Here is a 131,571-nt window from a genome sequence, read left to right as displayed (position 1 = left end):
ACACTGTTTTCCTAATCAATGTTGTTCAGTTGCTTTGACGCAATGTATTTTGTTTAAAGCGCTATATAAATAAAGGTGACTTGTCTTGACGTGTGGGCCTGTTTGAATGAGACTTTTTAGGGGGGCGTAGCAGAGTCTTGACTTTTATAAAGAATATCTCTTTGGATTTGAGACTTTAGTCTTTGCAACATTACAGATCTTTTTTAAGGCACCAAGAGCTTGTAACACCCCAAAGAGGAAGGAAAAACTAAAATCGCATCATATGACCCTTTAAACCTTTTCACACTAAACTTACAACCACAACTGTATAGGTGATAATTTCACAGACTGAGCATCTGTGAAATATATTTAATAAAGTGTATGTGTTTTTTTTAAGACACGTTTGGTGAGGTGACAGAGTGTGATTTACAAGAACAGCTTAAACTCTATTCTATTTGAAAGTGTGGTTATGTGGATTATAGATTCAAATACCATTTTAAGGAGAGTTCAAGTTGAATTCAGTGACTTCAGTGAACCTAAAAATGTGTATTTTTTTTTTACTTGTATGTGTATATATGTATTTATTGCTCATTATTATACATAATATAAATAGTGAATCAGAAGTCTGGAAATGTTTAGTAGAAAATTCAGTAGTAGTGCTTTAGCTTTACTTACTCTAATGATTATAGTGCATGTTAGTTCAAATCCTTGTTAAATATAGTATGAACTAAACTGAACTAAAATTCAAAATCTGCTAGTATCACCCCTTCTAGCTGACAGATGTCTATCTTACATGTCGACACTGTGCTTCTTTAAGTTACTAGTATGAAAAATAGGCGAATGATGCATGTTATTTTATTATTTTTATAAATAAAAAACACTTTTTGTTTTATATTTTTCATTTATGTTTAAACCCGGCCCAGATCAGTGCAGGCCATAGGACAATAAAGTCATTCGTAGCAATAGGCGGACTGTAATCCAGAAATAAACAACTGGTTTGATGATGTAATACATTTGAATAGGTAAATTATAAAACGGTGAATCTTTCACATGAATGGGGCCAGAGTGATGACATGAGTGGAAACTGGTCATGAAATATGCAGAACGCCTGGGCTGTTATTAGCATCATACTGACTTGTTGCATGCTGCTTTATCTAGTGCTTTGGATGAATCTTTCTGAACAGTTTTACAGGTAAGAAAATTTGTAAATCTTTTGCTAATTTTGTAAATTTGTCTTATAAGGTGTACGTTTGATATTCTAATGACCGGTATATGGGATTTATTACTGTTTTATTAGATATTTGTCTGTCTGGATTACCACAAAAGTTTATTCCTGTTTTTGCTACACACTTTCCTCTTAATTAGCAAAACTGTCATCATTTCTGCATCAATTTTATCATAACTTGTAATTCCTAGTTTGTACAGTGAAAAACCCATTTACTCCACTGAGCAAGAAATCAACATAACACCCATTCCAGTTCTCTATAAGAAAAATTTTACAAAACTTCCAGTGTGGGATTTTGAAGACTTTTATTTGCGAGACAATGAAGCAAGAGATCCTGTAAGTCCTTCTTCTCTAACACAATTCTCACTGTGAAGTTGTGAAATCATTTTAATCCTTTGAAAAATAATAATAAATCACATTTTACTGTAGACCTGTCCAAAGTCCCTTTACAACACAGAGGATCTCAAGTTCAAGGAGAAAGTTCTTCCTGACATTCAGCTGTGGCTGTACAAAGGTCTACTCAACATAACAGAATGGAATCGATTAGCACACTTCAACAATCCCTTCGGCTTCATGGAATACAAGTACAATGGTGATAACCTGGCAAATGAAAGATTTGGCATAATATGTGTGTGTAGAGTCTGTAGATGTGTGTGTGTGTTTGAGAAAGGGGTGCAGCAGGTCGTTATCTTGATGTCTTCATTAGCTTAGTGTCATTGGAGTATAGCACTGTAAATAATGGAAACAGGTGAGTTTTTTTCTTTGTTCAAAGAAACATTATGGCTTCAGTGCAAGCTTAAATCATTTGTGGTATAATGTTGATTTTATCCCACATTATCTTTTCAAGTCACCAATTAATTTTTTTTTAAATGAATATTGCAGTGTTTATTATAAAGGATTTATTCATGCACATCATATTTTTTTTTTAAACTTCATCTGTGCTTGTAATTTTTAAATAATATAACTTCCCCTCCCCCTTGCAATGACATTTTATTTATGAGATCCCAGCAATAGCAAACGACATTTAGGGACAATAGGAGAGAAAACATTCTTTTAACTTCCATGCTAAAAATCGAGTTTTGTGTTATAATGGTAGTAAATGTAGTCACTCTTTCAGTACTGCAGCTGAAAAACATGTGTTAGCATTATTTTACCTTACCTTTGTGTGAACATCTGGTTGGCATTATTCAAATCTTTCCACATAGTGATGTAGACGTGTGGGGGCGTGTTAGAACAAGCAGTTTTAGGGGGCTGTTGACAAGTCTTAACTTTTATAAAGAATATCTCTTTGGATTTGAGACTTTACAGATCTTCTTTATGCACCCAGAGCTTGTAACACTCCAAAGAGAAATTAAAAATTATAAATCGCATCATTTGACCCCTTTAAATGTTTCACTATAATCTTGATTTAAAAAAGGAACTTTTTTCCCCCTTTTCTTTAAATAACCATTAGTCCACAAACACTGTAGATTTAGCTAAACTTGCACACTTGAAGTAAAGGAATAGTTCACACAAAAAATGAAAATGTGTAAAAATAAAATAAAATAAAATAAAAACTACTCATCCTCAGGCTATGATGTAGATGAGTTTGTTTCTTCGTTGAAACAGATTTGGAGACTTTATCACTTGCTCACCAGTCCTCTGGAGTGAATGGGTACCATCAGAATGAAACTGCTGCTAAAAAACATCACAATAATCTACACAACTCCAGACCCTCACTTAACATGTTGTAAAGTGAAAAACTGCATGTTTGTAATAAACAAGTCCATCAAGATGGACAGATTAAACACTTAACAAGTGAAGACTAAAACGGTACAAATGTCACAAATACAAAGGAGGATTCAGTAGCGAATGTGAAATAATTTGTTTTGAAGAGAGTCAAATAAAGCATGTGCAGGAAATGAGTTACTCTTGGTAGCGCAGGAACACAGCAGGCAGCCGTTGATATCCCAGGGAACATGCAATCCATAGGAGAACCAAAATCCAGTTAGACGAAGAACAGGAACACAGCGGTAACACTAACAATCTGACAACACATGACAGTTAGCGCAGGTCTCAAATAGCTGAGCTGATGAGCTACAGCTGGCACTGACCAACCAGTCAGCAGAAATCACTGATACACCCACTCACACACACACACACACACACACACACACACACGTACACACAGAACAAAAATGAGTCAGTGAACCCATGAACCGTGACAGTATGTGGATTTTGCGGACATTAGGGATGGACTCAAGGAAGAGTTATTATGGATTATGAAGTTTAATTATTGAATGGACTGGAGACATTTGGATTACTTGTAGATTACTTGTGATGTTTTTATCAGTTATTCGATCTCTCAATGGGATGGCACCCATTCACTACAGAGGATCCACTGGTGGATGTAATGCTAAATCGATGAAGAAACAAACTCATCTACATCTCGTATGGCCTTAAGGGTTTGTACAACTTCAGTAAGTTTAATTTTTGGGTCAACTTTTCCTTTAGATGACCTACTGTCCCTATATGCACTTTACATTTCATAAACTGTGTTTTTCTGTCTTTCACTGAAGAGATAAAAAGAGCAGTGGATTTGATACCAAAGCCCAAGTCTTCAATATTACTGCCTGTGCATGAAAATTCAAAGGATGGCTGTATCCGCTGTGCTGTTGTGGGCTCTAGTGGCATTCTCAATAACTCAAAGATGGGCAAAGAGATAGACTCCCATGATTATGTTTTTCGGTAAGAGCTAAAACATGTTAACGTTTAATAATAAAATTATTTAGCTTAGTCAAATATGGCTAGGGAGAGTTGATAACTGAATTAAATAGTTATGTTAATGATAATGCATGACAATAACAGCCTGCTTTACTGAGGTCTTGACTGTGTGTGTTCTGAAACAGAGTAAATGGGGCTGTTACTCAAGGTTACGAGGAGGATGTTGGAAACAGAACATCAGTTTATATACACACTGCTTTTTCCTTGTATTCCAACATTCTGAGTTTAAAAAAGTATGGCTTTAACAGTGTTCCACAAGATGAGGTCAGTATATTCTACACTGGACTCTATCTTAAAAAACTAATATTCCATACAATTTGCTTGTGCTGCTGTGTTCTTCATTGAAAATTAATTATATAAATACACAAGCTCACAAGGTTTTTTTGATCCCCCCAAAATTTCATTTTTTAATAGGGTATCAAATATGTAATGATCCCTGAAGGCCGGAGGGACTTTGAGTGGCTCCAAGGCCTTTTGCAGGGAAAAGAAGCCAACGGGTCATTCAAGGGTGTGAGGTACAGTATCCAGCTCTAGTTTTTCAAACCATGCCAGAATAGCATTGCACCAGAGGCTCTATCTCAGCATGAAACAAAAAAAACCCATTTGAATTTATTCTCGCATAGGCCACTGAAATATTTCGAAGGGAAATTTAACGAGGGTAGATTCTATGTTCTTCACCCTGACTTTCTTCGATACATTCGCAACAGGTAACATTTATGTAACTAGTGAGCAGTCTGTCTAATCATACAACAATCTAAGTGTGATCTATCTCTTTTCAATGACTCATGTTTTTTTTAAAAAACAGATTAATGCCTTCCAAACAAATGCAGGGCATTCACTGGTCATTGTACCGACCGACCAATGGAGCGTTTGCTTTGTTCTTGGCTATTCACACATGTGATATTGTAAGTAAACGCAGTAGTTATTTTCTATTCGTTCAGCTTATTCATCAAGTTGTTTAACACTGGAAGTACTCTTAAATACTATTTTCTGTTCTCATTTTATAATCGTATTGGACATAAATTACTAATACCTTATAAGTATTACTTGAAAATGCTTTATTGTTCAATATCAGGTGGACGCCTATGGATTTATCACAGAAGACCACCATAAGTACTCCAACTATTATTATGAAAAGTTAAAAAAAACAAATGTAATTTTCTATATCAACCATGACTATGGACTGGAGATAAAGACTTGGAAGAAACTGCATGACTCTGGAATCATTAGACTTTTCCAAAGACACTAACACATCGAAAACAGAAGAAGACTCTTTGTTCTGTCAACAGGCGTTATTTTACAATTCTTGGACAAAAATGAAATGAAACATCTGTAATATGCTCCAAGTGAAAGATTGTACTATCAGTTTTACCTTTTTTGTTTTTGCTTTTTTAAAAGGTGAGGAAGGTGATATTTAAATTTTAAAATTGTCTTGGTTTGTTTGTTGGATCTTTGTTCTTCATTACATTAAAAATTCACAGCGTATAAATTGGATTTTTATTCATATTTACTGCATATTTACTGCATATTTTTATTCTAATGTCTATTTTCTTAAAGAATATGTTTTTCTCATTTATTTTTATCTATATCTACAGTATACTTTTTATAGCTCATCCTATCTAACAAATGTTCTTCCAGAACTGTGTATTGATAAGCATCATCAAACTTCAGAAACAACATGAATGAACATGACAGACTAATACAAAGTTGTTTTCTCATTGATTTATCTAAAGTAGCATACTTCTTTGGAAGACTTTGTTGTTTTAACTACAGTTTGTTTAAATTGTAATCTGACAGTACAAATTCAATGCATCATTAAACCATGTGTTTATTTTAGGATTGGGAGAGAACAGAAGGGAATATTTGTCAGGGTGTCATTAAGACATCCCAGAAATATTGATAAACTGATAGAGCTTTGTGGGGTGAGATGGTTCAAAATTGGTCAAAAGTCTTATAAGCAGTTACAGAAAATGTTTAGGTGACTTTCTTCACCTTGCATGTGAACGATTACTGAATGTATTCAATAAAAACTCAGAAAATACACGGATCTGTATTTTTCAGATTGTCTATAATTGTTTGAAAAAGACGAATTATGATTTTATGAATAATAATCAGTGTAGAAATGTTGATATTTTAAAGGGTTTACAAACTTATTCTTGCCACATGCCAGAAAAGCAAAGCTAAAGACTTTGAAGAAATTGTGTGACTCTAGAATCAATAGACTTTACCAAAGACACAAACGCATCAAAGACAGAAAGAAAGAGACTGTATTCTGATAGTCTTTGTGAAGAACAAACTGTATCTGAACATTAATCTTTTATGTGTACTTTTTTTACAAGATTTTTTTCCCCAAAGCCAACTCTTTTAGACAGCCATCTCAGTATTCAGTGTCTAACCCTTGTATGTTGCGGGTCAATTTGACCCCTTTAGATTTCTAGTTGTTGGAAATACTGGTTAACCTATGTTTTTTTCTTGATAGTTTGTGACTTTTTCTCATTTATCATCATAAACATGCATGCAAAGTTTCAACATGCTGGTGTTTTTTTGACATATACTAACATAATTACTATTATGTTCGTGACGTCCGCGCGTCAATTTGACCCTCATATTTTAATGCTCTACTGACCCAAAATAATAAAATTTATTGGATATATTTTGTTATTTTATTTTTCTACTACCTTATGAAGCAAAAAAAAAAAAAAAGGTTTTCCACACTTATTTCAATAGAGAAAAATATTTTGTCAGCCACAGATGGTAAAAATGAACTATCACTTATTTTTTCAAGCTACCTGAAATAATATTAAACCTTTTTCTTTTGTGTGACTTTTTCTCATTTATCATCATGAACATGCATGCAAAGTTTCAACATGCTGGTGTTTTTTGACATATACAAACAAAATTACTATTATGTTCGTGATGTTCGCGGGTCAATTTGACCCTCATAGGTAGCTTTTCAAAAGCAACTGTACAGACACAAAATAAAAAACATTTATTTTATGTATCTCAGGGCATCAACTCCAGTTCTAAACAGTAAGTGTATCTAAAAGTGCTCTAACCCTAACTAAACACACTTCAAAAAGCTAAATCATGGTGTTCAAAATGAATGGCAAATTACAAATGACAAACCTGAGCTACCCAGAGAGATTCTGAACATGGTGGGGCAGAAACATGCATTCATCAGAATTAGTTTTCTCTGAAAATGCAACAGTGGTTTCCTACTGCCCCAAAAGAAACAAGAACGTCCTTGTGATGAGTACGATGCACAGAGATGCATCACTGAGTGCAAGAGAGGACCTGAAGCCAGAAATCATACTGGACTATAATTCCACGAAAGGAGGGGTTGACAATTTGTGAAACCGTCTGACTTTTTAAAAACACAAACACATCAAAAGCAGAAGGAGGCTTTCTATTCTTTTACAGTCTTTGTGAAGAACAGATTGTTCAGATCTGGTAGGTTTTATCTTTTGCAAGTAAAAGGCCTTTTAAGTGTAATTCTAAAATGTCAATTTTTAAATCATGGTGTTCAGTGATATTTGCAAAGAAAATGTAAAAACTTTTCCGTTGTTGATAATATCTTAAAATGAACATTTACTAGACCGAGGCAACTTACTGTAGGTGTGCATGATTTCTCCATGTGTCATTTTCTCCCCCTAGAAAACGATACATTTTACTAACTGTTAGCACAAAAATCTTTGATTTGGTTATTCTATTTCAGTCTCTTTCTCATTGGTTGATTTTTATTTAAATGACTTTTTATTTAAACTACAAAGAAAAGATTTACAATATTTAACTGATCAACTTAATTATATTAAATTGTAAATTAAAAGAGATATTGATGGCTGCAACACATTCTGAATAAGTAAAGACAGGTGAAATAAGTTGAATGTTTATAGGGTATCCAAGTAAAAAAAAAAAAAATTAACATTCTAAAATAAGCAGTTGAATTGGTGACAGGTGAGGGTATCTTGCTGAAAAGTAACAACCGTAGGCTACCAAACAGCAGATTTTTGCTTAGTTTGGGCTCTGAAGAAAATTGAGTTTTTTTCCACTCAAGCATGAGCTCTATATTCTCCCTTTATCATAAATCACATTAGCACATACAACTTTTCAAACTGTTTTTCATTTGTCAGGCTTTATAGGGTTAAAGACGTATTTGATTTTTTTTTTTCAGAAATGCGTGGCCTCCTTGTGAAATTCCTCTAATCCTGTGTTTAAGGAGAAGTTTTAATCCAAACATTCAGCTGTTTTTACGAAGTGATCATCTCAACTCGAGTGAGTGGAACCGACTTCATCACTTCAACAACCCCTTTGGCTATATGGGACTCAATTGCACAGTTTTGTTTAATCTGAAAGCATAAATGTGATGTGGTGTATGGTTTATAAAGACATAGTTTTAGAATAATGCACAATTGTTCTTTTTTATAGCCACAAAAGCAGCTGTTGGCACCATCCCTAAACTAGCATCTACTCAGTTACTACAAGTACCCATAAGAGTGAAGGATGGCTGTATTCATTGTGCTGTTGATGGGAATGATGGCATTCTCAATGGCTCCGGGCTAGAAAACGAGATTGACTCTACTGATTATGTGTTCAGGTAAACTGAAAAGTTTGCTTGGCAGATGAAATCATTCAAAGTTATTATGTTACATCAGGATGTCTTGTCAAAGCTTTAACCTCAGCTAATTCACCCAAATATTTTAATTACCCCATCATTTCAAGTACATCCTATGTGTATATGACTTTCTACTTTCAGACAAATACATATATTAGTTATATGAAAAAATGTCCCGGCTCTTCCAAACTTTATAATGGCTGTGAATAGGTGTCAAGGTTTTGAAGCCGAAAAATAGTGCATCCATCCATCCATCATAACAATTACTCCACATGGAGCATAATTTCAATATAAGCCTTTGCTGTAAACAAAACTTAGCTTATGCTATGCCTGCATTACGTCATCTTCTGGACCGCCACTCTCTCGTGAATGTGGAAGCTAGAGATTATGATTTATAAGGTTTTAAATATGAATGAACTCATCAATTCACTTCAGAATGTTTTTATTAACCCCCCAGAGCCATGTGGAGTACTTTTATGATTTGGTACTTGGTTAGTACTTGGACTTTAAAATCTCAAGGGAGAATCTTCTAGGGAAACTACTGCTGTAACAAACACAACTTTTGTGCACCTGAGATTGCCAGATAAACAGAGCAGTCTTATTTTGGTGTTCTAATTTATTTGGTGATGACTTCAGAAGTTTGCTTCGGACATTCAATTTAACATAGTTAAGTTAAAGACGGCAAACTTTATCATTCAGTTTGAGACACTTAATGCATATTCTTGGTGCATCTGTGTAAAAACTGCACAACCTTCAATGATTAATCCAATTAATGGAGCATTTACTCTTCTGCTGGGTATGCACACATGTGACATTCTAAGTGTTATTGTAATAATAATATCCATAATAATAATAATAGTTCAGATTGATTTTATCAGATGAACTGACCCTTGGGCTTATTGTTTTATAGCAACGCCATGTTTTTTTTCTGCTTTCTTGCAGGTGAGAGTCTATGGTTAAAATAAGAAATATCCCATAACTACTACTATGACAACAAACACACTAAACTATGCTAATCATGATTATCGTTTGGAGATGAGAACCTGGAAGAAATTTCATGACGACCAATTTATCTGGATCTATTTGCGAAAATCTGATACAGTAGCCTATCTAAACGAATCTGGGTTCCTTACAAGAAAATCTTTGAAATGACCCAAATACTTACTAGATAAAAAATGTAGTTGAGACAGTGTTTTTGAGTCAGATCTCTTTGCAAATAATTTTTGCATATTGTGTGACATTAAGGGGCATAATCAGTAGGTGCCAAATTAACAACTTTTTCAGGGATGTCAAACTCAATATCTGAAGGGCCAGAGCCCTTGAAAAGTTTTGTTCCAAATACTTAAATTTCAAATTAGCCTGGGCCCTGCACCTTCAGGAATTGAGTTTGACAACCCTCAACTAGTTTGTGGTTCCCGCCAAGAGCTGTCAGGACATTACATCGTCCAGACACCAGATGTCGCGATAACTTTAGAAACGACAACGAATTAACATGGGAGTCCCAGATGTTTTAAATGACTGAATTTCCATCAACGAATACGAAGTCCATTGTGAAATAACTGTTAAATTAGCAACAAATGAACAATTATGGTATAAAGTCAAGCTGTAAATATAACATGAAATGATATGTATATCTTTTGGAACATTACATCCAGTAATTTGAACGCACAGAGTATTTTGTAGGAGATATTCGTCATTTATGGAATCCTTTTTCTGGAATATAAGAGTCTTCAAAGCGCACCTTTCAGGAAGAGCGAGCACTAGAGAGGCGCGTGACTGATCCGCGCGCGCGCGCGCTCACGCACCGGTCACTTGTGTTGTGTCAAACACGTTCAAGTATGGCATTGCGCTTTTGCGATTTCCCGAACAGAAACAGAAAACACAAACGGGATTATACTTCATAAACTTCGTCGGTTTCGAGGAATAAGTGGCTCTAAGCGCTTTTATCGCCCTGACTACGCATTGGTGAGTAGGCTACGTGATCCTACAGCTCTAGACGACAAGTGCATTACTTATTTACAATTTGATTAAATAACACCTAGAGAGGTAACCATTCAGGAAAGTTGTCATTCATGCTTAGGGTTATTTTCAACGTCTCACTATTCGTCCTACTGTACTTTTAATAATATCCAAACGATCACAAGCTCTTATGTTGTTTTAGAAGTGATTGGTTGCTTGTTTATTATGAATAAAAATACAGATTCAAGACGCCATGAGACGTTTTCTTAAAACAACAGCTGCAGCAAAGTTGCGTTTTATGTACGAATATTATGTTAAAGAGTATATGAATCTATACAGAGCCTTGATAATACAGCATGTCTGTTTTCCCTTTAGGTGTCCTTGTGATGTTTCTGGCTGTAAGGATGGCTTACAATCAGTATATTCTCGCTGCTCAAAAGCAATCATCTACTTTATGTAGCACAGGACCTTAAATTAAAGCTCAGTGTGCTAAATGTTTAGACCATATGTATTAAAGCAAACCAAAAAGTGATTAGGTAAACAAAAGCCAAGTCCAAAGTTTAATGAACCGAGAGATCATGACATTCTGAATCCGGATTATAACACTTTTCTGAAAGCTGGACGAAAGCCATGGGCAAGGAGCAGGACCTTCTTCTGGCTGTGAAGAATGGAGACCTTCCTTTAGCTCATAAACTTCTGGCCAAGATCAAGACCAACCGAAATAGTAAGTAGGCTGCTTTTTTGCATACTTATTTCTTCTTTTGGCAGCGGCAATTTGAAAACATTATCAGCCACAGGCCAGATTATACGTAAATTAACTGTCTTCTGAAAGTTTCTGTTTCACATTTAAAATATTTAAAATAAAATAATCTGCAGCCTGATACACACTATGCTCTTTCTTAAAAATGCTGTTCTTATGTCCCAGATTACATTCCAGGTGAAGAATTCATTTTCAAGCCCATAAATTGTTGATTCGATTTGGCTAAGATGTTGTTGTGTCTAATATTAAGATTAACCACCAGGGAGTCATTAATTAAACATCTGAGCTGCAACAGCAGTGGCAATAACACTAATCAGCCCTATATGACACCAAACAACAGCTGCATCCAAACTGAACATGAAAAGACCATTAGCATCTCTTGACCATTCCAGTAATGTATTCACTTCACATAAACACTACATGTAAATAGGTACCTTCAGACATCAACTGCAGTTAGAATGGCACATTAAAGCCTACTCACTAGACGGTCAAGGGTCAGTTGTTGGCCAAGTTGGTGTAGTGCACCTGCAGAGGATGTTTTCAGGACAGTCTGTAAGTTTTCCCCAAGCAGATGGAGACTGCTTCAACTGGAGGCCAAACAGGGTCAGTTCATGGCAGGGCAGACAGTCTGTGAACTCCCCTGCATAGCTGAACACTTATAGTCAACACTATTGTGGTTATATTCTGCTACAGGATATTAATGGCAGTGTGAAGTTTTTTTTTAGTTTTGAATGTGTTTCTTGTTACACAATGCCATATCAATTTTCCAAAAAAGTCCCTCATTTACTTACTTTTCCCTAGTAAAAGAGTAATACATTTAAAATAAATGCATTTCTTACTGATATACAAATTATAATTAAACGTTATTCTTAAAATAAAGCCTAAAATGTGTGTTAATGTCACTCTTGATGATGATTGTATGATCTTTTTAATATTGTCGGTCTTTAAATGCAAGATATTTCAAGTGTGAAGTATACTTGCAATAGCTCCACTTTAGCACAATCAGCTATACCTCAGTATATCTTTAGTTGGATGTTGTCAGCACTACTTTTATCACTAAATTAGTTATTTCAATTTAAGTATACCAGTTTGGTATATAGCAAAAGTAAAATTGTAGGGTATTTTTATTAAGCACGTAAACATGTAAATGTATTTGTAGTATACTAAGCATGAAATAAATGTATTTCAAATACATTTCAGTATATTTATTTTTCACTAAGGTGTAACTGCTGGTGTTGCCAAGTCCATGGTTTTAACACTGATGCCACAGGTTGTCATGTCCACAGGTTTAAGCGACCCCAATAACGTAATATTTACCACCTAAAATATGAATTTTACCAGGGGAACCCCACCAAAAAAAATTGTATTTTACCAACCAAACGTGATTTTAACTGGGGGATCCCCCTCAAAACTCATTTGGACTAGTTTTGAGCAGAAATTGGGCAGGTTTTGATGTGCCTTACTTTTTGTTTAAAGTTGCATTGAAACGAAAGAAGAGACAGATCATCTCTTTTGTATTATGACTTACATCTGAGTAATATAGATTATCAGAAATAATTTAGAGAGGGGACTTGGTTTAAACATTTAAAATAAGTGAATTTTAATTTCATGCCATCTTTAAAGAAAAGGCTTTGGTTCTTTTAATTGTGATGTTTTTGCTCACATTTAATAACCCCCCCCCCCAATTCAATCTCAACAAATTAGAATATGGTGACATGCCAATCAGCTAATTAACTCAAACACCTGCAAAGGTTTCTTGAGGCTTCAAAATGGTCTATCAGTTTGGTTCAATAGGCTCAATCATGGTGAAGACTGCTGGCCTGACAGTTGTCCAGAAGACAATCATTGACACCCTTCACAAGGAGGGTAAGCCACAAACATTCATTGCCAAAGAAACTGGCTGTTCACAGAGTGCTGTATCCAAGCATGTTAACAGGAAAGTTGAGTGGAAGGAAAAAGTGTGGAAGGAAAAAGATGCACAACCAACTGAGAGAACTGCAGCCTTAGTATTGTCAAGCAAAATTGATTCAGGAAAATGAGTGAACTTCACAAGGAATGGACTGAGGCTGGGGTCAAGGTATACAGACTGGTCAAGGAATTTGGCTACATATGTCGTATTCCTCTTGTTAAGCCACTCCTGAACCACGGACAACATCAGAGGCGTCTTACCTGGGCTAAAGAGAAGAACTGGACTGTTGCCCAGTGGTCCAAAGTCCTCTTTTCAGATTTCATTTGGAAACCAAGGACCTAGAGTCTGCAGGAAGGGTGGAGAAGCTCATGTTGCTTGGAGTCAATTTGTGGTGTCATCTGCTTGTGTCAGTCCATTGTGTTTTATGAAAACCAAAGTCATTACACCCGTTTACCAAGAAGTTTTTGGAGCACTTCATGCTTCCTTCTGCTGACCAGCTTTTTGAGGATGCTGATTTCATTTTCCAGCAGGATTTGGCACCTGCCCACACTGACAAAAGCACCAAAAGTTGGTTAAATGACCATGATGTTGGTGTGCTTGACTGGCCTGCAAACTCACCAGACCTGAACCCCATAAAGAATCTATGGGGTATTGTCAAGAGGAAAATGAGAAACAAGACCAAAAAAAAAACAGATGAGCTGAAGGCCACTGTCAAAAAAACTTGGGCAAACCAGTTTGTGGCCACCTCAGCAGTTCCACAAAATGATCACCTCCATGCCACGCCGAACTGAGGCAGTGATTAAAGCAAAAGGAGCCCTGACCAAGTATTGAGTACATGTACAGTAAATGAACATACTTTCCAGAAAGCCAACAATTCACTAAATTTTTATTTTTTAATTTTTTATTGGTCTTAAGTATTCTAATTTGTTGAGATAGTGATTTGGTGGGTTTTTGTTAAACGCGAGCCAAAATCATCACAATTAAAAGAACCAAAGACTTAAACTACTTCAGTGTGTGTGCACTGAATTTATTTAATACACAAGTTTCACAATTTGACTTGAATTACTGAAATAAATGAACTTTTTCACAACATTCTAATGTATTGAGATGCTCCTATACTGTATCTAGTATGGCTTAAATTGAGCATTAAACCTGAATTTCTTAACCGCCTCCTTCATTTTACCAAACTCTGAAAGTTCATGTCTACCCCCACCTGTCTTGTTACAAATCAGGGATAACCCATATGGCAAACTGGCAGATTAACTTTAAAGAGAGCTGGATTTCAGTGAACCGTCATCTGGGCCATTTTGCTTTGTCGCTTTTTTCCCCTAAAAATGCTGAAACCCAGTAAAACTTTTGTAAATCACACTGTTCTTGTGATTTACAAGAACAGCTTAAACTCTATTCTATTTGAAAGTGTGGTTATGTGGATTATAGATTCAAATACCATTTTAAGGAGAGTTCAAGTTGAATTCAGTGACTTCAGTGAACCTAAAAATGTGTATTTTTTTTTTACTTGTATGTGTATATATGTATTTATTGCTCATTATTATACATAATATAAGTAGTGAATCAGAAGTCTGGAAATGTTTAGTAGAAAATTCAGTAGTAGTGCTTTAGCTTTACTTACTCTAATGATTATAGTGCATGTCAGTTCAAATCCTTGTTAAATATAGTATGAACTAAACTGAACTAAAATTCAAAATCAGCTATCACCCCCTCTAGCTGACAGATGTCTATCTTACATGTCGACACTGTGCTTCAAGTTACTAGTATGAAAAATAGGCAAATGATGCATGTTATTTTATTATTTTTAAAAATAAAAAACACTTTTGCTTTATATTTTTCATTTATAAACTGTGTTATGTTTAAACCCTGCCCAGATCAGTGCAGGCCATAGGACAATAATGTCATTCATAGCAATAGGCGGACTGTAATCCCGAAATAAACAACTGGTTTGATGATGTAATACATTTGAATAGGTAAATTATAAAACCGTGAATCTTTCACATGAATGGGGCCAGAGTGATGACATGAGTGGAAACTGGTCATGAAATATGCAGAACGCCTGGGCTGTTATTAGCATCATACTGACTTGTTGCATGCTGCTTTATCTAGTGCTTTGGATGAATCTTTCTGAACAGTTTTACAGGTAAGAAAATTAGTAAATCTTTTGCTAATTTTGTAAATTTGTCTTATAAGGTGTATGTTTGATATTCGAATGACCGGTATATGGGATTTATTACTGTTTAATTAGATATTTGTCTGTCTGGATTACCACAAAAAGTTTATTCCTGTTTTTGCTACACACTTTCCTCCTAATTAGCAAAACTGTCATCATTTCTGCATCAATTTTATCACAACTTGGAATTCCTAGTTTGTACAGTGAAAAACCCATTTACTCCACTGATCAAGAAATCAACATAACACCCATTCCAGTTCTCTATAAGAAAAATTTTACAAAACTTCCAGTGTGGGATTTTGAAGACTTTTATTTGCGAGACAATGAAGCAAGAGATCCTGTAAGTCCTTCTTCTCTAACACAATTCTCACTGTGAAGTTGTGAAATCATTTTAATCCTTTGAAAAATAATAATAAATCACATTTTACTGTAGACCTGTCCAAAGTCCCTTTGCAACACAGAGGATCTCAAGTTCAAGGAGAAAGTTCTTCCTGACATTCAGCTGTGGCTGTACAAAGGTCTACTCAACATAACAGAATGGAATCGATTAGCACACTTCAACAATCCCTTCGGCTTCATGGAATACAAGTACAATGGTGATAACCTAGCAAATTAAAGATTTGGCATAATATGTGTGTGTAGAGTCTGTAGATTGTGTGTGTTTGAGAAAGGGGTGCAGCAGGTCGTTATCTTGATGTCTTCATTAGCTTAGTGTCATTGGAGTATAGCACTGTAAATAATGGAAACAGGTGAGTTTTTTTCTTTGTTCAAAGAAACATTATGGCTTCAGTGCAAGCTTAAATCATTTGTGGTATAATGTTGATTTTATCCCACATTATCTTTTCAAGTCACCAATTAATTTTTTTTTAAATGAATATTGCAGTGTTTATTATAAAGGATTTATTCATGCACATCATATTTTTTTTTTAAACTTCATCTGTGCTTGTAATTTTTAAATAATATAACTTCCCCTCCCCCTTGCAATGACATTTTATTTATGAGATCCCAGCAATAGCAAACGACATTTAGGGACAATAGGAAAGAAAACATTCTTTTAACTTCCATGCTAAAAATCGAGTTTTGTGTTATAATGGTAGTAAATGTAGTCAGTCAGTCAATAAACTTATTCACTCTTTCAGTACTGCAGCTGAAAAACATGTGTTAGCATTATTTTACCTTACCTTTGTGTGAACATCTGGTTGGCATTATTCAAATATTTCCACATAGTGATGTAGACGTGTGGGGGCGTGTTAGAACAAGCAGTTTTAGGGGGCTGTTGACAAGTCTTAACTTTTATAAAGAATATCTCTTTGGATTTGAGACTTTACAGATCTTCTTTATGCACCCAGAGCTTGTAACACTCCAAAGAGAAATTAAAAATTATAAATCGCATCATTTGACCCCTTTAAATGTTTCACTATAATCTTGATTTAAAAAAGGAACTTTTTTCCCCCTTTTCTTTAAATAACCATTAGTCCACAAACACTGTAGATTTAGCTAAACTTGCACACTTGAAGTAAAGGAATAGTTCACACAAAAAATGAAAATGTGTAAAAATAAAATAAAATAAAATAAAAACTACTCATCCTCAGGCTATGATGTAGATGAGTTTGTTTCTTCGTTGAAACAGATTTGGAGACTTTATCACTTGCTCACCAGTCCTCTGGAGTGAATGGGTACCATCAGAATGAAACTGCTGCTAAAAAACATCACAATAATCTACACAACTCCAGACCCTCACTTAACATGTTGTAAAGTGAAAAACTGCATGTTTGTAATAAACAAGTCCATCAAGATGGACAGATTAAACACTTAACAAGTGAAGACTAAAACGGTACAAATGTCACAAATACAAAGGAGGAATGTGAAATAATTTGTTTTGAAGAGAGTCAAATAAAGCATGTGCAGGAAATGAGTTACTCTTGGTAGCGCAGGAACACAGCAGGCAGCCGTTGATATCCCAGGGAACATGCAATCCATAGGAGAACCAAAATCCAGTTAGATGAAGAACAGGAACACAGCGGTAACACTAACAATCTGACAACACATGACAGTTAGCGCAGGTCTCAAATAGCTGAGCTGATGAGCTACAGCTGGCACTGACCAACCAGTCAGCAGAAATCACTGATACACCCACTCACACACACACACACACACACACACACACACACACGTACACACAGAACAAAAATGAGTCAGTGAACCCATGAACCGTGACAGTATGTGGATTTTGCGGACATTAGGGATGGACTCAAGGAAGAGTTATTATGGATTATGAAGTTTAATTACTGAATGGACTGGAGACATTTGGATTACTTGTAGATTACTTGTGATGTTTTTATCAGTTATTCGATCTTTCAATGGGATGGCACCCATTCACTACAGAGGATCCACTGGTGGATGTAATGCTAAATCGATGAAGAAACAAACTCATCTACATCTCGTATGGCCTTAAGGGTTTGTACAACTTCAGTAAGTTTAATTTTTGGGTCAACTTTTCCTTTAGATGACCTACTGTCCCTATATGCACTTTACATTTCATAAACTGTGTTTTTCTGTCTTTTACTGAAGAGATAAAAAGAGCAGTGGATTTGATACCAAAGCCCAAGTCTTCAATATTACTGCCTGTGCATGAAAATTCAAAGGATGGCTGTGTCCGCTGTGCTGTTGTGGGCTCTAGTGGCATTCTCAATAACTCAAAGATGGGCAAAGAGATAGACTCCCATGATTATGTTTTTCGGTAAGAGTTAAAACATGTTAACGTTTATTAATAAAATCATTTAGCTTAGTCAAATATGGCTAGGGAGAGTTGATAACTGAATTAAATAGTTATGTTAATAATAATGCATGACAATAACAGCCTGCTTTACTGAGGTCTTGACTGTGTGTGTTCTGAAACAGAGTAAATGGGGCTGTTACTCAAGGTTACGAGGAGGATGTTGGAAATAGAACATCAGTTTATATACACACGGCTTTTTCCTTGTATTCCAACATTCTGAGTTTAAAAAAGTACGGCTTTAACAGTGTTCCACAAGATGAGGTCAGTATATTCTACACTGGACTCTATCTTAAAAAACTAATATTCCATACAATTTGCTTGTGCTGCTGTGTTCTTCATTGAGAATTAATTATATAAATACACAAGCTCACAAGGTTTTTTTGATCCCCCCAAAATTTCATTTTTTAATAGGGTATCAAATATGTAATGATCCCTGAAGGCCGGAGGGACTTTGAGTGGCTCCAAGGCCTTTTGCAGGGAAAAGAAGCCAACGGGTCATTCAAGGGTGTGAGGTACAGTATCCAGCTCTAGTTTTTCAAACCATGCCAGAATAGCATTGCACCAGAGGCTCTACCTCAGCATGAAACAAAAAAACCCATTTGCATTTATTCTCGCATAGGCCACTGAAATATTTCGAAGGGAAATTTAACGAGAGTAGATTCTATGTTCTTCACCCTGACTTTCTTCGATACATTCGCAACAGGTAACATTTATGTAACTAGTGAGCAGTTTGTCTAATCATACAACAATCTAAGTGTGATCTATTTCTTTTCAATGACTCATGTTTTTTTTAAAAAACAGATTAATGCCTTCCAAACAAATGCAGGGCATTCACTGGTCATTGTACCGACCGACCAATGGAGCGTTTGCTTTGTTCTTGGCTATTCACACATGTGATATTGTAAGTAAACGCAGTAGTTATTTTCTATTCGTTCAGCTTATTCATCAAGTTGTTTAACACTGGAAGTACTCTTAAATACTATTTTCTGTTCTCATTTTATAATCGTATTGGACATAAATTACTAATACCTTATAAGTATTACTTGAAAATGCTTTATTGTTCAATATCAGGTGGACGCCTATGGATTTATCACAGAAGACCACCATAAGTACTCCAACTATTATTATGAAAAGTTAAAAAAAACAAATGTAATTTTCTATATCAACCATGACTATGGACTGGAGATAAAGACTTGGAAGAAACTGCATGACTCTGGAATCATTAGACTTTTCCAAAGACACTAACACATCGAAAACAGAAGAAGACTCTCTGTTCTGTCAACAGGCGTTATTTTACAATTCTTGGACAAAAATGAAATGACACCTCTGTAATATGCTCCAAGTGAAAGATTGTACTATCAGTTTTACCTTTTTTGTTTTTGCTTTTTTAAAAGGTGAGGAAGGTGATATTTAAATTTTAAAATTGTCTTGGTTTGTTTGTTCGATCTTTGTTCTTCATTACATTAAAAATTCACAGCGTATAAATTGGATTTTTATTATGCATATTTTTATTCTAATGTCTATTTTCTTAAAGAATATGTTTTTCTCATTTATTTTTATCTATATCTACAGTATACTTTTTATAGCTCATCCTATCTAACAAATGTTCTTCCAGAACTGTGTATTGATAAGCATCATCAAACTTCAGAAACAACATGAATGAACATGACAGACTAATACAAAGTTGTTTTCTCATTGATTTATCTAAAGTAGCATACTTCTTTGGAAGACTTTGTTATTTTAACTACAGTTTGTTTAAATTGTAATCTGACAGTACAAATTCAATGCATCATTAAACCATGTGTTTATTTTAGGATTGGGAGAGAACAGAAGGGAATATTTGTCAGGGTGTCATTAAGACATCCCAGAAATATTGATAAACTGATAGAGCTTTGTGGGGTGAGATGGTTCAAAATTGGTCAAAAGTCTTATAAGCAGTTACAGAAAATGTTTAGGTGACTTTCTTCACCTTGCATGTGAACGATTACTGAATGTATTCAATAAAAACTCAGAAAATACACGGATCTGTATTTTTCAGATTGTCTATAATTGTTTGAAAAAGACGAATTAAGATTTTATGAATAATAATCAGTGTAGAAATGTTGATATTTTAAAGGGTTTACAAACTTATTCTTGCCACATGCCAGAAAAGCAAAGCTAAAGACTTTGAAGAAATTGTGTGCCTCTAGAATCAATAGACTTTACCAAAGACACAAACGCATCAAAGACAGAAAGAAAGAGACTGTATTCTGATAGTCTTTGTGAAGAACAAACTGTATCTGAACATTAATCTTGTGTATGTTGTGTATGTGTACTTTTTTTCCCCAAAGATTTTTTTCCCCAAAGCCAACTCTATTAGACAGCCATCTCAGTATTCAGTGTTTAACCCTTGTATGTTGCGGGTCAATTTGACCCCTTTAGATTTCTAGTTGTTGGAAATACTGGTTAACCTATGTTTTTTTTCTTGATATTTTGTGACTTTTTCTCATTTATCATCATGAACATGCATGCAAAGTTTCAACATGCTGGTGTTTTTTTGACATATACAAACAGAATTACTATTATGTTCGTGACATCCGCGGGTCAATTTGACCCTCATATTTTAATGCTCTACTGACCCAAAATAATAAAATTTATTGGAAATATTTTGTTATTTTATTTTTCTACTACCTTATGAAGCAAAAAAAAAAAAGGTTTTCCACACTTATTTCAATAGAGAAGAATATTTTGTCAGCCACAGATGGTAAAAATGACCTATCACTTATTTTTTCAAGCTACCTGAAATAATATGAAACCTTTTTTTGTGTGTGTGACTTTTTCTCATTCATCATCATGAACATGCATGCAAAGTTTCAACATGCTGATGTTTTTTGACATATACAAACAAAATTACTATTATGTTTGTGATGTTCGCGGGTCAATTTGACCCTCATAGGTAGCTTTTCAAAAGCAACTGTACAGACACAAAATAAAAACATTTATTTTATGTATCTCAGGGCATCAACTCCAGTTCTAAACAGTAAGTGTATCTAAAAGTGCTCTAACCCTAACTAAACACACTTCAAAAAGCTAAATCATGGTGTTCAAAATGAATGGCAAATTACAAATGACAAACCTGAGCTACGAAGAGCGATTTTGAACATGGAGGGCAGAAACATGCATTCATCAGAATTAGTTTTCTCTGAAAATGCAACAGTGGTTTCCTACTGCCCCAAAAGAAACAAGAACGTCCTTGTGATGAGTACGATGCACAGAGATGCATCACTGAGTGCAAGAGAGGACCTGAAGCCAGAAATCATACTGGACTATAATTCCACGAAAGGAGGGGTTGACAATTTGTGAAACCGTCTGACTTTTTAAAAACACAAACACATCAAAAGCAGAAGGAGGCTTTCTATTCTTTTACAGTCTTTGTGAAGAACAGATTGTTCAGATCTGGTAGGTTTTATCTTTTGCAAGTAAAAGGCCTTTTAAGTGTAATTCTAAAATGTCAATTTTTAAATCATGGTGTTCAGTGATTTTTGCAAAGAAAATGTAAAAACTTTTCCATTGTTGATAATATCTTAAAATGAACATTTACTAGACCGAGGCAACTTACTGTAGGTGTGCATGATTTCTCCATGTGTCATTTTCTCCCCCTAGAAAACGATACATTTTACTAACTGTTAGCACAAAAATCTTTGATTTGGTTATTCTATTTCAGTCTCTTTCTCATTGGTTGATTTTTATTTAAATGACTTTTTATTTAAACTACAAAGAAAAGATTTACAATATTTAACTGATCAACTTAATTATATTAAATTGTAAATTAAAAGAGATATTGATGGCTGCAACACATTCTGAATAAGTAAAGACAGGTGAAATAAGTTGAATGTTTATAGGGTATCCAAGTAAAAAAAAAAAAAATTAACATTCTAAAATAAGCAGTTGAATTGGTGACAGGTGAGGGTATCTTGCTGAAAAGTAACAACCGTAGGCTACCAAACAGCGGATTTTTGCTTAGTTTGGACTCTGAAGAAAATTGGTTTTTTTTTCCACTCAAGCATGAGCTCTATATTCTCCCTTTATCATAAATCACATTAGCACATACAACTTTTCAAACTGTTTTTCATTTGTCAGGCTTTATAGGGTTAAAGACGTATTTTATATTTTTTTTTCCAGAAATGTGGGGCCTCCTTGTGAAATTCCTCTAATCCTGTGTTTAAGGAGAAGTTTTAATCCAAACATTCAGCTGTTTTTACAAAGTGATCATCTCAACTCGAGTGAGTGGAACCGACTTCATCACTTCAACAACCCCTTTGGCTATATGGGACTCAATTGCAGAGGTTTGTTTAATCTGAAAGCATAAATGTGATGCGGTATATGGTTTATAAAGACATAGTTTTAGAATAATGCACAATTGTTCTTTTTTATAGCCACAAAAGCAGCTGTTGACACCATCCCTAAACTATAGCATCTACTCAGTTACTACAAGTACCCATAAGAGTGAAGGATGGATGTATTCATTGTGCTGTTGATGGGAATGATGGCATTCTCAATGGCTCCGGGCTAGAAAAGGAGATTGACTCTACTGATTATGTGTTCAGGTAAACTGAAAAGTTTGCTTGGCAGATGAAATCATTCAAAGTTATTATGTTACATCAGGATGTCTTGTCAAAGCTTTAACCTCAGCTAATTCACCCAAATATTTTAATTACCCCATCATTTCAAGTACATCCTATGTGTATATGACTTTCTACTTTCAGACAAATACATATATTAGTTATATGAAAAAATGTCCCGGCTCTTCCAAACTTTATAATGGCTGTGAATAGGTGTCAAGGTTTTGAAGCCGAAAAATAGTGCATCCATCCATCCATCATAACAATTACTCCACATGGAGCATAATTTCAATATAAGCCTTTGCTGTAAACAAAACTTAGCTTATGCTATGCCTGCATTACGTCATCTTCTGGACCGTCACTCTCTCGTGAATGTGGAAGCTAGAGATTATGATTTATAAGGTTTTAAATATGAATGAACTCATCAATTCACTTCAGAATGTTTTTATTAACCCCCCAGAGCCATGTGGAGTACTTTTATGATTTGGTACTTGGTTAGTACTTGGACTTTAAAATCTCAAGGGAGAATCTTCTAGGGAAACTACTGCTGTAACAAACACAACTTTTGTGCACCTGAGATTGCCAGATAAACAGAGCAGTCTTATTTTGGTGTTCTAATTTATTTGGTGATGATTTCAGAAGTTTGCTTCGGACATTCAATTTAACATAGTTAAGTTAAAGACGGCAAACTTTATCATTCAGTTTGAGACACTTAATGCATATTCTTGGTGCATCTTTGTAAAAACTGCACAACCTTCAATGATTAATCCAATTAATGGAGCATTTACTCTTCTGCTGGCTAAGCACACATGTGACATTCTAAGTGTTATTGTAATAATAATATCCATAATAATAATAATAGTTCAGATTGATTTTATCAGATGAACTGACCCTTGGGCTTATTGTTTTATAGCAACGCCATGTTTTTTTTCTGCTTTCTTGCAGGTGAGAGTCTATGGTTAAAATAAGAAATATCCCATTACTACTATGACAACAAACACACTAAACTATGCTATTCATGATTAGCGTTTGGAGATGAGAACCTGGAAGAAATTTCATGACGACCAATTTATCTGGATCTATTTGCGAAAATCTGATACAGTAGCCTATCTAAACGAATCTGGGTTTCTTACAAGAAAATCTTTGAAATGACCCAAATACTTAGATAAAAAATGTAGTTGAGACAGTGTTTTTGAGTCAGATCTCTTTGCAAATAATTTTTGCATATTGTGTGACATTAAGGGGCATAATCAGTAGGTGCCAAATTAACAACTTTTTCAGGGATGTCAAACTCAATATCTAAAGGGCCAGAGCCCTTGAAAAGTTTTGTTCCAAATACTTAAATTTCAAATTAGCCTGGGCCCTGCACCTTCAGGAATTGAGTTTGACAACCCTCAACTAGTTTGTGGTTCCCGCCAAGAGCTGTCAGGACATTACATCGTCCAGACACCAGATGTCGCGATAACTTTAGAAACGACAACGAATTAACATGGGAGTCCCAGATGTTTTAAATGACTAAATTTCCATCAACGAATACGAAGTCCGTTGTGAAATAACTTTTAAATTAGCAACAAATTAACAATTATGGTATAAAGTCAAGCTGTAAATATAACATGAAATGATATGTATATCTTTTGTAATTTTACATCCAGTAATTTGAACGCACAGAGTATTTTGTAGGAGATATTCGTCATTTATGGAATCCTTTTTCTGGAATATAAGAGTCTTCAAAGCGCACCTTTCAGGAAGAGCGAGCACTAGAGAGGCGCGTGACTGATCCGCGCGCGCGCGCGCTCACGCACCGGTCACTTGTGTTGTGTCAAACACGTTCAAGTATGGCATTGCGCTTTTGCGATTTCCCGAACAGAAACAGAAAACACAAACGGGATTATACTTCATAAACTTCGTCGGTTTCGAGGAATAAGTGGCTCTAAGCGCTTTTATCGCCCTGACTACGCATTGGTGAGTAGGCTACGTGATCCTACAGCTCTAGACGACAAGTGCATTACTTATTTACAATTTGATTAAATAACACCTAGAGAGGTAACCATTCAGGAAAGTTGTCATTCATGCTTAGGGTTATTTTCAACGTCTCACTATTCGTCCTACTGTACTTTTAATAATATCCAAACGATCACAAGCTCTTATGTTGTTTTAGAAGTGATTGGTTGCTTGTTTATTATGAATAAAAATACAGATTCAAGACGCCATGAGACGTTTTCTTAAAACAACAGCTGCAGCAAAGTTGCGTTTTATGTACGAATATTATGTTAAAGAGTATATGAATCTATACAGAGCCTTGATAATACAGCATGTCTGTTTTCCCTTTAGGTGTCCTTGTGATGTTTCTGGCTGTAAGGATGGCTTACATTCAGTATATTCTCGCTGCTCAAAAGAAATCATCTACTTTATGTAGCACAGGACCTTAAATTAAAGCTCAGTGTGCTAAATGTTTAGACCATATGTATTAAAGCAAACCAAAAAGTGATTAGGTAAACAAAAGCCAAGTCCAAAGTTTAATGAACCGAGAGATCATGACATTCTGAATCCGGATTATAACACTTTTCTGAAAGCTGGACGAAAGCCATGGGCAAGGAGCAGGACCTTCTTCTGGCTGTGAAGAATGGAGACCTTCCTTTAGCTCATAAACTTCTGGCCAAGATCAAGACCAACCGAAATAGTAAGTAGGCTGCTTTTTTGCATACTTATTTCTTCTTTTGGCAGCGGCAATTTGAAAACATTATCAGCCACAGGCCAGATTATACGTAAATTAACTGTCTTCTGAAAGTTTCTGTTTCACATTTAAAATATTTAAAATAAAATAATCTGCAGCCTGATACACACTATGCTCTTTCTTAAAAATGCTGTTCTTATGTCCCAGATTACATTCCAGGTGAAGAATTCATTTTCAAGCCCATAAATTGTTGATTCGATTTGGCTAAGATGTTGTTGTGTCTAATATTAAGATTAACCACCAGGGAGTCATTAATTAAACATCTGAGCTGCAACAGCAGTGGCAATAACACTAATCAGCCCTATATGACACCAAACAACAGCTGCATCCAAACTGAACATGAAAAGACCATTAGCATCTCTTGACCATTCCAGTAATGTATTCACTTCACATAAACACTACATGTAAATAGGTACCTTCAGACATCAACTGCAGTTAGAATGGCACATTAAAGCCTACTCACTAGACGGTCAAGGGTCAGTTGTTGGCCAAGTTGGTGTAGTGCACCTGCAGAGGATGTTTTCAGGACAGTCTGTAAGTTTTCCCCAAGCAGATGGAGACTGCTTCAACTGGAGGCCAAACAGGGTCAGTTCATGGCAGGGCAGACAGTCTGTGAACTCCCCTGCATAGCTGAACACTTATAGTCAACACTATTGTGGTTATATTCTGCTACAGGATATTAATGGCAGTGTGAAGTTTTTTTTTAGTTTTGAATGTGTTTCTTGTTACACAATGCCATATCAATTTTCCAAAAAAGTCCCTCATTTACTTACTTTTCCCTAGTAAAAGAGTAATACATTTAAAATAAATGCATTTCTTACTGATATACAAATTATAATTAAACGTTATTCTTAAAATAAAGCCTAAAATGTGTGTTAATGTCACTCTTGATGATGATTGTATGATCTTTTTAATATTGTCGGTCTTTAAATGCAAGATATTTCAAGTGTGAAGTATACTTGCAATAGCTCCACTTTAGCACAATCAGCTATACCTCAGTATATCTTTAGTTGGATGTTGTCAGCACTACTTTTATCACTAAATTAGTTATTTCAATTTAAGTATACCAGTTTGGTATATAGCAAAAGTAAAATTGTAGGGTATTTTTATTAAGCACGTAAACATGTAAATGTATTTGTAGTATACTAAGCATGAAATAAATGTATTTCAAATACATTTCAGTATATTTATTTTTCACTAAGGTGTAACTGCTGGTGTTGCCAAGTCCATGGTTTTAACACTGATGCCACAGGTTGTCATGTCCACAGGTTTAAGCGACCCCAATAACGTAATATTTACCACCTAAAATATGAATTTTACCAGGGGAACCCCACCAAAAAAAATTGTATTTTACCAACCAAACGTGATTTTAACTGGGGGATCCCCCTCAAAACTCATTTGGACTAGTTTTGAGCAGAAATTGGGCAGGTTTTGATGTGCCTTACTTTTTGTTTAAAGTTGCATTGAAACGAAAGAAGAGACAGATCATCTCTTTTGTATTATGACTTACATCTGAGTAATATAGATTATCAGAAATAATTTAGAGAGGGGACTTGGTTTAAACATTTAAAATAAGTGAATTTTAATTTCATGCCGACTTTAAAGAAAAGGCTTTGGTTCTTTTAATTGTGATGTTTTTGCTCACATTTAATAACCCCCCCCCCCAATTCAATCTCAACAAATTAGAATATGGTGACATGCCAATCAGCTAATTAACTCAAACACCTGCAAAGGTTTCTTGAGGCTTCAGAATGGTCTATCAGTTTGGTTCAATAGGCTCAATCATGGTGAAGACTGCTGGCCTGACAGTTGTCCAGAAGACAATCATTGACACCCTTCACAAGGAGGGTAAGCCACAAACATTCATTGCCAAAGAAACTGGCTGTTCACAGAGTGCTGTATCCAAGCATGTTAACAGGAAAGTTGAGTGGAAGGAAAAAGTGTGGAAGAAAAAGATGCACAACCAACTGAGAGAACTGCAGCCTTAGTATTGTCAAGCAAAATTGATTCAGGAAAATGAGTGAACTTCACAAGGAATGGATTGAGGCTGGGGTCAAGGTATACAGACTGGTCAAGGAATTTGGCTACATATGTCGTATTCCTCTTGTTAAGCCACTCCTGAACCACGGACAACATCAGAGGCGTCTTACCTGGGCTAAAGAGAAGAACTGGACTGTTGCCCAGTGGTCCAAAGTCCTCTTTTCAGATTTCATTTGGAAACCAAGGACCTAGAGTCTGCAGGAAGGGTGGAGAAGCTCATGTTGCTTGGAGTCAATTTGTGGTGTCATCTGCTTGTGTCAGTCCATTGTGTTTTATGAAAACCAAAGTCATTACACCCGTTTACCAAGAAGTTTTTGGAGCACTTCATGCTTCCTTCTGCTGACCAGCTTTTTGAGGATGCTGATTTCATTTTCCAGCAGGATTTGGCACCTGCCCACACTGACAAAAGCACCAAAAGTTGGTTAAATGACCATGATGTTGGTGTGCTTGACTGGCCTGCAAACTCACCAGACCTGAACCCCATAAAGAATCTATGGGGTATTGTCAAGAGGAAAATGAGAAACAAGACCAAAAAAAAACAGATGAGCTGAAGGCCACTGTCAAAAAAACTTGGGCAAACCAGTTTGTGGCCACCTCAGCAGTGCCACAAAATGATCACCTCCATGCCACGCCGAACTGAGGCAGTGATTAAAGCAAAAGGAGCCCTGACCAAGTATTGAGTACATGTACAGTAAATGAACATACTTTCCAGAAAGCCAACAATTCACTAAATTTTTATTTTTTAATTTTTTATTGGTCTTAAGTATTCTAATTTGTTGAGATAGTGATTTGGTGGGTTTTTGTTAAACGCGAGCCAAAATCATCACAATTAAAAGAACCAAAGACTTAAACTACTTCAGTGTGTGTGCACTGAATTTATTTAATACACAAGTTTCACAATTTGACTTGAATTACTGAAATAAATGAACTTTTTCACAACATTCTAATGTATTGAGATGCTCCTACACTGTATCTAGTATGGCTTAAATTGAGCATTAAACCTGAATTTCTTAACCGCCTCCTTCATTTTACCAAACTCTGAAAGTTCATGTCTACCCCCACCTGTCTTGTTACAAATCAGGGATAACCCATATGGCAAACTGGCAGATTAACTTTAAAGAGAGCTGGATTTCAGTGAACCGTCATCTGGGCCATTTTGCTTTGTCGCTTTTTTCCCCTAAAAATGCTGAAACCCAGTAAAACACTGTGGTAAAAATAGCAGTTCCATATGAGCTGACTGAAAAACAAGCTTTTCCACAAAAAGCATGTTTTACACAAGCTTGTACACATTTTAATACTCGCTCCACTTGTTCATGACAGATGGGTCAGGCTACTCAGGACTGTTTTGGAATCTGCTCAGTGAGTTAATCCTTGAGCGATGTTGTCAGTCATCGATAGATCTAGTATAAACTGTAAGTCTGCCGTTCCTTCAATTTAGCAAACCGGTCCTGCATCTTGCAGTCAGCTTTTAAATATTCATCAAAACTAGATTAATTAAAGGATGGACTGTATTATAAGCATGATGTGAGAGCTTGCATACATCAACTATTTTTAGCTTAATTAGTTTACAGAACATGAAGTCTACTGTAGAAAACACAAACAGCGTACACATACAACATCTTACATCTAGGTCCTCACATTTACTCCTCTGTCTTTGTTTTAATTGTCTTGAAGTGATTGTTGATTGTAGAGACTATTTCTTCTTCCTGAAATTGCTGAAGTTAGCGCACTGGAAAACTTACCGACTTTGCTCACACAGGGTATTCTACTGGTCATTTTATACCAGTGACACCATACTACATATTATATATTATACACCATATTATATTTTTCATCAAAGTGTAAAGGATAAGTTTTGCGTAAACCCTGTTTTGCATTATTTCCAAACTGTGCCTAAACCAGGCAAAACTCTAGTAATGGCATTTTAGTGATCATCTGGTTTCTGTTTTTGTGGCAATGCTCTGTGGAATCTCATGGGTATGGATCCCACAGCACATAGCTGTACATTTAAAATATCAAATATGTTCTGTTTCTTTTGGTGAAGAGAGACAAACCACTTGTTGCTGAAAACACAGCATCCCTTCTGGTTAGTACATGGTGTCAGAGGGACAAGTGATTGTTTGTAGCTATAATAAATATAGGCGTGATTTAGTTGTGTTGTTACTTAACTTTTCAGCTATGATTTGTTTCACCTTTCCTGTTTCATTTCTGGTTTCATTGTCGATGCAAATGATTATGAATCTCTATGGGCTTCAAAAATCTCAACACATTCATATCCTCATCGGCTTATGTAATAGCTAGTGCAAGTAATTCCAAAGCAAGAAATCACCACTTTGAAGAAGAAATTTTAGAGTAAATGTATCTGAATAAATATTGCACTTACATAGACATGCCCTTTGTAGTTTTGTTTTATTATAGTGAGACAATAGCCAAGATTATATTTGACCTCTGTGACCCAAATGTTCTGCATTGTAAAGCTAAATAATGACCTACATCAAAACTTAACATAATCTTTGGTATCACTTTGGCCATTGAACATATGATCCACTGAGCTTCAGCTCATTCAGAGCAGATTTTCTTAAACAAGGTGTAACTGGCCTAGTTATTTCCAACAGCATTAATTTCACAAAAATGATTATTTGAAGCTTCCATGATAAAAATGTCCTTTTTGTAGAAAAGTCTTTATACACAGACTAGCAAGGTAAAGGTAAGATTAATTTGAGCTGACTGGTTCTCAGCAGCTTTGTTTACAGTCATCAGCACCAAAACAACCTTACAAGAGCAGGTGATGTATCCAGACTATTCGAGAGATATGAAATCAGAACACCATGTGTGTGCTTTCATTGTATTGATTTTATCTTCCTTCGAGTGAGTGACTAGGATCAGTCTGTAAAGATTATCTTAAATACCTTCTTTCTAACATTCTCATACAGGATTGGCTAAAGATTTTCATTTTAAAGAGAAAGAGAAAGATTACCATCATGGATATGCAGGTAGTCTTCGATGTAAGATGGCTGTTAGGTGCTATAGTATAGTTTTGAGGAGAAATCAGTGTAAGAGAAATATTAAGATATTATAAGATATATTAGAATTTACATAATGTATCACATGATTTAGTAGTCTGATTTAATTATGGGTCATTCCATGAAATCATTGCCTTTTGCATCCTTTTGAAATAATGAAACGGAGATTTAGTATAACAACAAATAAATGTGCAATTTAAAAACAATACAGTAACAATAACAACGGTAACAATATGCTTTCATAAATTTTACATCAAAAAGGTCAATTAAATATTATTTTAAATTATTTAAATGGCATTTATGCTGATAAAGATGAGGTTTTTGGCTTATCCCTCACTGATTTTTTTCTTTTTCAGCAGGACTTTTAATTTGCGAAATTATATAAAAATCACATTTTGCATATTGTTCAAAATAAAGTCTTATTGTTAAGTATTGATTTTTGGCATAAGTATGCATACACAAGTCGTTTTCTTGATGTCCCCTGATTTCATGTCAGCCCTGTTACCGTAAACCCTTGTTAAAAACCCCTGGTGCCATAATGTGCATTCAAGTGACATCATTTCTAGGAGATTACATCATCTGTCAACCAGGATTCCTACACTTAAAACACAAGTATGTTTCTCTCACCCCTCTATAATGTTCTGTTTTTTTTATGATTTGTGAGGTTTGACTGAGGGGGGCCATCATGCAATGTCAATCCTGTTACCACTTTTAAAATGTAAATTTAAACAATTATTTCTTACTTTTAATATAATCAATATCTACATGTAAAATCCTTTCAAATGTACAATATGTGCTTTTGTGAACTTGAATATTAGCTAGCAATTAGCAAATTAGTTTGAAATTATCAAACCTGTTACTTTTTAGAGCCACAGGTTTTGATGTGGGTAACAGGGATGACATTGATTAGGGTTGACCCTGTTTTTAAAGATTTGTCTGTGTAAAATTCAAACTTTTTAAAGATCCCCCTCTGTATATTTAGCTAATTCCTATATTGTTCAGTGGCATATGAGTTCTAATTAAACTATAGTATCTAGTAACGCTTGTGTCGGTAACAGGGTTGAGACAAATACATGACTACTCTAAGGTTAACCCTGCCTGGTTTAAATGTTTGAAAATGATTAACAGTTAAAAACGTTCATTAGAAATGTAGAAAAGTAATCAATTACATTAATAATGTAATTTAAATCGTAACATACACGACATTTTAAATAGGGTCATTTGTATATGTAATTGATTACATTTCCAAAGAAACCTTCCCAAAACTGTTCATAGTCGAGTGTGGGTAAGATAAATTGTATTTTGCAGAATGACAATTTAGCAGTGAAACCTTGTTTGAGTCTTTTGCAAGATCATTTACATTATTTCAAATGTACATTGAGCCAGTAAGTCACCTTTGTGCACAGTCACGTTGTGTGTTACATAACCAGGTCCTTCGTTTATCTCCTCTAATCCACTGACAGTGAGCTCAGACACCTTGACAATTTTCCAGTTGTTTTGTTCAGAGAGGCTTTCATCATGTGGCAGAACGTTGTTTAAGAAATGAGCCAAGATCCAATGTTTTGGAAAGGTCTTACAGTAAAACCTTTTTCCTATTTTGTGGTGGTAATTCCCTTTGAACATACTGTCACAAAGGCTGGTGGGATAACAGGAATGTGACTGCTGGGTCTTGTGAGCCAGACATAAAGATGCTGAAACCCATGTGGTTAAAGTTATACTGTAGCTAAGTTGTTCAACCTTATGCAGAGATGGAAAGTTCTTTTTCTACAGTCTTCATTTTTAATGCAAGATTATTGAGAGGTTGCTAATAAGAGGCTGTACTAATAAGAGAATAAGTTGTTAGCTTGTATTTTACTGTGCTGTTTACTGGAACAAATTGTAGGTAGGTCATTCAACTTGATTTACCCCAGATTGCTTCTGGCAAGCCAAACCAAATCACTAGCAATCCATCTAATTAAAGTCATTATCTAATCCGTTGAGAGATTGACCCGCAACACCTGTTTCTGTTCCTGTAAATTTCTGAAAAGTATTAGTAATGTGTGTGCTTGTGTATTTTTGAGTCATGAATATCAAGATGTTTTTCTAGGGTTGTTATGGTTATTCTGCTCCATTTGAGATGGAAAAAAAACCATCTCAAAAAAAAAAAAATCTTTTGTTGTCAAAATGTTTTTTTTTTTTTATGTCATGGCCATGCATTCGTTTTTGTCTCATGACAACAAAATGGCAGGATAGTGGCACAACTTTGATTTGATTGTAGATTTTCAACTATTAGGTTTTATTAGGTTTTGCAAATTTACTTCATTAGTAATTTTTTTTATCTTGAAATTATAAAAAAAAAAAATTATGCCAAACATTTCTACTTCTCTGCTTGATAATTTTCTTTACAAATTATTGTTTTTGAAAAAATGACATTTTCACTATAAAAGTGAATTTTAACACATTTTTGAACTAACATGATACTTTTCTTTCATTGACCTAGAAGTTCTCCGTAAGAACTCATGGCTTCTTATGTTCAGACTTTCAAAAAAAAAAAAAATTGAAATATTGTAAAACAAAAAAAGCAATATTGTGAAATATACAATTTAATGCAGCTTTACTAAATATAGCAAGTATTAATTCCTTTAAAAAAAATCTTAGTGACACCAAACTTTTGAATGATAGTGTACTTGAAAATGTCATTAAATCCATTTATATTTTGTACATAACTGATTGCGAACTGATTGCACTATATTTTCACTGTTTTTTTATTTTATGTAAAATCATTTAATTACTGCTTTAAATTAATTTTAAATAAGTACTTTTTTTTTTAAAGTTTTAAAATTGCTTGTTTTATTTTTTCTTCATTATTATTTTACTTTCTTTTATGTAAAGCACTTTGAATTACCATTGTGTACGAAATGTGCTATTTAAACTTGCCTTGCCTTGCCTTGCCATATGTATGAAACACTGGTTCAGGTTTTGTTTTTCATCTTAGAAGTTGTGTTTGGTAATGGCTTGGCATTAATTAAAGACTAAGAACTGACATTAGTTGAACATTTTTCACAGATGTATTTTCAGTGTCATTCTTGTCAGTGTAAATGTGCCAAATTCCTAAAATCAGTGTACATATAAGGCTATTGTTAATTATACCTATACTCTGTATTATCACCTGTTTGTGTCCAAACTTCAGATTCACTCTGTACCTGTACGTCGTTTTTTTAAGGTTTTTGAGGGGAGATTCTATTCATAAGGAAAGGTGTAAAGATGCCTTCAAGCATAAAAAAACCCCAACAGGCTCAGTGACTATGAATGACTTGATACAAGGTGTCCTTTAAATTGGCTCATTATGTTTATTGTGTGGGTTTAGGGAGTGGTTGAGTCCTGTGTGGTTTCTGTGGCTCATTTCATTTGAGAGATGCCCACATTTGAAGCAGCTTTTCCATTCAATAAGAAAAGACCACTGTTGACAGACACAAAGGGTGTTTGTATTTGCACGCACACTTTTGTGTAGATACTGTGAGCGAGGGATAGAGAGGGGGCATAGATGGAAATTGAGAGATTGGGTGGGTTAGCCATGTCTGGAATGTTGTCTCATGTTGAAACTTGAACTCCTCTTTAAAAAAAATTGTTCTTCCCCTGCAGCGATATGTAAAGTTCTTAGCTCCGTTGGCATCGTTCCCTCTGCCCGCTGGCTGTGGTGTATAGCCCATAGTGGGGTGGTTCTGTTGGAGTACAACAGGCCCTGTGATTAGCTCAGCTTGAGCCAAAGGCATGGCTTACAGACCCTGCAGATCCATAGGAAATCAGTGGTGGCAGTGTGTGAAGCATACCAAAAATCATATCAAAATGGGGTATAGCAAGGCTAAACATTTAAACCTGTAAAATGTAAATCTGCATAAAAGTTGCTTGTCTGGGTAAAAAAAAAGAAGCATTTTTTTAATTTGTAATCCATTCTGAAGCAGTAGTCTCATCACTGCTCTATAAATTCTAGCATATTTGTGATATTTGCCTTAAATTGATTTCTAGGACACTTTACCTCATGATGTGCAATATTTTCCTAACCTTACTAAATGTATGTGTCATCATTTACGTCAAATTCTTTAACTTTATCAATGCATTCAGTTAGAATAATTAGACTCTGTGTGGTTGTTACTAGAGGTCGACCGATTAATCGGCACCGATAGTTGATTGCTGGAACAATCGGTTAACGGCAAAAATCTTTGATGTTTTTCTTACCTTACCTATCTGGACATGGACAGTATACGTACACAAATTTTCAATGGAGGGACAGAAAGCTCTAGGACTAAATCTAAAATATCTTAAACTGTGTTCCGAAGATGAACAGTGGTCTCACGGGTTCAAGATTCAAGAATTTTTATTCATCACATACGGGTTTGGAACGACATGAGGTTGAGTCATTAATGACATAATTTTAATATTTGGGTGAACCAACCCTTTAACACATATGAATTCATACTTTAATTACACTTATTTAAATATACTTTATCTAATTATACTTACTTTATACATGCACTACTGTGCAAAAGTCTTAGTCTTAGGCAGTCTGTTGTCAGACAGTCTGCTTGTGCATTCAACAATCTCAGTAGATTATTATTAAAATGAATAGCAAAATGAATGTTTGGAAATGTAAACTGATATTTCCTACTCTTATACTACAGCAAAAGATGTAAATAACTGGCTTAAAACCCATTGTAAAACGACATTGTTGCTACTTTATAAAGAATGACCATACAGTCATTCACTGTATCAACTGATTAAAGACCGTGACAGACAGCACTCATTTTAACTAAATATCAGATTTATTGACAGAGAAACAGTAGAAACATTAGTAGTGTGGTTTTGTATTAAATAATGACCCGGATCGTGAAATACATTCATTAGCCTTGGAGTAAGGGATGCTTGGGAAATGTGAGCATCCAAGGAACGTGTGAAAACTATCAATTTATTTTAAATCTTTTTAATGTTCTTTAATGTGCCTTTTTTTAAATTAATTAATTAATTAATTTTTATAGATCGGTTCAGGCACCGTTTAGGCACTGGTACCATTTTAAAAGTATCGAAATGGCACAGGTATCAGATAAAACCCAATCGATACCCAACCTTATGTATAATTGAGATTAGAGGGTTAAAACTTAATGCAGTCGGTCTTAAAGTGACAGTGACCTATAAAAACCTGTCGCTGTCTATCATTTAATGTTAAGCAAACAACAAAACACAACTTTAATATTGACAAATATATATTTATATAGTGAATTATTACATTTCTGTACCTGAAAACTAATTAGTCTAACTAATTGAAAACTAATTGAAAACTTTTCACGTGTTTACAAATATTTAACCCTATGCTACAAATTTTTGTTGTGGTATCGAAGAACATGGTGTTCTTTAAATAATAAATAACTTTTTTTTTTTTTTTGCTCTCCCAGAAATGATCGATCTGCAGTTCAAAATACATAAGGTCATCCGAATCATAAGTTTATGGATCGGTTGCCTCTCTTTGTCTTGGTTTAGGTAAATTCATTTTGGGCTACCAAAATCTGAAGAAGGTCCTGCACCAGTAGTTTTTTTTTTTCTATTTGCTTTTGGATTATTGCAGAAAATAAGCCCTGTGACCAACAAAAGCTTATGATTCTTACATGTTTTGTTCATCATAACTTCACAATTTTAAAGCTTTAATAACATCACCAGACGTAATGAGCTAATTGTAGATTGTAAATAAACTACACATCAGTCGCATGACTTCACCATCACCCCATTAAGCTTACTGCAACTCTTTCAGTTTTTATATGTAAAAAAAAAACAATTCATCTCATTGTTATGGCTCCCACTTTGCTGGAGGGAACAAATGGTTATAGATCCAATTACTTGTGGTTTTCTCTGGTTTTGAAGCAGGAGAGAGGATCTTTTGTGAGGGTGATGGATTTAGATTTATTAAATGGATGGAAAGCATTCTAAACAAGTGAATGATTGACGTGTAGAAGAAAAGTTTAACTTTGTGACTTTTCTTTAAAGTCAAAATGGGACAGGCAGTTGTGTGTGTACTGACAGGTAAGAGAACAGTTTCCATTTGTAGTTAAGTCTCTTCATTTCCATGTTTGTTTGAGATAAAAGCAGTCAGGATGCTGTGTTGCTCAGAGCTGGTTTTAAATGATGACACCGCTCTGTGTTGTTTAGAGGACAGGCTTGTCTACTGTCAGTAGGGACAGTCTTGCATTCATTGCTCTTCACTTGGTGACCTAGATCACATTTTCCCTTTAGCGACAGGTGGAGCGAACAATTTTTTCAGTGTTTTGTATATATTTTTTTATGTTTAAAATGCTTACAAAGCTGCTCTTTGTTACTTAAAAATTCTTTTTGTTTTCTTTTTCTTCTCCACATCATTAGAACATTCTAACTTACATTATAGAACTGTGTACTTGCAAATCTAGTTTTTTAATTCTGATAATTACAGTCCTACATCATTTTGATAATTATTATTTTATTTTCTTCCAATTTATTTTTAATTGTTCTGGATTCAGTTATTTTTCCATTTCCATTTTTTTTTACTCTGTTTTTATTAAAAGTTTACATTTTAAGGCCCTATGAAATATATTTATTTTTCTCAAATTCTGGAATACATATTAATGGTTTCATTAAATATTAATAATCAAAAGCATCTCTAATTATTTGATTTGATGAGTTGACCCCCCCCCCCTTTAAGAAAAGTCCTTCAAGATTAACCTGTTAAGATCCTACATGGTTGTTAGGACAGAAGTATTTGGAAGTAATGATAATAAGACTACTGTATCTGTATTTGGTTGATCTCATTGAAGGTGTCTCAGTTAAAAGGATAGTTCACATAAAAATGAATTTTTAAAAATGAACTGTCATTTTATGAAAAAGAGCTATGTGAGGATTCTTATGTTCATGGCACATAGTTTTGCAGTGCCACCCATGAGTGAGAAAATACAGAAATAGAGTTTTTAGTGAACTACCATTTTAAGACCTCTTTGAACTGTTTTAACTTTTCCGTTCTTATGCAAAAAAATAAAAAAGTTATTATAAAAAAATGTGGGTTTACATATAAATTCTGTTCAGATTACAAAATAGACTCATGATGAAAAAACATGACTTATCCATCAATCTACGTTGTGTTTAATTACGAAACAAATGCCTGTTGAAAGTTTGAAACAAGTGCTTTCATGCCATTACCTCATCTGGCTTCATACCTCTCTAATGGAGGGATCAGCAGCTGACTGATTTGTTGAAAACATCACATCATGTCCTGACTTTTATTTCCATATGTTTTCCTAGAGTTGCTGGCCTCCACAAAGAGGCTAAATGTGAACTACCAAGACCAAGATGGGTAAGTTCTCACATTTTCCACACAGTTGGTCCAAATTGTGGAGAAAAAGATAACAATGTATTATATATGTAGTTTCCTTGTTTTCCACATGTATATAGAAGATTTTTTTTTCTTTTTAAATAACTGAAGATATTTAATTTTAGTACATTGGACTAAAAATAAATTATTTTTTATTATAAAGGTGCTTAAGCTCAGATCAGTGTGACTTGCTGAAAGAAAAAACAAGCTGACAAAAATAATACATTTGTTGATAATGTACCGTAGCAATGAAATGTTATATTTACCAGCTATTTTTAAAAGTCTGGTCCCTTGACCAAGAACACTATATTAGGAAAATGATTTTCAGCACAGCACAAGGGATAAATATACAGAAATTATAACATTTTGATGGGTTGTTTTGTGAGTCATCCAAATCTGCCTGCTTTGAGGTTAAATATTTATGCAGTAAACTCGTCGTAAGGAAAATTTGCTTCAGATTCTCAAAAGTATGAATTTTGCATGTTTATTAACTGTTGAGAAGCAGACTGAAGCAAACAGAGTACATCAGACACCGCTACACAAAAGCTTCGGTCACATTTATGTTAATTTTCACAACATTTTGTGCATGTCCCACCTGTTTAAACACTGTAAATGTGCTGTTGAATCATATTGACCTCCTTTTTTTTACTAGAAGGTGGTATATTTTTCCAATGCCATGACTAGTCAACCCTTAACCATTAACAATGTTGTTGAAAAAGATTTGTAACAAAAATATGAATAGGGAAGAAAACACTTATTTTTATTAGTTATTTTTATATTATTTCATACTAATTTAGTTATTAAACACATCTATTATTTTTAACTATATTGATAATTTTAAAATAAACACTTGTCAAACTAGAATCATCACACACTTTTGTCACACTTTAATGTTTCAGATCTTCAAACAAATTTAAATATTAGTCAAAGATAACACAAGTAAACACAACATGCAGTTTTTAAATTAAGGGAAAACATGGCAAAATTACATGGCCCTGTGTAAAGAAGTGTTTGCCCCCCTGTTAAAACTGTGGTTTAATTTCTTTAGCCACACCCTGGCCTGATTACTGCCTCGCAATCAAGAAATATCTTAAATAGGACCTGTCTGACAAATTGAAGTAGACAAAAAGATCCTCAAAATCTAGACACCATGGCGAGATCCAAAGAAATTCAGAAAGTAAGTAATTGAGATCTATCAGTCTGGAAAAGGTTATAAAGCCATTTCTGCTTTGGGACTCCAGCGAACCACAGTGAGAGCCATTATTCAAAAATAGCAAAAACATGGAACAGTGGAACAATTCTGCATACACACACTGAACTGCTGTGAAGAGAGAACTGAAGATGAACGCATAATGAACGAAACATTGATTCGTTCATGAGTCAAGAACTGGTTGCATTGGTTTTTGGATCACCAGTAGTTCTTTCGGACCGTTCGATTCAATAAATCGGTTGAAGAAAATGGTTCACCGGTTCTTTTGCACTCGACGTAATGGCGTCATTGGCGATGATTGCCCTTGATTCAAGCCTTCGGTTTACCTAGGCTCATAAAATTAGCACAGAATCAGTTCAGAATCAATCACCAAAAGAATCAGTTCGGTTCAGATGCTCTGTGTGTCGGTCTGTTTCACACTGAATCACACGTGCACAGCATCATCAGCTCCTCGGTTCTCGAATCGGACGCGTCTGACAGAAACGGTTCTTGGCTTGAGAACGAATCAGTCTTTTGTTCGTTATATGGCTCGGCTCGGTGTTCATCTTCAGTTCTCTCTTGACAACAGTTCAGTCAGTGTACTGTTTGAGTAAATGAATTACTCCGGGATATTGGTTTGTTTTAACTCAGAGGGAGTGTCAGCCACATTAAAAAAGTTAAGAGCTTAAGTCATTTCTGGATAAATGCGTATGGTTCAGAAAGATCCAGTTACATCGAATGATTCATTCGCAAACCGGATATGACAAACTGCTTTGTTTTGAACTCTCTCACAACAGACACGGAAGAGAAGACAATGCTGAATAAAGTCATAGTTTTTGCTATTTTTGGACCAAAATGTATTTTCGATGCTTCAAAAAGTTCTAACTGACCCTCTGATGTCACATGGACTACTTTGATGATGTTTTTCTTACCTTTCTGGACATGGACAGTATACCGTACACACAGCTTCAATGGAGGGACTGAGAGCTCTCGGACTAAATCTAAAATATCTTAAACTGTGTTCCGAAGATAAACAGAGGTCTCACAGGTTTGGAACGACATGAGAGTGAGTTATTACATAATTTTCATTTTTAGGTGAACTATCCCTTTATTGTGATTTGTTCTTGAGTCACTCTTTTGTTGCCTTGGCAGTATGTTTTGTGTCATGGTAATCATCAAAGACTTGTCCATGACCCATCTTTAGTATTCTGGTTGAGGGAAAGAGGTTCTTGTCCAAGATTTGCCCCTCAATGTGGTGAAGTTGTCCTGTACCCTTAGCAGAAAAACAGTCCCAAAGCATAATGTTTCCACCTCTGTGCTTAACTGTAGGGATGGTGTTCTTAGGGTCATAGCAAGCATTTCTCACCCTCCAAACACAGTCAAGTCTAGTTAATGCCAAAGAGCTAAATTTTGGTCTCATCTGACCACAGCACTTTTTCCCAAGCATTCTCTGAATCATTTAGATGTTCTTTGGCTAACTTTTAAATGGGTCTGTACATGTGCCTTCTTGTGCAGGTGGACTTTGCGGGCGCTGCAGGATTTCAGTCCATTGTGGCATAGTCTGTTACCAATGGTTTGCTTTGTGACTGTGGTACCAACTGCCTTAAGATCATTAACAAGCTCCTCCCGTGTAGTTCGGTGCTGATCCCTCACCTTTCTCATGATCATCCTTACCCCATGAGGCAAGATCTTACACTGAGCTCCAGACAAAGGCCGATTGATGGTTGTTTTGTATTTCTTCCATTTCCAAATAATCGCACCAACAGTTGTCTGACCCTAACCAAGCTTCTTGCTGATGGTCTTGTATCCAATTCAACCCTTTTGCAGATCTGTTGTATTGTCTCTGACATCCTTAGATAGGTCTTTGGTCTTGCCCATGGTGGTGGGAGAGGTTGGAATGGAAGATACAGATTGTGTGGACAGATGTCTTCTACACCTAACGAGCTGACATTAGGAGTAATTTTGTAAAGTGGCAGGACTAATCTGTGTTCCAAATGGGCACTTAACCAATCTGTTAAAGCCAGGAATCTTTTGGTTGGTAGGGGATAAAATACTTATTCTATGTAAGTGGGCAAACCTACAAAATCAGCAGGAGATCAAATAAATATTTTCCCCACTGTATATCTCGGCATTAGTTAAAAGCATCGTGACATGGTTTGATTTGTTTTCCCCATGAGTTCTCCCATGATTCCTTTCTGCTTTGAGCTACCAGCACTGTTTGAAATCAAAGCGCAGACTTTTAAAGCCACAGAGCCAAAGCTTAACTCTTAAAAACACTGGATAGACACTTTGGGAAATATTGTCTGGGGTTGAAACTGCTCCGTGTATATTTTTTGTAGAGTTGAGCTTATAACCAGTAAAGCAACTTGACAAGAAAAAGATTTTGTATTTGATGAAAATGATTGAATTCAGATATGCAACCATCCAATCAATAACTGATTGTTAGAACAGAGTCCCACTCTGCTTTTTTTTAATTACTTTAATAACCTCCTCCTCCTTAGTCAAAACATCTAATTAAGTAAAAACATGAGCTTATCACCAGTGTACAAATACCGAGCAGTGATGATAAAAACAACGTTAAACTAAAGTCATTAAACAGGAAAACAGTAATCTGTTATATTCTGTACGTCTGTCTGTACTGAGCGGCAACCTTCCGTTCTCTCTCATGAAACCAACATGGAAGAGACTAAAACTGAACTGCAATTCCCAGACTGGCCACTAAAGGCTGGCTCCAAAAGGGAGTCAGTCCTATAGACTTCCCATGTTAAAATGCCCAACTTTACAGAAGATAAAAAATCTTTACAGCCTGGAACAAAAAGGGGGGTTTGTCTATATAGCTAATTTTGCCCTTCATGACTATGAGGGGGTGAATTTCTCTCTCTTTTTTTTTTTTTAAAATGACACTGTCGTTTAATTTATGTTAAGCCTTCAAGTTCTGCATAAGTAAGGGTATGGCTACTTGAGTGATGGGTGGATTGCCACTGCTGTCACCATCGTCAAGCTAGATGGCGTGGCTTCAGGAACGTCCTCCCACCTCTGCCCATTTTCGGTTCTCCGGGAATCTGTGACTCTGCCAAGATGGCGACGGCCCAATCCGCCCCCTTTGAGCTTCAAAAACGCTCTTCAAAAAAAAAACTAAAAAAAAACAGTGCATGCTGGGAGCTCATGTTCAGGACAATATTGAAATTATTTAAGACTGCTCTAAGATAGCATTTGTGGGAATATTATTTGTTAACATGTGTTTTTATGTCATTCTCATTCTCGTTTCTGTGACTCACTAAGCCCTGTATGCTGGGTAAAATCGAATTGCTTTCGTACAGTGTGTGCTGTTGTTGAATCTGGGGTCCCTTTAGTCTTGAGAGACAAACGTGGCAGAAAGTTGAAAGCACATCTCCATGAAGTTGAGGGCCTCACATTAGCATGAGCACTAATTTGTGCTTCTATGAGCAGCAGGGAAAGAACTGAGAAACTGGCTCCTAAGGGACCTGCAGCTGAGGTGGAGGAAAAACATTTCATTATTCATCACTGCTACTGGCACTGTTCGCTTCTTTCTTTCTGTCTTTCTGTCTTTCATTCTTTTTTTCTATCTTTCTTTCGCTCATTCATTCTTTTTCATTTTCTTTGCTCATTTATTTGTTCATTCTGATTCGTTCAGATTCATATCGTCTTTGTTTCTTTCTTTGTCTTTCTGTCTTTCTTTCGCTCATTTATTTGTTCATTCTGATTCATTCAGATTCATATCGTCTTTCTTTCTTTCTCTTTCTTTCTTCCTTTCTGTCTGTCTGTCTGTCTTTCTTTCTATTATAGTATCAGGAACCTTAAATCATACTGCCATCTGTACTATGGGAATGGAATATAATAAGTTGTTAAATCCCGGTGGGATATTTTTAGCATGCGCAGTAGATGACATACTGATCTTTAAGAAGTTTGGATCAGATAGTGTGTGCTGTAGCATAGGCTGAACACAGCATTCTTCAGATATGTGTCATATTAATCATCAGCGTTGCTCACGCTCTACATCTGTGGCTTCTGAAAAATAGCTGCAGGGTGCTTTTTTTCCATCTCTTATTTGTTAGTTTCACAAAACTATGATTTTAAATCCCCATATGATTTTAACCAAGTCCCTGCTGAAGCTTCAGTATTGAGTGTTATTTTGGTGTATGGTCTCTTTGGGAGATGATATGTGTGAAGATGTGCTCATATATGAGATAAAGGGGTCGGTTTGTCTTTTCTGCGTGAAAGGGCTTGTAGGAGCACCGCAGCAATGCAATGAAGGAGAAGACTGGAGGAGGTGTAAAATGGATTTAGAGAACCTTACATGTCCTAACCTGGAAAAACCTTTAAAAGTAATTTGTCTGCCCACACTGACTGCAAAAAGATGATGTTTAATGTAAAGTAATGAGGAACATAACCTTAATCGCATGTTGACATCACACACAATGGGTCTTTTATTCTTTATTTTAGATTGAACATTGTTATTTAAACAAACTTGACACTGAAGATTGGAGTAATGCTGCTGAAAATTCAGATAAATTTGAAAAACCATTAAAATCATAAAATTATTGTAAATTGTAATATGTAACAAATCAGTTTTTACTATAATTTGATTAAATAAATGCATCCACGATGGGCATAAGAGACTTTTCAAAAACAAAGTCTTGTTGACCCCCAAATTTTGAATAGTAGTATCATATTTTGTTTTAATATATAGAAATATATTCAATGAACTAGTTGATTTATAATTTTTGATAGTAATTTTTGATTTATTTCATCAATTTGTTCACTGTATGGCGTGCGCTCTCTTTAGGCCCTGATTCTCCTGTGTTTTAGTTTTTTTTTTTTTTTGGTAAAATGTACTGTGTACTGTAAAAATCCATGAATGTCTCATCCATCATTAAACTCAAGTCAGAGGGATTTTATGGTGATGTCGATGAGTCACACTTATGAACTGGAAAGGTATTTCTCTGAAAGGACCCTTTAAACTGTTAAATAAATACTGAAGCATCTTGAATTGGAGCGTCATTGAACCCGTCTACGTTGACACTGAATAGTACAAAGCAGAAGCTAGCTGCTAGTGAAAACAGGGACAACAGTTTCCTCTCTAAGAAATGAACGTCTAAAGAAATCTTGGTATTCTCTTCCTGTGATACATTTTTAATACAAATGATATATTTATCTACCACAGACAGAAGTGCTTTGTTGGGATTTGCGCGGCTCCACCAGATTCAGTTTGAGACCCAGGAAACAATCTGAGACTGCAAGGAAAAGTCAGCTTAATCTAGGGAGCTAATTATATACTTATTAGCTGCACTGACACATTTTAATAGCCATTCCTAGAACTGAGCGTGAGGATGTTCAAAGGTTTGCCACATATTGTCCCATAGATTAGAAACTGCTAAGCATACTTGTCATCACAGATTTGGGAATTGATAATCCTGTAGTTCAGCTCTTTCACTTACAATAACAACCTCTAGATCCGACTCGGACAGCACAATATTTATTACATTTAGGACCATTAATTATGTATGGAGAAGGAGCTTTATTAGGACTAATCCACATTGGTTGAGTTCAATTCTTTTAATGTTAAGGAATGTTCTTTTATTTGTTCTTCAGTCGTCTGTTCCCTCAAACACATGCATATTTTAGTAGCTGGACCATTCCCAGTCATGAAGTGACTGTGAAAGCAGAGATCTGTCTGCTAATTGGGCAGTGAGCTTTAGCTGTGCCGTGTGGACTGATCACAGTGTTGTACTCAATTAAACAATGTGACAGAAATATCGCCAGACCGGCCAAACATTTCCCTCTATCACAACAGATGGAAAAATTACATCATCTTAGGGGTCTAGGTAGCTTTTAAAATTTCACTGGAGATGTTTGTGTAGTTTTCAGGACTGTTTCTCTGTTCTTCAGTTTTTCAGCTCTTCATCATGCGGCTCTCACTGGCACCACTGACCTCTTGTCTCTGCTGTTGGAGTCACAAGCCACCGTGGACATCAAAGACAGCAATGGTGAGACAATTTACAATTTTTATCCATGAGCCAATGAGTTTGTAAAACATTTAAAATATATAAAATATATTTTCTTACGTTACTATCTTTTGTATAATTACTTTTTTTCTTCTTAAATAACCTTTTTGTTTTCTGATAAGGTATATAATTCAACAAAAAGGTCCAAAAACAACAGTAAAGTACATTTAAATATATAGACTAAATGTATATGTGTGTTTATATATACACACATACACACACAAGTATATATACTTGTATATACTAAGATATATATGTTTGTGTGTATATATATATATGTATGTAATATTGTGTGCGTGTATATAAAGTATTTATGTATTGTTATCGAACCATCACGGTACGGACATCTGCATTGTATGAGGCCTTACGACGAATACAGGCAATTCACCCCCAGTCCAGAAAGGGGTGCCCAGAGCAACGCAACGCTGTTTGATAACCGTCTGCCTGCAGAAGAACAGAGAATGTTGTGAGTTGCGCGCTTGAAAACAAAGACCACTAGACAGTGACCATATGCTGACTCTGAATGTGTCTCTCACAGACTGACAAAGGCTGGTGGACTCAGCTTTGTGCTCGTGCATCCTACTTCTCTCATTTGGCACTAATCCAAATATTCCATAGTATTTCCATATCTGCGATGTAACATATCTGAATGCTGAACTAGTATTTATGGTGTAAATTATAGGCTTTGTACTTCAGTTCTAACAGTAAAACAGAGGCGGGCGAGCTGATGTAATACGGATCACTGTATTTAGTTTTTTTATAAAGTTCCAACTTTTCACTCAATATCCTTCATAACTCCAAAAAGTCTTTAGTTTTATTATATTCATAAGAGAAAGATAGTCTGTACCGATTTTTCCCGGAAAAACACGACCGACTGGAGGCATGGCGTGTGGGCGGAGCTAAAGAATCACGAGCGCCAGTAGGCTTTTGCGTTGAGAGCGTTTGGAAGCTGTGACATTACCGTGAGGAAAAGAATTCAGCAGATTCAGCCGTTTATTTATGACCCAGAATCAGATCCAGAGGCTGAAACTGAACGAGAGCAGCAGCAGCAACGACTCGCTCCGAGCTGGGCTCGAACCCGAGTCTCCGGCATGGGAGGCGGAAGCACTAACAAGGAGGCAGAGATATTTGAAGCAGTTTTACTCACCGCCTGCGGTTCCAACACACGATCGTGACCCTTTTTCGTTGGGACTGCATTATCCTTAAGAGATAAACGATACGCAAATCCGTCGTCAAACTGGGCCTTGTTTGTAAAACAAGCATCTTCGAAATGCAGGGAACAAACACAAACACTTGCACAACTCCGTTGATGCTCTGTAAAAATAAACTCCATCCACTTATCCCTTAATGCTGTTTTTTCTTTGGTAATCTGTGCAGGGTTGTCTTGCCCTGGCAACCAAAAACACACTCCTTTTGTGACATTTCGCGACGCTCTCGCTCTGATCAGTGATTGTCTGTGCTCAGCCTCTCAGTGCTCTGCTATACGGGAGCGCGCGCTCTTCCAGCAGACGTGCCCTCAGGACCCATATAAGGAAATTCCGCTCCATCTAACGTCACACAGAGCCATACTCGAAAAAAAACTTTCTGAAACTTGTGACAAACCGGAAAGAGTATTTTTGGAACAGAAATACTCCTTCAAACGTACAACTTAATTTTTGAAACTTTGTCCAAGTTTAGCATGGGAATCCAACTCTTTAACAGTGTAAAAAACTCAGTATGCATGAAATAGCATTTCACCCCCCCTTAACGTTTTATTAATAATGCATCACTGTATAAAGGTCTGCTTTTATTTGTGTACAGTCACAATTTATAAAGAAAATAAAGACAAATAAGATGTCGGCACTTGAGTTTCCTTTCTGTGAACAAATTAAACGTGTCCCAAAAATTAACTAAAACTCTGCATATATAGGCAAAAATTTTCCCCCACTTATCTGTAAACTAAATCACTATCTGTAAACTAAATCAAATATATTTCAAGAAGTTCTTCTTTGTACACACACACACACACACACACACACACACACACACACACACACACACACACACACACACACACATATATATATATATATATATATATATATATATATATATATATATATATATATATATATATATATGTATATATGTGTATATATGTATATATATATATATATATATATATATATATATATATATATATATATATGTAACAATGTAATAATATTTAGTATTTTCACATCTAGGTAGAAAAAGTTTTTGTACTACTGTCTGTAATTTGTAATTTGTACTACTGTCTGTTCAAATAAATAAAAAGAAACTGAGCTTAGTAGATTTAAAAACAAAATAAAAAAATATTTTGTACCTGAAATCGTGTCGAACCATGACGCCTGAACCGAGGTACGTACCGAATAAATGCACATCAAGAACCAGGAACCTGGTACCATAATGTTTTTTTTTTTTTTTTTTTTTTTTTACCGACTTGGTAACGAAGTACCAGATCTTTTGACAACACTAATTGTATGTGAAAGAGCAGCATGGACATTCTGCTAAACATCTTAGTTTGTATTTTGCTGAAGAAACAAAGCCATGCAGGTTTGGAACAATATGATAATTTTTGGGTCATTATCTCTTTAATGTATCAACCAAAACAAATTGGATAAAAAGTTTATAAACAAATTTATACAAATAATAATTTTTTCAAACTCCAAATATGTGTTGTGGATGAAAAATTACTGTAAAAGAACAAGTAGCTGTGAAAATAATGATTTTCTGCTCGTTGTTGTAGGCATGCGTCCACTGCACTATGCTGCCTGGCAGGGGAAGGCTGACTCTGTACTTATGCTCCTGAGAGCGGGAGCTTCTGTGAATGGGGCTTCACAAGATGGACAGATCCCTCTCCACCTGGCTGCACAGTACGGACACTATGAGGTGGTATGTAGCACTCTGCTCCTCAACTATTGACCAGTTTGAGCCACTGACACTACACTGACAAAAGGGAGAACAATGTCAAGAGTCTAATAGGTTTCAGAGTATCACCTATACCATGATCCATTGTACCAAAGTAGGTATGTTTGACAGGTATGGTAGGGACTTGATGTACTGATGTAGTCTGGGCTTCTTAAAGTGATTTCAGTTCAAAAAATGACTTAAAGAAATAAAACAATCATAGAAGTGCACAAGCACTTTGTATTCCCATTACAAACTTTAGATTTGCATTTGTTGTATCTAGTGATGCACTGAAATGAGTTTTTACGGAAACTGAAAAAAGTCTTAATTTTAGCCAAAAAACACACATAATTTATTTTATAATCAATAAATTAAATATTTAATCATCAACACTCAAATGAAAAGTTGTATATAACAAGGCATTTTTATCAACTTTGATTATATAATTGTTTCAACTCTAATTCACTCTTGAAAAATAAACATTTAAATGGAAATGAAATTAACATTTGAGCATTAATAAAAATGTATTCCTTGTTTTCATGACACATTTATTCAGACTTACATAAATTAATGAAGGCACCAGGTTAAACAATATGATACATTGCAAATATAAAGCAAAAAAACGATGGTAAAGGAATGGATTTCTTGAGGTAAATATAAAGCCAGAGCCATTAACATAAAACCAAAACTGAGTTTTTGACAAGTTATTTTTGGTTGTCCAATTTTCAGTGCATCACTGGTTGTGTCACTTACTAGTATCTTGAAAATTAATGAGCAAAAAGGCTTAACGCAGCACTTTGATAGTGACTCAGGAATGTGCTGTGACTCAAACCAAAATATAGCTTTCGAGGGCTGTTTACAGATCTCTGAAAGCTAGATAAAAAGGATACGTACTGTTTTATGTTTTCTAAAGGAAAAGGAAGGAAAATGCAAGACGTGTTGTTGCACGCTCTAGGCAGAAAAGAGGTCCCCTGCAAAGATAAAATTACTTAGCTGTTCCAGGGCTTTGTTTCAAAACAATGCATTTTTTAGTTAATCTCGCTGTGTATGTGATACCTCTTGGAACCAGGTTAGAATGACCAGTTGTTTGGCTTGAAATGGCATACCCTTCCTCACAAAAAGTGTCACAGGGTATAAATATGTGCCATACAACGCAATTATGTACAGTATTTCTTTGGCCTTTTCTCTCTTAGTCCATGACCTTTTTGGATGCTATTTCAGTTTTTCATATATGGATAGGTTTGAACTGATATGGCTTTTGACATTGTCTTCTATTGTGTAATCGCAGAAACCTTATGTAGCCAGACACTGCTTCCCTGCCCTTTCACAGTATCTCTGTGTGTCTGTGTCTCCCCTCAGTCTGAAATGCTGCTACAACACCAGTCCAATCCCTGTACTGTCAACAAGGCCAAGAAGACCCCTCTGGACCTGGCCTGTGAGTTTGGCAGACACAAGGTGAATCACGAGAGTGTAGTTACACTACATCTGTTGTGATGTTGTAACTTGACCTCCTGCTATACCACCTCAGAAGGGTTAATGTGTGTTTGAATCGTGTTAGTCTCAAAAAAGCATTAGAGATGCCAATGTGGTGGAGCAAAATGAGAAAGATCCTGTTTACATCAAACAGAATTAACTTTTGTTAATGAGCTAAAGGCTTCTTCTTACACTATATTAATAATTACAGAGTGAAAATGCCGGATTTAATCACAGTTTAGAGGCAGAATATTCGGTTAGCATTTTTAAAGACCCAACAAACACAGAAATGAAAATGTAATTACATTTAATGGAAATAAGCTTTTGGGTCTTAAAATGTCTCCACACACCCATTTGTGTTTTTCTAAGTATTTTTAAGTAAAATTGTTTTATTTTTATGTATGTGTATATAAATGTGTGTGTGTGTGTGTGTATGTGTGTGTGTGTATATATATATATATATATATATATATATATATATATATATATATATATATATATATATATATATATATATATATATATATATATATATATATATATATATTTATGTATGTGTGTGTATGTGTGTTCTTCATTTAAATAATTACAAAGAAATGCTAAGTAACACATTAAATTAAATATTAAATTTTAAAGTAGAAAGACTGAAATAGTATTTTCTTGTAAAACAAACTCCAATATTTTTTTCTTTATCATTTCCAATCAGTTTCATTAATCCGTTTTAACTTAGCAAATTCATTTTTATACAATTTACCTTTGCTTTAATTTAAAAGAATAATTTCAAGATAATAATTACAAAGTGTAATTTTATACTATTATTGAATCTAATATTTAGCAAATCTCAAAATGTATATCCATTTTACTTTCTGTACATTACAGTTTGGAATATATTATTGACAATTTATTGGTTATCAGCCATAATGTTTAAATAATCATCAGCTTATGCATCAGCCAGTATTTGAATTGTCCTGTAATATTGATATTTAATTTAAGAATATGTGGATACAAAAATAAAACATAACCAGAGAATGAAACTGTATTTTCCAGCAGACAAGAGACGACAGGCACAGTGGAAATTTTCAACTATTGGTATTTCTGCATTAATATAGTTAGAGCTTATCCGATTTACATAAAATAACTGTGCTCCTTATAACATCCATCTGAGTTATCCCAGTCTCAATGCAAGCTCATAGTGCTGAATCTATTTCCACTCTGCAATCTCTATTATAATTATGAGCAGGAGTTCATGACATAACAGAGCTTGAACGGGGTCTTGTTTATTTTGGTGACGACTGTATTACACACACATACAGCGGCAAAGTATATCAGTAAGCTCATACAAACTGCCTGCACAAGCCTCAGGCTGGGCGAATGGAGATGAAAGGCTTTAAAAGATGGCTTTCCTGATGACAGTTTCATTAATTCATCTTAAGCTAGATTTGCCAGGGTAAACTACTTGTTTTTAATCTTTCGCCCAAGTCATTTGGAATTATAGAATGCAAATGCTGCAGAGAGTCTGATGGAATGAGTCTAATTTAGCAGCACACCAGCGAGTCAGTTGCTGGGCTGCAGGAGGATTCTGCCCCAGCTGGAAACTGAATTCCATTTGACAGATTCTCAATGCCAGGGAGTACAAAGTCATACAGTATTGTTCAAAATAATAGCAGTACAATGTGACTAACCAGAATAATCAAGGTTTTTCGTATATTTTTTTATTGCTACGTGGCAAACAAGTTACCAGTAGGTTCAGTAGATTCTCAGAAAACAAATGAGACCCAGCATTCATGATATGCACGCTCTTAAGGCTGTGCAATTGGGCAATTAGTTGAATTAGTTGAAAGGGGTGTGTTCAAAAAAATAGCAGTGTGGCATTCAATCACTGAGGTCATCAATTTTGTGAAGAAACAGGTGTGAATCAGGTGGCCCCTATTTAAGGATGAAGCCAACACTTGTTGAACATGCATTTGAAAGCTGAGGAAAATGGGTCGTTCAAGACATTGTTCAGAAGAACAGCGTACTTTGATTAAAAAGTTGATTAGAGAGGGGAAAACCTATAAAGAGGTGCAAAAAATGATAGGCTGTTCAGCTAAAATGATCTCCAATGCCTTAAAATGGAGAGCAAAACCAGAGAGACGTGGAAGAAAACGGAAGACAACCATCAAAATGGATAGAAGAATAACCAGAATGGCAAAGGCTCAGCCAATGATCACCTCCAGGATGATCAAAGACAGTCTGGAGTTACCTGTAAGTACTGTGACAGTTAGAAGACGTCTGTGTGAAGCTAATCTATTTTCAAGAATCCCCCACAAAGTCCCTCTGTTAAAAAAAAGGCATGTGCAGAAGAGGTTACAATTTGCCAAAGAACACATCAACTGGCCTAAAGAGAAATGGAGGAACATTTTGTGGACTGATGAGAGTAAAATTGTTCTTTTTGGGTCCAAGGGCCACAGGCAGTTTGTGAGACGACCCCCAAACTCTGAATTCAAGCCACAGTACACAGTGAAGACAGTGAAGCATGGAGGTGCAAGCATAATGATATGGGCATGTTTCTCCTACTATGGTGTTGGGTCTATTTATCACATACCAGGGATCATGGATCAGTTTGCATATGTTAAAATACTTGAAGAGGTCATGTTGCCCTATGCTGAAGAGGACATGTCCTTGAAATGGTTGTTTCAACAAGACAATGACCCAAAACACAGTAGTAAACGGGCAAAGTCTTGGTTCCAAACCAACAAAATTAATGTTATGGAGTGGCCAGCCCAATCTCCAGACCTTAATCCAATTGAGAACTTGTGGGGTGATATCAAAAATGCTGTTTCTGAAGCAAAACCAAGAAATGTGAATGAATTGTGGAATGTTGTTAAAGAATCATGGAGTGGAATAACAGCTGAGAGGTGCCACAAGTTGGTTGACTCCATGCCACACAGATGTCAAGCAGTTTTAAAAAAACTGTGGTCATACAACTAAATATTAGTTTAGTGATTCACAGGATTGCTAAATCCCAGAAAAAAAAAAATGTTTGTACAAAATAGTTTTGAGTTTGTACAGTCAAAGGTAGACACTGCTATTTTTTTGAACACACCCCTTTCAACTAAATGCCCAATTGCACAGCCTTAAGAGCGTGCATATCATGAATGCTGGGTCTTGTTTGTTTTCTGACAATCTACTGAACCTACTGGTAACTTGTTTGCCACGTAGCAATAAAAAATATACTAAAAACCTTGATTATTCTGGTTAGTCACATTGTACTGCTATTATTTTGAACAAAACTGTATGCCTGGGCTGACAACTCAGGCTGGTTGTGTTCTTGTATTCTAAATTGGCAGTGACATCTTGTTTAGACATTTAGTGTGCAAAACTGGAGCCCTTTCTTGCTGAAAGTGTTCTAGTCTTGGATGGCATCCTTACCGTGTCTTCATTCTTTCCTTCAGGTGACCCAGCTGTTGTTGAGCAGTAACATGGTGGTAGCTCTCTTAGAGGGGAACGGTAGGGATAACACCCCCCTGCATCTTGCTGCCCGCAATGGTCATAAGGACATCATCAGGTCTGCTTCTCACTAGGCCCTTACTCTTATATCCTGTTGTGTTCCTTCCTTTCTGTCAGGGTTCTGTCACTTCAGTCTAGTGTTATTCATGGTTTTGTGACAGAGCCCTGACACTCCCATCATTTCATTGTTTTCATGTGAGCACGCCGCTTCGAGACTGCTCGAGCTGTGCACTCTAGTCTGCTTGTCCTGTTTCATGTTGGAGCGTGGTGTTCGGATCCCGGCACTCAAGTCTTGCTGAGTTTCGGTTTCGTGTCGGGGACCGGACACTCACGCTCCATGTTCTGTCTTGTGGTAGCGTGCAGTCTCAAGTGTTGTCTTGTATTGTTCTGTTTTGTCTTGTGCTGTTGCACGCAGCTTGGTTTTTGCTGGCTGTGTGCAGTCTTGTGTGAACACACTGTATATGTGTTTGCTCATTAGCTGCGTGTTTGTGTCTAGTTCAAGCACATGGCTTGTGGTTGGTTTGCTGGCCATGTGCTTGTGTGCCATGTGCTCTTGTCAATTGTCCTGACCCCACCCATCTTGTTACCTGATTATTGATGTAATTTTCCCCACGTGTTTCCTCGTTACCCTCCTCATTAGCTCCCTATTTATGGTCCTTGTGTTTGCAGTCTGGTTGCTAGTTCGTCGTCAAATATTTGTCCGTGCTCATCTTGCCTTGCCTTGCCAGTCAAGGTTTGTCTGTTTCCCCTATGGGTTTAGTTTTTGTTTGGTCATTTTATTATTATTAAAGAGCCATTATCTCTGCATCGAGTCCTCGCCTCATCCTTCTATCCGAACCCTGACACTTTCAGTCTAAATATTCGCTTTTCGAACTGATGTAGAAATAGTTTCACAGAGGTACAGTAAGTTTGTTTAAAAACCTACTATTGACATAAGCAGGTGTTTTTTAGTAGTGCTTCTCAAATCGATTAATCGTGTCCAAAATAAAAGTTTGTTTACTTAATATGCGTGTTTACTGTGTATATTTACAGTATATGTATAAATACACTTGTAGAAATTTAACTTGTACAAATATTATAATAAAAAAAAGAAGCACAGTAAGACAAATACGAAAGAGATACAGTACAAATTGTTTACTTAACATGTATTCATTTATTTAAAATCTTTTGTTGGTTAACATTAATGAAAGATAGGTATTTAATTAGGAATGCTGTCCCTTTAAGACGGAAGACATACATTTAATAATGACACATTCAGTTTTCACCCACCTGTTTACGTAAATTTAATCCGTAACTGACTGTATTTACGTTAGATACTCACACGATAAACATTTGGATTGCTGTGTGTGTATTTGAGCACTGAGCATGCATACCTTCAGATTCTGCTAAATCCATAAATGTAAATAAAAACTGATCGTGTGCTGTATATGAGAACTGAAGAAGTGGAGCGTGCACGTGCGCGAGAGAGCACTTCTATCAGCACGATTCCACCTATCCTGCCAACACTAACTTTAAGGTAATCAACAACGAATCGTGACTCCAGGGAAAAATATTTTAGAAATATATGTAATATTTATTTATATATAATATGAATCAAGTTTCATTAAATTTCAGTGTTTTCAATAAATGTTTGTCAGTTTGCAGTGGGAAAAATAAAAGTTGGATTTATAATGTTTTTTTTTTTGTTTATGTTTAACATTTCTATTCTAAGTAAAATTAAATAAGCACTATAATTATATTCTCGAGACACACACACACGCATGCATCTATGTTATCTATGTTTTGATCTGGATCAGGTGCCTGTTTACTATGCCTTAACAGGCAACCTCTATAGGCAGCAAAGAGAGTGAGAGAATTATGTGTTTATATGCATGCAAGCCTGCTGGGGGGAGGTTGTCTGTCTTTTTTGAAAGTAGTGTGGTGTCAAGTTGACGGTCAGGCAGACTTCGACTGGGCGTTTTGTTGACATGTTTGTCGAGCAAGTGAGCTGAAGAGAAGAGGTTGTGGAATGAGTGTAGTGTGTTTGGTGCTGCGGGCATGTGTTGACCTGGGCTGCCCTCCATTGTGAGTGTAATGAGAGGGCTGTGACTGCACTGTGATGGTAACATGCATAGGAATGAGGCCGAATAGAGTTACACCAGCCAGTCAGCTGCTCAACATGCTTCTCTAGCAGTAACCATATATGAAAGTTCACGCTGCAGCTCTCCCTCCACTGCCTTTCTGGAATGCTGGAACTTGTAAACATGGGAAAGATGGACAGTGGTAACAAGAGACCACTCTGTGCTTCTTAGTATAAAGCATTGGATTCTTGAAACAGAATTAATTCAAGCAGAATTTAACAAGCAAGAAATGACTTTCTTCAGTGGGACAGTAAAGGAGAAGGTTTAAATAATATATTGGTCACTCTTATCCATTTAATAGAAGGTTTCTTACAGAAAAGTTCTGAAATGGACTACAGAAATGATCAATAGGGCTCTCACATCTCTCTCGTGGTGTCACTGATACCATATTTGAGAGTTGCAGCAGGACAGAGCTTCCCACAAACAAAATCCTTTCCTCATACAAAGCTTTCATATAACTATAGAAGAATTTGGAATGTAGTGTACAAGTTGTATGAACTGCTTTTTAATGTTGCTTATAATGGCGTTTCTGTTGTGTAACCTCAGTCCCTATTCACTTTAATGATATGGAAAAGAGCAGGCTAGACATTAATCAGAAATATTTGGAGCAGCACAGAAGGTCAGTAAATGATGACAGGAGCTTCATTTTTGGGTTAACACTTTGGATGACCTTATTTAAAGAGGGAAGGCCGTTCAGTTTGCTGAATTAATCAATTACAGCTAAATGGAAAATGGAGCCTGCACTGCAGCTGCTTTAGATTCTGAATCCTGAAGAGAGACACACAATGTAAAACTGATTGATGCAGAGGCTGTTTATGTTACTCAAAGGCTTTAAATTGCCATGACTTTTGACCCCTTGCTGGTGGTCTTGAACTCACTATCATGTGGTTTCAGTGCTGCCCACTCACTATGCAATTTCTCATGCTAAATGTTGGTTTTGTAGATGTATTGCTGGAGGGCGGGCATAGTTGTGCTAGTTTCATGTTTCTCATATTATATCTTTTTACAGCTTGTTTCTTCTCACATATAATTTCAACTGAAATCAGTATCTAAAAAAATCTAGCTATTTTGGCAAGTAGCCACTTAATAAGGGACAAAAGACCTGATCAGCGTGTTAGGTTGAATGTAGTGGTAATGAGCGGCTGACTGTACCATTGAGTGATTTCGTTGGTGTGTTGTGGACAGTATGGCTCATGTGTCACTGTGGTCTGTCACTCATTTTTAGACTGCTGCTAAAAGCTGGGATTGACATCAACAGAACCACTAAATCCGGAACGGCTCTACATGAGGCTGCCCTCTATGGGAAAACGGAAGTAGTACAATTATTGCTTGATGTAAGTAGATGCATACAAAACATTGGGAAGTGTTCTCATGTCAGATGTATTATCAAGGAAAAGGCTGTGAATCGTAGAACCAGTTTTGGGGGCTTTCCAACAGTGTACTGCTGTCAGATCAGAGTACAATGATATATCATTTTTTGTATTTCTGCCGGTATGCAGTGTTTATTTATTTATTTTCTCTCTCTCTCTCTCTCACCTGAACTAACCTCCACATATCAATCCAACCCTTCATCATCTGACACTTAGGCTGGGATTGATGTGAACATCCGCAACACCTACAATCAAACAGCACTGGACATTGTGAACCAGTTCACCACTTCACATGCCAGCAAAGAAATCAAACAACTCCTTCGAGGTGAGTCAGAAATCCCAAACTCCTGTGGTTTTCCCTTTACTCTTATTGTTCATTTTCCTTTTTCTGTTTTGCATTCCTCCTTTTAATTTTTCCTTTTTCCTTACCTTTCCTTTCCTTAATATCAGACCATGAGCCTTTTGTTTGTTCAATGTTAGCTGAGACTGAAAATAGACAACAGTTGTCTAGAGTGCGTGTTTGTCTCTGGGAACCTGCTTTCATAGCTTTTGTTATAAAGCTATAGTGTTGCATAACATTACTATCCCGGGGCAACAGCAACGGCAGCCATGCCTGGAAATTTAGCTAAAAGTTTTGTTTACGTGTTTGCGTGTCTGGGTCTAGGCATACGTCTGAATGTGTTAAGTAGATGTGCCCTTCTTCTATCCCTCCTGTAATCCAGCTGCTTGTTGTCTTTGAAGTGTGCGCTTTGATTCGAGCACTAAAACGACTGAAGGAGCTGTTGTTTGAAGATGAGAGGTGTTTAGCATCCCTGTTCTGAGCTCAGCTACTCATTAAATTTTCAGAAGATGTGCAAAGTGCTTCAGAGTATTTAAACAATCTATTACTTCTCTTTAAATTCTGCTTATTACACTTCTTTATTGCAACAAATCCCACCTGAGTATTGAATTCTTAGGTTTTCCGGTAGCAGTTTTGTGGACCTTAGTTATTATGAAGACCGCAGAGATTACTTAAACCCATAGTGCATGACTTGAGTATTTTCAAGGCAAACTGTTTTTATTTCTCTCTCATTCTTATTCTTTCATGCATTCGTTTTCCTTGGTTGTGACATCAGACGCTAGCGGAGCATTGCAGGTGAGAGCTTTGAAGGACTACTGGAATCTCCATGACCCAACTGCACTCAACATCCGGGCAGGAGATATAATCATGGTAGGCTTTACAAGCCTTATTTCTCACAGGAGGTGTCCTAATTTAATACTGTATAATTTGCATTATGTAATAGGCCTATATAATTGGCAATGTGCTTGAGCGTTGCCTTGATCTGCATTCTAACCAGATTACTAAACTGTATTCTAATGAATCATGAAAACCCAAAACAACAAATTGGTTTAGGCTTGTGGAAAAACAGTAGAGCTGAAAGCAGTTTTCAGAATGCTTTAAGTATGGAAGACAACACAACAGCATTGCATGTTTCTAACTGATATATGTATGTCCTGCATATAAGACATAACAGTAACATGAACAAGTGAGGACCGTAATTTGGTGTTCCCTACAGAGAATACTTTAACATGCTACAACAAGTTCCCACCAATCAGCCTTTGATGTCTCAAATGAATCAACTGTAGCTTGTTGTTTGTGCTATAGTAGCGTGTGTTCAGCCTAGTTTGCCTTCATAACAACGTGCTTCACCCCCAATAAAAGACTTGGCTTCGGTGTGTGTACTCTAGAGTGCAGCCCGAGGCTCAGTGCCGCACATATGCTGTCATTGTTCACACCTTGTCTGTCTAGATAGCTTTAGGCTGCCATTTCTGCTAGCATAAAAGACTGCTGTTTTTGTGGCAGTGAAACATAAGAGACTTCAGGTTTTCAAAAGCTAGCAATGAAAGATACTTTCACTGAGACTCAACCCCACCTTTAAAATTCACATTTTTATTAGGAAGTAGGGAGTTGAATTGGGGGTAAATTATCATTATCTCAATCACTAATACTGTAAGGAAAGGTGATGGACAACATCATATCTTTCTTTTCAAACTCCAATAACTTTTTTGTAATGCATTAGGGGCTGGGCAATATATCTAACGATATTATCATGCGCATCTAGTCAGTAAATCTGGTTCCTTGATTACCACTAAATCGCCATCACCTGCTTTCAAATGGAGCAGCATTTAATAGACAGAATCGTAGATCACTCACAAGCTATGCAATATCACGTTCATTATCGCCTTTGAATACGCAAGATGAACCCAATATTGAGTAGCAGTGATCTACGGCTCTGTCTATTAAATGCCACTCCATTTTAAAGCAGGTGATGGCGATTTAGCGGTAATCAAGGAACCAGATTTACCGACTAGATGCGCATGGTCATATCGTTAGATATATCGCCCAGCCCTATAATGCATATTTTACTATTAATTAGGGCAGTGCAAAAAATCGAATGCGATTTTCATGCACATCTCATCAGTAAAGACGCTCCTGTAATTAGAAGTATATCTCCAGCACTTGCGTTCAGATCAGGGTTGCCAGGTTTTCACAACAAATCCTTCCCAGTTGCTTCTTAAAACTAGTCTAAAACTAGCCCAATCACGTTTCCTAGAGGTTCCCCGATAAATATTCATAAATAATAAACACTGTAATAGTATATAAAATATAAGAAGAAACACTCAAGTGTTATATAATGATACTAAATCAATATTTCATGTCTATTTATTTTTTCACACTGGCCATTAAATCATGTGAGGTGCGTATTTGCACCATTTTTTGACTTTGAATGGTGTAGGGTACACAGAGGGCTATAATTAAATCATAGATTGTTGAAATTATTTCACGCAATAATAAATGAAAAAGTCTGAATGGCTGTTGAAGAGAAGACCATTATGAATATTATAAAATGTGCAAGCATTCAAAGATCTTAATATCCTGTGATCTTATTGGTCTGTTCCAGGTCTTGGAGCAGCATATGGATGGACGTTGGAAAGGACACATCCATGACAGTCAGAGAGGCACTGACCGTGTGGGATTCTTCCCTCCCTCCATCGTGGAGGTCATTAGTCGCAGATCAGGTAAAATGTAATAATTTGGTGTTCTATTTTTCAACATGCATAAGCATGTACTACAAATATATGGCCCATTTTTATTCTTTTTATATGTATTTTTTATTCTAAGTTACATTATCAGCATAAAAATTTCAGCGCAGATTAAAATTGAAAATGTTTAATGTTTTGCCCTAGACACACATTTTTGACTTTTTAGTACTAGAACATTTTGTTCTTAATTTTTCAGAATACTAAAACTATATTTTAGGCTTAAAATAGAATTTGAATCCCAGATTTTAAATGCACTCTCTGACATTTGTATCCCACGGTATGCGTATCAAAATAATGCATACTAAAGTAGTGCAGTTCTCTTAAATTCTTGTAGACTTGTGGACATGTAGTCCATTGATAAAGGCACACACAGACACACACTAATGGGATTAACAGGAACATATTGGGGCCAGGCGGATCAGCTTTAGAGCCCTGAGCCTCCATGAAAAGTGGGAGTCGGCCTTAGATTGCTAGGTCTTGAGCAGAAAATCTTTCCCTGAAATGAGCTGGGTATTTTATTTTATTTTTCTGTGTGTGAGAGGAAGCGCAGCGGCAGACTCAGCACTCTGTCATGTCACCGCATCAACATCCTGCTGCTCACACAAAATTAGCCTCCGTTCTGAGCTTCTGCCTCGATACTGCTGAAGAGACATGATGGATGCAAAACAGCCAGATTAAGACCCAACCACTTACTCATTGTGCTGGGGTGTTTCTCCCACCTGCATTATCTTATCAGGATATTAAAGCCACCCCAGGTTCATCTTAGTTTTTAAAGTTCATTTATGGAAAGAAAAAAAGGGATTTGTCTTTCATGTTTCATGTCACAAACTTTCATAAACACCCATTAGTTTATACCATTTAGAGCATGTCCCTAATGGAAACATCTTTCTCAGGGATGATGTTTCATTTATGTCCATGATGCCTCATTTGTGTTTCCATATTGTGTCTATAGGGGGCATTCTCTCCCGGCAGGCCTCACTACCCGTCAAGAGACATCACATTCTGTCCAGAGCCCTGTCCTCACACACTTCTCATCACACCTCTCACACTGACGACTCCTATACCTTATACTCATCCACCCGTCCTGTACTGACTCCCCACAATGGGCTGGATCAGCACCCAGGTAGTGTGAGAACTACACTCTTTGGGATGAATTCAAAGCACGTACACCTACAAACTTATTTCAAGAGCCCATCCAAGTATTTGTGGAAAAAAGGAGGAAAAACTCCTCTATCCGTCACCATGTGAGCAACATAAACTCTACTTTAATCCATCGTAGCTACATTTAGAGTTTTCCCAAGTCCAAGGTCATGTAATTCTTGGTGAAAAGTTTTTGATATGCATTAGCCATAAAGGACATGATACTTAAAGTACATTTCTGTTTTTTCTCTTTGGGAGAGAACGTTTGAAATGCCTTAACAGCAGTTTACTACAGTTTACCCAGGCTGCTGAGAGTGCAATATAAATGAATATGTAAAGTTTGCTCTTTATAAGAAAACAAACACAGCAAAAATGAAAGGGGTGAGAAAACAAGTTCAGAAAGCACCTGGTTATAGAGACATAGATATTAATACACCAGCTCTGTAATTCCGCACTCCAGTCAAGTCCAGTTTATGGATATAGCACTTTATACAATAAATTGGTTTAAAGCAAGCAGCTTTACAGTATTACAGGATTAGTTCACTTAAAGAATGAAAATATCCTGACAATTTACTTACCCACATGTCATCCAAGATGGTAAAATGTCTTTCTTTAGTCGAAAATAAATATTTTGAGGTTTTTGAGAGAAACATTCTTTGGTTTTTCTCCATATAGTGGACTTCAGTAGCAGCGAGTTGAAGGTCCAAAGTGCAGTTTCAGTGCAGCTTCAAAAGGCTCTACACTATCCCAGCAGAGGAATAAGGGTCTTATCTACAGTAGTCATTTTCTAAAAAAAAAAACCCACGTCTCGCACATTACATAGTCACGTTAGAAATGAGCATTTGAGGTTAAAATGTATAACTTAAAAAAAAAAAAAAAACATTAGTAAATCACAGATTTTCACTAGGTAAGACTATATGAAAGTCTAAACCTAGTTAATGAACCTATTATAGTACGCAATTGCCACTGACCGTTGGTAGTTTGAAGGGGTTTACCAGCTGGAGCAAACACTTTTTGTTTTGATTTTGTAAGAAATGACACCTCACCAGTTCTTTCTTCGATTTCGCATTAAGTACATCTGGACTCCTAGAGTTTCCCCCCATGGCCCTTTAAAGTGTTTGTGTTTGCTAGGTGCGATTCCCGACAGTCCCAGTGCTCTGTGTAAGCAAGCTAGTCCCAAAGATCCAGACGATATTTGGGTCCTCAGGACCGCTCTTAATGGTAAGAGTTGTCCGTTTCCCCAGGCCCCTGTTTTCTCATCCCCACGGCTGTCCCAAAGCCTGCACACCAGTGACTTTTGTCTCAATTTGAGTTTTTTTTTCCAGCTGTTGCACAAGGGCTCCTGTTCACTTAGGCTATATTTGTTCTCAGTTTGTCAGCCTACCATCAGCTTGCCATTCACATTGTTTAATTCACACTAGGCCTCCTCAATGTTCCCTCATGCTCCTTCACATTCCCCTTGTCTAGTTCTTGTCTAGTTGTTGCCCAGTGTGTAGTAAAACAGTTTTTAACAGGCAGTGTTTCACCAACTGTTTTCATCTTTCTCCTGTCTTTGTTTATTCCTCTTTCTTTCAGCAGGTGACAGGAACAGTGTGGGCAGTGCAGGCAGCATGGGCAGCAGTCGCAGTGCTGGCAGTGGACAGAGCACCGAGGGAAACTTTCCACACAATGGACCCAGTCAGTCACCTTCTGCTGTTCAGGACACCACCAAGGTGGGCTTCAGTCTCACACATCCAATGTTAAGCTGAACCAGAAAAAGAAAAAATAAACGAAAGATTTTATAATTCCATCTGCATGTCTATTGATTTTCATTAGGGACCTGAAGCTGAGAGAAAACTGTGCTGAGAAATATGCAGCACTGATTAATTTACAATATAGCGACCCCATCCTAGAACACCAAAGAGATTTCATGGTTCACAGAGGCACCAAAGAGAAAGAATAATTACTGTTATATATAGACACTCACAGAAGCCACGCATCATTATTTTTGCCTTATTTTCTCCTAATCTTATTTTTCTGGTCATCTTGACAAAAGAAAAGGGGAAAAAAATAAACTTTCTGACCCCCAAATGTGGCCAAAAGGTCCAGTGCATAGAAAATAATTTTGCTCAGCAGGAACAGTAATTAAAGCTCATATAGCCATCACATTGGTATTACCTAATTACATAACACAATAGACTCTGTTTTTTATATGCAGCTGAGCTTTACGGTTACTCATACTGCAGCATTTATTTAAACTACCATAGAGAACCTAATGCTGGTCTCATGCTGTGAGAGTTACTCCCAATATTCTCAATGATGGAGTCTGTAAACCTCTGTGACAGGGACTCTTACATGTGAAATTAAAGAGAGATTACGTTCTTGCTGATAATTATAATTAATATTCATATGTAGTAATTAGACTCTCTGTGTGAAGTCTTTCACACGCTGTAATCGTGTCTCTGAGCTATTTCTGCCAGACAGCTGTTGAGTTTAATGTGACAGTGCTGTGGTTTTCTCACATGCAGCTGCCTCCCTCTGCTGGAGAACTGGTGGAACAGACAAAACAGACGGACCCTCATTCAGGTCAGAACCTCTGCTGTCATGTGTGAATTACATTTATTTTAATTTCTAAATCTTAAAATGTATTATTATTTAATTTATTTCAACTTAAAATATTTAATAATATCCACCAATATACATCAGTAGATGGTACTTGGCTTAATAGCATATATTAAACATCTTAAAGCTGCAATCTGTAACTTGTGACGCTCTAGCGGTTAATAAACAGAACTGCTTGCATCCTGCGGAAGAACATTGTAGCCGGAACTACTTCTCTCTGTTTATGTCTATGAAGAATCACAAAGGTACGGGGTTACTCCGCCGCGTTACCCCCGAAGTAATCTAAAATAGTCCAAATATAAACACTTATTATAGGTGTACCCTAGTGATTCAGGACAGGCTACAAACAAGGTTTGGAAAATGGATTCATGGTGTACTCACTTATTATATACATTTTGTAAATTTTGAGCACAAAAAAAGTTACGGACCGCAGCTCTGATTGGTTGTTTCTTACCGGGAGCGGTGTATTTCTGCAAATGGCAATAAGACCACTGGGAGGAGCCAGAGGAGCTTGATTTTTACACAGATTATCTGTCTCATATTTTACTGTCAGGACATAATGACAGGTTTAACAAATATGTAAAAAATACATTTTTACAAAAGTTACCTTCTGCAGCTTTAAGTGTGCCCCAAGTACCCAAATACATTTACAAGCCTCTGTATATTAATGTGTAAAGCAGTCATTGAAAAGTTCAATACTCTCAAATTAAAAAGCCTCATGCGCTGTCCTTCAGATAACTCACATACATTTTTTTATATCCTTGAGCATGTCCACTTGTTGGGTCTTTTCCATGAATAGGACATTCAGAGAATCATTCAATACAAATATCACCTATAAAACTTATTCATTAGTTTTATTCATCTTAAAAAGACAGCCATGTTTTTCATTAATCTACAACAGTTTAAAGTTGGAAATAGGTTCCTTCCCAAGACCGCTTTAAAAAAAAGAGAAAGACCGCTTAAAAAACCTGCTCATTTTTTACTTAAAGACAGATACTGTGCAGTGTCATATTTCACTAGAAGGGAAGGACGCAATGACGGAAGCAAAGTTGTATGTAAGTCAGAAATACCAAGGAAAAGAAGACAATTTGAGAAGGAGAGAAGAATATCAGTGAAACGGACAAAAGCGAGTGTTTTTACAGTGTCTTTGACTCGAAGAGGATCTAAAAAATAAGCATGAGATCAACAAACTCTTCTAAAATCAGCTTATTTTCTGGAGGTGAGTTAAATGGGGGTATATTTACGTGTGTGTTATTGCCACTGCAGACATTAAAAAATCTTAATGTCTGGTTAAGAGTTAATGGGTTATCATTATATAGATTTTTATTAGCTAATAACTGTAAATGTTTGTTTCTTGCCAAGCATGTCCTTGGAGTACTGTTTGTTATCAAGGAAGAAATGTATATGCATGTCTCTCAAATGAACACATACTTACACAATCACTCATCAAAACAGCCTTGGGTCTTAAATCCTCTTTCCTACGTGTCCGTGACTGTGCTTTTCTGGTATGATCTATTATTAATGAAGATGAAAAACAGTGCCTCAGGTAACAGGAGAACATTTTTTTCTTCTGAAACATTACTCCATCAGCACACTGAAGTATAAACATGCAGGTACACGAACATGCATGAAAGACTGCACTGATTCCATAGTCCACAGCCTAAGGCAATAGCAGAGTCCCTGACCGGCAGAAATGTGTGTGTGCTTTAGGTGCTCTTGGACGGAGGATTCCACCAGGAGAACATCATGTCATACACCCACAGCAACTTCTGGATGGCAAGGCAAGACCAAGACAGAACTGCATATTACAATATTACTCATGCTGTTGATGCAATATATATTCTTTTTTACAATGTAGCATATACCATGTACATTGTCAGCCACATGCAAAATTGTTTATGCAGTGTGCCTTAACATGACAGACCCATTGGGCTTTTGTGTGTAATGCCTCTCTTTGTGTTGTAGGATGCTGAGGCCATTTACCAGTGGCTCTGTGAATATCAGCTTGAGCAGTACACATCTAATTTCCTCACAGCTGGCTATGATGTGCCCACAATCAGCAGAATGACCCCTGAGGTGAGCCCCCTTTTTGTGTATCAGCATTTAAGTACACAGGCTTATGTTTGCAATCCTGCACAACTCGTTGGTATTCATTACGGCACTCCATAGAAATTCAAAGCTGAACATACGGTCTATTAATATTTTAAGTGTATCAATCTGTTTTTATGTTTTAGGATCTCACCGCTATTGGCGTCACAAAGCCTGGCCACCGCAAGAAGATCTCCATGGAGATCGGCAACATGAATATCTCAGAGTGGTTGCCAGATTACATTCCAGTAATTCAGTGCAATATATGAACGGTTTTCAACATTTACACAAACGTGCAGAGCTGTACAGCTTCGGGAGTGAATGAACAGATGATTGCTAGATTCATATCACAGACATTGAGTTTTTATTCTTAACTAAGAGAGGCACTGAAGATGAAATTTGTCTGCTTGTTTCAGTCTGATATTGGGAAATGGCTCAGTGCGATTGGGCTGCCACAATACCAGAAGAAGCTAGCAGAGAATGGATATGACTCCATCAGCATAGTGCAGGATATCACTTGGGAGGATCTACAGGAAATTGGCATCACTAAGCTGGGTAAGGGAATGGATAGATACACTAATGTTGTTTTTTTTTTTTATTATATATGTATTTTTTTTATGGTTTTGAAAGTCTCTTGTGTACCAAGTCTGCATTTATTTGATCAAAAATACTGTAAAACAGAAATATTGTGAAATGTTATTATAGTTTAAAACAACTCCTTTTCTATTTTAAATGTGATTTATTTCTGTAATGGCAAAGCTGAATTTTCAGCAGCAGTTACTCCAGTCTTTTGTCTGTCTGTCGTGTGGATTTGTCATTGAAGAATTTATTTAGAACTTTTCTTAAGAAATGTCTTATTATTGTCAATGTTCAAAAGAACTGTGCTGCTTAAAATTTTTGTGGAAACTGTAATACATTTTGAATAAAAAATATAATTTATTTGACATAAAAATCTTTTGTGACATAATAAATGTCTTGACTCTTACTTTTAAGCAAATTAATGTAAGCTTGCTGCATTTAAGGCATTGATTTCTTAAAAACAAAACACTACTGACCGATTCAAGATTCAAGTCTAGGTCCTAAATTTTCATTAACGCCCATGTACACGAGATTCCAAAACCACATTTCTGTTTCCAAAGTATTTGAATTTTCTAAATAACATATTTTCAATCTACAGGCCATCAGAAGAAGCTAATGCTTGCTGTTAAGAAGCTCAGTGACCTCCAGAAGGCTCATAAGAATCAGGCCGAGGGGCAGGCATTGTTACAGAGCAGGAGAGCTCCTCCCGCCCTCGAGCTGGTGGCCATCGAGCATCACAACAGCTCTGAATGCCCCTCGTCACCTCAATCACCAAAGATGCTCACCTTCCAGGACAGCGAGCTGAGCGTTGAGCTACAGAACGCCATGGCTCGCAGCGGACACGGTGGAGGCCAAGATGCTTTCGGAAACATGGGTGGAACATCCATGCGTCTTAGTCAAGAAAGCATCGGTACACGGTCAGGAGGGTCAGGGCGGTCGCAAGAACGTCCAATGGCATCGGTAACTCCTAACAGCCGCACACAAGAGAGCCTAGGCAGCATGGACAACAGTCCCAGCAAGGAATCTCAGGATAGAAGTCAAATATCACCTGTAAAAATGGCGCTACAGCATCATCACCCTTCATCTGGCAGTCCAGTAAGGACGCCACCCATAGCTACTAGTAAAATAGCACGTTTCGTATATCCACCCATCCACACCAAACCTAGACCGATGGTTTCTCCCTCTCAGCCCCATCATGGATCACCACATCAGAGAGGCTTCAACTACCTGCAGCATCAAAACTGCAATGCCAACATGGGAAGCCCAAGTCCAATCAGAGCCCCACAGCCAAACGGGGACCCATCTCGGTCCAAAAAGCGCACTCAGAGTCTTTCACGCTATGCCATGTCGGATGGAGAGAATGAAGATGATGACATCTCGGCCCCTACGACAACAACCGCTAATGTGGCGTCTTATGTCACACTCACTCGCAAGCCTGGCCGCAGCCAACCATCTTACATTTCCAGTGAGCGCCAAGTGGGCCGCAGTCATTCCTTCGCCATACGTGCCAAGAGGAAAGGTCCTCCTCCTCCCCCTCCAAAACGACTAAGCTCTGCCCCAAGCGGGGTTGAAATGGAGAGCGCAGGAAGTGTCCGAAGCATTGCAGCCAGGCTGGAGAACAATACAGGAAGCCCCAACAAGACATGTACCAGCCCTGTTTTTAAAGCCATGTCCCCAGCCATCTCGCCAAAAAATATGGAAAACCGTCGGAGGACCGCTAGTGAATCTTCAACGTATGGAGCAAAGCATGATGGAGAAGATCCTGCTGGTGTAGACATCAGCCCTCTGAGGAGCAAACAAAGTTCAACATCCTCACAGGAGAGCATACCTTTCGCAGAAGAGGGCAAAGTTACTATCAAACAGAGGAGCAAAATAGCATCTGCTAAGATCGAGTCTGTTGAAATTCTGAAGCCGGTGCAATCTATCAATTCATCCCTAGAGGTGCCGGAGATTAACTTGAAGGAATCAGACACAGTCAAAAGGAGACCCAAGCCAAAAGAACTGCAGATGAAAGGTCAGGACACCAGCACGCAAATAGGAAATGAGAGGGCCGCTGAGACCGAGATGGTCTCGCAATGCATGCAGAATGGTGGCCTGACAAAAAATCCTTATAAATCTGGCATTTCTCCGAAACCAGGATCTCCACATAAACCTCCCACCCCTTCTAAACCCACACGCCATTCTTCTGCAGCAAACTCAGGTACTGCAGTTTGTTAAGGCTATTGTTTAAAATAGGAAAAAGCTCTATGTTTATATATTTTTTAATAAGACTGAAGTAATGATGCTGAAAATTCAGCGTTTATTTTGATCAATAAATGCAGCCTTGGTGAGCATAAGAGACCCCACACTTTTGAACAGTATGTATTGGTCTTATAGGCTTATTTACAGCATAATTGTGTTAATGTCTGAAAACAAGATGATTTAAATATTATTTCCTCCAATTACCAATAAATCACATCAGCACCCATGGATCTAAAATTGGTATTTATACACATGATATGATTTGAATAATGTAGAGGAGGTGTGATCACACATTAGAAGCCTTTGAAGATGCTCCACTTAAGTCTTATAGGGTTAATCTACTTGATGCTTTATTTGGAATTGTTCCTTTTATGTTCAAATCAGTGTGTGAGCCCAATTTACCTTTGCAATGTTATGTATTCCTGATTCAAAAAGATATAGGGCAGAACTCCATTGGATCCTGTGTTATTTTAGTGTTTTCATCATAGTATTTATTCATATCATATTCATTCATTTTTAGTTTACATTTGATTAATTCTGTTACGTTCTTTTGTTTTTATGTATTTCTATTAATCTTCATTGTAAGTTAACTTTTTCAATTTGAGTCATATTAGTACTTTAGCTTAAACATATTGCAGTAGTTTTGCAAGCCAACATTTGTAATTTTTTCAACCAAAAAACAAAAATAAAATAACAGTTTTAGTTTATTAATGATAAATGCACTAATTGTTGCTCTTGAATTATAAAACTAGCCCTGGGGTCCTCACACACAATTGCCCATGGTTCTATTTAATAACTTATGCTCTTACTAAACTCCTGTTCTTCCTCCGCCTTTTGGCTGTGGTCAATTTTCTTCAGGAGTGACGGTCAGTGTCGTACAGAGCGTGGCCTTTGCAGACTCGCCTCCTTGTAGTCCTCTGGCTCGCTGTTCACCAAACAAAGCAGCTCAAGGTCAGTCTGTATTGGCAGGAAAGCCACAGGCTGTGACGGAAGGCCAGAACATGCTGGTCCACAAACGACTTGAGCAAACCAGCACATCTCTCGAGGCAGCACTTAAAGTTGTGGAGAAGAAGTTGGCTCAGGAAGATCCAGCAGACAGGTAACACCAACCACTTATGTTTGCATGTTTGTAACTGTCCTTTTTTTCATATAATAGGTCGGCAAATATATTAAACAGCTTGAATCCACTTTTTCCATGCGGCCGAGGAAATTCTGTATGCTGTATTTCGATGAGACCGGTTTGCAGATGGTCCTATAATGACTGAATGGCCGCTTGTCACAACAAGCCCGCTGGGAAATCTAGCAATAAGTGATCTCCCTAAAACTAGTTTGTGTTTTTCCTTTGACTCTTTGATCGTTTTGGCTGCGATGAAGACAGATTGTTGATGTCCTTATCTCACGGATGAAGACAGATGGTGTCTACAATTTGGACTTTCATTTGACTTCCCTCCTATTTTGTCACAACAAATCCACTCTCAGCAGTGAAGCTGGTCAATCTGTCTGTGCTAAACCACATTTTGCATTTTGAACAGATTTAGCTCATAGCGGAGCATATGTTAATCCAAGATAAACCCCCTGTCATAGTGTTTTAAATATATAGATGTTGTGAATCTAATCCTGACGGTCCTGACTGGTACTGATGCTGCATGTAATGTGTTGAACACTATATACTTGGTTCCTTTTTTAAGAAAAGAAGTAAGTGAAACACTTTAAATAGTAGTATGCTACTGGACCATTATAATATGACCTCAGCATTTAATTATACAATAATTTAATAGCACGATATATGAATTTAGTAATTTACCTGCTCCCTTCAGCAAGTAGGAAGTACTGTATACAGAAATTGAGTTTATCAACACTAAATTCTAAATTAAATATAGATTTTTATTTTCACCGTTATACTGGAAAAATGAATCGCCTGCATTAATGTGCAATTTTTTGACGGCTCTAATTAATATATACAATAAACAGTATTATTGTCAAATATTACTACAATTCAAAATAAAAAAAATATTCCCATAATGGCAAAGGTGAATTTTCCGCAGCCATTACTCCATTTTTCAGTGTCACACACAAAAAAATAAATGAAACAAAGATTATTGGAGTACATTTTACAATAAAACTTTTCAGTTTTTCTACTTACAAAAAATTAATAAAAATAATAATATTTAATTCAATGTGTTTCTTGCCATTTTTTGTACTAGCAACTTGAAAAAAAAAACAAAAACAAAAAAAACTAAACCAGATTTATTTTCAGCACCCAGTACCTCAGAAACCATTCTGATTTGCTGATTTGGTGCTTAAGATGTTTATTTTTTTTTATGTCTTTTGTAGCATTATAAATAAATATCTTTAAAAAAAATCTTGTTAAAGAAAATATTTTTTACATTTAATACATTTAATACATTTTTTTAATTTGCCGAATCCAAACTATTAAATGTGCACAGTAATTAAATATGCATATTAATATATTAATATTAATATTATTATTGCTATATACAAGTCTAATGTTATCTCCAGTTCATCAATCACACTGAAAGTTGAGATAAAGTGCTTAACATTGAAGGAAACTATGCATCTCCATCCGTTGCTCATGGTCCTGAAAATCGTAAACTCATTGAAATTGAAAATGACTGCAGGTTGCTGTCAGTATAAACACTCATTAAGTTAAAACTCACAATACTCCCATATTAACCTCATTCTTTCTCTTCTTTCCCTCAGGGGCATTAACACAGTGAAGTCAGCTGGGAACATTCTTGATGATATAGGGAACATGTTCGATGATCTTGCTGACCAGCTGGAAGCCATGCTGGACTGACCTTCTGTAATTCCTACAGGTAGAACAAGCGAACCTCTGGATATTTGAGACCAGCAGTATCTAACTTCTCACACTTTAATCACTTCAGTGATCCTGCTGACAAGCATTGGTTTTACAGTTGAATTAAATGAGCTAAGCGTCTGTTGGCTGGATCGTGCCTCAAATTTCCAAAATATCCACTTGAGAACTTCAACATATCTTTTACCAAACTATTGCTTTCTGCATCTTCGTCGTCGTATCTGCAGTGAAGATTGCTGAATGTAAGCACTTACTGTTCTACAGATCTACTGTACTAAAGCTCTTTCAACAGAGACACTTTAATTTCCTGTTGTGCTCACAGTTGGCCTCTAGCACATGGATATACGGTGTAAAATCAAAGTGAGATACAACCTGAACTCGGTTACAAGTGCAACAGATTCACTCTCCAGTTTTGTTTTCTGTAGACTTGAAAATCCTGTTCAAAAGCAATAATACAGCTGATCAAAAACATAACCAAGAAAACGCTTGATTTATTAATAACCCAAACCTCATGGACCATGTTTAACTGTACTGTAACTATATATATATATATATATATAGGTCCATGCCAACAGATTCGGTGTTGTACAGTAGATTTTTAGTTTCACTGTACATTGTATGTTTCAATCTTTGTATAGAATTCAACTAGAGCTCAGCATATTAAAAGTGTATTTTGACAACCGTTGAGTTTGGGGAAAGAGAAACTGTATATGGATTACATCTATTATATATTTTTGTACCAGAATAATAATTTATTGGGTTTGTCAGGTTAAAAGGGAAAGTCCCTCTTGGTGAATTCTGAAATTGAGAAGCAAAAATAGAAGCACTACATTTTTAGGCTCGGCTGACCAAAAGGGAACTTTTATTTGAATAAAATAGGGCCCATGTGGTTAATTAAAACACACAAAAACATCACCAGAATATACAGGATAAGAAGTGTTCTAATGGAGCATTCATTTCTGTGACTCTTGTGCACTTTCACCATCTTTATGTAGAGTATGCATTATGTATCTTTTATTGTACAGATTTATTTTTGCATGTACTGTACACTGGCAGGACAGCCAGTACTTGACTGAAAGAGACCTTTCTCTAACTGTTTGACGTGAACTACATTGTTAAAAAGAATTGTATATGTAAAAACTGTGAGAAGACCATCCTGTTCTTGCATGCTTTCTTTTTGTAAGCAACAATCTGGAATTACAACTTTTGTGTTACGTGGCATAATGATATTTTAATGGACAGCAGCACTGTTGGTGCTACAGTATCATTTAAATGAGCACTGTGTACTTTATTTCCCCAAGTTCATTCCTTACTGCAGTGCTTTGTGTGGCATTGCGCTGAGTTGCTTTGCCTGAGTGGGGCCACCAGTACCATACAATAATTAAAATAGGCCTCTTAATTCAATTATTTTAACTACTTGAAGTATTGTTTAATAAAAACGTCACAAGATCAATTCTCAGACTTTAACATTTGTTTTATATAGTATCAGAACACTGAAGCTTTCGTTTGAACTCATGGGATAGAAATGATTTTTCTAATTGTAAAGACAAACAGCAGAAACAGTGGGAATAAGCAAACAGCAGAAACAGTAGGAATAAAAATGAAAATGAGCTGATTTAAATCAGAAGCACCCGGGAGGGAGAGAAGTGCAGAAAAAGAAGAAAGCGTTCAGCCATTGAGCCAGCTGTCCTGACATTTGGTGTAGTCACAGATCTCCTCTGGCTTGAACCACAGGTTGATCTCGGCGTTGGCACTTTCGACAGAATCACTGCCGTGAATGATGTTCCTGAAGTGAAAGCAATTTAATATTAGCAAAAAAAAAAAACTATTGCAAATAAATATGTACCAGACAAAGATAGTTTGGGGTTGGTAATGATTTTTTATGTTTTTGAAAGTATTTTAATGCTCACCAAGGCTTGCATGCTTTATTTATTATATAAAAAAATAAACGGTACCGTATTTTTCGGACTATAAGTCGCACCGGAGTATAAGTCGCATCAGTCCAAAAATACGTCATGATGAGGAAAAAAAACATATAAGTCGCACTGGACTAGAAGTCGCATTTATTTAGAACAAAGAGAAATCATTACCGTCTACAGCCACGAGAGGGCGCTCTATATCTTCAGTGTAGGCTACAGGAGAACTGAGCAGCATAGAGCGCCCTCTGGCGGCTGGAGACGGTAATGTTTTCTATTTGTTAATTTCTCTTGGTTAATTTCTCTTGGTTCATGTCAAATTAATTTTGATAAGTCGCACCTGACTATAAGTCGCAGGACCAGCCAAACTATGAAAAAAAAGTGCGACTTATAGTCTGGAAAATATGGTAAATATGTAAAATTGTGTTTAATATATCAAATGTAACATTCAGACAATTATTTTTGCATTCTTTACACAAGAAAGAAATGTATTAATTTTTCAGGCTCTTCTTTATAAAGCATATGCTGTTTAAAACGCAGTCATCAAAATGTTATTTTAGAATACAATGCAAGATCTTACCGGACAACCTGAACACAAAAGTCACCTCGGATAGTCCCAGGCTTGGAGTCAACGGGATTAGTCTCACCGAGCATTACTCTGCCGGTTTTTATAACGTTAAAACCCTCCCACACCTAAAAATACATCACAGAAATAACATTAGGGACCTTCATAAAATGAATGAAGTATATTTATTAGCAATAAGCCGGAAATTGTATTCAATTCAAAGTGCCCTAGAGTCGCACTCTGGGGAAAATAATATAAATGGGTTTACCATGGCAACCAAAGGGCCAGAGGACATGAAACTGACAAGCCCTGGGAAGAAAGGACGATCCTTCAGGTCACAGTAGTGCTGTCTCAGAAGATCCTCATCGGCCTGCATTGAAGACAAGCGTACAAAACATGAATAAAAAAAGCCTACAATGTTTTGAGAATTAAAGGTAATCTCTAATCCCAATAAAATCCTTTTGACCACTTTTTTTGTGACAGAGTTTAAGGCAATATTTACTGTAATGTGATGGTAACAAGTGGATATATATAGCACGTGCAACTTTGTAGACCAAAAGAGCCTATAATTGGTTTAACCCTTAGAAGTCAAGCTCTAAATAGAGCTTTCCACATTTAGAAACTAAAATATAGTAGGTTTTTAATCAGTTAAGTAATTTAAATTAAGAAAATAAATGTAAAAGGCAGTTATAAATACGGTTATCTTTTTTTTAAACATTCATTAAAATTATTTTGAATATATAAATATTTGGTAACACTTTAGAATAGGTAACACTTGTTAACTATTAACTACGATATTTTTCTCAAATTTTTAATTTGCTGCTTATTAATAGTTAGTAAGGTAGTTGTTAAATGTATGTATTGGGTAAGATTAGGGATGTAGAATAAGGTAAAGTAGAATAAGGCTTATGTTCTTAACTACCACTAATACATGGCTAATATTCTAGTAATATGCATGCTAATAAGCAACTAATAGGTGTTACCTATTATAAAATGTTACCAAATATTTATATACATAAATGGCCTCTATCTCTACCATCTAACATTTCATTAAACTGAAACAATTTAAAATGGGGGGAAAAACTCTTTATGAAATAAATGTTTTTCTCAAATACATGTTGGACACAATTATTGGCACCCCTAGAAGTTCTTGAAGTAAAATATCAGTGTAGTATATTCCCATTGATTTGTACAATTTTGAGCATACCAGGGTGCTTATGAACATTAAATTATCCAGTTTCATCTGTTTCACAGGAATATAAATAGGAGAGGGAAAAAAAGGCTGAATTCCCTTTATCATCCATCACAATGAGAAAAACCAAAGGACATGACCCTGGACCACAAAACCAATCTGAAGTCGTTGGGGTATATTTTTACCAATAACCAAGAAAACATTGTATGGGTCAAAATTATTGAATTCCCAATCAACAGAAAATGTTACAAGACTGCCTGGAAGATGACGTGTCTATATTGTCAAGATGGGTTTGGTGCAGACAGGGATAAAAAGTACCCCATGTGTAATGAAATATGAACTGCTGTATTTTTAATGTTGTGGACCTATGTTTCTGCTGGTCCTGGACATCTTGTTTACATACTTGGCATCTTTAATTTTATCAAATACCAACAGACAAAAAAATCAAAAAGTGACTGACTATAAATCTTATAATGGGCCATGTTTGTATCTTCCAACTGGACAATAATACAAAAACGTGTCACTCATGGTCACTGTGATTTTGCCAAGTAAGACATGTTCCTGGATCAAACCAAACCCTACCCATGATTTATTCCTAAAATCTGAAGGAAGTGATATGAATATGAATAGCAAGGGTGAAGAAGCATCTAACCCTGATTGTAAGCCTAAAACTGACATTTCTCGAAAACAGATCCCTCAGTTCTGATTGGTTGACTTGAATGTTGTTTCTGGATTAACAAGGATGTTGGATCCAGGAACATGTTGTACTTGATGAATTCACGTTCACCATCACTCTTAATAGTTTTGAATGGGGAAAAAAGCAAAACTAAATATGGCCGCTCAATCGCAGGAAACCCCGCCTTCTGAATGAAAGAGCAAATCGCCAATTGGTAAAGTCAGCGTGTCACTGCAGCTGCTGTTAGAAGTTCCAGTTGCTATAAAGAGTTGCACTTGCATGCCCGAGCGGCATTTAAAAGATGGTCGCTGAGTGACATGACTTGAGACATGAGATGGGTTTTTTTCACCCGGCCCCTCCTCCTCATGCTGCGTTCCAGGCAGATTTTTGAGCCTGTAAGTCACGACTTCAAACCACAGCTCATGACTTTGTACCATTCCAGGCAAGTCATGCCAAACTTCCTGAGCGCAAGGAATTGTAGCTAGATTATACATTTTATTGTAATGTTATGTTGTCCTAAAATCGTTTTTTCAATGTGTACCACTTGCATAAACACTGCATCTGTAGGCAGTATTATCCGTAGGGGCTGCCATTGTCGGAACTGGGAGTACATCAATCTAGAACGAGTTCACGGGTGGGAAGTCACAGGTTTGACTGCTGTTCCAGTGCACTTTCACGGGTCAGGTTGGAAAAACACGGGATCAGACTGAAGGTTGCCAGATTGACGACACCAACAGGAATGAGCGAACTTGATGATGAATGAAATGAAATATGCGGTGTTTTCCTCCAACTGGCAACCCTAGGTGCCGAAATACAATTGGGTAAACTGGCAGTGAGATGGTTCCACAAACCAAAACGGAGACTGACATTCCAGCCCGGAGCGCACATTTTCAAAGGAGAATAACTGACTAGCATTGTTTTTCAGATAAACAAATATGTTAACTTAAATATATGCAAACATATTATGGTATTTGTATACTTCTAGAGTCCAAAATTTACATACAGCACCTTTAAAACGACTCTGGTATTAGCAAGGCTGTCCTTAGGGTGCACCCGTTTTGGGTGTTTAATTTTTTATTTACTGAAAGCTTCAATTACAGTTAATTATTTTTCATGCTATACATGCAGACTGATGACTATATTGTTATAGCCATACCTTGCATCTCAATGTGCCTACTTACTGTATACACCGTTAAAGTATGTACTCTTTTGGTGAAGGAATAGTACACACTTTTGAGTGTGTAGTAGAAGAGTAGGCAAGCTTTGGGGCATACTATCACGTCACACAACTGTGTCTTTAACAGACCGCTCGGTCGCATAATTACACGCATCCTGTCACTGTCAGAGGCCTGTCAATCATCTCGTTACAGTTAGCATCTACATTTCATTTGACTTCCTACTGTACTGGGGAGAAAATAAGTAGCTCGTTGATCTGCCAGTCACGGGTCTTTCATGCGGAGAACTCTTCTCATATTTTCTGCATAATGATGCATTTAAAAGTTAACGACCAAATGGATGTTTATAAAAGTTCACATTGCTGTTGCAGATGAAATATAACACGGATAAAAAATAAATAAATAAATATATATATATATATATATATATATAATTTTTTTTTTTTTTTACCAGATTAAAAGTTGATTAGTAACCACTTTTTGTAAACCTCTCTATAGTTACCTAACCGTCATTCGTTTGTAGTTCTGGACCAAATCCTTCGCCAAAGCGCAATGGATTGTGGGCAATTTTAGCCATTAGAGTGTGCATTGATCCACACTTCAAAAATCGACCTGAAACAGTGGACCATCTGGGAACTTCGGCATACTCTTTTCAACATACTATGCTTTGGGACACAGTTATTCTAATCTTAAATACTATTTAGGATGGAGAGTATGAACATTGAGACGCAGGCATGCTCTTTTGTTTGCTGTCAAATGGTTGACCACTGTTTGTGATGCAGTGATGTAAGTTTAATTGTGAAAAATATTCTACCCTTACGAAATTTTTCTATCTTTTATTTTTTTTATAGTTAAATTATAGTAGCCATGTACAAGTACCAACTAATATTTGTATAACCACAGTTTTACAAGCCTAAAAATACCATGGATAAACTTTAGTCATTTATTTATTTATTTATTTTTTGTAGAAAAACCATGGTCAATATTCGTTAGGTATACATGTTAAACAAATCTGTCACTTTCACCAGACACATGTAACTGTCAACAATAAATGGCAAATGAAACACTCTCAGCAAGCTGTTTTACTATTAAAAGGAAATGGAGGTTCTATCTAAACGATTGAGAGTAAAACTTAATTCAACTTACCTGGATTAACTTCATAGCAACTAACTTGAAGCCCTTCTGTTCGAAACGCTTGATGATCTCTCCGATAAGTCCCCTCTGCACTCCATCGGGCTTGATGGCAATGAACGTGCGCTCTTCATTTCCAGACATTGGGCTGAAAATCAAAACAACTACCCGTAAAACACACAAGAAGAAAAACAGTTGCAACACAGAAGTGCATTCAAACTTACGCCGTCGCACATTTGGCACATTGGGCTGCAGGTGTGGAGGGGGGTTTGGCAGATGAAACCCCTGACCCCATCACTAATTACATGTCAAGTGACAGTAAGATCCTTCCTTCCCTGTCTTAACCTGTATTGACGGCTTTCTGTAGCCTGACAGCTTAACCCGTGAATAGTGATCTGATCTGCTCTCCTCACGCATCCGGTCCCAGCACATTATCTAATCACGTTTTCATTTGAACAAACTTTATTTAGCCATATATATTTAATTTCCATTTGAATGCGACTTTCACATTCAAGCTTATTTTATCTCCACTTCTAGAAAACGATTATTATTTTTTTAGCTATAGTCTCCCTATATTTGGTAAACTGTTGCGCTCACGTTTGTTTATCAAATCAGAGGACGCGCTTATATGAAGTAGCTGCGCGCGTGCAACATTATTGGCTGCCAACAGTTTCAAATTTACCAGGCCATTGAAATACAGCATTGACATGTCACATCTAACAATAATAAAATATGTGATTGATTGAAAATAATTTTCTTACAATTTCTGAATGCAGTCGACGAGTCTGAAGTTGATTCCTCACGCGTGTGCTTTCACTAATCCATGATCATCCGCAGTAAGTGTTTTAATGGAGGTGGGCGGAGACTGAGTCCAGTGCTGTGGCACTCGGTGATTTTTAATCTGTTGCGATGGAATGAGATATTATTAACATGCATTATTTTTTTAAATAACAAATTTATAATAATAATAATAAAACACAATAATACTTTTAAATCAAGATTTTATTATAAAATTATAAACTGTTTTTATTTCCGTTTTTTTTATTTCTATTCTGTTTTATTTTGTATGCATCTCTATTTATAAATGCATTAATAATTGAAAAGATTCTTTGATGTTTTCTACTTTGTCTAAAGTGTAACTTTAATATCTTGTCAACATTATTTTTAACTGAGCTCTAATGAGTTACAGTGCTTCTAACGTGTAATTGCATATCAAAATGCATTATGCAATCATAGAATCATTGCAAAGCACATTAGAGAATGATAAAATATTGGATTTGTTAAGTGCACCCAAAGCAATTTATCCACAGGGCACTAATCTAACAGCACAGGGCCAGCAAAGGACTGATCAGAGCTCCCGTTATGCCAAGCATTACATTCTGTACATTCAAGGTCATTATCTGTACAACATATTTCCCTGGTGTGAGATTTGGACCCATTAGACCATCTGTACAGTGAAGAAATATGCAGCAAATCCCTCAGCATCATATACTGATTTAATTCTCAGGGAATCACTTCACTGCAGTCATGCCAGTTACTTACATGCACTTCCACATACTCTTTGCCGCAGTTCCATTAAATGTTTTATGCAACTGTCGGTTCAGTATCTAATATATGCACAGTGTAGAGACACGTTTGGCTCTTGTTCTCGTAACACTATTATTTGATCATTAGTAGAGTATTTTGATAACTTGCAGTGAAGGCATGCAAGGCAGTTAATTTCAGCCCTGTGTAAAGAGCCTGGTCATTTGGATGACAGTTGTTCCTGGCAATTAAATGTTACAATTTGATGACTTGTAAGTCTCAGTCCTCTTCAATAAAGTATTGCACTGCACTGACATTGTAATGCAAAGCAGGACTGTGGAAACAAGTCTTTATTGCTCATAAAAACAAGTGCCTTTTTATATTGGTCAAATTGAAAATCCTGGGATCTGTTTTAAAGCTGTTTTGTTAATTATTATTATTTTTTTGGTCAACAATAGTTAATAGTATATTTAAAAATGGTATAGTGTTGGGAATATTTACTGACTGCTCAATTTATTCTGGTTTTTAATTTTTTATTATATATATGTATAAAAAAATTCAAGAAAACAGAATTTAATGATTTGGGGAAAATAAATATATTTGATTAATATTAAATCAAAATGTAGGATTTTACCAAATCATAAATATAATGACCTTGTCTAAAGTTATAATTTTCTAATGCAACTCTGCAGTCATATACACATAAGGAAAAAAGAAACAAGAGAAGTCAAAAATAAAAAACCCACTGGTTTTTATGTACCATTGATCAATAATGCAGTATGTGGAACTTTTCATATAAAATATATACAACCCTACAGAAGTTTTAGTGTTCTATGTCTGTTATCCATTTCAAATATGACCCTGAAATGACAAGAATGACTGCTGATAAACTCTGTACACTTTTAGCTATAATTCATGTTTGTATTCACAACCCATCATTCTTATTTGCAGTCAATGCAGTTTTGTCAACAGAGGGATTTGTGATGCTGACCCTGAGAAAAAGACAAGAAACAAACAAGTCGAATGCCCCCAGTAACCCAAACATTCACACTGTGCAATGGCATTGGTAGTCATATTACTGACCAAAATTTTTGTACCGAAAGTTGGACCACCCCCAAAACATCAATTTGCTGAATATTTTCTCACATATAGGCTATCCTAAACTCATATATTAATATAGATGAGTTTGTTTCCTCATTGGAACAGACTTGGAGAAATTTAGCAGTACATCACTTGCTCCCCAATAGATCCTCTGTATTGAATGGGTGCCATCGGAATGAGAGTTCAAACAGCTGAGAAAATCATTACAATAATTCAAAAGTAATCCAGACAACTCCAGTCCATCATTTAAGGTCTTGTGAAGTGAAAAGCAATGTGATTGTAAACGGTGCTTGATCTGTGCATATTTCTCACCTGATTCAGATGAGCCAATTATTCACTGGAAAAAGCAATAAATTGGACTGAGGAGCTGGATTGTAGCTGAAAACAACAGTGTGAAGTTAAAAATGTAAGTTTTGTTTTCTACAAACACTTTTTAACTTAACAAGTGATGGCACCCATTCATTGCTGAGGATCCATTAATGAGCAAGTGATGTAAATTTCTCTAAATTAAATCTGATTAAGAAAAAACTCATCTTCAACTTGGATGGCCTAAGGTTGAGTACATTAGGGTGAACTATTCCTTGAACACCAATATGAATCTGCAATCTAGTTTATCATGTAGATCTTAGCAATCAAGTAAAGGGACGTGACACTCAGGGCTCGTATTTCCACATCCTTCCTTCTAACATAATATGCCTTACCTGACTAAATGGATAAATAATCCTCTACTAATCTCTCCAACAGTACTGGATAGTTTGTATTCCATTCTCTATTTTTACCAGGGCTTAAAGGAAGGATTAAATGAGGTAGCTGCCAAAAGGTAGTGTGAAGTACTGCCTCCATAGTGACTGTAACTTTGATTTACTGTCACTAAAGAGCTTGTTCTTTCCCCCTTTTTCAGTTTTAATACACATCGCTTCTGTAAATAAGTATTTTGCCTATAAAAAAACCCTGTTATTTGTTATACTTGATTAATTTGGCAGAATATAAGTCAATCATCACAAAAGCCTTATGCAATTCTCATTGCGTTCTAAAAGCTCTGGGGAGAAACTGCAGGAAATATATCAGCAAGTAAAAGGTCTTTTGTAAATTACACAAATTTCTCTTCTATCTGTTCCTTTTGCTTTTAATCACATTTGTACTCTAGCTGCTTTATTCAGGTCACCTCATATATTGTAAATCACAGGGATTTCTTTTGTGCTCTAATTCTCCGCATCATTTATTTGTCTGAGTTGTAGCAGGTAGAGTGCACAGAACCAATAACAAGCAGGTATTTTTAGTGTTTGATTTCCTTTCATTAGAGACTTCATTAAATTATTATAGTTCTCAGATGAAGTCTGCTCCATAATTAGAAGACACACCAAAAAGTGAAATGTTGTCGCTCTTGTAGACTAAGTATGGGCACAAGTTAGTGTACTCTCAGTGCTGGGTTGCAGCAGGAAGGGCATCCAGTGTTAAGTTCTGGGGATCACTCCGCTGCGGCGACCCCTGATAAAGGGAATAAGCCGAAAGAGACCGAGAATTTTCCGTGTGGTTTCACAGGTGATCACGAACCCAAACCACCCCAGCCCCCCTGTTGATTCTACTTAAAGCCACATGAGGGCGGTGTATAAGGAGTGCAGTCATTCCAGATGGCCTCATTGCTTCATTCTTGGCCTGCCAAACAGACGTTATAGCAATCCAGCTGATGATAGATCCTCATTCAGCCGCCCTCCTGCATGGATGAATTCGGGAGAACTGTAAATGAGGACTGACATATGGTGGGTAATTTAGTGTGATTTACATATAAATTGATATAGAAAGAGAACTCCCATCCGTTCACGCTTAACTTTCCACTTGTACTCTAGCTCGTTTTAGTTGGGTAGCCTACATGTTCAGAGTCGAGATGCTCAAAAATCTGATTTTCTAAGGCACGTGGCTCATTCATCTTCCAGTGCCTCAGCCATTAATGACGCGAATGAAAACAAGCGGGATTACAAGTTACGGAAACGGTTAAAATCATACAATCTTATATTAGGTCATATAAACACTAATAATTATATATAATTATTAACTATTATAAAAATAACTGATGTAGTAGGTGATAATATACAGTATAACAAATTTAGGTCACATTCAGGTTTGGACATGGTTGTAACATGGGTCAGTTAACACAACCTATTTCTCAGTTAAGGAACAAGTTACAAACCACCTAATTCACTTCACATATTTTCATTTTAGTGCTTATTCCAAACACTAGAAACTCAGGCAGAAGAGTTTAGAGGAGAAAAGCTTATTTTGAGGTAAAATTTAACTTTTTTCTACTTCATTTATTTTTGTGATGTAGTCCCTGCTTTGTAGTCAAACTCATCAACGTTCAATTTTGTTCATTTTGTGTCTGTATAGATGTTTTTCATGCAAATTGTCAGTGCTAATGTTTTGGCTTTTGGCTGTAAGGTGAGCTAGTTCATGTCTGCAAAACTCTGGGTTAGTTGTAGCAGCAAGTCGCGGGGTTAGTTGTAACATAAATAAAACATTTCATAACTTACTCCAAGCTAATTTTTTGTTTTATTTAAATGTTTTCTTTGAATTTCAGTATGCCTAGGTCTTGGAAGAGGGGTCAATTACTGAGTCCGACATTAACAAACATGCTTAAACACAGACTTATGCACATTACTCAGTTATTTGTCATAATCCTTATTGCATAATGTTACATTTCAAACCAGTGGATATCATTCATTGTTACATCTTACCCCAGAGTATGTTACAACTAAGTTGGATTTGTAACATTTCACTCCTTGTGCTTGAAACTAAACCATTTTCTGTTCGTGTTGCAAAGATAGCAGCTACTGTTTGCCATTTAATAGCAGACACTTGTAACTAGTTTGAATCCCATTTTAAATGCACTAGCTTTAAAGAACCCCAAGATACAGACAGAAACATCAAAAATGTTTTCACATTTTGACAAAAATCAGCACATAGGGGACCTATACCTATGCCCCCCCCCCCACATTAATAAACACCTCTGAAATATTTGTATGTTTTTAGTGCAATTTGTAGCTGTCTGAAAGTACAGTGACATTATTTGGCATACACTTAACGTTCATTTCTGGCAACATGCTGGACTGAAGAGGAGAGCAGAGGAGAGATTTGGCGATTGCACTTTTCTAACTGATAATTTCATAAGGCAAGTTTATTATTGTAGCATGCACTGACAGTTTTGCTGTGGTGTTTAGACAATCCATCTGTGCTATGTCTGTCTGTATTTGCTGGTGTATACCCGATAGTCAGAGAGCTGGAAAGGGAAGTCGAGCAGTCATGTCAACAGCTTAATTTTGATCACAGCGGCCTACTTTACACCCGGATTGATGCGAGGAAACAAGATTATATTTTTGAGGAACAGATCTGAGATGAGGGTGACTGATGTGGCCCTGTCAGAAACCTCCAACACAGCAGCAATACGCTGATATTTTCATCACGTTGTGCCACAGTTGTCATTTTAGTTGCGAGTTATCAATGAAGTTCATTGGCCTGGGCTCTTCATCACACATGGTTAGGTGCTGCAGAAATTGGATTGAGTGTGAGATGGGGAGAGATTGCAAGTGAGCGTGGATGTTAAGGAGGTGAATTCTGAGAGTAAATGGCATTTTGCATAATGATTATCAAGTATATTTGTGGCACAGAGTCAAATTTACATAGAGCTAAGTAGCTTGTACAAATAGTCAGTTAAATGATTGACATACACGTTTACTTAGGTTTTAAATGTATTGATTCATTTTATAAAATTGCATTTTATAAACATTTGATTGAATAAATCTTGCCTTTCTTAATACTTAATTGCATTTTTTTTTTTGTGGAACACAGAAAAATCTTTTGAAGAATCTTCATGCACAATTTTGCATGCATTCAATTGATCAAAAGTGACAGTAAAATAATCCGTTTCAAATAAAAGCTGTTCTTTTGAACTTTCTGTTCGTCAGACATTGCTGAAAAACTGCATCACAACTTCCACAAAAATGTTAAGCAGCTTAATCTTTTTCAACATTGACTAATATAAAAGTTTCAGCATTTTAAAAGGATTTCTGAAGGATCATGGAAAACTGAAGACTGGATATTCAGCTTTGCCTCACAGGAAAAAACAAAACAAAAAAATTAAAACAAAGCAATATTTAATATATTATATTATGATGTGTATATACGTGTGTGTGTGTGTGTGTGTGTATATATATATATATGCGTGTGTGTGTGTCGTTTTCTTTTAAGCTTCACAGCCATGTACACTAAGATCTGTCATTGCACACAAAAGTTCTGTTCTGTGATCTGAAAATAGGTATTTTGATCATAAGGCAAAGTCACTTGGGTTCGGAGCAACATCAAGGTGAGCTACTAAAGACAGAAAGTTTATTTTTGGGTGAGCTATCCCTTTAAAGTCTTTCAATGTTGCCTCTATTATAAATTACAGTTTCTTTTACAGTTTGGCAGTATGCCTCCAAAGAGTCAACTAATTATAGAAACCTAATTCTCAACTTTATTTGAACCTGCCGTGGGAGGAATAAAAATCTCCGGCTCCCATCTGTCTTGGGACTTTGGTTTGACAGCAGAACATCCTGAAAATCGGGCTGTTTTGGGATCTCGCCACAAACGCGGCGTTCGTGTCGGTGTGAATCCCCAACGCAAACACCAAGTCCCTGCTGAATAACTAAATATGTGAATTATACAGTGGGATTCACGAAGCAACTGACACGCAGACACCGCCGCTTTGTAAAAACGGAGTACTTGAGGGTAAAATAAAGTGCTTGAAGCGAGCACAAGTCTGGGAAAGGGTCACAGGGGCCACATGATTTGTCAAGGACAGTGGAGGTCCCCATTAATATAACATTAACCTTTCCTCACCCACATCTCCCTTCCCCAAACCTCTGCTTTTGTCTTCATTAGATGCCATGACGTGTTCTCTGTATAGCTTGCAGTGCCTGTTAGCAGACTCCGAGCATTAAGTACCCTGTGAAGACTTTGTGTCTGTGAAATCACTTTCTTTTCCGGCTGGGTGAGATGGAGAACATTGTTATTGGAAAGGCGAAAAGCTGAGAAATCTTCCGAATACAGATATTTTCAGAAACCGTACTTTAGCTTCGTATCCGAGCAGATAGTTTCTACTTTTTTTTTTTCCAGTTGTGGGATTTGTTGTGCCTTGTCATCAGCGAGCAGCGATGGGAACTCACTGTTGTTCACCTCTCATGTCATTCTGGGGATGGATTGTACGGGGATGAAAAAGACAGCAGACAGGATCGAGATAGAAGGCTCAGTTGAACTGTCAGATATTCTGAGCCTCTTCACATGAATGAGACTCCTTAATGTCTGTAACCTTGAGGTTTGTGTTTGCTCTCCATAGAAACAGACGGCTGAATCTTTGTTCCCCTGGTAACCTGCAACGTGAGGCAATCCAGCTGGTGAGAGCGCCATGCATATTGACAAATTCTTCCTATACCAATTGCACAAATAATCTGAGGACGATGAGAGAGACTGGAGGTGGAACTGCGCCGAGAATGTCTGAGGCGGAAGCTCTGGCACAGTCTTGCATTACATAAAGCCTCGGCGTTGCTTAATATTCTCCGCACCTCCGTCCTTCTGGCTCTATCTTATTTGAGGATCTTATATTCTTCAATACAATCTTCCAGTACTTTTCTCTCCGGCTGCTTATATTCTCAAGCATTTTTTTTTGACAGTGCAGGGATTTGACTGAGCAAAACTCAGCTGTCAGAGCAGGAACAATGAAGTCTGCATCTCCTTCAGGTGCAGATATCGCATGAGTGATGCACTGCTTTGACCTCGGGGCTTGGCATTAATGCACTTCTCGCCTGTTTGTTTGAACAAAAGCGGTAATATGCGTCAGATAAGTTCGCCTGGTGTCTTTTTGTAGTCTTTGAAGTGAAGCTGTGAGTCCTCAGATGCCTTATCAAATAATGAAAGTGCTGGGGTTACAACATATTCAGGGTGTTTGGTGAACACTCAACAGATACTGGTTGTAAACAGCAGAGGGCAGTGTTCTCTTTGCTTGGCGGAGAGCTCTGGTCATGCAGTGTGGTGTGGAGTCAGGTGCACGCTTGATTCAGGTTGTGAAAATGTTTCAGACATAACAGGCATTATCAGAAGCAATCGTGATTTGTTTATCACGTTTGTCAAAGAGCTAGAAATATATTTTTCAAACCAATGCAAAATTCAATGACATTAGTTTGAGGATGTCACGAAATTTCAGGTTAAGGAAAAAGTGTTTTTTTAACCTTTATTCAGCAAGGATGCATCACCAGAATGGAATAATGTGTGCATCCCATCATCTTAATAAATTACATTTGAAGACATATTTAAATGTGTTTTAAATTGTTATAATATTTCACAGTATTACTGTTTTATACTTTGAAAAAATAAATACAGCATAAAAGACTTCTTTCCAAAACAGTAATAAATTACCTGTGTGTGTGTGTGTGTGTGTGTGTGTGTGTGTGTGTGTGTATATATATATATATATATATATATATATATATATATATATATAATTCAGACTAATAAACATTATGCAGACTGTTAATTGCTCTATATATTTGTACCTTTAACTGCAGATGAAGAATAATCCATCTGTATTTGCTGAATGTATTAAGCCTTTTCTCTACTTTTTGAGATATTCTTTTTATTTTTCCCGAATTATACTTATACTGTAAATGCGTCCATAGTGAATAGCAGGTATTTTCTTTTCATGGACAGTTTTAAAATGCGTTGTGAATAAAGCCTTTGCTCTTCAACGCATGAATCATTTTTCCATCAAGAAAATGGTGTTTTCTGGGAACGCACTGAATTGCCTCTACCCTGAATCGCTTCGTGTTGTTGTTACTTTGTAGACTGATCCATTATCGGATTCATCCCGCTAGCTAGTAACGTTGATCACTTTGCTAATTCAGTGTGACAGAAGGCTTCCTGTGGCCTCTGCCTGTCGAGACCATGTAATTCATTTTTGTCCCCTATAAGGGACTCAAGATCTGAATTCAGGGCAAGGAATAGCTTTTGGCTTGAAACTGTGTTCTAATAAAGACTACATACTGGGCTTTTCAGTCATATCCCGTTTGTTTGATTAAACCTTGACAGTCATTGGTCCTGTCTTCTCAAATACCTACATGCCCAGGCTGCTGGGTCTCAGAAAGTTAAGGTATTCCTTTACTTCATAAACATGATTTAGTACATTTCATTTATGCAGTATGTAAATCATTAATAAATAAATACTGCAGGTATATTCCATAACATATAGTTATAGAGACTAATATTTAAGATTATGTTATAGCAATTAAAACACAGACGCTTTTAGTTTAAGAAAAATGCACTTACCCTCAGGCCATCCAGGATGTATATTTGCATTACATTAATGCATTTAGCAGATGCTTTTATCCAAAGTGACTTACAGTACATATGTACAGACACATGTACAGAACACATTACAGTACATGTGTTCACTGGGAATTGAACCCACAACCTTTTGTGCTGGTATCGCAATGCTCTAGCACTGAGCCCCAGGGACACTGTAAATACGAGTTTGTTCCTTCATTGGAATAGATTTAGGTAAATAGCATTACTGTCCAGTACATCACTTGCTTTCCAGTTTATTACAAACATTCATAAAATACATTAAATTCATTTTATTGTTATTCATTTTTTTAGGTTGGTTTAACGTAATTCAAGTTGAAATGACTAGGCCTACAACCAAGTTGATTATACTTAAAAATGTAAATGTAATGCAGGAACAATTTTTTTTCTTTTTTACAGTGTATTAGCGTTTTGAACTCATTCTGGTGGCACCCATTCACTACAGCGATCCATCGGAGTACAAGTGATGTAATGCCAGTTTACTCCAAATCTGTTCTGATGAAGAAACAAACTCCTCTGGTGAGGAAAAGTACATTTTTGGCAATCTTTCATTACCAAATCTATGTTTTTGATCACATTTTTTGATACCAATACCAACACTTTTTATTAAATGAAACACTTTTGTGATTTCTAAAGACAGAATGGATATTAAGACATTTATCTCTATTTAAAAGCCATTTTTATTAACATTATAAACCTCAAATTATCATTTAGACCGAATTCTAACAAATGTCACATTTTTCTCTGTTATTATTTTGTAGAGTGCAATAACTCCATATAAAGTTTTCTTTCCCATGTCCCACACAACTCTAACACTTTTCTCTTTTTTAATTTTGTGCTGTATGCAAGCCCTGTTCCATTATTATTTTTCTTAAGATGAGCGTAGGAAGAAATATGTAACAATAAAGACTTCCTATTCATCGGGAAGAAGGAGGCGGGAACCGGCGCACAATCAAAATGAAACTTTAATTATTCAAAATAAACACAAAACAGCGCGTCAGCCCCTCACGGCGACTGACGCGCACAAATAAAAAGCAAACACATAAAATAATGTCCCAGGCCTGGTCCTCTCTCGTCCTTCACGGTCGTCACTCCAGTTTTATATCCCTCCATCTCCTATGTGGGACTCGATACTGGCGGTGGGGGCGCAGGTGTAGCTCATCTCCAATCACTACACCTGGCCTCACTCCTCGTTCCCACGCCTCTCGGCCCCGCCCCACTCGCCACAAAATAATTGGAGAATTAATATGAAATACTGTATTCTTACATGCTAAAATAAAAATGTAGGTGCCAGATTTACTAACACCAGTGCAAACGTCTTTTGGCGTTAATATAGTAGGATTTACTAAAAGAGCGCTGTAAAGAATTAGCACTAAAAAGGTATGGACAGTAATATTTGCTTGACCTTATTGAATAAGTATTTATAGAAGTTTTCCTTTTTAGTCGCAAGATTTATTGGAGGATAGTATTAAAACGAATCATGCAACATGATTTACTAAAGTTTGCGCTCGTCAAATTACTGGTATTTGCGCTGTTATTTAACACCCCAAAAATATGTCTTAAAGCAGGTGATTTGGCTGCGTCTGTATTCTTTAATGTCCACATTGTCAGTAAATCACATAAAATTTCCCTCTCCCATCTGTGCTTTTATGGAATTGCGCTTTAACACTGTTTAGCAAATCTAGCCCTAAATATTTTGAATTTTGTTTACTTTACAAAAAATACATAAATAATTTTTTCACATTATAGGACCCCATAAATTCAACTAATATAGACAAAAGAGTGATTAAAAACCTAAGTTTAATAGTCAGCATAACACCTTTAACATAACAAGTTAGAGCAAGAAAAAAAATAACTTACGAATTTGAAATTTCAACAATGCAGCATCTTCTATTTTCGTTATTTTGTTTTTCGTTTTTACTTTATAGAATATAATATATAATGTATATTGTTTATTTATTTATTTTTAATCCGTTTAGTTTACAATGATTAAAAAACAAAACGAAACACTGAATCTCAATGTTTTTGTGGATCAGTTGATTAATATTCATAAACCATCTGTGCCTACCTAGTCAAAAGCATTGTTAAAATGAAATCATCTGGAGGATCACGAATGGCATCTGAAGCACTCAGCTCAAACTGACATTGTAAAATTGAAATGCTTTCCACTTGTTGATGTTTATAAATCAGAGCGAGGCTTTTTGGGAATGTGCTGCATGATTCCCAGGCTTCACGCTATAGTCGGTACTCATTCATGTTGGGGCAGAAATATGGCTGCAGTGCTCTTTAGCTCTGCCAGAGCATGGCCTAGAGCGGCCCTCTGTTCTGCCTGAAATGAAACGGTCTTGAACACAGTTTAAGTCCACCTTTGAAATAAATCCTTATCATCAATTTGATGTCAAGGTAAAGTGTCTGACATCACATGACTCTCTTCATGTGTCCCACATTAATGGGTATCTTTTTCAGGTCTCAGCTGCCAAAGCGCTTCAGCCTGCCTCTCTCCCTCTGTTTATAGACCAGCATGAATAAATGATGAAATGATAATACACAGCAGCAGAACCTTTTTTTTCCCTCCTCTCCCAGAGATGACTCTGCGGGAGACCGGGGACTTGCCTGTATTAAAATGCATTAACAGTAAATCAGGTCAGGCCCCCACTGCCTGCTATAGGTTTTTTCCCACTTTCGAAGTGTGGGGTTGCAGGCAAACATGCTTGCTTGTATACATGGCTAAGATTGGATCGAATCAGGGGAAGCTAAAAATGAAGATCTACAGAGAGATAAACGCAGCTGATAGAGGTCTAAGTGTAGATGTAACAGACCCAGAATGGATTCTTAGCATCTGGGGACATTGATATAGCTACTTTACAATGAATGAAGATAAAAAGTACTCTGGGCAGTACGATTGTGTAGAGTTTATACTCTTTAGTTTAGTTGTTTATGTTTGCCAGGCAACACTGAATTTTGCTACTTGAGTACAGTTAAAAAGATATGCAAATAACGATGTGCGTATATCCATTTAATGTTATTTTGTAATATAAATGTTACTGTTTGGCATCTTTTGTTTTAATTCCAGTTCTACATACTGTAGTATGAAGCTGTTTTTACATTGATACCGTACCTATCATTTAATTTGTTTAATGTTCAATGGCTGTACGCTTTCAGACACAAATTGTGTGATAACTGTCACTTTTCAAAAGGTACTAATATGTACCATTTAGAGTCAACTAAGTTATAAAGGTTACAGATTTTGTATGATCAAAAATTCTTCAAACCATCATAAAAGATTTTGCCATGCCACCCACCCTTGGAAAGCAGCCATCTATTAGCTAGCACCTGCGGAGATGAGACATTTGGAATTGACAGCATTCATATAATTTTATATCCAAAAAGTCATGGATGTGGGCCATGAATCTCAGTAGCTCCTTTTCCTCAGACTAAAGTGTGCTTTTGGCTGCAGCCAAGCTGTGAATATAAAAAATATCACCGACTTTTGGATGACTGGCTGTGTAAAGATAAAGAACAGAGATTACTTTTCAATTAGCTGCCGGCGTAGATTCACAGTATGACCATGCATTCACAGCTATTCATTAGCAAACAACAGTGAAAACGCTTCTCTCCGCACATGCCTGGCTAATCCTAGAGGGCCGAGATAGGGCCATCACTCCAAATCACATCGGTTGTTCGTCTTCGTGTCCTCAAACAGCTGCTGTCATGCAATAATAATCTGACATTCAATTAAGCTTGAAATCATTTAGTTGAGCTAATTAAGAAGGAGAGAGGTGGGGTGTTAATCTGCCACTGAATCATTACCAGTTTATGCTGTAAAAACACTGCTGTAGCCGCATTAAACAACTAAATCAGTCAGTGCTCTTATATTTGGGTTTAAGTTTCCTAAGAAACCACTTTTAACAACGCTATTGTAAGCCCTGTGATTTGTTCTTTTTCCAAACTATATATTTTCACATTTTACTATTGAAGGTTGAGTATCGTTTGAAGTTTCTGATTCAGATTATGCTTATTCTAAATGATTTCAAGTTATGATTCCAAAAAGGTTTAAAATATTGTGTTGAATATTTTTTTGCAATTTTGCGGCTGAATACCATTAACAAAAATCAGCAGCCTAAAGAACACTTACAAAAATACCACAGCAAAAATGATAAGATTAATTAATATAGATTTCAAAAATGATAAAAGACAAGTAATAAAATAAGAACAAATAACAACATTAGCAACAGCACAAATAAATACAGCTAAACAAAGTTTAGGTACAGACAGTGAAATCAAATGTAAAATAACACTATGCAAGTTTCCTTTTAAAAATAAAAAAACAGATTAATCCTTATTAAAATTACAAAAAGGCTTTTAGTTAATATCAGGAAATGACATTCTTTTGTTTTCTGATTAGCACCAGTGGTGTAGTGCAGGGTATACGCAGGTATACAGCATATACCGACTTCTTTATCAGTCGGCTTTGCGTATACCCACTGGTGTACCCACTGGTGCTGTCACTTTAAGACCTAATGCATGGATCCGATGCACTGTTATGCTATACATGCATTTTCTTTCTCAGCTGTTTACGGTTTGGCATAATTTTGTCTGTCAATTTAGTATTTGCACAATATATCAGAGGCAGCTTTTTGTGTGTGCATTTTGGTTGTGTAAGTGTGGAGTGTGCTTTCGAGCCTTCTTGCACTTGAATGGTATAAAATCACATTAAAATGCACACACATGAATTGATCAGCAGAACTGACATGTGTATGTCTTATTGAATCCACAGTTCTTGGAAATGTTGCCCTGGTTCTCGAAACCCAACCCTGTTTTCTTTACATGTGTTTAGGCTTCCCTAAAGCTAATTCATTTAACTGAAGTAAGTGGAAAGAAAAAAACCACATTTCTGATAGGTTATGAACTTTTTCTCCTGTTGATGATCTCAATCTCTCACACGGTAGTGAGTTTTGCATCTGTTGGTTTGAAGATATTGCCTATTTTGCACCTCATGGTGTCGAGAGCATTCTTTCAGATGACACTATGACGTCTACCAGCATGCTTTGTTCTTGTAATCACCTTCTCTCACCATGCTTTGCTCTTGCAGTGCATGATAACTAGACACACTCATGATTTAGGAATTCATTCATAGAATATTCATGTGTATTCAAAGTTCTGTATAACATTATCAGGGAATATGGATCCATTTTCAGCACCGTCGTGATGCAGTTTTAGCAATGAGCATCAACTGCTAATGGTCTGCAATGTCTTTTGCCTGTAAAACTATGACCCTCATTTTCAGAATGAATTGGCTTTGAGCAAAGCAAAATTTACTATTGCATTAAATATTCTGCTCTCTAAATGAAGGCCAATAAATGTCAACATGCATTATTCAAAATCCAGCAAAGGTATTGTGAATATTAATTACAGCTAGTGCAATTGCAGAATTTTCTTTTTATACATTTTGGATATAGTGCAACTAACATTTAACTGAATCCATTTTCTGAACTGGAGCTTGCAAATGCCTGATTAAACTAATTTGATTTAAGAACATGGATGAATAGATGGATGGATAGATAGATAAATAGAGACAGATATTAATTATAAAAAATACAGATACTGAATATTTGTATGTTTCTATATCCAATAACCAGAACATATTTATTTTTTAAAGATTTATTTTGGGGATTTTTGTAAATGCATCTGTAGTATACTTGGCACAAAAAAATAAACATATTTCAAATAAGTTTTAGTATATTTATTTTTCACTAGGAAGTGATTTTATTGTACAGTACATATATTCACAGAGTCACATCCAAAGAATGCATTGATGAACATATGAAGACCATGTTTTGTTCATTGTAAATGAAAGACCTGTCACCGAACGACCATGCAGCAATCTGAAGTCAACAAACACTGATGACTTGACTTAGATTCACCTAAAGAAACTCATATATTTCTATATAACTCATTTACAAGTTATATAGTTTGTACAAAGTTTGTAAAACTCAATAATGTAAAGAAAAGGGGGTGCAAATCTTTTGAATTTGTAGGCTTATCTTTGAGCGAGGAAATAGGGCATTATTTCCCTTGCTGGTGGTGGTATCAGTCAGAGTCTCAGACCTAGTACCTGATGGTAATCATCAGCCGTTCACCTCTCTCTCTCTCTCTCTCTCTCTCTCTCTTACACACACACACACACACACACACACACACAGAACCTGAAAGTCCCCAGAGGGAAACAGTGAAATCTTTTTCTCTCTTCCACACCCACAGTGACATTTCTAATATCTCCCACCAATGTGGCAGCCACCAGTATTATTTGTTTATTTGTCATCCACGTATTATTCCCTCATTTTGGCTCATTGTTTCCCAGACCAATTTCCAAGTGGGTTATTGTCACTCATTGTGAGTATCATTCATTAGTTTGCACCAAACGGCAGTGCCGTATTGAATTGTAGATCTATTCCGGTGACGGAATAAATATTCCTGTGATACAGGCACTTGTCTCTCATCTTTTTATTGCCTTCAATAAACCTAAGCAGTAACTTGTTTCCAGACTTCCTGGGCCTTTCGGAGGCATGCCGTTTCTTTGCAGTAATGCCATTTTGTGTGACTGGAAGCAGTAGGGATCTGTCCCATAACCTCTAATTAGCTCAGCACTTGGGTTAATTCGATATTCTCACCTTAGAAGGTGTATTTAAATAACTAATTATTAGCATCAGTGGCACTGCTCATGTAGTGCTTCGTCTAACTGTTATTTTACCCACAGCTCAGGAAACTCCCCCAGTGTACAAATGCAGCAGTTTTCATCTGTTTTCATCAGCCTTTCATCTGTTGAAAACATTACAATCATATATGTCATATGCGTGAGCATAAAAAGGCAGCAGGTGCAATGCATACCATGTTTTTGCTGAGGAGCTGAGCCACTTCCACTTGGAACAGGGATTCTGCGGAAGCCCCATCCTTCCCAAAAGAGGTCTAAATGGCAGCAATCTGCCAGGGAACCATGGTTTCTGAGGCTATACCGTGGTCTTTACACATATGAGATCCACTTAGGTCATTTAGTGAAGGCCTGGCCCCAGACATTCCACTGCATCTGGCTGCCAAGGGAATGGAGGAACTCGTCAGGGTCTACAGTACAGACACTCTGGAAAATTTTATCAAGCCAACACTAACCGGGGCCTGTCAGTGCCACCACCCATTTGAGGTGAGACCACAGGAGGATACTGGCTCCACACAGAGGCTATAGAATCTAGTGAACACTTCGGGGGTCCCCCAGCCTGAAGCTCTACAAATATCTGTGAGCGAGGCACCACGAGCCAGTGCCCAAGAGTATGCAATACTCCTCATAGACTGAGCTCACAACCTGAATAGGCAAGATAAAGAGCTGGTCTGAGGTCCTGAAGCGTTATGTGTTTTTATGTAAACAAAGCATCTCAATGCATGGATGGGACAGAGCAAAACTGCATGCCCATTGTACATGACCTTCCAGCCGGTGGTGGAGGCATCCATGTAAACCACAGCATGCCTGGAGACCTGTTCCAGAGGCACTCCAGCATGGAGAAATGTAAGATCTGACCATGGGGTGAAGGTTTGGTGACAGGTCGGTGTAACTTGGACCAGGTGAGTGCCAGGCTGCCACACCCACCTAGGGACATGGCCATGAAGCCAGTGCTGAAGCGGTCTCATATGCAATAGCCCTAGTGGTATAAGTTTAAAATGACATGATGGTGAGTAACTGATGACAGAATTTTAATTCTTTGAGTGAACTGTCCATTCAGTGTTAAAAAATTACAGTTCACATTTTGTGGTGAATGTACATGGGTGGCTTCTCGTGTTTGATACCTTTGAAATACAGAGAACAGCAGGAAATTTACATATCCAATCATCACATGTTCCTAAGAGTTCACAGCCTCATGATAGCATAGCACACACCATACTGTCATATTTCCTCAATTCTGCTGCTTTTGAAGAGAAGTGAAATCAACAGTGCAGAAACATCATTAATTCATCTGCTGCGAAATATGAAAAAATAAGGTCTGCAATGTCAAGTGCTTTGAAAGCTGTGAACTTGCGAGTAAGGTCCTTGTATGTCTCCGGTTAAGGTTATGTAGGGAGTGTGCAAAGAAAATCTGATGAAACTGGCCGTAAAGTGCAAAAATATCAGTCCAGTATAGATACTTCAATAAATTGTACAATATTCTGTTTAATATCCACTTTTCCTGCTTATATATTTTATATAACTATCCATTGTATGCAATTAAATTGCAAAATGAAGTTGTCACATCCTTTTTTGAAGTTATCAAAGCAAATTCATTAAAGACCTGAATCAAGATTTTGCTGGAGATATCTCAAGTGCAATTACCACAGATTTCCCATCTGAACAGTTTTCTGTAACTTTTCATTCAAGTAGATTATTCCCCATGGCATTCAGAGCTGATGGAGAGTTTGTTCATGACAGGGAGGAATGCAGGCAAGGTTTCCTGAATTATTATTATTATTTTTTTTCTGAGCAGGCTGTAAAGTTCATGTAAGTTCAACCTATGCTTGAAACAAAAGCATTCTTATGTAGTTTAGGTTGCAACTTTAATGTTGTTCTATTTATCAGCTATAACACTTAACAATAAGGTTCAGTTGAATCTCATTAGGTGATGCAGGAGGTAAGGTAGAAGATAAATATTTGTGCAGCATTAAGTGCAACATTATTAATCTAAATTAATGGTGTTTTAGTCCAAAGGATCCAGTAAACAAATGCATTTAAAGAGTAAGTTCAAAACAGCCCTACAAAGAAAACCTGAATGCTTAAACAAGAGTATAGAAAGATAGATAGAAATCAAACATATGAGTATAGCTGCACAGTTCTGGATAAATTGATCATCATTTTTTTTTTTTTTTCCGGGCATGTATCAGATATGATAGAAGATAAATATTTGTGCAGCATTATTAATCTAGATTAATGGTTCCAGGGCTATATGTCGTGTTTATGTTCTGTTTTGGTTTAGATTTCCCTGTTTCTGTTTTCCCTGCCTTGACTTAGTTTTCCTGTGTTGCTTATGTCATTCTTTTCACCTGTGTCCCTCATTTGGTTTAGTTTTTATAGCCCTGCCTTTCCTAAGTTTCTTTATCCAGTCTTCATTGTTTTAAGAGGTTGTGTTTTCCCATGTGGATTATTTAAATATATTAAATAAATATAATCTGTTCGTTTTGACCCTCCTTTGTGCTTCTTCAAGCTTCTTCCCCAGCAACCTATGATTATAACAATCTGTATATGTGAATATATGAATATATATACACCACTTGCATGGTGACGGCTGGTGGATAATTGACCATTTGTTTTCCTTAAGAGCTCGCAATTTAACTAGTTAAAATTTTTGATTAAAAAACTAAATATTTAGAAAACTGTTGATCTAGCCGTTGATTTTCACATCAAGAAGCAGAGTTTTGTATCTAGAATTACAGTTAATTACAACTAAGCAGGAGGAAATGATAGTCCTGCTGAGGAGACACAATACTAGAGTGTGGTATCAGTGATATCTCCCATGCTTGTTTATGCTTTATTTGTCTCTAGTTGTTTTTGCTTAATAATATCGGATGACAAGATGTACATTCAAAGTGCCAAGGCCAATAAGCAAAACAAAGACAAACAGCTTCTGTCTAATTGACTCAGGGCCTATTCATTAGACCATTTCAATCCTACAAACAAATTGCTTGGGGGATTCTTGAACAATCTCAAACACTGACTTAAGAAAGGAAAAAAGTGCACAAAACATCACAAGGAACAAATATATCGTATGCAGAATATGTGGCACATAAGGGGCCAAAAACCAAAAGGGAGTTCACCCATGAGACAGTCCATCAGTAAAATAAGTTAAAAGTGAAAAAGTAACTTAGAAGTAAGTAGGGCCTGAATTTCAGCATAGGATTTTGCCTAAATGTAACACTTCACTCACATTATATTCTTTATATATTGCTTTAACAATTTAGTAGCATTAATTTACCATGGAGCAAATATACACATCTTTACAGATGTTCAACATGTTCATTTGCATGAATGAGTGGTAACAGTTAAAATTCACAACATATATGTAAACTTCCCAGGGTATATTTTACATTGCAATATAAAGGAAGTAGTAAGAGATTTTGTTGTGATCTACATCCAAGTGAATGGATTATCAAAAAAGCAGTTTTATCAGATGGTCGTGGATTGGATGGAGGCGGATCTGAATGCGAGCTTACAGTTGATTGTAAAAACCATGTGGATTTAAGCAGTATGATCAGTTTACTAGAGATTTTGCTCATGTTGTACATAATGGAAAACTCAATATTGTCATTTGTAAATATAGTATTCTGTTTATTGGTATAATTGGTAGTGTGCTGTAGTGCCGAAGACTACAGGCAATGAAAATAGATCCAGAAATGAAACCTGAGAGGAAATGAGTCTGAGATGACTTCAAATGTGATGCAATTAACTTCCTTGAAGCGGCTAAAATTTCTGTAAATGAATTCTCTTATGCATTTCAGAGGACTAATCTTTTTTTTTTTTTTTGCTTTGTCTGTAATCACCCTCATTAGTTTTCACAACAGCAAAGGAGATGTTTACATTTCTGACATGTAATCTGTTGCTGTGGAGACAATTGAGAGTGAGTTTACATCTCTCACCGGAACCTGCAGATGTGTTATTATTTGCTATTATGTACAGGAACACTCCATCCACTTGATAGGCTTTATCTATCTCCACTACACAAACATTTTATGATTGAGCAAGCGAATATCCTTTGGGCACAAATCTTGTTTTTAAACGCATTCAAAACATTCATGAAACTCTAGAGAATAGCTCAATTATTTCAGGTTGTTTTCAAAGCCACAGCCGGATTCATTTCCCCAGTCCAATCAGTTTTGATCAAATAAACAGAGACATGGAAAAATGCGTCTGTTGATCAGAGCATCGTTATTCTCAGCTCAAAGAGAGAATAGATCATCAATACAACAGTGACATTCCACTCAGCTGTCCCATTTTCTCTTGTTTACCAGTGTGTTCTGTTCCGCATCAGTCGTTCACAGACCATTTTTAAAAGAATTAAATCAGAATCGCTCAAAGTTGGATATATTCTCCTTTTCCTGAATTTTATTTTCCCCATTGTGCTGAACACCCTTTATGAACTAGGCCATGTTGGTGAGGTGGGGATGTGAATGATAAATGGCTGAAGGTGGAGTGAGGGGGCGGGACCGTTGTAGCTGCAGAATAAAGTGCTTTAAGGAGCTCATTTGTCATCCAGGACCCGGTGCGCTGCACGAGGTGAAAAGGTCCCCAAGTCTCTTAAATGAGCTCTGAACTTTCCCGTTGTCCACCGGCTATACCACGTAGCAATCACCTCCACGTCCTGCCTTCCTAAGTTCCCCTTGAGCCGTGTCAGCTGAGAAAGGAAAGATTAAATGGCATATCTAAAGCGCACAGGTAGATGACCTACTGTGTCCTGTATTCCCATCCTGGCTGGATTTTGCTTCAAGGCTTTTCCTATAGTTTATAAGAAGTGGTCTTAAATAAATATGTACATGATATATACATTTATTTTTAGATTGCATTTCTTTCTCTCCGTCTGTTTGTCTGTCTGTCTGTCTGTCATGTTGAATTGATGCAAGAAACATTTCTTATTATGTTGGAAACAGCTTTTGTTGTGTAATTTTTGGAAATACACTAGCTAACTAACTTTTGGGCTTAGTAAAAAAAAAAAAAAAGAAAGAAAAAAAAAACTACAACAAAAATGTATACATTAAATTGACAGTAAAACATAATGTTCCAAAAGATTTCTGCTTCGAATAAATGCTGTACTTTGGAACTTTGGTCCTCAAAGAAATCCTGTACAAACCTGAATATTAAGCAGCACAATTGTTTTTGACATTGATAAGATTTCTGAGCACCAAATCAGCATTTCAGAATGATTTCTGAAGGATCATGCATGTGACACTGGAGACTGGAGTAAAATTCAGCTTTGCCATCATGAATAATGAATAAATAAGCTTTTCAAATTAATACGATTTAAAAAAAATAGGGAAACAGTGCTTTTAAAGTGTAGTAAAATGTCACAATATTACAGTTTTTTGGGGTTTTGATCACAGTTCGGAAAAAAGTTAAGTGCAAACCTATTGAAGAATCATGTAATTTCTGTTACACAAACACATACACTAAGAACCTTAGCTAGTAAAACATAAATATAAAAAAAAAATATGTAAAATTTATTTAATGCTAAGTATACTACAAATATATTTACATATTCATGTACTTAATAAAAATACCCCGCAATTGTGCTTCTGGTCAGGGACAGACAGGGAGTAAAAAACAGCTCTGGATTTTCTCACAAACAGGCCCACCACAACTACAAACAGTCGCTACTATCTCACAATATTACAGCAATCCTATTGCATTTATGGCAGATAATATCAAAAAACCCATGGTGAGCCTGCTTACATAAACAAAAGAAACCATCACAGAAATGTGAATGATTTCCAATACAAATATCATTAAAAACATTACAAACCATCAACTTTTAACCATTAAAACCATTAAATAATGGTTTCATGTAAATAATGGTTTCATGTTTCAAGTTTTGGGACATATTATATTAGGATTTAGTAGCTTTAACAAAAGCCACGAATAGAAGGTGACCAATTACCAGTAAAGATCAACAGGCACCATTACAGTTTCCATTAAAACCAATACAATTTTCACTATAACAGTAAAACCATTACAAATTATGTTATGCTTTATATATATTTTTTTCAACAGAGGATTGAAATACATGCATTATTGTTTAAACTAAAATACTTGAAAACTACATAAAAAGAACAGAATGCAATATGTGGTAATGATAAGCATAAACCTAGAATCTAGAACCTGATGTAACTGTTTGCTTTTTTTCTTTTAGCTTCTCCAAATCACCTTTATCTTCATTTCTTTTGCTTGCCATCATGATCTCACACTCTTTGGCATCAGTTTTGGGCTTTTATCAGGGTTGCTAGGTTTTCACAAAAATTCCCAACCCAATCTGTACTCAAAACTAGCCCAATTGATTTTGAAGGGGTCCCCCATTAAAAATAAAATACACAGATACAGGGATAAAATACATGTGTTTTGGTGTGGTTCCCCTGTTTAAATTAGCATTTTCCGTGGCTAAATATCACGTTATTGAGGTTTACAGACATGACAAACAACCCCCGGCAACAGTGTAGAAGTAACCCAATTCCGTGGGAAAACCGTGGACTTGGCAACATTGTTACTTATAAACAAAAATAGATTGCATTTGTTCGCCAGATAGAAACGTCAGAACGTCCAAATGGTCAGTCCATCCCTGATTCTGGTATACTAAACTGGTGTAATTAAAGTATATGCTAATTTTGTGCTTAAATGCACTTTAATTGTATGGATGTAGTGCAACTACAGATACTGTATATTGAAATATATTTACATATGGTAAAGTGGAACTAGTGCAAGTATTCTTTATGTACACTTTAAATATCTTGCATTCAAAGACTGTTATGATGTTTTGGTGGAGATCAAGGTCCTGGATGGAAGCCCTGCCCACCCTCCCACCCCTGAGGGAGCGCTGCAACTAGTGTCTGGAGTTTATTATGAGGAACTTATAGATGTTTTCAAGACAGATTTAACTGATTGGTTTGGTGAGGTATTACCCAATTCCCCTGCATCTCCGCTGATTCTGCCAAGCCCCAAATCTCCTGTGTCTCTGTTCATTCCGCCCAGCCCTGAATCTCCTGCGTCCATCTGTGTTCCCTCCCAGCCTCCCTCTCCCGCCTCCTCTCAAACCAGCCAATTCCTCAACCCCATCTCCGCTGGTGCCGGTCAGTCCCGCAGCTCACCCTCAGTCAGCGCCATCTAGGTGCGATTATTCGCCGCAGAACTTCCAGTCTCAAGCTCCACCTTGGCGTGAGGATTCTCTGCCTCCAGCCTCCGAGCCCTGGACTCCACCTTGGTCCTTTGACCCATTGGCTCCGCCTTGGAACCTAGCTCCCTCATCTCCACCATGGCCCATCATCCCACCAATTCCACAAGGCTCCCTCATCCCTCCGGCTCCACCTTGGTCAGTCGTCGACCATCCGCCGCCTTGGGACTCCACTTCTATGGCTTCGCCTCGTCACTCCATCCCTCCGGCTCTGTCAGGCTCCTCCTTCCCTCTGGCTCTACCTCCATCCTCAGTCACTCCGACTCCGCAGCGGGCTTCCGGAGCCCCGCCTCCGCCTCGGTCGCCGGTGCCTTCAGTACTGCCTTGGACCTCTGGACCCTCTGTGTCACCCTGGCTCTCCGTCTACTCTGCTCCAACCTGGGCTCCTCATACATCATTGCAGTCTCCATCAATCGGCCCCCTGGTGTCGGCTTTTCCTCCACCATGACTCCTCCCGCCGTCGACTCCACCATGGGCCGTTATCCTGATTGGCATCTGGATGACCATCTGGCTCCTCCTGCTCCAGGCTCCTCCCTGGCTCCTCAATCCACTCCACCCTGGTACTATGCCCCATGTTCCCTCTCTATTGCCTGACCCTTGCCTGCCCCATGCCTGCCTCACGAACCCCCTCCCTCCACTGGACTATCTCTCTCAGTGAGAGGACGCACCGTTCCGGGAGGGGGCGAACTGTCACAGTCATGGACTCCTGTTCCTTTTGTGTTATCCCTATTTGGTCATGTTCCTTTCCTTGTTTTGTTAATTGATTCCATTCCTCTGATTACTTTCCATGCCTTTTTAAACCCTGTCTGTTCAGTTTTGTTTTGTCCGCTATTAATGTAATGTTCAATTATTTGGATTTGTGTTTGGATGTTCCCTTTTCCCTCCCGGTTCATTAAAAGAACTCTTTATATATCTCCTTTGTCGTGCTCTTGATTCACACTCCAGCATGTGTGACAGGTATATATATTGAAGATCTGAACTGGTCTACATATATCTATATGTGTCTGCTGTAACATAATTATTTAATCAGGTTTCTTTTACATTTCCTTTGACGTATTTGGCATTATGCACGCAGGAAGTTCTCATCATGACTGCTCTGATGCTGATAGTGCTGATAATACATTCACAATGTCTTCTGCTGGATATGCTGGAATTCAGCAGTGGAACGAACACATCCAACTCACTCTCAGCATGAACACAACTAATTTTCATCCTGACAAGAGGCTTGTTTTTTTATACTGGTATGCTTCACTCACTCTCTCCCTAACTGCTTTCTTTATCATTTAAAATTGATGCCAACTCCCCAATGGCCTTTCTTATGGAAGCAAAGAGACTTTGAAGTTTGGAGGACTCCTCTGAAAAGCCCTGAGGCATCTCCTTCATAAGGCTACTGCTACCATATACCCCCCCCCCACCCCCAATATATCTCGTTCTTTCTCTTTCTCTCGGCCACTATAGTTCTTGGGAGAATTGACTGCTACTGCAGCACAGTGAATAGCAAACAAAGCTTGTGAAAGGGCATGTCAACAAATTCAGTCTCTGGAAGATGATAGAGGAAAATGTAATAAGAGGACATGTCATTTTCATACAATGAATTCACGGTTTCAAAGCAAACTCTTAAATATTGACAATCATATGCTTTTGTATACAACAGTATTAAAGCATATTCTAAACATTTTAGTGGCTGTGACAAATGCTGTTTGTTTCTGATGATCTAGTTGTTGTGTAAGGTGTAATGCAATATCTTTGTATGCATGCCCATGATATGGTATGATTTTTACATAAACATCAACATTTTCTTTGAGAAATGAATATAGACAGGAGCACAATCACACAATTTTTCCTAGTTTTGCCTGTAGCACAGTGATCTTGTATTGCTATCGAAATCTATAAAACACTCTACAACCTTGAGTTTAAAAATGATTGTTTTCATTCATTATTGCCCATTAAAAAATATGATGGTTAAGAATATTTATTTCGTTTTAGAGAACTTTGCTAATAGTCAGCAGTTAGTTGCATAGTTGTTATAATTTTGCACTTTTAATTTAATTCATTTTGAAATAGTTTTTTCAATGTAGTTTATTATTATTATTATTTATTAATTTATTATTATTATTATATATTACATTTTACATTTTTGTTGTTGTAATTTTATTGTTGCAGTTTATATAGTTTCTATTTTAGGCTGCCAAACAGGATTATTTTATTTAAATAAAACTAAATCTAAAACTATACAAAAAAGGGACCTATTTTAACGATCTAAACGCAAAGTGTAAAGCGCACGGCGCAGGTGCACTCAGGGCATGTCCAAATCCACTTGTGCTATTTTAACGATGGAAAAAAGGTTGGTGCTCCCGGGTGCAAGGTCTAAATGGTCTTATTTAGTTATTATTATTATTATTATTATTATTATTATTATTATTATTTAGTTTAAAGATAGGTCTCTCTTTTTTCCCCAAATCAAAACAAATAATCTTTTGTGTTCAACAAATGAAAGTCATACAGGTTTGGAATGACATGAGGTTGAGTAAATTATGGCAGAAATAGAGATGAAGTCTCTATTAACTGTTAAATGTAAGATCACAGCGTAGTGTTATTGCTATCTAAAGGCATTTTCATGTTCGATCAGAAAATTGACACCAATTAAAAACATCAGATCTCAAAACAGCAATCAGTTTCACTGGGTTTTCTTTTCAGAAGCTTTGGGAAAGCTTGCTAGCAGTTCTCTGCTTTATTGGCTGTCCTTATAGAATAAACAAGCAATGTTTCTTTGCTTGTCCTTGACCCTTCAGAGCACCAGGCAGGTAATGGCTCCTGATAAGTTGGAAATGGATGCCGGAGAATGAAGCGAGTAGCTTGTAGGAGCCTTATTGGGGTGTTCCCACCCCACTGAATTGAAGTCAGCTTGATGGGATGGGATATCCGTCTCATTACTTGGGTCTCAGGCCTTGCAGGAACGGAGGCAGAGGGCAACACAAACATGTTCAAGAGCTGACCTGCTATTGAAGGTGTCAGAGATGGAGAAGCTGGAAGAAAGCACCTTGTATCACTGAAACACCTTTTTGTCTCCATAAGTGCTTGTTCTCAGTTAAGTCCCTCATCTAAGTTCTATTCAAATGAATTGAAGTGTCTTTGTTTTTTTTTATAAGATATAAGGGAAACATTTAAATTATAGTGGTGAGCATGCATTGATAGAATAAAGCAGTTTTTTAGGAAAGATTACGAAGAGCCAATTATTAAAGGTGGAGTAAGTGATTTCTGGTGGTCAATGTTGATATTTCAATCACCAAAACAAACACGCTCCTACCCCAAAAGGGTTTCATCCCTATTTTGATAGCTCCACCCCTCACCTACGTATGCAAACCAGGCACTGATTATGGCGGAATCTGCTGTATTATTATCTGCTTTATTAAACATAACTTACTTTTCAGAAACACTTTGGGAGCTCACGCTTAAAACAGACAGTGGAGGAGGTTTAGACTCTTCAGGCTTATAGAGTGTGGAAATGAATGTGTCTTTATCATAGCTGAAGGGAACGACAATTTGATTGCAGATGAACAAACACGCGAACATGACACACGAGCATATTCAAGCAAAAGCCAGCATATATTAGTTTTGTGAAACAAAGCAAAACTAATGTTACTCAACTATTGAGAAGAAACAAAGCACGGGTCCTACTTACACGGGTCCTACTTCTTGCCTTATCATAAGCCTTCTTTTGTTCTGCAGACATTTTTATCTGCCATCTCTATCCTTCTGTCGTTACTCTGTTTTGCTAATGTCCATCCTGTGGACTCACTGAGCGCTCTCTCCTACACATCATGAGTAGACACGCCCCTTACTGCTGATTGGCTACAAGTTTGTTCCGGTACTAAGCCCAACTTGCTTTTCTAAAGGGTTTTGGAGAAAAAAAAATGCATACCCCACCTTTAAGATCTATTTAGCCGAACATAAATAGTTATATTTTTGCCAAGCTAATTCAAGACACCTATCAAGTTGATATAGAACATCCCAAAGCCAAAATTTATAAATGTACACTCATAAATTGAATATACAAAGATAGTACCTTCTCAAGAAGCATCTAAGAAATTACTACAGGAAATCTGATATCTGATGGTGAGTGCACTTCAAAGGCTTTTATGCTGGGTTATGAATGCAGCCGGTGAGATTCATCATGTCTCAGGCAGATGAGGTTTTGATTTTTTAATAAACCTTATTAAGTCTATTTTGAAAACCCATGGGTGATTTCATAATCAGCTTCTCAAATATCACACATTTCCTGAGATCACTGTTGCCAAGATCTCAGTCAGATGCATGACTAATTGTTTTTCACCAGGCTAAATTCCTGAGGGACTATGTCGCCCATACAGAATTTCACAGAAAACGCTAAGGATGAACCGAAACTGCTAAGAGTTTGACTCCCATTGGACTGAGACATTGCAGTACTGTTCATAATAACGGCAGAAACCATTTCGTTATGCAATCATGAAAACTCTTTCCTACAGAACATTATCACTTTTTCCTCTTGCTGTGCTACTTTGCCTGGGGTGTGTGTGGATCAAACTCAAGAGTTATGATATAGAAGTGAACTCTAAAGTACTACAGTACAAGTAGTCTGTTGTCTTGTTTGTCAGATGTGTGGTGATGTACTATGTTTCTGAAAGTCCAGATGAGGAGGTGTAAATCTTTTGCTGTAACAGTTTGAGGCTGATTGAATTTTCACCCTGCGGACATCGGCCCCCTGTGTCTTGGATAATGAATGCCTATTGATTTTCGTGTTCTTTGATATATGGACATCTACTTTATAAGATGTAATTGTCCTTCTTTGGTGCAGACTTTAACTGAATCACCATAGTCACAGTCTTTGGTTTTTTCCCTGCAGTTTCAGTGTTGTCTTTCTGTATTCATTATAATTATTTTTTGCACCCCATTTAACAGGCTGTCAAAGAAATGTTTTGTTTCTTTGCATATTAACTAGTCTCTCAATTTTAGAATTCACTTATATTTTGTGTTTTTTTGTACACCATCTGTAACGGTGTGTCCACACCAAAAGCAAAGTAAATATTCACATTGCTTTTTTTCTCACTCTAGATTACTTTTTTTTTCCTTTGCATTATTTGTGCAAAATAAAACAATAATTATGGATCGAACAATACCATTTTCTTCAGAACTGATCCGATCCAATACCAGAAATTCTGAGTATCTAAATCCTCAGATCACAGCATGACAATTTTAGGATTTTAGTAACTAAAACCAATGTAAACCAGAGTAACCTAGAATGTTAGATAAACATTATGAGCATTGTTTGACCTTACAAATGTCACCTGCACCATTGAGTTGACAGCCATATATGAGACTTTTGCTCATTTGACATCCCTCAGAAAGGAAAGTGACAGTTATGGTAGTGTACACTGAAGGGCTTCAGGTTCTTCCCAAACCTCAGCCCTGTAATGAGGTTCCATATGGTTTAGAATTAATTGAATGTACTGTGGCTGACAGCCTAGGTCTGGAGGGTAATTCTGTAGCAGGGACACTGGTTCCGCCTCAATTGAGACCTGGCAGATTGGAGTCCTCTGAGAATTTGACCCTCAACCCTCAATCCAAAAGTATGTCATAATTTGGACATCACTGCCCAGCAGTACCTTTTTCTTCTTTTTGCTTTGTTTAAAGATTTCAGGGCATTTCTCCTTGTCAGGAACATAATTCAACCTTGTAATGTTGTTTGGGGATGGAGGTGAGTGCCGTCCTTCAGTTTAAAGTTTCTGGTAATTGTTTGGGATCAAAATAGGATATAAAAATTGTATTTCATGTAATAATGGCTGTTAGCTGATTGAAATATTAAATTACATTTAATCTAATCATGTTTTGTGCGTGTGTGTGTGTGTGTATAATTACTGGATTCAGCAATTAAGGTGGTTGAGACACATAGTGCAATGTGTATGTATATATTAACGTGTTTTTCTAAATTAACAATTACATTTAAGTGTCTGCCAAATTAAACATGAGGTTTAAATTTAAATGCTATTTAAAATAACATGCAGATTACATTTTTCTTGTCTGCATTGAAACACAGTAATTGCAAATACTGAACTTGCCAGTCTACAGCGATTAACAAAAAAATATTTCACACTTTAATCTTACATGTTTTTGCCACTACAGCAACTTTTTTTTTGAACGTGTTTTGCTGATTGGTGACATTTCATACATGTTCATCTTCGATGACAATTAAGTGCTATAAGTGATACTTTTTTGGAATGCCACACAGAAATCATCTCTTCTACCTGACAGATATGACTGAAATGGTTGTCATTAGAAATAACACTCTGTGACAGCCCAAGGCAATGTTTTGTTTTCCAGTCAGTCAGTGTGCCTGTTAGTTTTTGCTGACATCAGATTGGCTGATTTGTTTTTGGAGTGCGCGGTTTTGTGGTTGAAATTAGCAGAATGAAACAATGTCAAATATGCTAGCACCATTTACACAAAATTAAGACAAATAAACAAATTTAGCTGACTGCATATCCAGTTCATGCTGTGATCTTAGGATTAGACAGTGTACCAAAGCTTACCTCTTTGGATAGAAATTTTGTTTTTGTAAAATAACGGAATAGCTCCAGGTCTTACAAAGAATGGCTATTAATAAGTTAAACACAGATGAATAGTCTGTGTGAAAACTGGTATTCTCCTATTTTCGAGAGTCGGTAAAGCTGATCTTATTGGATTATTCTCTTAAATGTGAAGGTGTACGCTTTGTCCCCAGGCTGACGCCAGAGTTAAAAGCAAACAGGACGTCAGGCGCGCAGACAAACCGGAGGCAAGAGCTGCATTTTAAACAGCCTGGCAGCCTCCTCACCTGCTGATCTTCAAAGAGTCTGATGATGAATGAGTCCTGTGAACAAAATATTTGAGGTGTGAGAGTAGCGTACTGAGCTATACCACGGCTCTTTGAGAGGGACATGATATTTACCATTTGACTTTGTTCTGCATAATTGCAGATGGTTTGTGTTTCTGTGGCACATTTTAAAATAGAGTGCTGTATTTGAAAGGCAGTTTCAGAAGAACTCTAGAGAAAATGGGTTTACCTCAGGCAGGTAGAATTCCTGTAAAATGTTATTGCTGCGATCTATTCAAAGTCGAATGTGCATATTCCTATCTCCAACTTCCCATGATAAAGGCGTCTGGTTCTTGGAAAGTCACGTGTAAGGAAACCCAATTGAATCACTACTTTTAGCATCGCAGGAGTGTGACTGCCTTGGAATAAATTGAGTAGCAACCAAATTATGAAGGATAAACAATGTTATGTATTACTAAAATCTGTTCTGAAGTAAAAAAATCACACCTGTCTCTGCGAATGCTTACTATATAGTTTAATTTTAAAGTATGCACTGATAAACACTCCACTATTTGTGAAAATAGGCTCACTTTCCAACTCCCCTAGAGTTAAACTGTTGTGTTTTACTGTTTTCGAATCCATTCAGCTGATCTCTGGGTCTGGCGTTAGCACTTTAGCTGTAGCTTAGCATAGATCATTGAATCTGATTAAACCGTTAGCATGTCTCTCAAAAATTACCAAATAGTTTAGATATTTTTCCTATTTAAAACTTGACTCTTCTGTAGTTACATCACGTTCTAGGAATGACAGAAAATGAAAAGTTGCAATTTTTTTTCTATGCTGATATGGCTAGGACCTATGCTCTTATTCCAGCGTAATAATCAAGGAACCTTACAGTTAAAGTGCTACCACCAGACTAAATCGGCTGAATGGATTCAAAAACTGTAAAACTCAACTCTTTAACTCTAGGAGAGTTGGAAAATTAGCCTATTTTACAAAATAGTGGAGTGTTCCTTTAATCTTGTGATGTAAGAGAAGTAGTGAGGGATCTTTTCTTTAGTATTTTGACATAGGCCCTACACCTGTGTGGAATGAATTATCCAAAAAATTAAATAAATAAAATTGTTGATTAGACAAAGGCATATCTTAAAGAGATACTTCAACCAAAAAATTAATTTTCAAAAATTTCTCACCCTCAAGTCTTCCTAGGTGTATTTGATTGTGTATGCGATCAAACGGCAACCAGTGTAAAATGTGAGGTGGCACTCTTTACAAGCACTATAAGCATTACAAACACAAACTGTGTTAGTGCATCGCATCAAGAGGAAGGGGTTGTTGTTGCTGCTGGTTACTGTATGTGGATTGAAAGTGTGAAATGGCTTTTAATTAATAAACCAATTAATAAATAAACTGCAAACTGTTATGTTTCTAATGCACGTCCGAATTGCATGTTTTCTGACAGAGTTGCACAAGCTTGCAGAATTATCTGCCTGTTAGCCAGGGTTCAAAATCCAAAGCATGAGGAAAGTCTGTGCTGAAACAGTGTTACTCGTCAGTTGCTCAGTAACATTTTTTGATTTTTTTTACAAGTTATGGATGTGACAAAGTGATGCATGCAACAAACATTTCCCCAAATTTGTAATGAGAATAATTTATAAATCTGCTTTTGTCAAAAAAAAAAGAAGCAAGGAGGTCTCCCTGCAGGTTTCCGCCAAAACAATTCCTAAAAATTAATTAATAAGATGAGAAAAAGCAAGAAATCCATCAACATTTAGAAATGTTAACATTGTAGTTCTACTGTTATTCTTGTCAAATAAAATAAAAAATAAGACAATAATAATATTACAATTTCGGTGCATCCCTATAATCATGTAATATAATAAAAAGTGCTGTACATGGCTCTTGGGGGTTATTAAACGCCTTCTGATGTAAAGAGATGTGTGTGAGTAAGAGAAAAATCCCATAATTCAATAAATATGGCTAAGATTATCTAAATCTAAACACAGGGGAAATGTTGTGGATGTCCGTTTGAGGTTTAAAATTGGCAGTCTGGATTTTACCAAATGAAAAGTAGGACATTCTGAATACCAGAGTTGAAGAGGTTAGAAATAATTATCGAAAGGCAGTTGGATTATTAGAAATTAATGCACATCCAAGATATGAGCACCACCACCTCGGGTGTGCATTATTTTCTATTATACTACGGGGCCGTTGAATGCTTGAATCTGATTGGCTGACGAAAGTTCTGAGGTATGCAATTATTTTCAGGGAAATACACAGCAGCATATTTCCAGGTAGCTCTCTTGACCGCATTACAGTTCCATATCACTTTGCATAGTTAACTGTAATAATGGTCGCGCAGTTTGCACAAAAAGGTGTTGCCAGTGTTGCCCTGACAATTTTATCAGTTAGCCTATATAGTGTGGCAAACTTAAAGGCTACACATGACATTTCTCACTAGCGAGGTAATAAAAGTGCTGTTTCGAGATGCACAGAGGTAGCCTAATTCACACAAGTTCTCTCTCTCTCTCCCTCCTTCTCTCTCTCTCTCCCTCCTTCTCTCTCTCTGTCTCTGTCTCTCTCGCTCTCTTTGTAATCAGAATCAGAATCAGAATCAGAAAGAGCTTTATTGCCAAGTATGCTTGTGCATACAAGGAATTTGTTTTAGTGACATACCGTAAGCTTCCAGTACACAGAGACAACAACACACAGAAAAAAAAAGGAGAATTACAAATTGGCAAATAAATAAGTGTATAGACAATTGTGCTATAAATGATAATGGAATAGGATTGAGATGCAGGAATGTTCTAGGATGGAGGGTTAACAAATAAATATAAGGGTATTGCACGTTTATAAGCATAAGTAGGGAACATTTAACTGTTCATGAGGTAGATTGCCTGGGGGAAGAAACTGTTCTTGTGCCTTGCTGTTCTGGTATTTGCGGCTCTGAGGCGCCGACCAGATGGCAAAAGTTCAAAGATGGGGTGACTTGGATGTAAGGAATGCAGAGTGATTTTCTGAGCCCTTTTCCTCACTCTGGATGTATACAGTTCTTGAAGGGTGGGCAGAGGAGCACCAATAATCCTTTTCTGCAGTCCGAACAGTTCTCTGTAGTCTTCTGATGTCTGATTTCGTTGCTGAACCAAACCAGACAGTTATTGAATTACACAGTACAGACTCAATGACGGCTGAGTAGAACTGTTTCTGCAGCTCCTGTGGCAAGTTAAACTTCCTCAGCTGGCGAAGGAAGTACAACCTTTGTTGGGCCTTTTTCACAATGGAGTCAATGTGATTGTCCCAATTCAGGTCCTGAGAGATGGTGGTTCCTAGGAATCTGAATGACTCCACTGCAGCCACAGTGCTGTTCATGATGGTGAGTGGGGAAAGTACATGGGCGTTTCTCCTAAAGTCCACGATCATCTCCACTGTTTTGAGGGTGTTAAGCTCCAGGCTGTTAAGACTGCACCAGACAGCCAGCTGCTCAACCTCTTGTCTGTAAGCAGACTCAGTCCTGGATGAGGCTGATGACTGTAGTGTCATCTTCAAACTTCAAGAGCTTGACAGAGGGGTCTTTAGAGGTGCAGGCGTTGGTGTACAGGGAGAAGAGCAGAGGGGAGAGAACACATCCCTGAGGGGCACCAGTGTTGGTGGAGCAGCTGTTTGACATTAATAACTTCATTAATAACTGCATTAGAATGCTATCATGGCTCAAGCCTCCATTACCAGCTTTAAAATGATGATTTGGAACTAGCAAAAGATGCATTGGATGAGATACGTAAGAAATAATCCTACTCAAAATAGCGATTTAAGTACAAAAACCAGACAAATCCCTTTTAAATATATCATCTGATCGATGTCTTGAGGTGTGGTAACAGTAGTACTCCACTTCCCCATTACACGATTACACCTTCTGTTTTCAAAAACAGCACAGACAAGTACATACAGTAAACAGCCTGTGGTATATATTTTTTTTAGAACAACATGGATCCAGATTGCTTATTGAAAAGCCACATTGCGACATTACATGTATGCCAAATAGCTCTGGAGAAATTTAAACTAATTCTACTCCCGAAAAGCAGAAGAGCAACATCAGCTCAGTCTAGCATATCATTTATATTTTAACAGCCAGCATATATAACATCAGGAGACTGCAGTGAAGCGCTTGACTAGGCACTGTATTGTGAGTCACTAGGAGAGGCTGTTAGCTGTTACTCGCCATATTGACTTTTGAGATCTATTCTCTTGCTGAATGCAGCGCAATCTCCTGCACAAATGTAATATTGATAAAGGCCGTGGCCTTCCTCTCATCCTGCCAACCCTGGGATCGGAATCCAAAACTCGTGAATAGATCTGAATGGAAATTTGTGCCAAGGGAAAGAAAAAGAAATGTGTTTATGGATGGGGAGAAGTCATGCTGCAAACAGAAACGAGCAGGTTTGTGTGTGTGTGTGTGTGTGTGGGCTGGATGTCTTGATCTCATAGCCTGCTGACTTTATTAGAACTTGCATTTAGCTTCAAAGATGACAGTCGCTCATGACCCTTGAGTGGGAGTGTTAATTGTACGTTAGCTCTTCTATCCTAATGTTAATTGGAGCAGATCAATAAAATGCTCACAGGGCAGCCATGGGCTTTGCACACAGGTCATCGGTTTCAGAAAGTAGGCTGCAAAATAGTGAAAATCCTGTTTTAGCTGGATTTGCCATCTGAATTTATGGTTAAAGATATTTTAATGTTTCTGTGTGTACTTTTTTATTTTGTCTCATCTGGGCTAGGCTTGCTTGATTTTTTTATACATTTTTTACTCTGCCTCGAGTCAATAAGACGAGGGCTGTAATTCTAACAGCGCTTGTTAAAACAGACTTCATATTCGCATTAATGTCTCTTTGTTCAAAATAAAACTGAAAACAAGAATTATAAAGTTGATATAATGCTATCTGAATGAGCCTAAGCAATTACAGAGTAACCTATATTGTTCCATTCTGTTGTGGTGTTTGTGTGTGTGCTTGCATGCCATTCCGAATTAAAACACAAAGCCTGCGCATTTTCAATTTCCTCATTACCGTAATGAGCAAATAACACAAATATCTATGTTGTTTGCTTGAGTTTTTCATCTCTTCGTCTCAAGTAATGAATTCATCACTTTCAATGCCCCGCATAAACCATTACTTTTAACTTCTGAACCATGACAGAGAGGCTACCATTTAGACTAATGGAAAGAAGACTTTGATGTGCTTTGGCAGAAGTGACAGGCGGAATAAAAACTGAGAAAATGTCCTCTGAGAAAAGAGAGCTGGCATCTGCATGCAGAAAACACACATAAAAGGATTGCAGGAAGGTGAATTGTTCTAGTAGTCTTGGTTTGTGAAGGTCTAATAATGCCAAAACATGCCTGCAGCTTTATCTTGTGGGACTTGGATATATTTCAAATACTTCAGATTGTTCAGATACACTCTGAGGGTTGACTGCTGAAATGTAGTTTGTTTGTTATCCTTTCCATACAAAGTCTCTATACAATGTTATATAAACTTAAGTTTATTCTGTTGGCTTGGTAAACTATTATTATCATTATTATCATTATTATTATTATTTCCAATTTCTAGGGAAGCCTGTTTTCGCCTTGGAATCAAAAACATAAAATATTTGATTTTGGATATTTTATTTTACAATAGACTCTTTCTTGCAATTCTCACAATTCAATTCAGATTTGCGAGACTTAAAATTGAAAAACTTAAAATGTCGAGATACAGAAATTCATCAGCTTACAATTCTGAGTTGATATTTCGTAATTCTGTTCTGCTTTTATATCTCACAATTTTGTTTCCACCACAGAATAACAAAAAAGAAATGTAATAAGGACTTTATTTCACAATTCTAATTTATTTCTTGCAGTTGCTACTTTATATTCTGAACTCAGAACTGTGAGAAATAAAGTCAGAATTACCCTGCCATTGCAATTACCTTTTGAATTTTTTTTATATGAATTTTAACAAGCTTCCATAAAGCAAATTGAGACATTAGATCATTTTAACAGTTTTATTACATTGCAATTAATGATCAATTTTCTGTATTTTGTGAAAAAAAAAATCTATTTTTTTGTTTTTAACTTGTAAGTCCCATTGTAGCCTACTGTATGTTGCGAAACCAGTTCTTACAACAAAGTGAGTGAAGCGCTTACATTTTACACAATCATGAGATGGTCACTTGGTTTTTAAGTGGTGTTTTGGTTGGTTTAACTTAGGTTATATGCTGTACTTCCTTCTGTAGCTCCCTTGCACTTCCCTTGTCCTTTACAAATGAAGCCAGGAGCCTAATGTAGAACAGCAGTATTGAAAGAGCTCAAGTGAATGAACCATTCAGAAGAGAAGAAATGCACTGTCTTCCTAACAATAACACTTCACTGTACTTTATCTACTCTGAATCACAGGAAGGATTACTGTCCAGATGAACCTGACCGCTCCATGATCACGTCTGCGGCGCTACATGATGTGTCTTTCCAAGCATGTGATTTTTCTCTTTACTCGGGTGCTCGCCTTCAGAGCTGCCATTTGCTCCCACTCACCCACAACCAATTAATATTTCACAGTCTCGACAGCCCAGGCACAAATTCAAATGGCCTTGAGAAGCGAGCTGCTTCTATCCCACTTCACTCCACTTTAAAGTCTATACTAATTAAGTTCAAGTTCTTATATTTTGTTTGGAGATTTTGAAATGCTTTCTCTTTCTTCCAACCCACTGTCCCAGAAGTCTTCATTAACAAACTGGGAGAACATATTCTGAATAGAAATGGTGTCATCCATTTGCCTTCAGACAATACCGTAGCAAGTGGCACAGCGCTCCCATCGCCCCTACACTTGGCAGAATCCTTCATGCCTCTCTCCATCAGCGATCAGAAGATTGCTGGCACTGCAGGTAATGTTTTTGTGCTGCTAGACAGTAGGGTGACGTCCACACATATGGACCAGTCCTCATCTTTTGAGAGTTCACTCGTGGGCTAAGTTTCATTTGATCAGTTTTTTCCTGGCAGTCAGTATTCCTTCAATTGAATTTCTTCCTCGAATTTTGTGATGCACTTGTGTGAGCGGTTGTTGTATGGAGCACAGTGATGAGGCAGTGGAAATATAGAGACTTTCTGTTTATTACATGTATGAATGGCATACTGAGATTTGAATACAATAAAGGAAGTCAACAGAAAATAATTATGCAAGAGATTCAGAATTTTAAGTTTCAATTTTAAGGCTTATTCACCATTACTTTTTTAGGCTTACTTGCCCTTAAACTATTCTGGGGCCAAACATTTTCGACTATAGAAGATTAAGAATAAGTAAAACGCCTGTTGCAAGCCACTTTTAATTGAAAATTGGAGTGACTTGTACATTTGCAAATAAGGAATATAACTAGCAATTTGTAAAAAAATTTTTTTTAAAAATTACATTTGGAAAAAAGCTAGAACAGAGGTAATTTTTTCCCTACAAGTGTTGTTATATTGCAGTTGGATTTTTTTTTAAATATGTTCTTAACTTTGTTTAAAATTGGTTTTATTTTCTGATTACTTTGAATTCAGTAGAGGTTCTAGTAGGTTCTACTCTTATGGTGTATTCACACCAGGAAAGTTCGCTAATTCTCTTGCTTTGGTCCAAACCAAATACAATGGGTTTTTTTTTGTGCGGTTCACTTTCACGCTGCTATTTTTGCAAGTGAACCAGAAATTGTGAATAAAACAACACATGTGCTAAAGACATCCATTCATTGGTTCATCTATTCAAACGTACCAGAGCTCATTTGGAAACGGACCTAGACCACCTCTTTAGCTGGGTCTCGGTACAGTTGTTTGGTGCGCACCCAAATGTGTGATTGCTGTATTCACACCTGCCCAAAAGATCCGCACCAAAGGAGGAAGAAAACTTGAGTTTAATTCAATGGAACCAAACAATACAGGTGTAAATATACCCTTATATAATATGTTTTTCCTTCCCTTCTTCCTTATTTTTTTCTTCAATGAGAACAACACTTAAAATGGAACTGTGATTTGAGATTTGTTTGTGTTATAATGGCAGTTATCACTTGGATTTTGATGAGAAAATTATGTCTTGGCTTTAACATGTTAAAATATTCCCGTAGCTTATGTGAAATGAAAGAGTGTAGGTTTGCGAAGTGACAAACTACCACCTCTACAACGCCACAAGAATGGTGAAAAAAAACAATAATTTGAAAAATTATAAATGACAAAAAACAAGAAATGAAATCTTCAGAGAGACTACAGATTTATTTAGAGTGTGGTTTTTAAGAAAAAGAAGTTTGTGGTGAATGCTACAATACCATGTTTCTTCTGATGGCAAAGCCTGCAAATTTTGAATGGATTTTCTATTTCCAAGAACTGAAAATCTTGGACTTTTCCAGAAAGGCTTTACTTCATATAAACCTTGAACTTGGGCTGTTTAGTGAATCAGAAGGACTATAGCAATCAATATCTGCACTTATGATTTTTATGCTTTCTTGAGAAGGTTATTGAAGGAGTTTTTAAAGTTAATTATCACTACTACTAATTTTTTTCATGGCATGCATCTTATTTTTCTTTATAAGCACAGAGATCTTTTTTAGGAGCACTCACAACTTTTGGAACTTTTGAGTAACTTTATTTATTGTGATTCAAGTGGTTACAGAAAAAAAAAAAAATTGACAATGAGTTTTTGATTAAAATACAGTACTCTTCTACTCATAGCATCCTAACCCTCATGTCATTCCAAACCTTTTCTTCTGTGAAACACAAATATATTTTGAAAAATGTTGTGTCAGTAAGGGGGTGTATGTACATGTATGAGTTGGGTCAACACAGTTCATCAGGTTGCTCACAAGTATATAAGTAAAGCCAAATTGATATTCAAAATGCGCAGGATTATAGTGCAAATCCTGTAACTTCTTGCAGCTTTCCATTCGCTTGGTTAATCTGACTGTTAATTAGTACACTCATAATTAATTTGCTGACCGTTAATGAATGTGATACCAGTGCCCAGGCTTTTTAAAAATTATTTATTTATTTTGACGTTATTCTGCCAAAAAGTGACATTGTCTTGTTTTTAATTATCCAAGGGCATTTATTGCATATTTAAACAAATTTCTTGCAAATGGAACAGAAAATTTAATCTGTATATCTGAGAAAAATCTTAATATACTGTATCATAGATGCTAGTAGAGAGCAAAACCACATAATTTCATTAATATTTTCAAGCTTATTCCTTAATTTGTATACATGTGTCAACTGTTTGGCAACTGGGAGCACTTAATTTAGTGTAGCAGCATAATATGACTAAAACTATAACAAAGTCCTGTCTTTGAACAATGAATATTTGTGATTGGAAATCTTGGAAATAAACTAGACCAGATTTTTTTCCCTGAAAGGCACTAAATGTTTTATTGGCACAAAGGATTATCATTACGTTTTTGCTCACCAATGGATACTCTGCAGTGAATGGGTGCCATCAGAATGAGAGTTCCATTCAGTTTATCATTGAATTTCTTGTGAAACCAAAACCTGTGTATTTGTAAGAAACAAATCCATTGCTGTTTTAATCAGATCTTTGAACTGTCAATCTGACGGCACCCATTCACTGCAGAAGATCCATTGGTGACGGTCTCGAAATGGCCTGGGAGTGAGTACATTTACAGCAATGAGTGAACTTTTCTGATAACTTTTAGGAGATAAAGCACATTTTTAGTTCTCAAAACCTGCCACTAGTCACCTACCAATGACATTTTCCATACCGAGTCCGGTTAAACCCTGCCTAAGACAGAAGGCCACCGTTGGTGCCAGGGGTAACCGTATTTCATTCAGCTCCCTGACAGAAAATCTGGGCCATGTGTCAGCCTTGATGTTGCACCACAAAGCCTATTATGTATGTTTCTGAGAAGCACGCATACATACTTGTGGAAGAATAACTTGTGGGAAAATGAACAATGTTCTAAAAGAGGCTATAAAAATTACACCAGACACTCAAGCCTATTACACCGGTCAGAGTGTGTAGGAGGAGACAATGAATGTTTCAATCTGCATTGCGGGAAAATATCAATTTAATGAAGGTCATTTTAAAGCCGGTGCCAGCGCGAGGAGCTTTGATAAATGGAGCGGCAGAGATTTTTTTTTTGCTATGTCAGGGAAGAGGAACACGGCAGCCATAAGTCTGTATTACACTTTGCACATTCACCTGAGAGAGAGAGAGACAGCAACAAATCACTTGTGCATTCAGAAAAACAGCTAGGAAATATAACACCATTTAGCAAGTTAGACAGTGGAACATGGGTGAGATGGGTGGGCAGAGGACACAAATCAACTGAGGCGGCTGTTCATCCTTAGTGATTTGCTGAGGAATTGTAATGCTATGGTGGCTGAGAGCTTTGATGAACTGGATCTTGTAGCCCAGAGTTAGAGAAGCGATCACGTAACAAATGTGGTGCCAGTAGATGTCCTCAGCACACTGAGAAAATGTACAATGTAGATGTACTAGCATCAAACTCAATATACAGTATCAAGATTCTTTTCTTGTTTTCACTTCCATATTCAAGCAGCGCAGTCTATCACTAAGGTTGATTTTTGATGACATCCCTGATCATGTGGCACAGTGCTGTGCATTTTGAGTTTTTTTTTTTCGTAAGTGTACTCCAGTGTTTACACTCTCATATTTGTCCATGTTCGCCAGAAATCTCTTTGGAATCCATTCATTCCCTCATCTTTTAGAATTACTTGGGCCATTTTCATAGAAAATGATCCTGGATGTTGACGGTCTTCGCGACCACCTGCATCTGTTCGCAACTGCCTGATCAATATTCTGCTGGGGCATCAGATGGGTTATTTGGGTTCCTTTGATGGCAAACAAATGAAACTTACAATGGCGGATCGATACAGGATCAGGTGATGATTGCTGTGATCTTCCCGGATTCAGTATTTTTATGGGTCATCTATTGTGAAATCCACAGAGAACACCCCCCGTCCTGCGGAGTTCAATCATTTCTGCTTGCACAGGTTCATGTGAAGGTAATAGAGCAAGTTATTGCTTCAGTGCAGGGTTAAAAGACAATATTACTAAGAGCAGCACTCACTATATTTCATTTGGGCCTATCCAATAAACTGATATGTATTTGGAAACTCTTTAATGGTTTTTCATTAGAACAAAATTCCATACACTCCAGCATCTCTCCACTTTGCTGCTAATATTAACCTTTGGAAAAAGAATAGTTTGAACAGAATAGGGAAGAAAGGCCTGTTGATAGCTTTACCAGGGAAGCTGATGTTAAAGAAACTGTTCATCCAAAAATAAAAATCCTGTTATTATTTACTCACTCTCATGTCGTTTCAAACCTGTATGACTGTCTTCTATAGAGCACAAAAGAAGATATTTTGAAAGAATTATATATATTTTTTTGTTCAAACAATGAAAGTCATCGGGATCGAGTGTTGCTCTGGCCTCCAGCGTTCTTTAAAATAACTTCTTTTATGTTTTACATAAGAAAGAAAGACATAAATGATATGAGGGTGTGGGTATTTTAAATTTTGTTGGTATAACTTTAAACAACCTGGGATACAAAATCACATTTAAACCTGTTAATAAAGCGGAACCAGAACCAGGCCACTAATCAAATAGCCTAATTCTGAAATACGTCTTAGATTTTCTAATATATTTTCACTAAAAGCTAAAGGATATTCCATAATAAATGAAAAGTGTTTGCTAGTAGTCTTAAGACTTCATGCAGAAATGTACATATTTATGTAGAATAGAAGCATTCACTGCTGTTCTTAGAACGTTCTTAGAATCTTTTAACGTTGAAAATATTTACGCTGACATTTTTATGCAGAAATCATAATTAATAATGTACAATTTATTTTTTATTAAATGAGAAAAGAAGCATTATTTTGCGCTCTCAGAATTTTGGAACCCAAACACAAAATTAATTAAAAAGAAATTTGTATCACATTAGAATTGCATAAGACATGAGTTATTTTGATTTTATGGTAGATAACCCATAAATGGATCAGTTTAAATTTGTATGCATTAAAAAGAAAAAGCAGCCTAAGAAAAGGTTTAAAAGTAATTAAGTAATTTTAAACACCACAACATTACATAGTACAAAATGAAAAATGGTTAATTGATATTTAATAGTATTAATGTTGATAATGATTCACTTTACATATCTTTGTTTTGGCCAAAATATTACCAGTATGGACTGATATGATAAATAAAAACACTAATGCTTGCCACTAACTGGTATGGTACTGATATGTTGTGCATCCCTAGTGAATTACATAACATGTCAAGATGTATGCCACAGAATTCAAATTGTGCTGGAGAGGAAGGCTTCATGTGAAGCAAATAAACACTTCAGCTCCTCGTGTAGACATTTTTGCAGCTGTAACCATGCTAATTGCATTCTCTCTCATTTTGCCATCTTTTTAGCAATCGTGTGAGAAATGTAATAAGCAATCCATTACTTTTTCCTAAAATAATATTGGATTCATACATAATTTAAAATACATTGTTTGACATGCATGGGCAGAGAGCATCTAAAGTTGTAAAGCACAACTCTATTTTCGACTGTGCTTTCTATATTGCGTTGCTTATAGTGTTGCAGTGGTTATAGTCTAGTTTTAGATTCCAACACAATCTAGTATAGCAGGAGTCCACTGTGATCATCCCAGTGATGAAGGTCAAAGGACTTCTTTACCTCATTATTGTTCATCTCCCCCTGGATGTTTCAGTCCAGAAGAATCGGCAGCATCCTCCACTACACTTAAGACCGCAATGCCCCCTTCTGTGCGCTAACACTGTTGAACATACAGAGGAAAGTGGTATCATTTGTCTTCTGCTTTAAGGCAGTGGCTCCGTAGACAAGGCTGCCAGAGTTAGAGCTGATGGAAGTGCACTTCTCTAAAGTTTTGCCATAAAGGTCTCCCCACAGCGTGCTGCTTTTAAAATATTAATAGTAATATCCAGTGGTTATTTTTTAAATCTCTGTGTCTGTCGATAAAACATTTTATTAGGGAACAGCAGTGCATCGGGCTCTTTCGGTTGGCCTAATACACTGTGTTACTTCTGAATAAAATGCAGAGTCTCTTAAAAAAAAAAGTAGAGCTTGGTTTATCAAAGCCTTAAGTTAGCAGCAAGTGCAGCGGGCTACAAAGGTCTGAGACCACATTCGAAAACACATTTAAACCTGGAAATAACAGAACTTCTGCATTATTTCTAGACCACTGATCAAAATAGCCGAATTCTGAAGTGCATGTTAGATTTTGAAGTACATTTTTTCTTTTTTACTCATGTTTACGCTAGAAGGATATTTTAGATTTTAAATTAGTGGTCTAAGACTTTTTAAATAGAGTTTCCACTTCGCTTTTTTTATGCAGAAATACATTTGTACAGTACATTTGTATGCAGAATAGAAGCATTCACTAGTGGTCCTAGACTTATTTTAACTCATATTTTATTCAGAAATTATAATTTATAATAGAAGAAAAAATATTAAAAGAGTTAAAAAAAAGAAAGAAAAAAGCAAGGATTGTCTTGTGGTCAAAGAATTCTCAAATACATTTTTGACTTAACATTTTTATGCCGAAATGTACTTATGTACACAGAGTAGAAACATTCACTGGTGGTTTTAGACTTCTTTTTGCTTTTAAAATACATTTTCTCTCACATTTTTATACAGAGATGATCAATTATAATGAAAAAAATTAAATAAATGACAAAAAGAAGCATTCACTAACGCTCTAAGAATTTTAGAACCCACTTTAAGTAGTAACTAATCTCTATGGCACATTTCCCAAGAGCTTTGTGTAAAATGAAAATATAATGTGTGAAAACCACTTGTAAATTCATTACCTGGATGTTTCTCTGATCTTGTCCAGTTGATCAGAGACAAGGTATACAAAATAGACTACTGTATAATAATTAATTCAAAGCATTTGCAGGCCCACACTAAAAAGAAAAGAGTTTGTGAAACAAAACAGTTGGTGCATGTTATGTAATAGGCATGACTTTACATAACACACAAACAAATAAAATTTGATTTTGGCCTCTTTTGATCAGCTTAACTAGCTGTTTACATGTGAGGTATGTTATATTCTTAAGAAGTAATTGAATATTTTAAATGTAATATGATAATTAATGTTTATGTTTCATAATGGCAGTAACAAAGAAATCATTGTTGTAAGTCTATTCTGTGCATATGTTAAGTTCCTAACCAAAGGAGCACAACTTTAAGCTGCCCAGCCACTTACAGTATAAAGTGCAACATTGCTTGTAATCACATTTGTCTTGCCACTTTCATTAATTTCTTTTTATGTTGAACAAGTAAACCCAGTCTTTCCAAAGCCCAAATTGTTTATATTTATTTATTTATTTTTATTCTACAGTTGACAAGATAAAATACCCACCTTTGAATTTATTTTCATTTAAATATTTACAGGAAATAATGTTTTAAATAATGTTCAGTTTCTTGCAAACACGGATTGCTTTACTGTCAGGAACTGCGAGCCTTAATTTTGTGTTTTCTGTTTCAGCTTTTCTGACTCTCAAAGTGTTGACTTTCATTTTCTGAATCATCAAGGACCATGGGCTTATCTAAAATTCATCTTCATAGAACTGCTCAAGAAAGAAAGTCACCTACTTCTTTGATGGCCTGAGGGTGAGTAAATTAACAAAAGAAAATTAATTATCGGTTGTACTATTACTAGTACAGTAACATTTGACTAAAAGTTAGGCAGACCTTTTTGGCAGACAAAAAAGATCCATGGTATATTGGTAATAGTGTAGCAATCCATAAAGCACCATTCACACAGAAGTCACATTGAGCAAATATACATGTATAAGGTATACATTGAAAAAAAAGAAGAAAAAATTAAAACAACATTAAATGTGATCACACAATATTTTAACACTTTGACCCTTTTCATAAAGCTGCATATAACACTGGCTGGCAGACTATCTTACAAAATTACAAAAGGAATTCAAAGGCTATTTGCTGTTCTTAATGGCTGTATAGTCATTGATTTCTGATTGACCCGAAAACTTAATACATCTCCATGGGATGGTTCCTCATACATTTTCAAACAAATGAGTTTTCATTCCTGCATAAGCCATACATTTAAAACCTTCATGCCTCCTACATGGCTGAGCCATTTCCCTCTGACACCGTCCCACAAATGTGCCATATTGATCATCGCATCACTTTCTGACTGTTTCAGCTATGATAGCAAAGACCTAAATAGATCTTAAGATCCTTAAATTTCAACCATTTTAGCTTTTAGATGTGCTTTTTTTTCACTTCATAACTGAAACGGTTTTGTATTGCACCATGTCATATTATACTTTATGGAAAGCAGTTAACAAAGACAAATTACCCCAGAAGTTGTGAGCTTATACCTCCATTGCGTCAGATGTCTCTGTGAAGATTGTGTCTTAATATAGAAATAGAGGCTACTGAGTAACTTAAGTAGGTATCTTGTTGTTATAAAGTTTGGTGTATTTTGTGATTGCTGACAGGTGATATATATATATATATATATATATATATATATATATATATATATATATAGAATAAAATGAGTATAAAACAAGTCTTATGGTTGAACAGTATCAAATTTATGTAAGGCTTTGTAATGTGCTCATTCAAAGAAAAATGGGTGTTGTGAAAAACAAAACAAAACCAATTTACTAGTCTCCAAAAATGTGCAAAAGTTTTTTTATTCTAAAAGTCTCAGGTTAATAAGTTAGTAAAATAAAATTAAATTAAATTAAATTCAAGTTTTGGTATAGAGTTTTTTTTTTCCAAGATACAAAATGTTGCAAAGCAGCTTTACAGAAAAATTCAGTTTGTAAGATAAATTTAGTAGTAGCTTATCAGTGTTGACTATGTCAAATTGATGTATATATGGCAGAAATGTATGGTAGAATTCAGTTACCAAACAGACGGTGAATACTATTAACAGCAATAAATATGTTGCAATCAAACTTGTAGCAAAATTTGTTAGTTTATGTTGTTTCAGGGATGGCATCATCTGAGGTCTTCTGTGGGGTTGGAATTATCTCTTCTCAGGTGTTCAGTCATCTCAGGTCTTTGTAAAGGCTGGATCCAGACTGAAGCTTGTATAATTCCTAGTTAACACGGTATGTCAATCAGAGATCTGTGCTATGGTGGGGCTTGACACCTGACTGAAATTCTTATATATATATATGTATATATATATATATATATATATATATATATATATATATATATATATATATATATATATATATATATATATATATATATATATATTTAGGGCTGCTGCGATCACGATCGGCCGATCGTTATGCGCATCTCGTCAGTAAAGCCGGTGTTCTGTCGATTTGTCCTACGCTGTCAGATTTTCCTACCTCCCACTAAATCAGTGGGTAGTACAATTCCACAACGAAAAATTCTACTGTAAGTTATGGTTTATTAACGTCTACACCTACCATAACCCTAATCATACCCTTACAGTACTGCAAATACAGTAATTATGTGTTATATTGGTTGTAGCTAGAAGGGATACAGCTACAGGAAACCAAAAATAAATATTATTTTCTACCAATTAGATTGCGTTTTTATTAAAGTCTACACCTACCCCAACCCTAAACCTACCCTTACAGTAATGCAGATACATTAAATATTGCAGTAAACCCGGGTAGGAAAATCTGACAGGGTAGGATAAAATGTCAGGACACCGGCTCTGTGTAGTAACAGCTGCTCTATGTGAAATCACGCACCTGAGGGAATTTACCGCTGATTAAAGAACCGGCTTTACTGACGAGATGCGCATTAACGATCGGCCAATCGTGATCGGAGCAGCCCTAATATATATATATATATATATAGAATTTTTTATTTTATTTATTTATTTTTTGCAAGAAGGAGCACAATTGAGCAGACACAACTTTTTCTTAAATTCTAAACATACAGTAAATGGAAGATTTGAAATGGGTCTGTAATTTGCCGGTTCATTAGGATCTAGTTGTGGTTTCTTAATAAACTTAATAACCACCACCTTGAATAGTTTTGGGACGTGGTAAGAACTCTTGCAGTAATTTAATGGGTACAGTATCTAATTGGCAAAATGTTGTTTTAGATGCAGTGGTAAGTTTATTTAGCTTTTCCTGTCCTATATTTGTAAAGAACTGCAGTTTTTTCTTTGGGTGCGATGAATGAAGCTGAAGTATTAGACACTTTAGAATCTAAATTTGTTATTGTATTACTGATGTTATCTACTTTATCAGTGAAGAAATTCATAAAGTCATTACTATTAAACTCTGAGGGAATAGTTAGATTGGGTGGCGTCTGGATATTTGTTAACCTAGCCACTATGACAAATAAAAACCTTGGATTGTTTTGATTGTTTTGTATGAGTTTGCGGATATGTTCGGTCCTGGCAGTTTGTAGAGCCTGTCTATAGCTTGACATACTGTTTTTCTACTCAATTCTAATAACTTTTAAGTTCGTTTTTCTCCATTTGTGCTCAAGATTACTGGTTTCTTTCTTGAGAGAATGAGTAATAGTGTTTTACCATGGCACATTACATTTTTCTCTAACCTTTTTCAATTTGATAGGGGCAACAGCTTCTAATGTATTAGAGAAGATAGTGGCCACGTTGCCAGTCTTTTTGTCTTGTTGTGTTTATGGGTACACAGACCAGTTGATATAAATCAGGCAGGTTATTTGTTAATCTATCTTTGGTGGCTGGAACAATAGTTCTGCCAAGACGGTAACGTGGAGCCAGTTAATATCAGTAATACGCAGCATACAAGGAATTGGTCAGTAACATTGTAACTTTAAGGTACGATATCTATATCAGTAAGATCAACTCGTTATGTATTGATATAATTCAATCTAGCATATGATTTAAATGATGAGTGGGCCTGGTGATGTTTTGCTTGACTCCAAAAGAGTTTATTAGGTCAGTAAACACAAGTCCTAATGCATAATTTGTATTATCATCGCAAATGTTAAAATCTCCACAACCAGTCTGACGGGGCACATGCTTATAACAGTAGCTTGGTGGAGTAGACCAATATAATAATTTTGTTCGAGCCAGGTTTCAGTGAAGCAGAGTACATCAAAACTATTATTTGTGATCATTTAATTAACAGTAACTGCTTTGGGTGTGAGTGATCTAATGTTTAGGAGTCCAAACTTAAAATAAAAAAATGGTTTATATTTATTTTACATTTTTCTGGTTCATGATAAAAAATTTTCTAGAGCCTGGATTCAATTTATATTTTGACCTCACTATTCGGGGAACAGACACAGTCTTTATAGATTGGACAGCACAAGTACTTCTGTCATTTAAGTGGCTAGGACAAAAGCCATCATAGTAGTTATTTGAGAAGAGTTCTGCTCCTACTCTGCTGAGGTGCAGGCCATCAGCGCGAAAAAGCCTAGGTCGCTCTTAGAAAAGATTCCAATCATTAACAAAGAGCAGTTTCTGTTCTTTACACAATGACAATAACCGTTAGTTTAAAGCAAAAAGACTACTAAACCTTTCTTGTCTTCATCTATATTTGGGAAGTGGTCATGACATGATGATCGTCGTTACGGTTGATGTGCTGCGTACCGTCTTGATCAGGCTCCTGAAGTCCCTCTTCAGCATCTCTGTCTGCCTCAGCTTGGTCTCATTAACCCCCACGTGCAGCACAACTGCTCTCGTTGCCCTTCAGGATCGTGGGTACCTGCACAGAAACATCGAGAACAAAACTAGTGATAACAAGGTGCTCAGATTGTTCTTATTGTAGAATACTATACTGCAAAATTTTTCGTTGTAAATTTACAATAAATAATTGGATAAATTTTGCATGACTTTCACAGTAAGGATTACAGCAATATACTGTGAAATATAGTCACAGCAATTTACTGTAATTTTATATCTGTGATATTACAATGCATTGTTGTAAAAGCACAACTGTATACTGTAACTTCACAGCTTCAGTGACACAGCATTACTGTGATATTACAGTACATTACTGGGGAATTACAATCTTTTGCTGTACATCATTACAACAAGGCCCTGTACTTTTACAGTGTGTAGTGTGAAAATAATGTACAATTTGACAATACTTTACTGTGAATTTACAATGTATACTGTGGAAGTCATGCTAAAATTGTCCAATAACTTACTGTAAAAGTAATGCAGATGAAGCTTCCATTTACTGTGAATTTACAATCATTGTACAATTAACCCCCTCCCCCCAACAAACAACTCTGAGGTAAAGTCAACGTTAGCCCAATGGCATATTTATTAAAAAAAAAATATTTTTCAATTGTACAGCAGATGCCAAGTACTTCAAGAGTCACACGCAACAGCATTGTAGTGCAAAGTTGTCTGGAAAAATTACAAAAAGAACAAGGCTACTCAAAACTGAGCCTGACAACTACCGCTGCAAAAAAAAAAAAAACTAAAATAAATAGCTGTGATTGGACCGGCAGGTTTTTGTCAGCACAACATGTGTAGAAACCCAGATTGATCTGCAGAGCGAAATTGAATGAGTTTGCGAGATCAGGATGGTCTCACCAGGCTAGCCTCATGTACCTCGTTTGTCAGCATTTTTGCCCTCAAGACAATCATTGAGTTGGAAGCCTGTACTATAATGTGAATTACAAGATTAAACGTGATCTTAAATACCTTAAAATATCTCAAATACCTTTGAATGAACTCCAGCGTCGAAGATCCAGCGGTAGGATACTCAAGGTTGAATACGTAATAGCTGCTGAAGAAAGTGCTACTCCATGTAAAAATAAAGGGTTTGGGCCCATCACGACATGTCCCTTGATGGATATAAGCCATCCAGAGGGCTTCATCATGTCACCTGAAATGAACAGATACAACATTATGTGTTATGAGCACTTTGGATCTGCTTAAGATACAAAGGGCTATACAAATGTAATTATTATTATTAATTGTGGTCATTTAGATTTCTAGAATGAAAACAAAATAATGAGTTAGAAATATCGGTACTAGATCAAAGTAACATTACCTTGAATGATCAAGCAGGGGGTTCCGGGGAGTTCTGCAGTATTGACGTCCACAGCAGTGGCACATGGCTGTAACATAGTTAACACACAATAGCATGGATTTAGGATAAAGGATAAATGTTCATTGGTCAGAGGTAGTAAATCATGCGAGGTATATGTTGATAATGTAATCACTCATTTTGCATTTTAAATATTTGAATAAAAAATCTTACATGAACTTCAAGCATCAAACTCTCTTTCGGCTCTTTGAAGTACAACATTAGGAGCAGCAGGATGCAGGCAGCCTTGTCAGAGTCTGGATCATAGCAGGCCAGAACATCACGGATCTTTGGGTTGTCCAGTGTTGCACAGTAATCCAGGATGGTCTGTCCTCTTCGACTAATTGCCTCCTGTAGCTTCTGAAGGACATCAACGTCCATCAGGAGGTCTAAGTGTGAGAATAGGCATTTCTGAGAGAAGAGAAATGGCCATTCCTGTTTGATCTCAGACATCACTGCAGCAGGCACTTTGTTAAGGTATTTCCGCAGGATGATGCATGTCTTTTCCATCATTGGTTCTGCTCTCTCTGCCCCACTCATTCCTTCCTCTGTGTACACAGACATACAAATGTATTGTTAGTACCCAAGTAACAATTTGGTCTTGTAGCCGCCCAACACACACAGTGTTCAGATCTTGACAAATTACTAAATTCTAAACAAAATTACCCAAAAAGAGAGTAGATGGCATGCCTGAGTAGATGATCAGCAGATCCCTCTTTATATTCTCCAACGTTGCCTCTGTCTCCCCCTCTGGCAAATCTGCTGGGCCCCACCTGACACACCTAGGAGTGGGCATCACAGAGTAACAATACTATTGGGGATGGTTATAACTCAGAAGTTGGAGCAAGTCATCTCATGACTGAATGGTCAGCAGTTTGATTCCCTGTTGTGACTGTTTAAATAGACCCATCCCACAGAAGTTATGTTACAGTGTAATAGTGTTGTAAACACAGGTGTATTTTATCAAACTAATTAAAGGGATATTCTACCATTTGGGGAATTAAGCTCATTTTCCACCGCCCCTCAAGTAAAACAATTGATTTTTACCTTTCTCCCGTTCATCCAGCAGTTTCCTTAGTCTGGCGATACCATGTATAGCTCCAGCCTATAGCATAGATCATTGGATCGGATTAGACCTTTATCATCTCGCCCGCAAAGTGACTAAGATTTCAGGAATTTGTCCTATTTAAAAGTTGTCCCTTGCTGCGTGATATCACTGCGCCCATGGTAAGTTAGCAACGTTCCTTGATTATTACACCAGAATGAGAGTATAGTTCCATGTAGAGCTGAAACAACGAATCGATTTAATCGATTAAAATCGATTATTAAAATAGTTGTCAACTAATTTAGTAATCGATTCGTCGCTAAATAAATTTTATTTGCCATAAGCGGCTCATTTCGTGCATATTTCAAATCTGCGGTGACCAAAGTGTGGCAGTACCCTTGTCAAAAAATCCTAAAGGATTCCAATAAGAAAACTGTACAGGATTCTAATTGGATTTTCTATCATATTTTGGAACCGTTCCTATAGGATTCTGATAGGAATAGTCTTGTAGGACAAGACATAAATATCCTGTAGGATCATTCCTATAGGATTTTAATGGGATCCAGTTGGGTGACTGTTTATATGGGATTTTTTTTTTTATTCTAAAGGTACACTTTTCCATTGTATTTGTTTTATGAACAAATAGTACTTGCAGTTTGCCTAAACTCACCCTGATGAAGACATTGTTCATTGTACGTTGCACGACCTTCAGTAACATTGTAAAAAACATAAGAGGTGATTTGTGCAGCAATACAGCATTAGTGCAAAAATTTCTAAGGGACTGGTAATGAATTGATCACACGCACACACAATATGTAGAACTTGTGCTTCCAATGTAAATTATTCACACTAAACCAGTTCTATACCCAAAGGGAGGAACATATCTATAGTGAGGAGGAACATATAAAGTGTATACAGGAGACCAGAAGTTGAATATAAAAATAACACTTTACTGTAACAACAACAATAATAATAATAATAATAATAATAGCAAATACAATCACATCACAACACAGAACAATAAAACATCAAACAATATGTAGAATATGATATTGTAACTCAGTATAATACACCTCAAAGGGAACTTAAACTGTTCATTTCATTTAATACAGTACTATTTGTGTGTAATGTAAAAACAGAGAAAAAAAAAACTGAAAAATATTGTATCAAATATATTTCAAAGCAATAATGCTCTGTCACATGAACATATGCACGATTACTTCCTGGTTTTAGATAAGCCAGCTCAGTCATTTCGAGTCGTACTGTGCTTTAAGGGGAGAGCACTTTTCTCAGCTTCTCTACAAAATCTATTCACAATTTGAAAAAAATCTTTGTTAATCTAAGAGGACCAAACGTCCACATTTACCATTTCAGAAATGACAAACGCGAGTGTTAAATATTACGCCGGTAAATCTGCTAAATTTTTCTGGACTCATTGCTTCGATTGACAGTAATAACGGAAGACGCCATCTATTCGCCATCTATTCTCTTGTCATGCGTGTCTTCATGTACACACAAATATCACGGGAGAACTGTATCATGTCAAACTTTTTAACTGGAACATAAAACCTAACCTGCACAGCAGAACATATTAATCCATCAATACAAATAAAGCGGTACACAAAACCGTAAAGCACAATTCAAAACGCTCAAAATGTTGGCAGAACAGGCATTTTGTACTCGATTTTATTATAAATGGCATACATTATTATTTAATATAATAATATAATATACTTTTTAGAGTCTTTCAATACATTTTTAACAAGTTTAACAACGTTAATCACTCGATTTATCAGCTTCCTCACCTGACCGTTACCGTTCAAATTATGCACGCTACAGTGTCACGCGCACTACTACGTTCGGATTTCTTAAAGGGGAAGCGTCACGACAAAACCATTATAGATGTTTGTGTTTCTATGAATTCTT

General features: G+C 36.5%; 4 protein-coding genes and 1 long non-coding RNA gene across 20 annotated transcripts in view; 3 read left to right on the top strand and 2 right to left on the bottom strand.

The window, feature by feature from the left end:
- Positions 1 to 951: 951 nt before the first annotated feature.
- On the top strand, positions 952 to 5,269 carry LOC127969154 (alpha-N-acetylgalactosaminide alpha-2,6-sialyltransferase 1-like). 2 transcript variants are annotated; one of them, XM_052570923.1, is made up of 9 exons: positions 952 to 1,171; positions 1,396 to 1,540; positions 1,634 to 1,796; positions 3,763 to 3,931; positions 4,093 to 4,231; positions 4,382 to 4,482; positions 4,591 to 4,674; positions 4,773 to 4,872; positions 5,043 to 5,269. In XM_052570923.1, the coding sequence occupies exons 1-9, from the start codon at positions 1,077 to 1,079 to the stop codon at positions 5,214 to 5,216; spliced, it is 1,170 nt and encodes a 389-aa protein (XP_052426883.1). In that variant the 5' UTR covers positions 952 to 1,076; the 3' UTR covers positions 5,217 to 5,269. The 2 variants fall into 2 exon arrangements, with proteins under 2 accessions (XP_052426883.1, XP_052426884.1); XM_052570924.1 differs by lacking the exons at positions 952 to 1,171; positions 1,396 to 1,540; positions 1,634 to 1,796 and adding an exon at positions 1,847 to 1,952.
- A 4,999-nt stretch (positions 5,270 to 10,268) lies between these two features.
- On the top strand, positions 10,269 to 72,546 carry LOC127969145 (caskin-2). Of its 13 annotated transcripts, none has more exons than XM_052570896.1 (22): positions 10,290 to 10,544; positions 25,101 to 25,449; positions 37,860 to 37,911; positions 45,029 to 45,126; positions 47,912 to 48,057; positions 49,432 to 49,527; positions 52,980 to 53,092; positions 56,380 to 56,488; positions 56,741 to 56,849; positions 57,640 to 57,734; positions 59,467 to 59,584; positions 60,561 to 60,731; positions 61,880 to 61,969; positions 62,324 to 62,460; positions 63,256 to 63,313; positions 65,060 to 65,130; positions 65,315 to 65,425; positions 65,584 to 65,685; positions 65,854 to 65,992; positions 66,615 to 68,216; positions 69,116 to 69,356; positions 70,979 to 72,546. In XM_052570896.1, exons 2-22 carry the CDS (start codon positions 25,356 to 25,358, stop codon positions 71,073 to 71,075), a joined length of 3,849 nt encoding a protein of 1,282 aa, XP_052426856.1. In that variant the 5' UTR covers positions 10,290 to 10,544; positions 25,101 to 25,355; the 3' UTR covers positions 71,076 to 72,546. The 13 variants fall into 13 exon arrangements, with proteins under 13 accessions (XP_052426865.1, XP_052426866.1, XP_052426867.1 ...); XM_052570895.1 differs by lacking the exon at positions 25,101 to 25,449 and adding an exon at positions 10,914 to 11,262; XM_052570897.1 differs by lacking the exon at positions 10,290 to 10,544 and adding an exon at positions 24,514 to 24,731 and having other exon boundaries at positions 62,327 to 62,460.
- LOC127969159 (nucleoside diphosphate kinase A) lies at positions 72,547 to 78,644 on the bottom strand. Of its 2 annotated transcripts, none has more exons than XM_052570931.1 (5): positions 78,510 to 78,644; positions 77,764 to 77,896; positions 73,843 to 73,944; positions 73,590 to 73,702; positions 72,547 to 72,879 (listed from the first exon to the last, which is right to left on the bottom strand). In XM_052570931.1, the coding sequence occupies exons 2-5, from the start codon at positions 77,890 to 77,892 to the stop codon at positions 72,762 to 72,764; spliced, it is 462 nt and encodes a 153-aa protein (XP_052426891.1). In that variant the 5' UTR covers positions 77,893 to 77,896; positions 78,510 to 78,644; the 3' UTR covers positions 72,547 to 72,761. The 2 variants fall into 2 exon arrangements, with proteins under 2 accessions (XP_052426891.1, XP_052426890.1); XM_052570930.1 differs by lacking the exon at positions 78,510 to 78,644 and adding an exon at positions 77,973 to 78,175.
- A 3,170-nt stretch (positions 78,645 to 81,814) lies between these two features.
- LOC127969161 (uncharacterized) lies at positions 81,815 to 86,793 on the top strand. Of its 2 annotated transcripts, none has more exons than XR_008156228.1 (3): positions 81,815 to 82,133; positions 85,288 to 85,396; positions 85,522 to 86,793. It is a non-coding gene; the product is annotated as an uncharacterized LOC127969161 (long non-coding RNA). The 2 variants fall into 2 exon arrangements; XR_008156229.1 differs by lacking the exon at positions 81,815 to 82,133 and adding an exon at positions 82,618 to 82,655.
- Positions 86,794 to 127,208: 40,415 nt separating this feature from the next.
- LOC127969298 (uncharacterized) overlaps positions 127,209 to 131,571 on the bottom strand; it is a 7,801-nt gene continuing 3,438 nt past the window's right edge. The window contains exons 3-7 of the mRNA XM_052571149.1: positions 128,775 to 129,382; positions 128,565 to 128,631; positions 128,232 to 128,396; positions 128,120 to 128,172; positions 127,209 to 127,262 (exon numbers count right to left, since the gene is read on the bottom strand). Coding sequence (XP_052427109.1) covers positions 127,209 to 127,262; positions 128,120 to 128,172; positions 128,232 to 128,396; positions 128,565 to 128,631; positions 128,775 to 129,164 — 729 coding nt within the window. The 5' untranslated portion in view covers positions 129,165 to 129,382. The remainder of the gene's footprint in view (positions 127,263 to 128,119; positions 128,173 to 128,231; positions 128,397 to 128,564; positions 128,632 to 128,774; positions 129,383 to 131,571) is intronic.

Source organism: Carassius gibelio, chromosome B12 (assembly GCF_023724105.1).
Source record: "Carassius gibelio isolate Cgi1373 ecotype wild population from Czech Republic chromosome B12, carGib1.2-hapl.c, whole genome shotgun sequence".
NCBI classification, from domain to species: Eukaryota; Metazoa; Chordata; class Actinopteri; order Cypriniformes; family Cyprinidae; genus Carassius; species Carassius gibelio.
This window is presented reverse-complemented; position numbering and strand designations above follow the sequence as displayed.

Coding starts and splice junctions, on each gene's coding strand:
- LOC127969159 (XM_052570930.1), bottom strand. CDS start 78,043: ATGGGGTCAGGGGTTTCATCTGCCAAACCCCCCTCCACACCTGCAGCC. Junction 73,703..73,842: donor CTGGCCCTTTGGTTGCCATG/GTAAACCCATTT, acceptor ATGTATTTTTAG/GTGTGGGAGGGTTTTAACGT. Junction 72,880..73,589: donor TTTTGTGTTCAGGTTGTCCG/GTAAGATCTTGC, acceptor CTTTCACTTCAG/GAACATCATTCACGGCAGTG.
- LOC127969145 (XM_052570896.1), top strand. CDS start 25,356: ATGGGCAAGGAGCAGGACCTTCTTCTGGCTGTGAAGAATGGAGACCTT. Junction 25,450..37,859: donor GATCAAGACCAACCGAAATA/GTAAGTAGGCTG, acceptor ATGTTTTCCTAG/AGTTGCTGGCCTCCACAAAG. Junction 65,426..65,583: donor TCAGCAGAATGACCCCTGAG/GTGAGCCCCCTT, acceptor TTTATGTTTTAG/GATCTCACCGCTATTGGCGT.
- LOC127969154 (XM_052570923.1), top strand. CDS start 1,077: ATGCAGAACGCCTGGGCTGTTATTAGCATCATACTGACTTGTTGCATG. Junction 1,172..1,395: donor CTTTCTGAACAGTTTTACAG/GTAAGAAAATTT, acceptor TGTAATTCCTAG/TTTGTACAGTGAAAAACCCA. Junction 1,541..1,633: donor ACAATGAAGCAAGAGATCCT/GTAAGTCCTTCT, acceptor ATTTTACTGTAG/ACCTGTCCAAAGTCCCTTTA.